This window comes from Pteropus medius, unplaced genomic scaffold (assembly GCF_902729225.1).
Source record: "Pteropus medius unplaced genomic scaffold, Ma_sr-lr_union100, whole genome shotgun sequence".
Classification (NCBI taxonomy): domain Eukaryota; kingdom Metazoa; phylum Chordata; class Mammalia; order Chiroptera; family Pteropodidae; genus Pteropus; species Pteropus medius.
This window is the reverse complement of record NW_024342647.1, coordinates 3,260,800-3,404,978: the sequence shown is the minus strand read 5'-3', so window position 1 is coordinate 3,404,978 and position 144,179 is coordinate 3,260,800.

Sequence of the window (144,179 nt, the reverse complement as noted above, 5' to 3'; positions counted from 1 at the left end):
GATAGGGGCATAACCATCATTTGTTTTCAACAACAAAAAAACAATTCCATAACCCCTGCCACCACTCCCCAGTTACAATGCAGCTGTGATGATGATGATATTGATGAATGGTTTTATTTGTAGTTCTTCCCATTTGTGCATTTTTAATGAACTATAACATGCTTCACATATTGTTTTCCATTTGATTGTCACAGAAAAACCCTCTTAGATAAGCAGAGCAGGTAATATGAGTGGTAGAAAGATCGATGCTTACAATCTTCACCAATTAAATGTCAAAATCAAATCAAATAAAAGCAATAGCAAAGGTTAACATTTGCAATGCGGGAACATGGAGAGGGAGATCATAAGACAAATACTGGTAGATGGCAGAATTGTACAGTGATTTATTCATTGTTAGAACCCCAAACACAAACACCCACTCACTTCAGCAATTTTTGGCTTTTGAATTCTTAGATTAATAATCTTTATGGTTACCAGAGTTGATTAGATTAGGTCTAGCCGATTGCCCATGCTGACTTTTAGAGAATGCGGCACTACTTGTGCACAGGATAAGGTATGGAATTTTCTTCGAAATATTTTTTTCTCAGCCCCAATTTTATAATATCTTCAGGACATGTTTTTGTGTTTGGTGAGATTCTTCAGTTCTGCTATAGTCCTGAATGCTCGCCATATCCCAAAAAATGAAATTTGTTCGGCTTTTGCTGATGAGAATGTAGTCTTGGTTACTTTCAGTAATTCCATTTATTCCCAAAATATCTACTCAGATATTCTGGCATTACTTATGCCAACTCCCAGGTCCCATTTTATTGAAAACCTTTCCATTTTCTACTTTGAACTTATAGCTAATATTCCTTTAATAAACTTACGTCAAGAGTGCTTGCCATTTTGGCCTACATCACAAATATTTTAATAACTTCTTATATAAAGCTATTTATTTTATACCATAGTTAATGCTACTTTTACTAACTCGTGGTCATCTAATTCATTTTAATTATTTCATCTACCCATTTATCCATACTACCAGCTATGCATTCATTTATTCATCTATCTATTCATTCATGCTATCACTCAAAAATATTTATTGAATGATAGCAATAAGCCAGAACCTAGAGAACAAGACACAGTCCTTGCCTTTGGGAACTTATTGTATAGTGTAAAGATCTCCACCAAAGTGGTATATATTAATGCACATGACAGTTTTCAAAAACATGGACAGGGGGGTCTCATCCTAGAAATTCTGATTCGGTTTGTTTAATGTAGGGCTCAGACCTTTGAACTTCAAAACAAACAAAAAAATTAGATAATTTTGGTATACAATCCAAAATAAGAAATGCTTAGTTATTAATCTCACACTAGTAATTTACATTATTCCTTTTTTTTTCACTGTGATAGCTAAAATGTGGGATAGCTTAATGAAGTTTCCAGGATCACAACTAGAAAAAAAATGAGAAACAGATGGCTACCATACAGACAATATTCTTCTACCTACAGTTCTGCTTTCACATTACTTGCTTATCAAAATACTGCTTTCTTTTCTTGACAAAAAAATTAAATTTGAAGTTGATCAGTCTATATAAAATGATGAATTTATGTAGTATACAAAATCATGAAAAATGTGAACAGCATCCCAAATATGATAAGCAAATATTTAGATTATGAAAAATGCTATAGAACAGGGGTCCCCAATCCCCGGCCTGTGGACCAGTACTAGTCGGTAGCCTGTTGGGAACTAGACCACAGAGCAGGAGGTGAGCAGTGGACCAATGAGCAAAGCTCCATCTGTATTTGCAGCCACTCCCCAGCACTAGCATCACCACCTAAGCTCCACCTCAGATCATCAGGCATTCGATTCTCATAGGAGCACCGGTCCCTCGTGCCACAAAGGTTGGGGACTGCTACTATAGAACACATAACCTTATTTTTTTAATAAACACATTGCATGAAAAAATATAGAGGTAGAGCCTTTAGACTAAAAGAAATTTAAGAGACGTGTCGACAAATTACAATGTATGGACCTTATTTGGATCCTAATTTAAACAAGCTATAAAAAATATGAGGCAATCAGGGAACTTTGGACATTGAGTTATCTGATATTATTAAAGAAGTTTTGTGAATTTCTTTTAGGTCTAAAGTATTTTGTTTTTTAAAGCATCATTTTATTAGAGATGTCTATTAAAATATTTATAAAAGATAACATGTCAAGGATTTACTCTAAATAATCTGAGAGGAGAAAGGTTGTGGGTACATATAAAACAAAATTGGCCCTGAGTTTAACTGTGGAAGCTGAAAGATTGATGTGTGTGGCTCTTGTTCTACTTTTATATGCATCTGACATTTCTCATAATAACACCTTCTTTAAAAAAATACTACTTATGCTTCCTGGGAGAGTGAAGTCCACTTGAATCTGAGGCCCTAGGTAGTGCCCAGCTCTGGCGATTCACACAGAATGTGAAATTTCATTGTTTGAAATGGTGCAGATGGCAAGTGAAGCAAAGTTCGAATCTTTACTTCTTTTGTCCTCTCCACTTCCATGTCCAAGTTGCTCAAGCCAGAAGCTTGTGTCATTCATGTTATGCCACGCCATGTCCCTCAACCCCTATCTCTGTCACTTCTGGACAATTTCTAAGACTTATCACCTGTAACTCAAAATATTTTTTGATGTTTTGAGAATCGTGAGACTTTCCCCCTCATTCCTACTGCGACTGTTTAGCCCATGATCTCTTTCCTGACGGCTGTGCCTTCGAACTGATTTATCTTCCTCTCATCTTGAACTTCTGAACATGTAAGCTTGATGACACCACATTTCTACCTCAAACTTTTGAGATAGAACTATATTTAGGAACAACTTATTTTATTTGGATCCTATTAAAATAAGTGGAGAACTACCAAATGAGTTCCCTTGCCCATCTCTCTTATTTTGATTCTTCCTCAAAGTGCTTCAAACTTACCGTATAGGATAATAGTATATGTGCATTTCCACCTTTTTCTCTTCACGGTCTACAATCATCTATCCAATGTGGTAGATTATTTATTTATTTTTATTGCTCTCTGTATTCATATTATTTTCCAGGTAAATCTGCAGTGCCTTTCCACTGTGGGTGAGATGTACTTTCCTGTTTTCTGACTACAGATTTGGCTACATAACTTCCTTCGGCCAATAAAATGTAGTGAAAATGATAGTGGCCATTCTGCGATTCAAGCTTATATATTGTTCTTTGTGCTCTTGCACTTTAGCACACATTGTAAGGACATGCCCAGGCTGACCTACTGGCCCCAGGAGAATTATAAAGGCACAGGGGACAGAACCCCATTTCCCCTAATCTAGCTCAGGAGACTCCTGAGCAGCACTCAGGCTCAAGAGCTAAGTCAAAGGCCTATTGATGTATGCTGTTGTTATTATTTAGCTGTTTTCTACTCAGCATTGTCATGTTCATAATTGATTCACCCACCTTGGGCAACAGGATTTGCTAATTCCTACCATGCCTCTCAGGGTTATGGTTAAAAAGCTTTATGTATCTTGCCCAGCTCTGCATTTATGGCTTAGAAGTAGTTTGATCTAGGATAGCCACTTCATCTTATAGAAACTAATTTTCCTTAATTAAACAAAGTTTAAAAACTCCCTTTTTTTTTGTCTCCCTCAAGTGAGAATATACTAAAGTATGGGATGTGAAAAATAGCTTTTACAAAGTATGGAGGACCTGAGCTTTATGAGCCAAAAGACACTTTCTTCAAGCTTCACCTTCCAGTACCTCGGTCACCAGTCAACCGTCTGGACAATTTGCTCCATGTCCAAACAGCGACAAACCTATCTAGGCCCAGAATATTTCTTTATAGGTGGGATTTATGGCCTTATAAACTCTGAACCACTGTGTCTGATGAAGAGTCTTACAGATTTGAGTAGTACCCAATTTCATAATTGCTGGAGTAACTCAATCATTTTCAAATATGCAGTTTCAGCAGCCGGAGAACACGTGCAATGTGTGGGTCTTGCCAGGTGTGCCACCGCCACCATCAGGTTGGCCTCCTCTCAAGTTTCTAAGTGCTGCAGAAATCTAGAACAAATAAGCTGATGAAGTCTTTATTACTATGTTTTGCTTTGCTAAGTTGGTTTTCCTAGGTACATAGAAGGGAGGAAAGACTGATCTCAGCTCTGCAGAGATATGAATTTAAAGAGAGTTAGTGCCACTTTTTAGTTTTCCATGTTAAACTTCCAGTGGAATAGATATTTATATTTGTGTATGAGCATGGAGGAGAGGTAGGAGTTTGGGGGGAATAAGGAAAATTAAAGGTAGAAGAAGCCTTTTTTTTCTTCTTAATGTCAGAGATTTTAGGTTTTAGTCTAGAAAATAACTTAAAACTACTTTAGATTTATGAAATGCTCCCCGGTTATTCACACTTCTCAGAGATTGAACATTGTATTCCCTTTGTTTTTCAAATCTTTGTTTTCTTCTTTTTTTCTCCTGTTCCCCTCCCTTTCTCTGCTACACTCTCTCTCTCTCTCTCTCTCTCTCTCTCTCTTTTGTTGACAACTCATTCTTCAACTTTTAATTTGGATGAGAATGGAAGCAGTTAAGAGTTCAAGCTTTAGAGACAGACAGACCACCTGATACTAAGTGGCTGAGTCATCTAGGGCTTAAGAGGTGGGTCACACATCATCGAATCTGCTTTACAAATTGAAAATTGAAGCGCTTGGTATATCAGTGTGGTCTGTGCTTGGCACATAGAGCTGCCTAAGCATTTGCAGTTCTTATTAAATATCCTTTTCTTGGAAATTTTTCCAGTCCCTGCTGTGGTCCCCTACAGCATTCATTTTCTCCATGTTTCCCATTAAACTGTAATGAAGGGGAGGAACCATAGCAGTCAGCGTTTCATACCAAGAACTTAACATAGCGCTGGTCACATCATAGGCACTAACCACTTTATGAATGGTGAAACACATAAGTGGAATCATAAAATCGGGGGAGACGTCAAAGGTCATCTCCTCTAACCTAGTTCCCTTCTTTACGTTGTTCTTTCATACCTTATGCTGAAACACCTACTGTGTACCTACCAAATATATTCCAAACAGCTCTAATTCCTAGAGGAGTTCTCTTTATATTGAAGTCACTTTTTCCTGTATGTGTGTGACTTCTCACTATTTGGATTAGGTCTAAAGCTTCAGCCACGTAGCTTGTCTTCACCATAACATGTCTTGAAAGTTCTGAAAGCAGCAGATACTGTTTTAGCAAAGCCTTTGGCAGATTAGCCGTCCAAAATTTCTTCCATCACAGCTCTTTTTCCATAGCTTAAGAATATCACATACTTCCTCCATAGGCAGCTCATTACCAATTTCAATAATGTATGTACAAGTATATCAACACTACCCAAAGTACATTCTAGGGAATGCTGTCGTCACAAATGTTAGAAGATATGAACAAAAAATTAAAAAGTTACAAATAAGTTTGGGAAATACTGTGGCAAACAACATTAAATTGTGTTTTCTGTAAGATTTCATAGAATTTTTAATATTCTAATGTGCTTTCTGAATCTCCGAAGGCTCTTGCTGTATCCAGCCTGTCTCAAAATTATTTGACTAAAGAAATGATTTATTTTCCTAGGGCATCTTACGTGACTACACAATCACTGCCTCATAGAGTTTTCTTTTGTGGCTGTGCAACCCTTCTATCATTCTCCATTTCTTCACTCTAATTTTTATATCTTTATCTGTTATGGACTGAATTGTACATCCCCCAAACTCGTATGCTGAAACTCTAACCTCCAACATGACTGTATCTGGAGATAGGGCCTTTAAGGAGGCAGTTAAGGTTGAATGAAGTCATAAGGATGGGGGCTTATTCAACAAGACTGCTGTTCTTATAATTTATAAGGATAAGAGGCACCATAGATCTATGTCTCCTCGTGCCCAGAGAAAACACCATGTGAGGACACAGGTAGAAGGTGTCATCTACAAGCCAAGGAAAGAGTTCTCACCAGAAATGAACCCTGCTTGGATTTCCAGACTCCAGAACTGTGAAAATTTTTGTTACTTAAGCCATCAATCCCTAACCTTTTTGGTACCAGGGGTCGGTGTTCATTTGATAATCTAATGCCTGATGATCTAAGGTGGAGCTGAGATGGTGTTTAAGCACTGGGGAGTGGCTGCAAATAGAGATGAAGCTTCTCTTGCTTGCCCGTCGCTGACCTCCTGCTGTGCGGCCTGGCTGCTAACATGCCACAGACTAGTACTGGTCCATGGCCCAGGGTTTGGTGTTCCCTGATTTAAGCAACCTAGTCTGTGGTATTTCGCTATGGCAGCCCTAGCCAACTCATGCACTATCTAATATTATACTCTACATTTGTTTGTTTTTCTGTATCTTCTAGAATATAAGCAATTTGAGAACAAGGACAACATATCTCTCAAACCACTAATGTATCCCCAACTTGTAAAATAGTACCCAGCACATAGTAGGTTGTCAATAAACTTTCATTGAAAATATACATAAACAAATGTTAATTATTTATATTGGTCAATCAAGGGTACTAATGATTGTGGTTAATTTAAAAAAAAAATCATAGACATATAGTTTCGAAGTTTCTGAGATGTCATCTGATCTAAATTGCTTCCCCCAGAGAACATTGTTCTTTGTTTGAACATCTCTGATAAAGGGGAGTCACATCTTTGAAATAGGACATTTTTATGCCTGAATGTATTATCATTCTTAGGAAAGAAATTCCTTTAGTGATTACAAATACCATGTCATGATAGCAGCGCTGCTCGTTCCCCCTTTGGTCCAATTCAAATGTTATGATTAATACTGAATTTGGGAGCCATAGTAACTTGTTCCCAGTAACTTCAGATCCTATAAAACTGGACTTCTTTTCAGTCATAACTGTCCTGTATTATATTACTTCATCAGACTAGTTCCATTTCTGTATTTTTAACCTCCTATGTCCTGTAGACATGCAACATTCTCTTTTATAAAAGTAAATAAATAAACAGATAATCATCCTTTACCTTATATTCCTCTCCAGCCACCATTTGAATTATTTCCTTTGAAGACTATTACCAACCCCCAAACAGCTTTTTTTTACTCTCTCCACTTCTTCGGGTTTTCACCCCCTTCTCCTTCCTCCAAACCCAGACTCAACTAAAAATTATCTTGCCAAGTTAGCCAGTATTTTCTAATTTCAAATCCACTGAACAATTTTCTTGAACCTTTAGCAACACTTGATACTGTCACAACAATGACTTACCATTGTCTTCTTAATGTCATATTCATGTGGTGCTTTATTGGCCTGACCACTATACTTATCGAATGTATTTATTGACTCCTCAATTTATTCTTTCCCTAAATAATGATGTCATCCCTGGAGTTTTTGTTCTCTCTCTCATTAGCATGATCTACAGATCCTTGGGTGATATTGTCTACTCTTGGGGTCACACTGGCTGCAAATCTGACCCTCGAATCTGTGTTTCTTGACAAGATCACCACAGATATGTTCTTCGTAGATATTATCATAGGGGGTAATGGCGTTTCGTGGTAAGAACACAGCCACTATTTCCAAAATATTCCTCAGTATCTCTCCTTTTCCACCTCCTTTTATTGTTTTCACCTTCATTCTCCAATATATAAATCTTATATGTCCATGTGTTTCTTACTCTGGCATTGATATTCCCAGACATTGACATCAGACTCTGGAACTTATCCAGGGCTCCTAAATCCTTCTGCACCACCTGCTTCAGAAGCAGCTGGTAAGTGTGCTTGCTCCACTGAGAGTACTCAAATTACCCTGCAGCCCATCCTCTCCCTCAGTGAATGTTAGAGCCTTATTTGGTTTCCAGTCCTCCTTGCACTTTTAGTCACAGGTCTCCAAACACCCTTTTCCAAAACTCTGAGGCAATTCTAAGTTTTCAAACTTAGTGGCAGAGCAAGCTGTTGAATGTCAGACATTCAAAGAAAACCTGGCTAATCAATAAGTTCCCAAAGAGATTCCATTCACAACTTACCCATGAAGCCCCCAGAAGACATAGAAGAGCTAAGCTTTTTCTGGATGAATATTTGATAAAAATAATTTTAAAGGTGTTTAAAAATTTAGCATGAAAAAAAAAATTTGCTTTTTTCAACTACATGGAGTCACTTCATTGTTTTGACAGCACTGACTGAATGATTTGAGCTGAAGGGATGAAGTGGGAGGGGTAGTTTTGCTTAATTTAATCCTCTCCCCCTTCCTGCCACCTCTGAGACAGCACATTAATCAGCCTCAGTTGACTGTCTCATTTCTCTCTTAAATAATACTTGTACCAAATGTGAGATGATGCATGTGTTTAATTCCTAAAAGAGATTGCTCCAGATACAGAGTTCACGGGGGAAAAGATGCAATTATAGAAGTGTGGTTGCAGGAGGCTGAGGTGGGCGTAAGGATGCTGGAGTTTTATTTCTTTTGTTTTAATTGATTTCTTGGATATCTTGGAACATCAGTTCTCAACTAACAGAGCTGGAATAGGCCTTACAGAACACTTAGTCTGAAACCCTGATTTTACAAAGGAGAAACTGAGGCCCAGAGAGATAAGTGATAGTACCAGCATGAGGGACTCTGGTCTTCTGATTCTTATCCCACCAAATGATTTACTAAGCCATGTCATTTGGATAAAATGATAGCATTCTCCTTAGGATCTATTTTCCCAGAACATAATCTTTGCTCAATTCCTTGCCAGTTGACCACTACTTTATTAAAAATGCCTTCAGTTTAATGATAAATTCATAGTTACCAAAAGCCTTCATACTTTTTGGACATTGTGAACAATTTACACAGTGGACACTCACATTTTTCACAAGAGTTTCTTCTGTGACAGCCAACTACCTTAGATACTTTTTAAAATATCTTTGGAGCTGGCTCTACTTAAAGTTCCTGACTTTTATATTCAGTCTTGTGACAATAAATGTTTAACAACTGGTTCCCTAGAGTAGTCAGAGGAAAGGGACCTGCTTTGTAGTGTTTGCTGATGTTCATGGTTTTAATACTCCCAATATGGCCCAGATCAAGCTGCCAATGTGATAAGTCAGGGAATACAGAGTTAGGAAGAAATATTTCTCATTTTTTTCTTTCTTCACAGATTTATTCATTTAGACACTTATATATTTTATTTAATTGACTACCACTTATTTTATTCTTAGAATTTCTCTTTAGTTTCTACCCAGCATTTCCACCCTTTCTGTGCTATATGCCCTTTATATTTGCATGTGACTCATATTATTGTCTTCACACAACCCAGCCCCTTTTAATTTGCCATTTTGGGCATCACAAATTTTCTGACAAACTAAGTTCAAGATGCCACACTCTTCTCACTCTTGACTTTTTATTCATCTTCACTCCTACATCTAACCAGTACCTGAGCCTTGTATTAAATCTACATACACATTAACTGTTGTATTCAAACTCTTATTTCCTGGATTTATGAGCCCCAGATTATTTGCACCACTGAAGTGAAACCTAAAGTATTCTCCTGCTTCAAATATCTCCTTTGACAAATGTGCCATTCACACTTATTATGAGCCAGTTTTTCTAAAGATAAGAACATTTCATTTTCCACCACTAAAATACTTCCCACGGATAGCATCTTTTCAAATGTTGTGAAAAGGACTCACTTCTGTAGGTCAGAAGTCTGACACATTGTGGTAGAGTTCTCTGCTCAGGGTATCATAAGGCTAAAATCAAGGTGTCATGCAGACTGAGTGCTATTCTGGAATCTGGGGAAAAACAAAACAAAACAAACTTTCTTCCATGTTCATCCTTGTTGACAGAATTAAATTCCTTATGGTTATAGGACTGAGTTTACTATTTACTTCCTGGCTGTCAGTCATGTGCTGCTCTTAGCTTTTAAATGCTACCTGTATTCCTTGCAACATGGTCACCTCCATCTTTAAGCCAACAACAGTACATCAAATCATTCTCATGTTTCATATTCACTGACTCTGTCTTCTGCCACTAGTCATTGTTTTAAAGGGCTCATGTGATTAAGTTAAGCCCACCTAGATAATTTCCCTGCCTTGTCCATTGATTTGGAATCTTAATTACATGTGCAAAATCCCTTCACACCAGTACGTAGATCACTATTGATTGCATAACTGGAAGAAGGTGCATGTAGGAATTTGGGGGCTGAGGGGGTGGCTATCTCAGTTTCTGCCTACTATAGCATTTGTTGGTCCTTTGTTTGGATAGCTTTTATTTTTCCCACTCTTGAAATTATTTAGGTCAGAACTTCAGTATGAGCCATATGGAGGCTCTTTCTTCATAATCCTAAAATCCTACTCTTTTCGACAGTTTATCTCAGCTCCTTGCTGGTTTTCTTCATGGTGATTATCAAAATCCATTGTCATTTTGCTTGTTTGCTTGTTCCTTCTCTGTCATTTTCTCTCCTACCAGATGTGAGCTCTATGAAGTCAAAGAATTTTGTCTTGTCTAGCAATTTAATATTAGTACCTTATACTCTAAACCTTTAATAAATACTTAAGTTTTTACTAATATACTTAATTTTTTAAATTATAAATGCCTGTATAGAGTCATTTAAGGCTTAATGATGATCTGTAAATGTCTGAGAAGATGTTTGGAAGGATGCTCTTACTCCTCATAGAAAGTTCTTCCATATCGTTATCTCAAATTGTCCATAGTCAGAGTAGGAGTTAATCACCTTGTCCTTCTTTTTCTTTTTCTTTTTTTTTCCCTATTTTTATTGTGGACAATTTCAAATATACACAAAAATACAGATCGTAGTGTAATGGACCTTCATATACCCATAATTCACTTTGAATCATTTCAATAACATTTTTCCAATCTATGGCATCTAAATTCTCAACTTACTTTTCTAGAAAATTTTAAATCGAATCCCAGACATTCAGTCATTCCTTTTTAAATATTTTGCTATATTTTTATAATTAACAAAGATGAGAATTTTCTTAATATCATCAAGTATTATCTATTATCGAATACATACTCACATTTTCTAATTGGTATGTTTGACTCAGGATATAAATAAGATCTAATATTACATTTGTTATGTCTTTTAAATCTTTTATTCTATAATTGAGACTGCTATTTCAAAAACAGCATTGATTTCTTTGTCCTGTCTAATAGCACACCTTCCAAATTTAACTATCTACTTTATCTAGATTCTCTCTTCACTGTATTGTCATTTCTCCCAGGCTTTTAAGTAGACAGAACTAGGAGTTTTTAAATAAATATTATCATGAATTCATGTGATATTTCCAATTCAAATTTAAAATTAAAGGTTTTTACATAACTTCTTTGATTTTATACGTACATTATATATCTATTATGTTGACTATCTTGATTCTTAATCAACAAAATTTACATTATCACTTATTTGCATGTATATACATGTATGCATATATATATAATCACTTTTGAAAAAAATCACTGTTTCTGCTAAAAAGACTACTAAATGTAGCTTAAAGATAACTTTGTAGTGTTTTGTTGTTGTTGTTGTTGTTGTTTTTGTCCTTAGACTATATACTAGCAGGGATAAAATAACTCAAAATTATGTGTTATAAACCCGCTGAAGGCATTTCTCTGTTGAAATGCAACCAACTTGGTAAATGGCTTGTTTCATATGTTAAAGTATTTTTTTATTAAGTTTATTGGGGTAACATTGGTTAATATAATTATATAATTTTCAGGTATACATTATAATTTGACATCTGTATATTCTATTGTGTTTTCCACCCAAAGTCCAGTTTCCTTCAGCTACTGTATATATGATCACCCTACCCCGGCCCCCTATATTTGACCCCTTTATCCCATCTACCTCTCCCCTCTTTCCCTACCCCCTACCCTCTGGTAACCACTAGTCCATTGTCCATGTCTATGAGTCTCTGTTTGTTTGTCCTTTTCATTTGTTGCTTTTAGGTTTATATCCCACATATAAGTGATATCATGTGAGTTTCAACTTTCTCTGTCTGGCTTATTTCGCTAAGCATGATTATCTCAAGGTCCATCCATGTTATCACAAATGGTAGTATTTCGTCTCTTCTTATGGCTGAGTAATATTCCATTGTATATATGTACCACAGCTTCTTTAGCCAATCATCTATCATAGGACACTTCAGTTGCTTCCACATCCTGGCCACTGTGAATAATGCTGCTATGAACATCGGTGTGCAAATATCTTTTCAGATGTGGGTTTTCAAGTCTTTGGAGTAAATATCCAGTAGAGAGATTGCTGGATCATATGGTAGATCGATTCTTAGTTTTTTGAGGAAACTCCATACTGTTTTCCACAGTGGCTGTACCAATTTGCAGTCCCACTAGCAGTGTATGAGGGTTCCTTTTTCTCCGCATCCTCTCCAACATTTGTTATTACATGTCCTATTGATTATAGCTATTCTAACAGGTATGAGATGTGAGTTGTATGTCACTGTGGTTTTGATTTGCATTTCCCTAATAGCTAGTGATGTTGAGCATCTTTTCATATAGCTGTTGGCCATTTGTATATCCTCTAGGGAGAAGTGTCTGTTCAGGTCCTCTGCTCATTTTTTGCTTGGATCGTTTGTTTATTTGTTGTTATTGAGTCATGTGTTTTTTTTTTTAATTCAGTTTTGTTTTTAATTGGTAAAATATTTACATGGTTCCAAATTTAAAAACTATAAGACAAGATACATTTAGAAAATAATAATTTTCTACCCTGTCCCTCGCTCCATGTCTTTCTCCATGGCCCTATAAATAACCATTTGTATTAAATTTTGTTTATTTTTTTATCATTTGTATGTATGTACTCATGCACGTGTCTGTGTACACATGAATGTATATGTTTCTATCTTAGATATACAGAAGGTAGCATGCTTAAAATACTAATCTTTACCTGCCCCTCCCCCTTACTTAACAATATAGATCAGAGATATCCCATAATCTCTATCAGGAAATCTTATTTATTTTTTTATACATGCTTATAGTATTCCATTTTGACAACTTACCATTGAAAGACGTATGGATGTTTGTAATTACAAAAAATAAGATGCAGGTCTTACTGTAATTACCAAAAATAAGATGTAATAAACATGTACATGTGTCATTTCATACTTTGACAATTTCACTAACTTTTGATAAAGCTGCTGTGAATGGTAGGAAAACTCACTGAGTTTTCTCTCACCCTGCCTTTCCAAATATACCTTTCTCTCTAGGGAAGAAAATTTACTGACTATGCTGTGTGAACTCTATGTAAAGCCTCATTTCAGCATCTTTAATACCTACAGAAATTACTTTCTCTCACACCTCTATCTGCCATATTTTATTCATTATTCAGGTCACATATTGAACTCCAGCTTTTCCATATACTGTTCCATGACCAGTTCATCTACTATTGTATTCTTTCTGCTTTGAAATTTCATAACAAGATTACTCCTCTTGGAACATAATCAGTAACCATCTACAGTTTTATTGAGATGTGGCATATGTCAGTATCATATTATTACAATGAAATATTACATTTCTGTGAGGCAGAAACAATCAGATTCTTTTTTGTATTTTTCATACATTCTATCATTGGACTGATTACAAGATAAGCATGCAGTAAAAGTACTTACTGAATTGAATTAAATCAAATTGAATTGATTCTCCTGGATCATCAGTATTTTCTGGGGCATGATATAGAGTAATTTTACTCTGAGCAAACATACCTTTCTGAAGCACAAAGTAGAGTGGAGCCTTTTACAAAAAAAATGATTTCAAGATATATCTTATCCAACAAAGAAAACCAGTGGGTATATAAGCAGAAATATGGGTTACAATTTAACCAGAGAGGGGTATTACTATGGTTTGATTTAAAGATCCTGACCCTTTGTTTCATGGGTGATATAATAAAATAAATATCTACTTAAAAATTTTTAGGAAACATATAATATTCATAAACAAAATTCCCCACTGAGCAGAATCATTGTGTAATAACAAAACGGAAGCAGTATATTTGATTGATAGAACTAGGTCTAAATCACAGTTTTGTCACTTTCCAATCATATTATATTGAATAAATTATTGAACCTCTTTAAGACAAAGGAGATAGTAATAAGAGCCATGGATACCTAATAAGAGGATTGACTGTCACAAAATATTAATATGTGATTATTAATTAAGCAACCGCTAGTTATAATAGCATAAATAAAGAATTAAAATCAAGATGGTCAAATGATTTCAATAAAATCACAAAAATTATTGGTGACAATTTTTGAGCTTGAACTCAATGTCTTTATTTTGGATCCAGTTGTACTTCGACGAAGTCTTCAATACTTCACTATACTTCTTCCTAACATTAATGCCATACCCTTGTATTGCCTTCTTCCACTATTTTCAGTAAAACAAGTAAAGCAACACCCTGGGATTAACATAATATCTTTGTTTTTGAGGAACTCAATGTGGATTTTTTCACTGTTAGACCCTGAATTTTGGTCTGCCACTTAATTGAATATGGAACAAAGATGATCACTTCCAGAGTCATGATTTGCAATCACTTGAAGCTGTCAACCCAAAAGTGGAAATCTCTGAATCTCATAACTTAGAGTCAAGTGGTTTGTCCAAATCAAAATTTTAAATTATGTTTAAGAAAACCAGTATAGTATTCTCTAGCTCCTCAGGCTTCCAAGTCTCCAATGTCAGTTCCTGAAGTAACTAGAAAACCTGCCAAATCTGACCTTCTTTAAACAACATATTTCTCTTTTTTCTAGAGGAAAACTGTAAAGATCAAGTCACAGCTGCATGAAGTACCTAATTAAACAAGTGTAAGAAAGCAGAGAAAGGTCAGGTTGTCAAAAATCATTGCTGTGTCTTTACTGGATCGTATTTAAAGACATTGCAGCAAAGAAAATAACTCAATAAGGTGTATGCGACTGGAATAACAAATGAACTCAAGGGGCAGACTTCTGTCTGGCATATAACAAAAGATTTTGAGATAAAAACCTAGGAAACAAACCAAGGAAAATGAAAGGGAGAGAGTATGTGGTGAGTAAAACAAACAGCTGATATTAATATGGAAAAGAGGTTCCATAGGCTAAGTTCAAGGAGAAAATAGGACAAAATTATAGATGACAGTTTGTCTACTTGATTTTTTCTTTTTAAATCAAGGAGTAAAAATACTAGGTGTGTGAGAGATGGAGCAAAAAGAGGCAACCGTGATTACACGATCAAGATAAAATAGAAATAAGGGGAAATTAAATATTTTAAATTACTAAAACACATTAGTCAGATGTGGAGAATATTTTTAATTACCTGAAATGATTCAGAACTTCCTAGGTTGAATGTTGTTTATCTGAGGGTCCTCGTAGGCATCTCGTTTCTCTTCCATCCTTCCTTTCAATGCGAGCTGGAGTCAGAGAGACCTCTAAAGAGCTCACCCCAAGGAAACCAAAATACACAAGGATTGCTCCAAATTATCAGCTTCTGCCTTGAGAAAGGAGGAAGTGAAAACATTATTTTCTTCCTCAAGTCTACTTTATTTTTTGAAATACAGACATAGGCCCATGGGAAATTCTGTGGGGTGCTAGTTAGCATCTGAGTGTAATTTTCAGCTCAGTACACTTTGATCTATTTTTTAACTCTCTCCTGAATCTCTGAAGATGTGGCGTAAATCTGAAGAATAGGCTCTGTGGCCTCTGGGAATGAAGTACTTGTGTTTTGGTAACTGAGCTGGAGAATACATTTTGCATGTTGTTTGAGAAGAACTATCAATTCAAGGGAGAAATTAAACAATAACATTAACTACATTTTTAAAAAAAAATGTGTGTATGCAGTTGTGTGTGTGTGTCTGTGTGTGTTTAAAATATTTATTCTGTCGGAGGTCCTTGGGTCTTTTTTATCCCCAGTGACATTATTTAAATATTTATGAATTAAGCTATAATAGAATATATAACTTGCAAGAACAGAAAAAAGTATGCGTTTATTACCGGAACAGATGAGAATTCTACCTTTTCCCTGATCCTTCAGAATGACATGAGTGCTATCTTGCCGTGAATAACTGACAATGCATTCAGATAGTGCACCACTGCAAGTATAATTGCAATTTGTTGTAATTTCTGCTTAAATTCCTCCTTGACACAGTTGATTTATTTTGCAAATCAGTGCATCTAGAGGATGTTCTGTGTCGCATTATAGGCCTTTGATATAGAACCTTTGTTTTATAACAGGGAAAATAATTAGCTTTTGGATAAGCTTGAGTTGTGATGTCAGGCGCTATCCGTGGTGCTGAAAGAAGTTATTAGCGCTGAGCTAATGAAGGCACTCGGCCAGGCTCTGCCACCTTATTAATTTGTCTCTTTGGGATTTTAGTAAAATTAAAAATAAGATAAGCACAAAATTGGATAAATTTTATAGGAAAACAGCTAATAAACTTGTTGATAGAATCTATAGAGACCTCCGATAAAGTTAAATTTAAGAGAAATTTTTCATTTACCTAATAGTTTGTTTGCCATCCAAATATTATTTCCCATAGTGTTGGTGATAGAATCGTTTACGCATATTTTAATTAACTTTTATATAGGTTTCTGTAGTTGAGATTTCAAAAGTTTTCTGGAAATGATCAGCAAGTCTTAATGTCAGCATTCGTCCTATGTCATGTCAGGATCTAATTCAAGGTACTCCTTTCCAGAATACAAAGTAGATTTGTATCAAAGGTAAATGTTATAGAAGAGGTGGTGGTAAACAAGTGACAGTTAGTTTTGAAAAGTAATATTTCACCAAAGAATAACTCACACTTATGCGTTTCTCTCCTTTCAAATTGTTAAAATAAAATCTAGTTGAATTCCTCATGCTCCTTTTGACTTTCGATACGTTGGAACTTGTTTGGATTGCAACCAGTAGCATGTGTAACTTGATGCTGGTTAGAGGGATATTTAAGCTCAGTTCTAAACAAGATCATCATCAGCTGGTTATTTTATGCTCTTATTAGTTTATAAAATAGCACTCAGGTTCACAACAGTAATCACAAAACTGTGATGCTGGGAAAACAATAATCACATTAAATTGACCTTCATAATAACAAGTGAGGTTCCATTTTGCTTCATTTTTGTTCATTCTGAAACCAACATTAGCTTTTCTGGCACATAATTTTTCATTGTTTGTTGAACACAGCTCTGTTAGAATGATTCACTGTCTTTAATATTAGTGATTATGGTCCATTTCAATTACACAGTGTACTATATAGTTTTGCTGTATTACTCTCCATATCTACTATTTGATTCTGTTGAGAAAGAGCAAATGCAGCACAGGTGGTAAGAAGTTGAGGTTCTGTGTGTGGGAAGGACCCCTATAAACATTTGTATGGTAATGTGTTGAAACTTTCTTAAATAAGCTTCTGAAGATTTTGAGGTATCTAGATGTCATATCTTATGACATTTGACACTAATATTTTAATTATTTCTATCTTTAATATACATGTTTTTCAAATTTTACATAAAATTTATGGAGATATAATTTATACATGATAACCATCCATTGAAATGTACACATTGAAGAGTTTGATAAAAGTATACAACCATAAAATCATACTACCAATTGAATACAGTACTTCCATCTCCCCGATATACTTCCCATGTTGTTCTCTACCACTTATTCCAGGTAAACTGATATTATTTCTGTTACAATTAATTAATTAATTTTGATATTTCTGCAAGTTTGTAAAAATTAAATAATATGGAATGTACTCTTTTTGTCTCTGGCATAATTGTGAGACTCACTCATGTTGTAGTTTTAAGTAATTTGTTTTAGAGCTTAGTTGTATATCATTGTATAAATAGGCCAGAAATACCCTATCTTGGTTATGCATTCATGGATGATAGTCATGTGTTTGTTCCCACTTTGTGGCTATTTTGAGTAAATTGGCTATGAACATTTGTGTGCTTTTTGTGTGGACATATATTTTTATTAGTTGTGGGCAAACACCTAGGATTGTAATTATTGAGTCATGATAAAGGTACGCTTTGTGAGAAATGACTAAATGTTCTCCAAAGTACCATTTTTAATCTTATCAGATTTACATGACATTTTCAGTTTCAGTATATGCAGATTAACCCATAGTTTTGCCAGACTTTTTCATTTTAGTTATTCTGGAGTGCATGATTGAAAGTTAATTTTCCTAATAACCAATGTGGTTGAACATTTTTTCATGTGCTTATCAGCCATTACATTATCTTCTTTTAAAAAGTGTATGTTTACATCATTTTCCCATCTTGTCAGATTGTTTTACTCTTATTATTGAGTTGTACAAATGTCTGTAACATAGCTGGGTAAAAATCATTAGTCAAGTGTATGTATTTGCAGTATTTTCTCCAAGTAACCAGGTTTTTAAAAATTTTTATTTATGTCTTTAGATATTCAGTTTAACATTTTATCACTTACTGTTCCTTTAGTGTTCTAAAAAATATGCCTATTTCAAAGTTGCAAAGATTTTCTCTTATAGTTATCTTAAGTTTCAACAAATGTTTATACCCATAAAACCATCACAACAATCAAGATAGTAAACATACCCATTGCCCCCAAAGTTTCCTCATGCCTTTTTGTATCCTCTTGCTTTTGACCCTCCAGAAACCCACTTAAAAGTCCACAGACAACCAACATTATGCTTATTATCAGTATGGATTGCTTTGCATTTCCTAGAAATTTATATAAAAGGAATTGTGCAGTAGGCATTATTTTCTTTTTTTAAAAAAAATTATTTATTTAAATTAGTTTCAAGTATACAGTACATTGGTTAGACTTCTATATTGTTCATAAAATGATCCCCCCAATTGCTTTCTCCCTCCCCTGGCCCTCCGCTTAACCATCATATTGATGCTAACTGCATTCCCTGTGCCGTGCTCCACATCCTCCTGCCCAACTATCGAGTACTAATTTGTACTTGTTTAATCCTTCACCCCAGCCCCCCAACCCCCCTCCTCTCTGTCTGTCACGAAATTGTCCACTATATTCGTGAGTCTGTTTTTGATTAATTTGTTCTTTTTGTTCCTTAGATTCCACATAAAAGTGAAATCATATGGTATTTTCTGATTTCTTTTAGTCAGCATAATGATTTGTGATTCCTTTGTGTTGTTCTGTGTATCAGAAGTTCATTCTTGTAGTTTATTTTATTGCTGAGTATGTATTTCATTGTATAAATTAACCACATTATGTTTATTCATTCACCTGTTGATGAACAGTTTGGTTATTCCCACTTATACTTATTACAAAGAGAAGAGGCATGTCTGTACAAAGTTTTGATAGCCAAATGCCTTGTGTTCACTGGGTAAACATCTTGGAGTAGAATGGGTGGGTCATATGGTAAGTGTATATTTAACACTTTTCAAAAAACTGCCAATGTCTTCCAAAGTGGTTGCATCATTTTACTTCTGTCCAGCAGTGTGTGAGAATTCCAGTTTCTCCACATCTGTGCTACCATTTGGTATGACCAGTCTTTAATTTTAGCTATTTTAATAGGAATATTGGTTTTAACTTGCAAATCTCTAATAACTTATGACATAAATCCCCTTTTCTTGTGCTTACAGCTACCTGTGTATCTCTGAAGTATCTTTTCTAATTTTTTGCCCAAATATTGCTGTGATCTTCAGGTTTTCCAATCCAGCTGGTTGCAAAACAGGTTCTATGCATTTTCTTGTGTGAGCACTAATTCCCTCTAAACCTTTTGAATGATTCTTCTCCTGGCTTCATGTAGTCTCCTCACACACATTCCTCAATACTCTTCTGAATACTCAAGGATAACTTTCTGCAGTTTTCCAGAACTCTCAGTGTGGCTGTCTCCTATAGGCTATTGTGTCTCATTAACTTACAGCTATCTTGTTCTCTTGGACTCTCTCATCTCCATCTGCTAGACTGAGGATACAATGGACTCTGCTTGTGTTGCCACTAACTGTATCATACCCTGGAAACTCTCAAGTTAGTAAGTTAAGAAATGATGGGGCTCACTTTGTTTCTCATCTCTTAGAGGTCACTCTCCTTTGTTGCCTGGTATCTTAAAAAAAAATATTTCCAATATTTTGTTTGTTTGTTTGTTTCTGTTTTAGGTAGGAGGGTAAATCCTGTTCTTATTATACTATATTGACTCAAAACAGAAGTCTCCATATCCTTGTTATTCATTTTCTTGTTTTTCTATTCCCCGGTGGCTAGAAGCTCCAGTACAAAGTTAAATTGAAGCAACAATAGTAGAAACCCTTAGCATTATTCTGGTTTTTGAGAAAAATCTTTTTTCCCCAGTAAATGTTTTCTTTAGCTGTAGGATTTCTGTACATGCTCTTTAATAAATTTTAGTTTATTCTTGGTTTCTGAGAGTTTTTCTTATTTATAAATATTGACTTTTATCAAATCATTATCTGTGTCTTTAGAGATCATGTGGTTTTCCTCTGTTCTATTAATAATATAAATTATATTGTTTGATTTTCAAACGTTAGTCTTAATCTCAAATTCCTAGACAAACCACATTTTGTTATACTATATCATTCTTTTTATATATTGATGAGTTTGTTTTGCTAATACATTGTTGAATGTTTTTGCATCTCTTTTTATGAGAGATGTTGGCTTATAGTATTTTTAAAGTGCCCTTGTATGCTTTTGGTACCAGCATTATGCTGGTGTCGTACAAGAAATGGGAAAAATCCTGTTTTCCTTCATTTGTTGAGATTGTGTAAGATTAATATTATTTCTACCTTATATGTTTGAAAGAATTTACTGTGAAGTCACATAGTTTTCTTTTTGAATTAAATTTAAATTATAAATTCGACTTTTTATTATGTGGATAGATTTTCTATTTTTTATTATATTAATTTTGGTAATTTGTAGCTCTCAAGTAGTTTGTTCATTTCATGTAGCTGTCACTTTTTTTTGGCATGAAGTTATTCATTGTATCCCTTTATTTTACTTTTAAAGTTTGTAGAACATGTAGTGAAACTTTTCTTTCATATTGGATATTTGAAATTTAGTGTTTTCTGTTTTGTTCTTGGTCAGTCTAACTAGTGCTTTTTTCATATTTAACTTTAAAAATAATTTATATTTTATTTATTTTTCTATTTTTATCCATTTTCTGTTTTATTAATGTCCACTTTTATTTTTCTATTTTATCTTATATTTAAAATGATTTACTCTTTTTTCTATGTTCTTAAGATGGAAACTTATATGACATTTTAAATTTTCTTTTCTACTATAAGCATTTAAAGCTATAACTTTTCTAAGCACTGCTTCATCTGCACCCCATGAATTTTTACATGTTTTACTTTCTTTTTCATTGAGTTAAAAATATTTTCATTGTCCCTTGTGCTTTCTCCTTTGACCATAAGTTATGTAAACTTGTGCGTTTAATTGCCAGCTCTTTGGGAGGATTTCTTAGGTATCTTCTTATTACTGATTTCTAATTAATGCATTATTGTCAAAGAACCTAGTCTGTATAATATCAACCATTTAAAATATATTGAGACTTGTTTAATGAGTCAGATATGGTCTACTTACTTAAATATTCTATATATATATATATATATATGGAAAAATATGTATTCTGCAATTTTGTATAAAGCTCATACTATCAAGTAGATCAATTTGTTTTGTGGTATTATTTAAACATTCTATATTTCACTGATTTTAAAGTTATTAATCCATGAATCACTGAGAGAAGAATGCTAAAAACTAACAATATTGTAGATTTGTTTATTTTCCCTATTAATTTTGCTCATTTCTTGTTTGATATTTATGGGAGATCCTTTGTTAGGAGTGCATTATGTTGTCTTGATAAACTGACTCTTTTAATATTATGAAATGCCTTGCAACTCTGATAATATTCCTTTATCTTCGGTGTCTTTTGTCTAATATCGACATGTCTACTCCAGCTTCTATATTATTTTACTTTTAAATTGTATATTATTTTAAGTGTGTTCTTGTAGAAAGCATGAAGTTTAGTATTTCTTATGAATGATAGTCTCAGCTTTTTAATTAGTGTTTTAGGTCATTTACATTTGATGCAGTTAATGACATTATTGGGTTTAAGTCTATCATTGTGCTATTTTTTAGATGTTCTATTTGTTCTTTCTTTCCTCCTAATTTTCTTGCCTTCCCTCATATTGTTTTCTTTAATATGCTTTACTTAATCTATTAACTTATTTGATATAAATAAGCCAATAAAGAATTTAATGTAATTCTTTGTTTAATTATTTTTATTAGTTGCTCTAGGGTTTACAATGTGTATTTTTCCTTTATCACAATGTACTTCCAGATAATATACCAAGAATATTAGAATCTTACTGTTCTTCATGTTATTATTTTTATACATTTACCTTTGTTATGTGATAAATCATAATGTCTTATTATATTTGCTTCATGTGCCTAATTAGGTTTCAAAAATATCAAAAAGTGAGATTTTTAAAATATTTACCAAGGTATTTATTATATTTAGTGCTCTTCATTCCTTTGTTTAAATCTGTTTCTGTCTGGAATCCTTTTTCCTTAGCATGAAGAACTTTTTTTACACCTTTTTTTATACCATAGTTCTGTTGGGAAAAAATTCTCTCAGCTTTTGTTGGTCTGAAAATGTCTCTATAGCACCTTTAGTTTGGGAAAGTGATATTTTGAAGAATGCTTTCGAAGGCAATAATTTTAAATTATATTTTAAGGTACTTTTATCCCTTCAGTATTTTAAAGATGCTGTTTCATTATCTGTGGCCTTGCATTTTTTCTAAATACGATTCTCTTACCAATTTTACTTCCTCCTACTTCATGTACGGTCTTTTTCCTCTACATTTATTTTTTTATTATTAATTTTAAATAATTTAATTATGAGATGTTTTTGTGTGTGTGATTTGTGTCTGTGCATGTGTGCACGTGTGTGCGTGTGTGTGTGTGTGTGTATGTTTCTTTTTGTATACATTGTACTTTCTTGTTTTAGGTATTGATATTTTTTTCGTCAAACATGCAATATTTCATTCCTTGTTTTTTCAAATATTTTATGCTAATCTCTTCCTTGTAGTACTATAATTAAAATTATCTAAGACTACTTGATACTCACCCATAGGTCTGAAGGTCTTATTCTCTTATTTTCAGACATTTTTCTCTCTGGGCTTACATTTGCATAGTTTCTCTTACTCTGCAGTCAGTTTCACCACTCTCTTCTTCTTTGCTTTGAAATATTTTATTTAACCTATTCATTGTCATTTTCATGTCAGATCTTGTACTTTTCTGTTCTAGAATTCCCACTTGTTTCTCTTGAATATTTTCACTTTTCTACTGATATTCCTCATCTCTTTACTCATCATAGGCATCTTTTTCTTAAAATTCTTAAATATCTATATAAATAACTATTTTGTACAGTCTTTGTCTCTAATTTCAACATCTCCATCATCTCTATATTTGTTTTTACTGACTGCAACTTCCTTCTTTTTAGGTCATTGTTTCTTGCTTCTTTACATATTTGCTTATATTTTTTATTATATGAAGGACATCATAGATGCTACATTTTTGAGATTTAGAATTTTGCGGTCTTTTTTTAGAGTGTTGTTTTCTTCCGGCAGACAATTAGTTTTCTGGTGTCTGAGATTTATTTTTTGAGGCTTAATTATAGTTGTTTTGGTACGTCTAAGAAAAGTTCTTAGTCCAGGATTAAATTATATTTTTTTTTCAATTTTGGCCTTATGGTGTCTTAATTGAGAACTCAGAACACTCAGTGAGGTTTCTTCACTTGGCTGATCAGAATGCCTGTTTCCCAGCACTGTGTGGTTTCTGAAACTCTGATCATCTCACGCTTCCCAGTGTCTGTTGTCCGATGGACCTCATGGAGACTGACCCCTTGAATTCATAGCTTTGAATTCATGGTCACCTGTATAAATTTCTGAAGCATCTTCTCTATGCTACTCTCTTTTCCTTTTTATCCTTTCCTGCAAATTTCAGTCACCTCAGCAGCCTTACACCCTATTCTAGTCCTTCTAATATCAGCAAGTCTGTAACAATACACTTGTGTTCTACCCACTTGCACCACAATCTGAAAATGTCCTATAGTTACAAAAGCTGGGGCTATCATGGGGACCCTTCTTTCATGGATCACAGAATTGTACAGTATGTTCGCAACATCTGAAAACTATCACTTCATATATTTTTTACAGATATATATATTTTGTAATATATATATGCATATATATTTTATAGCAAGAGGACTAATTTAGTACCAGTTACTCCATCAAGGTATAAGTCACCACATGAATTTTTAAAATATGCCAGCATTTCCATAGTTGGAAGTCTACACTTTCAAACAGTATTGTTTCTTACAGTCTCCCATCTTTCATTGCCTCAAATTCGACTCTTTGGGATATGGCATTGATTGCAAATCAGCTTTACCTGGTAAAATGATTATTGATTTTATATAGACTAAATAAAAGGATCATTTAATCTCTGAGTAGAAATGCTGAAAATAGATAATGAGAAAGAACAAAAACAAAATATTTTTTATGCTCTTAAACCACTTAAATAATTAACTTTAATTATGTGTAGGTAGGTCTAGACTTACAGCTTTATAGATAATTAACTTTAGAAAGTTACTTATACATTTTTGAGACTACCTATCTTTTTACCTTTTTATCTTTCAGATGAGGAAACAGTGCTACACAAGATTTACTATGCCCAAGATTCATGAAACTGGTGAGTAATAGTACTTGGTCTCTTTTTAACATCTTATACATTATGCATCTTGCTCCAATGTTCTTTCTACTGTTACTTGGTTCAATAAGATACATTAATTTACGTAAACTTGAAACTACCTCTTCTGGTTTCTACAAACAGGCAATTTGAAATCATGAGGTTTGGGATCAATTTTGTTCTTTAAAGTAAGTGACCATTAAGTGATTTGATGATACACAAATTTAACAAATTTGAGCATGGGAGTTTCTAAGAAGTTCAAAATATTGCACTAACCTTATCCTGACCTTTTTGTGTCTGAACCTTGACATTAAATCTTTCTAGCACAAATTGTCTTGAATCTTCTACTCGATTCAATTCACATCTGTTTTAAAAATACGATAACATTTCTTGGAATAATTTGGTTGTTCTCATCTCATTAGGAATGTGGAATTAATAGCCCAATTTCGAATAAGTGAAATACTATGAAATGCAAAGACTTAATTGACAACTCACTCACTTTTTCTCTATCCCCACCCCCCACCCCCACACCATGAGCTTTATTTTCTAATCAAAATTAAGGACATTTTATCTTTAAAAAAATAATTTTGTCTTTATTAGTCTTCCTAGACCCCAATATTGGGTATGAGTTAATGTCAATAATGAGGAAAAGTGAAAAAATTATTTCTAATTTTTAATATAACCAGCCAATACTAGGACTGTCAATAAGGAATCTATTAATTGGATTTGTATACGTTTCCTATATTACACATAGGTTACAGAGAAGCTTCTTCTTTGGTACTTCATTAACCCTTCCAACAATCTTGAGTAATTATATCTATCCTCATCTTACAGGCTAGTTATATTAAAGACAGTTGGCTAAAGTTATTTCACTATCGAATGACTGAAACTGAGATGGGAACTAAGTATTCTGACATCAAGGCTATTGACTTTATAGATATATTATAATTTGCTCTTTCAGCTTAAAAAGCAATGAAACTATGTTAGAATTAATGAGTGGAGTAATAGTATTCAATAATTTCCTCATCTTGATAATGGATAATTTAATAATTTTCTCATCTTGATAAATTTTGCACCTTTAAATAAACTGACTAGGGATTGCAGTAGGTTTTGAGCCTATTAGATTTTGGTTTCGCATGTCATTCTACTTTCATTGATGGTGTTTAGAGTAGGCTTGAATTGATATTGAACATTGTATATGAAACTATTGTATCTTATTTTATTTGCGTACTATTTGTTCTAAAGATCCCCCCAAAATATATACATATAACAGATAATGAAAAGAGAAAATAAACTATTTTTAATTATTTGCCGAAATACTCCCTAAAATGCCACAGAAAATGATTATAGCAATCTGGCGAGTGGCATGTAATTTAAATGCCTAAGACTTGAAACATAGCTGACTTCGGGGACTCTCCCTTCCCTTAAGTTAAAATCCAAATATATGCTTGGTACAATGAAGCAAAGACAAAAGGGAGCATGAACATATAACTGAGAGGTTAAGAAAAATAATATAGGACTTATAAGGAAAAGAAGAATCCTATGGCATTTTACCTATTTTTCTGGGCACATAGAAGAATAAAGACTACCCTCTTGTGAATAACATTTAAATAAACAGTAAAAATTCTCTTCATTAAAAAGAATATGACTGAATTTTAGAATATGACAAAAGCATATTAACAATGTTTTCTTCCCATATTAAGAAAGGAAAATAAATTAGGAATTTGACTAATGATTGGAAAACTTGGATCTATTGCCTCTTCTACAAGCTTTGAGGGTTGAATTATAAAAGAACAATTAATGACAATAATGACATTCTCATGGAATTTATAGAATTCACAAATTATCAATAACTCTTATTAAATAATCAAAGAAAACACACACTATATATATATATATTCATACCATTATATTAGGAGAGATAGAGAGTACAAATAACTGATTAAGAGATACACTTGATTGCTTGGACTCTCTACAGACTTCTTTTTTTTATGTAAACAGCTTTCTATTTCTCATATTCCAAATTTCCACAAATAAGACTAAATCTTTATTCTGATTATCAAAATACATAATAAAAACGGAAAGCTTTTAACAGCTAAAAAAGATGCTACAAAAATTCTGACAATATAATGATGTCAAAATAATAGTGTAGAAGTTGATGATGTGAAATAAACAAAGAACAAGATGAAGTGGGCACTGTCTGCTCTGCCAAGACTGCCTTGATTTCTTTGTACAGGTTCTGTGTCCTCTGTCCTAGCTTCTGTGTAATTTGTTTCTAACAGTGCACCTGTGACACACTGATGCTCTTGGGTTATCACAGCACTTGGCTAGAAGGTACAGATACAGAAGTGCTTGGGGATTTTCATCTGCCAGTGATGGCACTTAGCCAATCATAGTCCCGTGTTTCATAGTCCCGTTCCTTGGCTACAAGTATACAAATTCAGATAATAAATTATACTAGATTTTCCTCCACTGATTCTTGCTTGAAATTGTTCCATCGCATAACATCGTTTTCTCCCCTATGCTAAACTCCCACTCCTTTACTAGGTTTTTCTGGGAGTATTCCTGAGAAAATGATTTGTGCAGAGATAGTTATGTCAGAGTTTGCTTCTGGGAAACCCAAACTAAGACAGATGTTGACCTCTGCTATCATATATCAGTTTGTGGTGTTCCTTATTATATTACTTTATCTTCAATTCATCTTGTGAGGTCTTCATTTCGACAATAAAAAGGGAACCTTTAAAGGTTAAATAATTAACCTGAAATCTTACATCAATTTAAATACAAAGTCAGAACTTAATCTTGAATATTTTTCAGAATGTTAGAAAATCTTTTTTAAAATGACTCCCATTAAGGTCATATGAGAATACTTTGATTTTTAAGATTGTTTTCTTTTGTTTGGGAAAAATTGCCATAATTTCAAACACCATGGAGATTGATAAAAGCCATTTGGAGAGATAAGTTTATTTTATTTGTTTATAATTTTTATGGACATTAGACTCTGGAAAACTGATTTGTTACTGTTGATTTGAATAGCCCCAAAATTAAAGGGAAAAAAATGAATGTATTGATGGTCAAAGTAAAACAAAGAAATTATGTGTCTCCTGTTAAGGAAGCTATAGAGATACACATCCATTTTAAATTTTTGTCATTCTATCAAATAAAATGGATACTCAAAATATCACCCTGTTGATTATGTTAACCTTATGTTAACCTTTTATAAGCTTTTAAATAATAAACTGAAATAATAAAACCATCTGTTAAATATGTAGACTACTTGGTTGCAAAAAGAAAGTTAAGATAGATGTTTTCTAATTTTTCGAATGCTGATGTAAACTAACTGTTTATCATTGAAAAATTCACCAGTTGTGCTTCACAGGTTGGTTTCCTGAAGTGTAAGTGGAAAGATAGATGATCTCGATATTTCAGTATTTTCTGTTTTACTAAAGATGCTGAGGCTCTATAGAATACCAACTAGGAAAGGTATCTAGGCCACCGTATCGATTATTTAAACTCTACATTAACCAGAGGAAAATATTCAAGATAAACATATAACCTTAAAAAAATACGTTGATGACTTTACTTTTAGTCATGACAGGGTAGCTAGTACTGGACTAAGTGTCCTATAGAAAACTGGACAAAATATACTAAAGAACCATTTTTTGACATTAGACAACCAGAAGTACAGAATTCTGATCTCTGAGAGAAGAGAAGTTGAAAGAGAGCTAAATGATTGCTCTAGTTTTGTATTTCGTTTTGTTTGTTTGTTTACCTAAAGTCACTTACCGTACCTCAGCATAGGAATGGCACACCCAATATAGTATTCTTTTTGAGCTGAAAAGACTCATTCTGAATTTGAGGAAGCTGAGGTGTCTGGAATTTGTGGGGCAAAATATCAAAGTGAAGAGTGCTCAAACATTTGCATTAGAGTTTCTTTACGTCGCGCTAAATACCAAACTGTATGTATAGGGTTAGAATCTAGGAGACTGGTCAAAGAACACTGATTGGTTGTAGAACAACTCTCTATGGGATGAACAACTCCTGAAGTTCACAAACATTTGGGAGACATTCAAGTTCTGGTCAACAAAAAGGAGGGACCTTTTTGAACATCTGAAGCATTCTATAAAGCGCCAAAAAAAGGCAAAAACTTTAAGAGTAGGGATAAACCACCCTGGAGTAAAGGCTACTTTACTAACAAGATATAAAGCCAAGCATAAGAGATCAAGGGCATCTGCAAGTAAATTATATGCCTATTTACAAACTCAGAATCTGTTAAAGAATACAAAAAAATCCAGCATAAATCTGTCTGCAGAGTCAAGGAGACATATTGGTGATAATGGGATTAGCCATGGGGCCTTCAAAACAGGTATTAAATATGCTCAAGGGCTTAAAAAAAATAAACCCAATAAAAATTTAGTTATTTTAAAAGATCAATGGAGGATCTTCTAGAGTCGATACATATATACCGAAAATAAAACATTCACTTGATTGACTTAATAGTAGGTTAGATGTTGCAGCAGAAATGATGAATAAATGTAAAGATATTACAATTAAAACCACATAAAATATAAGGAGGAAATGACTGAAATAAATTAATGGACCCTCAGTAACCTCTGGGACAACATCAAGAAATTTAGCAAAGTTGTAATTGGAATACCTAAAAAAGATGAGAACAAAGGAAATAAAAAATAAATAAATAAAAATAGCCCAAATAATTCCAAATGTGATAAATACACACACACACACACACACACACACACATATGGATATATATATCCATATTTATATCCATATATGTCCATATATATATATATATATATGTATATATATATATATATATATATATCTCCATATATATATCTCCACATATTCAAGTAGACCAATGGACCTGAAGGAGGAGAAATGCAAAGAAAATCACACCAAAGAACATGATAATTAAATTGCCAAGCACTAATAATAAAGAGCAAACCTTAAATAGTCAAAGCGGAAAACTAAAGTCTTATGGGTATAAAGTGTCAGAAAGCAGAGCCTGAGATGAGTAGGATTATCTAGAAGTTCTAGAAGCAAGGAAACCAGAGAGAGGGTGAGCTCCTCTTCTGAATGTATATATTTCCCCCAAACATGAGGCTAACCATCAAGCAATTTAGGTATAAGCGAGGAGGATTCTAGAGGTTGAGGGAAAATAAAAGCAGCAATTTGAAATGACATGAAATTAGACTCTCTGAATCTCAGCTTTCTCATTTGTAAACTGGGACAATTATACTCACACCCTACATACACAGCACACCATAATATATTCAGTAGAATAATGTCTGTGAAATGCTTGGTGAATTGTGGACAGTATACAGCAAATCTCTTCACTCCACTGATTCTCAGATTTCCCAGGAGCAATGGAGTACTGCTAGTGGATATCAAAGTTAACTTCCACCTCTAGTACCACAATGAAGATGTTGAGTAAATGAGGGATAAGGGAGAAGGAGGGAGATGAACAACTCAGGCATGAAAATTAAAAGATTATTGACAAACAATATAAACAGAATAATACCCAACTCACGATTTTCTTTGTGAATGTATCTGGAATACAGAGGTAGAGAATTGTAAGTAATTCTTCTTTCAAAACATATTTATTGAACACGTTCTATGATCCGTACACTATACTAGGCACCGGAAGCTACAGCAGTCAGCACATATGACAACGTTTCAAACAACGTAGCGATTCTGTGCCAGCAGCAGTAAACAGGGGCTACAAAGAAATATACCAAACACACATACCAGGTAATAAAAAGGTTCTGAGGTAATAATAAAAGAGATGCTGAATTAGAGCAAGATGAGAGATCTAAAGTACGTTGAGTATTAAATGAAGGCTTCTGTAAGGAGATGACATTTAAGCAGAGACCTTTACAAAAGAGTCAGCCATGTGAAGATTTTTATATTAGAATAATCCTCGTTGCTGTAACAAATATATGCTAAAACTCCAGTGGCTTAATAAAATAGAAACTCATCTCTGTCTCATGTAATAATCCAGTACAGTTATTCTTGGTTAGCGTTCCTCCGTGTGTTGATTTTAGCAGCCAGGCTCCTTCTATCTCTCGGCTCTACCGCCCCTTAGGGCCTCAGAATGCTCTCATTCCAGAAGGTTGAAAGGAAAAGAAACAATGAAAAAGTTTTTGATTTTTTTTTTTTTTAAATTTCCTGGCCAAAAATGGTATCTCACTTTCACTCACATTGTATTGAAATAACTGGTCATTTGGCTAGTGAAGATTAAATAAATTCATGTTTAAACTGTAGCTTGGACAGTTTCTGGAACATAGAGATTGTAGGTAAGAGTTTTCGTCTAAGCAATCCTTAGGAAAGAGAATCCTGTGCGGAAGACCTGATGTTGGGGGGACCTTGACAATCTCAAGGAGCATCAAGAAGGTCGGCGTGGAATGATATTGTGACCAAAGGACAGTGTGTTCCAAGACGAGCTTTCAGGAGAAGGCCAGAGATGAATCATGCAGGTTTTCCCAAACAGAGGACGGGCTTTGGCCCAAACTCCAGCAGCCTTGTGCGATTTCTTTGTGAAGAATTCTCTTTTGTGTGTGTGTGAAAGATTCAATTCCCATTGAAGAGGTACATTAGGATCAGGGAGAATTTTCAGAAGCATCTTATGGAATGATTTGTCTTTTCTAATCAACAGTAATGAGAGCTCAGTGAGGGGGTGGGGTGGGCACTGACAGGAACCTGACTGGGGTGCAGTTAGTTCTGTCTCTGGTGCAAGACAGATATATTGAAAATTGGTGTAATTCTCCAGAGTTGATGATTTCTTCCTTGGAGATGGTTCTTAATTATGAGTACTCAGGAGGTTAAGACAATAGCCTAAAGCATTGCTTTGCCCTAATCTTACTCATCAGTTTTCCGTAAGCAAATAAATATATTTCCAGAGGAACAGAGGATGTTTTGGCCTATTGAAAAAAAAAAAATGTGTGTTTAGTTCAGAACGATGGAAAATAGATCAAAAAACATATTGTGTCTGGGTTTATTCGTTTAATAATCTCTTGAATGTTAGTTATGCTATTAGAAGGTTATCGCAATCTATGTCTTCAGAATTATAGCAGTATACCAGATTAAAAATATTCTCCTAGAATTCTATTTCACACATGGTCTTTTATCCTAAAACCTCTAACATCTCCTATCCCATTCTTACTCTCAGCTGATGATGATCTTGCTTCCTACTTCACAAAGAAAAATAAATTAGAGGAAACTTTCAAACTCACACTTCATCTGTCCAAATATCAATGTCATTATCCATATATGTAGCTTTCCCTCCTGTTACCTTGTATGAAGGGCCTTTTTTTCTTTTCTAAGACTGCTCTAATGATAGTCTTCTCTGTGTGAGTATAAGATAAATCCATTCTTCCAGTGGCTCAGAGCGTACACCTCGGAACCATTTTGAACCCAATTTCATACCACACATCACTTTTGTTGGCAACCTACAAAATAGGTTGGCTCCACCTTCAAAATGTCCAAAATTCTACTATTATGACCCAAATTATCATTATTTCTAGCCAGGATTATCACAGTGACTTCCAAAACAGTCTCTTAGCATTTCCTCTGTTCCACCTACAACAGTGGTTCTCAACCGAGGGTAATTTTTCCTTTTCCAGGGGGATATTTGGCAATGTTTAGAGACATAGTTGGTTGTTAGAAGTGGCAAGTAGGGGGCTATAGGTATGTAGTGGGTAGAGGCAAGGGATGTTCTAAACAACCTGCAATGCATAAGACAGGCTCCAACAACAAATAATTTTCTGGCCTACAATGTCAGTGGCACTGATGTTAAATAATTCTGGCCTATTATTTATTCTCAAGACAGCAGACCGAGTAAGTGGCAGGATGAGTTTGATCAGATTATTCCTTTGGTCAAAACTTCCACTGGCTCTTTCATTCTCTCAGGGTAAAAGCTTAATTTCTTTCAGTCACCCACACTGCCCTCATAGATACTGTGTTCTTACCATGTCATCGGCCACATCTCTATTCTCTCTTATAGCCACCCCACTGGCCCTTGGATCATTTTTCCTCTGTGCCTTTGGATTAACAGTTTCCTCTGGTGAATTGTTCTCCTACCAGATATCCACAATGCACACTGCCCCTGCTCCTTCCCAGTCTGTGCATATGTCATCATCTCAGTCCAGCCTGTCCTCAAAATCCCCATCAATGTTGAAACATTCCCCAGCATTCTCTATTCCTTACAAACTTTTTTTTTATAATAACCGTTATAGACTGAATCGTACCCTCCCCACTCCCCAGTTTATATACTGAAGCCCTAAGCCCTAGTGCCTCAGAATGTAACTATATTTGGAGATAGGGTCTTTAAAAAGGTAAATAAGTAAAATGAGGTCATTAGGATGGGCCTCAATTTAATATGACTGGCGTCCTTATATGAAGAGGAGATTAGGACAAAGAAGTACAGAAGAAAGACAACATGAATTACAAGAAAATTAATTTCTATTATTTAAGCCAACCAATATGTGGTACTATGTCACAACCCTAGCAAACTCATACAGTAATTATTACCTTTCAGTATACAATGCAGTTTAATTTGGTGTTATATCTGTTGCTGAATTGTTGTCTTCCTACATTTGATTATAATCTCCACGAAGGCAAGGACTTTTTTGTTTGTTTGTTTCAGATATGTAATCCTTATCTATATTTCCTGAGATCTACACTTTGCAAATGAGAAAAGAATGACACGGGAAATGGAAATAGCTTGCTATTTCCATTATAAATTAGTGAATGGATGGCAGAGGCAATGCAAACTCCAAGATTCTTCATTCAGATTCTTATTGGCTTTCTTTTGAACCACATAGTTGCCTTGGTATAGAGGAAGAAGAAATACTAAAGCAGAACTGTTGCAACAGAAAATCTCACGTTCATCACCAACCCTAGATACACCAACATACCTTATTCACAAAGGAACAATGAGGATGGACTGCCTAAACTGTCCAACTGTTTAAGAAATGCACTTAACTTGTTTATGAAGCATAAAATATATAGGCCTGTTCAAATTACAGTACCTTTCAGTGAGTGATGAGCAATAGAAAAGAAGAGGAAAAATTAAACTTTTGAAAAAATCTACAGTGTAGAAAAGCAGAAGCAGCAAGTGAAAAGTATTATGAATTGGAAGCAATACATGGGTATCCTGGTTTCTGTGCTTGCTGTCATGGAAGACAAACCTTTAGTTATGAATAAAAATATTCACTGTTCCTTTCCAGGATAAAACTCTACTTTAACACATTAGCCCCTTTCTCTGTAGTCACGCCTGTGAGCTTGCCAGACCAACCAACTTATATACAATTAACAGAGAGGTTCCCAGTTCAAGCAGAGCTTTGTTCTCATGGAATAATATCGCTGTGTTCTCATCTCTTATAGTGGTTTTCTTTTAACCAGAATCATCTGCCAAAAAATAAATTAAATAAATAAGCAAAAGGAAAGAGGTGGGGATGAAAACACTCTTTGTGATTGAAATCTATTTTCGTCTCATGAAAAATATCTTAATTTTCACTTATATTCCATGCCCGTAACTGAGGGCCATTAAAACTAATAAAACTAAATCATTTGTGACAGATCTTAGAAAACAGTTTCTGCAATCCACTGCACTCTCGAATGCTCATTAGAAATAGTGGTTTCTTTTCAGAAGAATGCTCACTGAATGTTTAAAACGTGTTCCCTCCAAATTTTGACAAGTTGAACTGGCAATGGAGTGTTTGGAGCAAAGGCTTGACGTAAAAAAGATGTTGTACAGCTATATCAAATATGACCGGAACAACACATTAAAGTCAAGAGCGTTAGGATGCAAGGCAGATGCAGGAGAAAGAGAATCAACACATTTGTTTTTGCTTTCTACATTTTCTGGCATCAGAATAAACAAGGGATTTGCATTAAGTGTAGGCAGCCTATTTCACAAGAATTTAAGAAGTTTTGTCTCTTTCCTCAGGAGTCAAAGACCCTTGGCCAAAGATTATAGAAATCCTTGAAGATATTTTTATATTCACAAGTAAAATAGCAACAATAACAAAGACAATAATAATACTAGTGATAATGCTTACCTATGCTGCATACTCTTCATGAGTGTTAGAAAAGCAAATGTATGATAACAGACTTTTAAAGATTGCAGTTACTAAACAGACACTAATGTTTATTATTTGTAAAAATAATAGCTATCATTATTGAACACTTACTAGGTACAGTACATTTTATATGCATGATTTCTAATTTTACACTTGGTTCTTACATAGGTCAAATTATCTCCGTATTATAGAATTAAATAGTAAGTGTCAGTAATTATTATGTGAATATTAACTAATATTTAGTATGATATGCTATCATTATTATTACCAAAGAAGTACTAACACAATAAACACAGAAACAAAGGATATGGTTTTAAGTCAACTAGATGGCCTGTACCAGTCAATGCTCAATCAGAGAAGCAGAACAAATATTAAGAAATTTGTTTACAGGGATTTGACCTCATGCAATTGAAGGAGCAGCTTAAAAAGTCTCTCAAGGCTCTTGTCTCCATGTCTGGTGCTAGAACTAGAAGTGTGTTAGGCAGGCAGTTAGGAAGGAAAGATGTACTCAAGGAGAATAAAGTCAAGCTGGAAGCTGTCAACACTGGCTAAAATCAACAAACTCAAACTGGAACCAGTAAGCATGAGCTAGAATTTATGAGGACATGCTGGAAACTACTTAACCCTGATAACGTGAGTGCTCTGCAGAAGACACTACACCCTTCATCACGGTCCTAAACACTACTGGCCTGGGAGTCAGAGAAGCTGGAAAAGTATCCAGGAAAAGGTGGAGCCCTTGCAGACCCACCTGCTGCCCATGCCAACAAGGTGAGACAGTAGATAAGTGACGAGGTATGTGAACTACAAAGGCACCTGCTTCAGCCTTCCATCCTAAAAGATGAAATGGCTTCAACTTCACTTCTGTCTTCGAAGTCTTGTAGAGAAATGTCTCTTAAACCCCACTTACTGGAGTTATACAAAGAAGGAAATTCTGGGAAAGAGTTCTGCTGAGCCAGGTTGACACATCACGGTGATACCACAGTCCCCTCTTTTCAAATTAGGAAATTTACAGTCATGCTGCTTTACATTATATTAATTACATTAGGCAACTATCCTCTTTGTTAACCTTTGCTAACCCTTTCTCCCCGCCGCGGCCCCCACACTGCCCCCAAAGGATACAAAGACCCTCTTTTAGTCTTTGGGTGCATTTCATTGTTCTAGCTAATCCACACTTTCCTTTTGATGTTCTGTAATTTAAATAATGAGATAATACATATCCTATGTTACAACGAAGGAGAATAAAGAAGGGGGTAAAAACAAAATAATACACACACATACACACACATGTATATATAGTCACATAAAACTAAGGATGTACTATTCATAGGTATGACAGTCCTCATCTTTGTAACTGGTCATGTGATCATATCTGGTATTTGTCACTACCTTCTTCCACTCCCCATTCCATAAATTTTTTGTCTTTAAGGAACACCTCAGTTTATTGTGGTTCCTTGGCTATTTGAATAATTTAGACCTTCTCTCTTCAGGTGTAAGGGCCACGATCAGTCCTGCCTAAATTGAGTTGTTATAGTTTTCTTTGACTTCAGTCACAGACACAGGGATAGGAAGAGGTAACCTAGGATTCACCTGTATTCCAAGCATGTTTTTTCTTATTCTCATTAAGTAATAGCAAATCAGTTTCTCCTTGCTCATCAGGATTAATTACCCCAGCCACTACAGTTACCCTATTCTTAGCTTGTTGATTCACTGGCATGAGAAGCCCAAAGTGACCAGGTGTTACTCTCAACTTCTCCATCAATTGGATCATTGTTGGAAAAATCAGTGATTTTGTATACGTCATACCTGTGCACAGGTTATACTTTGTTTTACACTGATGGAATTTGAGTATATTTATAAATCTGGAAGCAAAGAGAGGTGGCGGAGATAGTTTCTGAGCAGATCAGCTGTCCTTTACAGTCTATTATATTTTCTCCAGGCAAGGTGAAACTAATTTCTTCTGCTGTCGAAGGCTCCACAGAATTTAGGGGTCCAAAATCCCCAGCTTTACTGGAATATACCTATGTACTTCATTGCAAATTTCAGGGTCTTATTCCTTCACAATTGCCCAACTTTTAATAATAAAGATCTCAGGAGTTTGGGGACTCAGTTTGCATTGTAATTCAGCCCCTTGAAGGATTAGACTTTGGGGCTGGTTTTCAGAAATCTATACCTTGTGGTCAAGAGCTAGTGGTTTCTTTTAGGACAGATATAGACCTTTTGGGGTCTGATATGCAGACCTTAGCTGGTAAGTTAAAGTCGTATGTCATCATTTTCTTCCTCCATGTTTCTAGTAAATTTAGAACCAACCAATCAACCCCATTAGTGCCTTATTTTGACTAAAATATTCTATGGCAGCACATACTTAGTCACTCAGAGGCTTGTTTTCTATAGGCATTTGATTACAGATATCTGCAGGTGATAATTTGCATAATGCTTTTGCTGCTATGACATGGACTCCTAGTGTCTCCTTAAGCATTAGAAATAGGGGTAGTTAGGACCTTTTAAATCAAATCAGATCAGAACAAACCAAATTACCCAGAACCGTCCAGAAAACCCATCTTAAATACCATTCCTCTAAAATCTCTCTCGGTGACAAATTTTGATCAGGTAGGGTTCAGTCAAGGAAGTTGAACTACAAGGATGTATTTGATATAGGGATTTGACTTTGCCTAATGGTGTCACTGGTTTCACAGTCTCTATAAAGCTGTTGTCTCAGGAAGCTGAAAATAGATGTTACATGAGGGGAGCAAGGATAAGCTAGAATTTATGAGATTGGACCACTTGAGAATGATCTGAAAATGAGGTCAGTCCTCAGTGCCACCAACTGTGATAATTGGGTGTCCTGCAGGAGAAGCTAATGTCCTTCATTATGGAGCTAAACACACATCTAGCTCTGAAGCAGGACAGGCTAAAGGAGGATCTAGAAAGAGGTAGAATTGTTGCAGGCCTGACTAATGCCTCTCACCAACAAGGTAAACCAACAGATAAGTGACAATCTATGTGAGCTACAGAAGTATTTATTTAGACCTTTGTCAGGGCATAAAACCCAAAGTGGCTGCTGTTTCACTTCTACTTAAGCCATAATGTCTCTTGTGGCACATCCTAACCTGAGATACAGAGGAAAGAGAGTTCTAGGAAAAGTAGTTCAGTAGCCCCAAGGACACATAACACAGCCACAAGTCCCATAGTTGCCTCCCCATAGAGATATTTGGAGAAACTTCTAATTTTTTCGAATGTTTGCAACATTATTTATGTTAACAACCCATGGCCATGAATTATTGTCATATCTACATTTTGGTGGTCATTGATATTAGGAAGCAGAGGTATGATACATTAAAGCTAAGAGGTTCATGAATAGATTAAGTGGAGAAATGTTAATTTGGGGGCTGAATTATGAGACCTTAATGAGATAGCATATATTGGATATTTAACCAGTTATTTGGAATGAAATATGTACTTATAAAATATTAGCTTCCTTCTATACTGCTAAAATGTGTGCCTTGGCTTTTTTACTTTTAACTTTATGAGCCATGTTCAATCTACTTGTGTTATTTACTACTTGATTTTGTTACTTGCATTATGGGTCTCCGTTGACCTCACTGGATTCGTATGGAAAGCAAAGCAAAATAACCTATTTGAAAGGACACTGTAAAATGAATAACATTTTGTAAATGGAAAAGTGTGGTAATCATATTGTACTTGTTTGAAAATTAATTTAATAATTATTTAAAACCAACTTGCACCTCCTGAATAGAAAGAAATTTCCTATTTTAATCTGTTACTACATGAGATAGCAGATGAAAATTGATGGCTAATAGAGACTATGAGAACTAACAATTGTATTATGTTTCTATGGAACTCTGGGTTGTTAGTTTTGTTTATTTTTAACTTTTCAATACCTGTGAAGTTACCATCTGCTAGATGCACTGAAAGCATTGCTTCTTCTTCATGTATCAAGAGGATAGTGTTAAAGTTATATCAGCCTGGCCTGAAATACTACTCTCACTATTTAAGTACAAGTGTGGTCTGGGTGGGCTTTAGATACAGAATTTGATCATCTTCCCTGTCCATCCAATAAAAATCGGTTTTTAAAGATAGACAGGTTTCCATCCACACATCTGGTAGAATAAGTAACTAAAGCAGGTAATCATGATTATGATAGTGTATGAGAAGGAAAAACAATGCCCAACAGATATTTAAAAAAAAAAACTAAACTAAACTAAAACAGGTTGCTGAAGAACAAAGCCTTATTCAGTATCAAGTTAGCACTATATAAAAATAGAGATGTGTTCTTTCAAAATGTGTACAATACATATGAGAGATGAGCTGTATTCTCCAGGAAAAACAAAATCATAAGATTTCAAAAATTCATGTTCTGGCTCAAAATATAATGTGGTGGATACAGACAAATAAATAATCCTAAATATTCTGAGAACAAGGAATATTGATAAATTTGTCAAGCAACTGGTTTGGTTATTAGCTCTGCTGCTTTTTATAATTTTGAGTCTCCTAACTTTAGAATATCAGTAATATGCCCTATGTCACAAAGTTTTTGTGATTGTATAAAATAATATATTTAAAAGTTTGTATTTGTAGGTCACTTAGTTTATCAGACATTTTAAAAAACTTTAGTTCTGCGATTCCCAAGAGAAGTTGGTTCACAAAAACCTCTAGAGGAAGAGCAGTTACACACACACACATGCATAAATACACACAAATCCTGTTTTAGGTCATAATATTTAATGTATTTTAAATATTATTATTTAAAATTACATCGACAAAATATATGACATCCCTATGTTCATCCAATAGGAAAAATATGGCTTAACAAAGGGTAAGAAGCATTACATTGTTCCATTAGTAATAGCCCTGTGAATTAGGCTTTGAGAAATTAGTCTCCCCATTTCACTGATGAAACAATTGAGGTTCAGAAACGTTAAGTGGCTTGTCATGATTTATGCAGAGCCAGGGCTCTTGATTCCAAGCCAAATCTCTTACACCTCATGCACAGGCATCACCAGAAACGTAGACAAAATTTCGGTGTACAGATGGCAAGAAATACAGGCATTTGTAGATGTTAGATAAGGTGAGAAAGTGAGAATTCATCCAGCTTATTAATTCTTATGCAAAAGGAAGAGGCATTAATGCAATGCATTTAATGTGTGGTTTTGTTCTGTTTATTTTCATCTGTTTTTAGTTGGATGAAAATTTAGAGAGACCTCCGAAAATGTATGCAAAGCCAGATACCAGGAGACATAGGAGTTCCAAATAGAAAAGGAATCTGATCACTATCTTCTCAACCTTTCATAGAAATTCATGTTTCAGCAAAGTACCATAACAAATATAAAGAATCAGGAAATCTTGTAGTGCCTCAGTGATCACAGGTCCTTGAGACATAAACAGGCTGGCTCTGTAGAGGATAAATCGTTCAAGGGAAACTTGATTACTTTTTCGATAGAAGAATCATTATCAGAAGAAATAGTGTTGATGTGATGTATCTTGATTTTTAAGAAACCATATCCATTGGGGGAATTTTACATGAAAATTAATTTTAGTTAGTTTGAGTATAAACCTTGCTAAGTAGGCAAAACCACACTGATATGGAGAGAAAGAGAGGTGGGGGAAGGGAGAGGGAGGGAGGAAGGGAGGGAGGACAGGAGAGGGAAATCAGAAATGTATTAAGAAATGAAGGAATTTTCCAGACAAAGGCAGCGTATCCTGGTGTTAAAGTCTTTTACATCTTTCATAAAAAATGCAGTTCTTGAAAATTCTAGGATTTAAAAGCATACTTGAGCATCCATGTCAGAGAGACAGAGACCTTAATAGATCATTTTGACTATATCTATAACTTCAGTTGAATGTGTGATCATCCAGTTTAAATGGACAATTGTTCTTCAGGAAAAACAAAACAAAACAAAAAAAGAACCTGGTAAAAGTGTAGCCAGTGGAGCTAAGAATGGATGTTGATTCAGGAAAACTTAAATTCAAATAAAGGTTTTAGCATTTTAACTCTTTGAGTTGAATTTGCTTCCCTTTCAACATGGGCTGACCTTAATAACTTGCTTCTAACAAATAGAATATGGTGGAGGTGACAATGTAACTTCTGGGTCTAAGTCACAGAATGTGATACATCGCCTATCTAACTCTGTCAGGAAGTGTAACTCTGATACAGTGACCACCATGTGGGAAGTGTGGCTATCCTGAAGCTACCATGCCAGAGAGATCACATGGAATGATCACATAAAAAAAAAAAATGCCCTAGGAGTCCTGTTTCTTCTGGTCCTCAGTTTATTGAGTCTTCCCAGACCAGGTTCTGACATGTGAGTGAAGAAGTCTTAGAGATGGTTACAGCACCAACCAATATCTGACTTTGCATGCAAAACCCAAAGTCAGAACCATCTATCTGAGCCCAGTGGATCACCAACATCAGGAGAGAGAATAATAAGTGGTCTGGTTATATGCCTCTAAAGTTAGGATAATTGGGTATAAAGCAATAGATAAATAAGTCTGTGTGACAGGACAATTTTCACAAGCTTCAAAAATTTTAATAATCATACCTATACCATGAACTGTTGTAGGTATTATATTAGATAATCTTGGAATTAATATAGATCTGGAACTAACGCCGACAGCAGGTGGATGCCACCGTGACTGGGAGACCATTCCACCCCAAAGCATTACAGTGACAGCGTTTCCAGTCCAGCCCCACTAATGCAGATGCCCTCCCACCTCAGAACTTCAAAAGGGCAAGATCTTTCCCTTCACTCATTGCTGAAACAAAGAGCACAATCCCCACCAAAAGAAGAACCTGCTGTTAACTCAGTGAGTCGTGCATTCCTTCCAGGATCATTGTCTTTGTTTTCTTTCTTGTCCTGAATGAATCTAAAAGGAAATACTGTCATAAAAATGTTAACTGGAAAAAAAAAATCAAAAAAACAACCAATAGTTTTGAACATTTGTAGCTCATAAAAATATTAGTACTTACTGTTATTATTAAAGGTAATCTTAAAGGCAGTAGTTATAATAATAGCAGTCACATTTAGGGCTTAGATAAGCCTTTCAGAGTATATTAGGGTTTTTCAGAGAAACAGATCCAGTTTGGGGGTGGGGGTGGGGTGGCAGGAAGGGGTTGGGGGAAGAGAGAGAGGGAGAGAAAGACGGGGAGAGAGAAATTGATTGTGAGGAATTGGCTCACATAATAATTATGGAGGCTGAGAAGGTCCACAGTCTGCTCTCTGCAAGCTGGAAACCCAAGATAGCCAGTGGTATAATCCAGTCCAAATCTGAAGTCCAGAGAACTAAGGAACCTAATTATCTAAATCCCAGTGGGAAGGCTGGGGAAAATGAGAGAGTTGTCCCAGATTAACAGTGAAGTAGGAAAGAAAGGGCAGAATTCCTCCTTCCTTCGCCTTTTGTTCAGTCCAGGTCCTCAGTGGATTGGATGATGCTCACCCATATTGGGGAGGGCAATCCACTTTACTAAATCCATCTATTTAAATGCTAATCTCATTCAGAAACACTCTCATAGACACACTGAGAAATAATGTTTAATTTGAGCATCCCGTGGCCAGTCAAATGGACACAAAAAATTAACGATTACACAGTGGTTACTCCTCAAGATAAGACTTTTTAATAGACAAATGCAATGTGACATGCCTAAAATGATCTTATTGCAGATGCTTCTAATTCGAATTAATATATCATCTCATTTTCCTACAGAATGTTCTTTGTACTTTGTCATAAGACATCACAATCTGCCAACTTTGATCTCTGAGAAGAAATAGTTGGGTAAAATCCTGTAATGGTGATATGATCAGAGATTCATAAATATCGAGTCATACCCGATTAAGCAACACTTCCCAACGTGTTCTGGAAGAGAATATAGCAGAAGCGATAATACAAAGTAAATAAAAATTTCCACTCTTAATGGCTTTACATGTACCTAATAAGCACTAACTAGTTATCCCCAAAATTAAATAAGAGTCTCCTCTTCAGTCATACGAATATCATGCTCATTCATGCCTGTGGGGAAAGAAAACCTCTTAATCCACTTATACAGCCAGCTCCTTGCCATAAAAGAGAAAGATGTAAGATGATCACTATGCCCTGGGGCCTGACTTTACCAAAGGCCTGAACAGAAATGCAATAAAAGGAAACTGGGATTCTTCATTTAAGGGAGAATAAACCTGCCTGAAAAGAGAGCATACCCCCGTGCCTATTCCAGGCTCATGCTAAGAGGAGAAAGCAACAGCTCTTCTCTTAGGAGAGAGCTAAGCTGGGGGTGCAAGGATCAGGGCCTGGCAGAGGAAGAGAAGGCAAAGTATCTACTCTTAGATAATAGAATCGTTACCTCGAAGATCATTATCTGAGATTTGCTGAAGAGGCCTGTGCAGTTTGTGTTGGATGAAATCAACTCTGATGTTCAGCTCGCAACTGGATCATTCAAGGAGTCAATACTCCGATGAAATGCAGGCTGCACGTGAAAGAGGAGAAGTACACCTGGGGTGACTCATGATGAAACTATGCCCAATGGTGGCCCTCCCAGTTAGATGTGGCAAACTGATCTAATGAGCCCCTCTCTGCAGGTGGCATAGATACTAAGTATTAGGGGAGGAAAGGGGAATCCTTGAAGTCCAGACTCTATCCTCTGTTTAAACAGTAAGTTATTCTTCTGCTTCCCACAAAGTTGACCATAATTCCTAGACTCAGACCCAGGATGAATATAGTAGATGTAACTAGGGTATGTCATGTTTTTGTTTTGTTTCTATCTTTAAAATAACATCATAAGGTCATAAACACAGGTCTTTTAGGCCTACACCTACATTGGAGCCTAAAGATCTAACTACTATGTTTATGAGCTTTTCTCTCTCTTTGAAGAATGAGTGACTACATTTTTGGCATCTTGGTTTTACTTCATCTCTCTCTGTCTCTTTTTAACTCTTTCTGAACCATAGCACCAAACTTAGTGCTTTGCTTAATATATGTTTTATGAATTAGTTTAGAGTCCTCTTGTTCATTCCTCAGAGAGCTAAAGTTCACTTTCATCTCATTCAGATATGTAGTATTTTTTTTTCCTTTTTTATATTTTCATATCATAGAAGCTAGAGACAAATAATTCAAGTCTTTCTTACAGGTAGACATCTAAAATTTCTTTAGTTTTTTGTTTGTTTGTTTGTTTGTTTTTAGTATAAGACTTTGTTGTTGTCCTTCAAGTCACCCATACTCTTGTTTTAATCTTCTCCAGTAAGTCTCCATCCTTCTAAGAATGCAATACTAAAAACTAAATATAATCATTAAAAACGATCTGACAGAGTTCAAACAAATGACAAGGATCATTTCTTTATGCTTGAATGCAGTATTTCTTTTCATATATATTTTAGTATCATCTAAAATATATACTAATTTTTAATCAGAAGAGCATTACATTAAAGTTTTGTCGTAACTTAACTCTGTAGAAAATGATCTGAGAGCTCCTAATCAACGTAGTCCACTTTGAATAAGTAGTCAACCATACCTACTTCTATAGAAGATAAGTGAGTAGATTCTTATTCAAGAGCCGACACATAATGCTAGAGATAAATTCTCCCTTTTGCCAAAGAGCGTTTTAAAACAGGTCACTCTTCAAGAGATCTTTTCTGGTCATGCTGCTCTAACCTTTGGAACTTATGAATGAAGTTGGATACCTTTGAAAATATAAATGCCTTAAATCAACTCTATACCAATCCTACGTTAACACCTTGAAAATATATGTCTCCTACTTTTAAAAGAACATTGTAGAGATTTAAATTTATAGAATTGGAATTAACCTATGCAGTTGTCATCCTAAGGATTACTGTATATATTTAACAGGCTAGAGCTTTAATAGAAAATAGAGAAATGTAGATATGGAGTCTTAACGGGAGCTCACAGATGAGGATCGTATGAGACCTTAGAAAGTTGTTAATGCAATGGAATGACTTTGTTTCAGAGATGAGGAAACAGTCATGAAAAAGTTGTCACATTGGCAATTAGTGCCAAAGCAATGACTAGAACTAATATTTAATTGTTTTGAGTCTGGTGTTCCTTTTCCCATGTTTCATTGCTTCTGCAATCCCTAGGAGGTCTTCCTGTATTCTCATAGCCGTGAATTCAGGGAGACTTCAAAAGGAATCTGACTGGTTTCTGAGGTCCTCGTTATAATCTCCAGTTGGACATCTGGCTTCATGGCTTTTCTTTAATGGAGAAGTCATCCTATCAGGGCACAGGACGGCATCAGGACATCTCACCTCTTTCCCTCTGCAACCCATCTTTGCACTTCCAGGAAATGAGTCTACCTCTCTAGGCGCCTATATAAATTATGCTTTCTGGAGCTCTTCTATAACTCTGGTTCCATTTTCTGTATAAATTTGCTTCAACAAGTTCTGCTTAAGAAATGTCCCCTTCCCATTAGTCTTCTTCAGTTTCTCTACTCCCTTTGTCTTTTGGCTTCGAGGGCTTGTCTCTTGGTAGTTTAAAGACAATGGACACTGTTGTTTATTAAATCTGCATAAGGAGAGTGGGGACTGATATATCACTTATGCAAACATATGCCACTGATGCAGCCTGTAATATAGCAGGGTTCCCAGGATAACATATTTCCACTTCTGCCACTCTGCGTATTTCCCTTGGGACCAGCCGGAAAGCTATGCTGTCTTTAGATATATGATAGACCTGGATTCTATTTCGGGTACATAAAAATAAGAAATACTCCCCCTGGGATTCGTTTATGTCATTACTGTGCCAAACTCTAAAAGGGAAATGACACTTGATATCCATCCCTTACAGACATCAGGGGAATTTATTTTTTAGGGGCAAACACCCTAGCTATGGGAAGTGATTATATCTAGATACAAGCACTGTTAAAAGGACATTTATCTAGTAGATTACCTACCAAAACTCTTTCTCAGGCTTCTATTCCCTCTCCTAAAATGTTTTAACAGGGAGTATAGTCTGTGAGTAAGAATGTCTCTTGCAGCTGCCATCTAGATACCCTTTCTTCCTGTCTGGGCCCATACACTAGCCCCATGCCTGATCAGTTTTCATGGTCATTCCATTGAGTGAGGTGATTTGTTCAGATAAAATGGAAAATTGAAATGGCTACAACATCATCCACTTTTTCTCTTTTGTCAAAATGCCGTGGCTGCTCATTTTTTCATGGCCATGAGTTGAAATAAATTAAACTTCCCGTGGCAAAACTTCTCTGAGATCAGATTGGAATATATTGATTAGCTCTTTGAGGCCTGATGGATTGGAGGTTCTCGCTTTATAAACACATTTACAAACATGCCTTAAGAAACAGTTGCTTAGCACAGGGTAGACTGATTGTGTTTATTTAAAACTGCAGGGAAGGGTGTACCTGTAATCGCTGATTTTAACCTATCAATGTTTTCATTTTGGATCAGTGGTGACAAGTGAAGTTGTGCCTTTTTGTGACTTCTAAGACCAGCTCAAGGCTGGCTGGCCTAGTGACATGTCAAGTAATACATCAAAGTCTGTGAAATGCCTTAGCTTGACATGGAATAACAGAATGTTAGAGTTGGGAGGGGCTGAAGACATCAACTCTTTCAGCCTATGGAATCAATTCCTCTAATGGTTTAGTGTATTCAGTTTACAACATGAGTGTCTTTAGAGACAATTCCAGAATTAGAAAGGAATTTGGGCAATTTATTGCTCCAAGGCTTAAAAATGGAAATAACTATGACCTTGGAGTATATAACATAAGTAAATGAAGTGAGCCACGTTGTGAGTGAAGGACGCAGGCCTGATTTAATGGGGCAGCAGTTCCTTTTCTCCAGGTGATTATTTTCGTGGAAGAATGTGTGCCCAGTATTGCCAAATAGATCAATTTTTTTAAAGAACTCAGAAAGAAAGCTATTATATGACTAATTCAATTTTTAAAAACTTTAAAAATAACCTCTACAAGCAACAAAATTGTAGACTAAATTTAGTCCAAGAGCCACCAGAATATATTTTATTTACTTACGATCTCATGCTGATGAGCAAAATGAGATTCAGAAAAATGAATGCTATGTGGAATGGCATCAATGATGTAGGAACACAAATTTCCACATCCCCAGTGGGCTATTTCACAAGCTACCTGGGCATGGAGAACATGTGTGAATTATAATCTCGTAGTGTGCTCTCTGTGCTGACACAGAATCATCAAATCTCAGGACTAGCAAGTAATGTAACTTAACTTCAAACTTAACTTTTAGGAGCTGAGAGCCCAGTCTCTGAATTGGCTTTTCCAAGATCGTACTGAGACTGAAGAGAGCAGAGACTGGTCTGGTTTGATGCTATTTATACTATGTGCTTTTCCAGGAAATTAGGTTTTATGATTTGTTGAGATTTTTCAAACACTGTATAAAGCCATGGTATTTAAAATAGTAACTGCAAAACTCTAAAAGTCCTCAGATATTAAACAAGATATTTTCAAGTCTGTTCTCCTTAGAAAGACATGGTAGTTGTAACAGAAATACATTTTATTGAAATTGGTAAAACAAATTAAGTAAATGATATACCTGGTTCAAGCTAGACTTTTCATTAAGTTATTTTCTAGGAAGTGGGCAGTTGTTGACATTGATTCAGTATCTCAATAATATCTAGGCTGCTGTCTCTGTGATAACCCTCGTGGTCACTGATGGGTATTGTAGCTCCAGGTATCACAGAAACATTCTATTTGTAAAGGATCATGCTTTCTATCTGCCCTTTTATTTGTATCAAGAAGGCAAATGCTTTCCAAGGAAACCTAATAACAGATGTTGAGATGTCTTTGGTCTTGAATGTGCACATGGCCACCGCTAGTTGCAAACCAGGTTGCGGAAGACTGTTTGCCTTTATTAGTCTGAAAGTTGTCATGAGGCTGGAGAATCAGTGTGAGGTGAGTCAAACTGCAGAATCTTCCACAGGAAGAAACAGGTATGAAAAGGTTTGGGGGTTCACACCACATTATAACCTGAATGCTCCATTTCTGCAAGAGATGGGAGTTATAAAGGTTGATTGCACAGCCTCCTTATCCTTTGACAATGTGCCCTCATGCTATCGTGTAACAACTTGCTAGATCATCTTTGGCTCTGCCCTACTGAGTTGCTTCCTTACACACTTCATTGAAACATATTCCTTCTAACGGCTTGGAGATGGTTATTGGACTCACAGGAGAGAGAGTTATGAAGCACATCGGGAACACTGGAGAAAGGAGATGTGATTCTGCTCAGATTCTATTAGAGTAGAAAACATGCTAGATATCAAAGGGAAATTTATGTAATGTATTCCAGTATTGTTCAGAGTAGAGCATCATGTTTTATGCAGGCAGAGGCGGTCGGGCCATGCAGTGTGAGAACTCTGCTACACACGCTGAAACAAACAATAAAACAGTGAATGGGCAATGGGCAGAAAACAAACCCTGGTTTTTATGAGAAGCATTCACAATCTCCATTCTACACCAAGACTTCTAGTTTGTCTCAGAAAGAGAATCTTTTTAAAAGCCTATAAGAAATATTTTCTATTGTCTACTTACATGGATCCTGTGTGAATAAGTACTTAGCTCCTTTAAGAATCAAGACTGCATGATTTAAGCAAATAGGGCAGCCTCGAATAAATAAACGGGAAGAAATGCAAGAGAGAGAGATGGTAGTATTAGTCATCTCCTTTAGGAGAAAGTTCTGAATGACTCGGAAAACTAGGATTCCCAGGGAAAAGTACGTGGGATTGAGTTGAGGAAACTAAAGGCAGGTGGGGAAAGGAAATTCTCTGGAGGTTTAAGAAAGTTCTAAATCGGTGTCAATACCTGTAGCTGCCAGAGGAAACTAATCTGAGAGAAGCTAGCAAAGTGAAGAATTTCTTTAGAGAGCCTTGCTAGAAGGTGATGTGCACACTGCTGGACTGACACAAGCTTTCAGAATTTTGATCTTTCCTTGTTTATACGCTGATTTTCTTCATACACGTGTGGTTTGTGTGAACTCTTCAAGGTCGCATATTTGGACTTCCAGTCAGATTTTAAGAGAATGCTTTAGGGCATGTGCTAAGTTAGACATCATCAGATGTTAGAACAAATTAAAACATATAATAAATGTAATATTACTTCTTTGCAAGAGTGATGACAACTTGCCCTTATCTGAATGTGCGTCACTGACTTTTGGGCCAAACAGTCCACCCATAAATTCACCAATGAGACATCAGAGATACCCTAATTCACCTGGGTCTTATGAAGAGTACTATGTTTATATCAACTGATCAGAAGTGCCTGACATACTTAATAATAGTGTTTAATATGGCATATATGGAACAACATAGATCAATTTAAATAAAGTAAATGAATTAAAATTCTGTATGCGTAACTTTCATATATACAGTTTTACCTGTTCTAAACCCATCTCTTCCAACAGATGAATACAAGTAAGAACACATAGAGCCCACATGCCTTGAAGTAGTATTAGTAATAATAATAGCTATTGTTAATCAAGTATCTGGTATGTACTCTGCACTAAACTTCTGTATTATATTTTATTTAATCCTTAGTATATGTTGCCTATTATTTATCTGTATAATATACATATGAAAAAGAAACAGATAAAGCAAATAACTTGTCCAGAGTCATGTCGTTTACAATTGGTGGGTGAACTAGGAATTCATTTGACATTTACTTGATTCCAAAGTCACTAAGCTTTGACCACAATCTATATACTAGACATTCTGTTGAGTACTTTGCCTGCATTATTAGACTTAACACTCTGAATCCTATTATGAAATAGATATTATAATTCTTCATTTAACAAATAAACACCTTGAGATATTAGGTGAAAGAAAGAAAAAATAAATTTTAGAGAAGCTTACAAATCCATTAAACTAGTAGAAAAGTATACATTTTGTACTTAACTTTGTTAAGTATGTTTCTTCCTTTTTCTAATCAGGAGATATTTCTGAATTTATAAGTCATGTATTAAATAATAATTTAAAAACACTGGTGTGCTTTCATTTGACTTTGTTAAGAAATAAGTTTTTGGAACCTCATGCCATTGATGCAGGACGAAGCGAAACCCCAAGTAAGAACTCAAGTCCTGTACTGTGTGTAAGACAGAATTCAAGCACATGCCAGAGTTAGAGTTAAAAGGAAAGTTTATTTGAGAAGGAATAATGTTGCGTAGACAGAGCATGGTATCCTCTCAAAGACAGAATGAGAGAGACTAAGAGGGACAATGAGAGTTTGGGGAATTTAGTTTATATATCATTCTTGGTTTCTATGAATTATAGTTTAAAGGCTTTGTTTACTCATTTTCCTTTGATGGTATAGGCATGTAACTTGAAAGGCATGGGTATACAGCGTGAAAGGTATGCTAGCAATCTCAGCCTTTGATCTATAAGGTTTCCTATGATCTGGCCACAGAGAATAAATGCTTGTGTTTATTTTGTGTTTATTTTGTGTAAGGTACAACTTAAAGACTCGGTTTTCCCTTCAGGTATGGGTAAATGGTTTGTTAGTGATTGCAGTGGGAATCTTCTTTTGTTCTGTAGGCTTCCAGGGGTCTGACAGCACTGTTGCAGGCTCTGAACTTGATTTGGTATTTAATTAATTTGTTTAGTTCTCATGCCTCTTCCTTATATCACCACGATTCCTTCTTAGCTTCCGTCCAAGGGAGGAAGTTTTATTGATCTTATTAAAACATCCAAAAATTTGAATAGCCATCAGCTAATTAATAGTGGAGGTTTATACTGAACCTATTCAAGTCCACATTCTTTTTTGTTTTTTGTTTTTTCAGCCCCGAGCAGAGCCTTCCTCTTTTGACCTGTCTTGGGCAGGTTTACTCTTGCCATGCTTGCAGCTGATTAGAAAGTTAGATAAGCATTATCTCTGGCAGAACTAAGAGTTTTACATTCAGTGAGGAGGATGCAGAAAACCTCACTAAGGCCTTGAACCTGAGCTGCATTTTCAAAAGTATCTTTAGCCAGATAACTCTTCAGCAGGGGCGGAGAATACTTATTCAGCAATTAACACATGAAGTATTTCCATCATCAATTTACTTTGTTTCTTGTATAGAGCTCTCAGTTCAGAATCCCACTGAGAGGGAGTCTTTTCATCATAATGATATCAAAATTCTAAAAATAACTTCAACAGTGAGCATTAAGAAAGGGCTTTATTCCATTGTCCACATGGCCAATGAGTCTGTCAATAGTGTTTAATATTGCATCACAGGGTTTTGTTGAGGCAGTTTTAAGAGTGGAAGCGCTGGTATCTATGAAGTAATGAAAACTTTCTCTATGCTTACAATCTCCAACTTGTTAAAGTAGAGTACTGTGAAGGAACGGAAATCTTTTTAAAGCTTTTTATCTCCTTGGGGGTAGTGGTAGTGGTTATAAATTCCAATTAGTATAAGTGTACAACCTTTACAGAGGAGATGAACCATCTCATGAGGGGATGAATTAAGATTTTGCAATATAAAAATGTATCAAATCAACAAGTTTAGAATTTTGGTATGATTATGATGAAATGTACGCCTCAAATTTACACAATGTTATGCGTCAATCATATCTCAATAAAGTGGGGGGAAAACTCATCATCACCTCCTTCCCCTCAAAAAAAGATTCTAGAGGCCTTGCAATGAGTTTCAAGACCAAGAGAGGTAGCTAGAACCTGGATGTCAGAAGCCTTGTTATGTTAATGATCTGAAAATAATGCATATCTGTCTTAAAGGAGCATCTGAGCAGATGCAGCAATCTTTCCTGTGGTGAATGGTAACCAGAAATTCCCTTTGTTGATAGAAGTATCACTCACCAACATCTGACAGAAAAGTTAAGCTTATCTTGTCTCTCTCTTGCTAACCTCCAAATGCCAGTTCTTTCATTTCTTCTGATTTTTGTAAACCAGGTAGCTTGAGAGGTACTTAAATCCCTCTCGACCAAACATTCCTCTCCCTTCACCTGCCTGAAAATAGTCTTGGAAATCTCCATATTTTATACTTCATTGGAGGAGTGTTTGTGGCTCTCCTTAAAATGCAGACTCCCAAGTGGAACACTTATAAAACCATCATTATTCATTCACACCTTGGTGTGAATTAGCTCATCAGAGCCATTACCTAGCAACACTAGGATAGCCTGGTGATTTATGATCTGAGATGAAGGAGAACTTTGTATTGATTAATGGTAATGGCCTGGAGAATGAAAGAATGTTGAGAAGGGCACTGGACCCCACAGAGAGCAAGGACAAAGCAAAGCAAAGATTTTACAACAGTGGCTAAGAACAAGGGCTCTGAAGCCAGTCAATCTGGATTTGCATTTTGGTTTCATTGTTTATCTTATGTGCTCATTATATGTAATGAAGTTTTTGTTGAGATTGTGTTGGCCATTAACATCATTAATTTAATATTATGTGAGCAATGTGCAAATTAAAAAGATTCATTTCATGTAGTTCAAAAAAGGGAAATAAGCTTTTTGAATAGAAATTTCTCAACTGGCCTGGCCCCAGTACAACGATATCAAGAAAAGGTGGTCAGACTTACTTTCAGAGACTTTATTCAAGAAATCAAATTTCTGAATTTTGGTGTTTTTGTGTGTTATTTGGAACTGGTAATTCCTACCCCCAAGTGGGTGGTCATGAAGATTTAATGGTATAGGTTTTTTCTGTGTGTGAAAATTTTGTGTGAAACTAAAAAGACTGTGTTCTCTTAAATAATTTTCTAGAAAAAAACAAGTATATGAAAATATAATCTCTTGACATGCATTCATGTTTTTGAGACCTAGTTGCTAATAAGATTTGAGTAAAATTACACAAATAGAAGTACTTTACAATTCTTCCTCATTCTCGCCCTTATCCTTAATCATTTACAAGTTGGCAGGTAATATGAAACAGAACAGGTTCAATGTCTATATATCTGCTTTTCCTTTTGTTCCTCCCATTGGTTCAGCTAATTATTTTGGGATGAACCTACTAAATCTCTACATCTTTTGTGCTTGTGATGTTTATGTCAGACACTAGACTTCTCTCTGACTTATACACATTAAACGATTCAGTATTCTCAAGTTTCGACTCCAAGAAGTCTGAGATATTTGGAAAGAGACCCAAGTCATAGTTTCCTCTGAATGTTTTAAAACTTGTACTACTGCAGAAGCAAGAAAGGCTAACAAACAAACAAACAAACAAACAAACACTCTCCACCTGTTAACTCTGGAAAGAAAAAGGACTCTGATCTACATGGACCTAGATAAAAACTTGTAAACCTTAAGTTGTGCTTGAAATGTCAAATCATTATTTTCTATGGAGAACATTAACTTCAGAAGGATAATGCTATTTACTTAATACAATCTGCTTTGCTTTGACTTTTTAAATATTATCTTGAGGTTCTCCAGAGACTCTAGGACAGGGATTCTAAACAAAGAATCCATTAATCAGAATCAGGGAGGTGGGGGAGAAGTATTATATTTATTTTTACTATCCTATAATTTAAATTTAGTGATACTTTTTTTAATGTCGAAAACAGACTACATTAGTAATCGCAGTAATTGTGCACTAATGGTAACTTTATGTTAATAAAGTCACAGATATTTTCATGTCATATTACAGTTGTTGCAGATGTTTTGAAACATTTGTAATTATGACTATGACAATTATGATAGTTATTAGTTTTATGCTAGATCTTCTACTTAATACTTTAATAAAATAATATATCATTATTATCACAAACTGATTTTAAATATATAGATAACTGTATTTCAGTATAATGAAATCCCTTTGCAATTCTGTTTTTATGGATACAAAAACATTCTTATGAAAAGGAATCCCTGGGCTTTACCAAATGGCCAAAAGTATCTATGGAATTAAATATATATATATTGTGTATATGTATGTATGTATGTGTGTACGTATATATATATATACGTACACACATACATACATATATGTCTGTATTTTATATATATATAAAACTCCTACCAAAGAAGAGTCCTGGACTGCAAAATCTTTTCTATAAACCTTTCACAATACATATAAACATCAGGCACTTATTTTATACAAGTAAATTTATTAGAACAGCAAAATAAAGCCAAAATAACAAGGGAATCAAATTATCTATCCCCATATTATGTCCACATAGATTACCAAAATGTTACCAATATTCCAGGGATACCAGACTATGCTTCCTTTGGAGTTACCAAGAACTGTGAAGAGTCTGAGATTTCACTCTACTTGCACGCAAACAAGTTAGCCTGACAATGTTTCATGAATGATGGCAAAACATGAAACTCCTGGATCAGGGATAAAGGATTTTATTATTCCCTGCTGAGCAAGCATCATAAGCTTAATTTTTATTAACATCAATTTCTCTTGCACTTCAGTCCCGCAAGAGTGATGCGGAGCAGCCCAGTTAGATGCTTTATAAGCAGTATGCTTGAATCACCATAGCTAAGGAATCCTGAGTTTAGGTTACCCTAACAGTTATAAACGGTTGCAAGCAAATATGTCCAGCATTTATTCTGACAGGAGATTTTTTTTTATAACAGGGAATAAACAAAACTGCCCTCTGCCCAAGGAGACATTATTTCTGTTCAATTATTATAAAAAAGCCTTGAAGAGATATTCTGGACCAAAATCTCTCAATGTCTCTGCTCACAAGATATGCAGAAATATGAATTCCATGGACAATTGTCTCCCCAGAGGAACTCATACCATTAAAAGTGCCATTCCTCAGTGATGAATAATGATGCCATCATTCTACCTTGTGGCATAAGTTAAAAAAATAGGTAAACACACACACAGATACATGCATACACATACCTCTAGTGATTTTTATACATCATTAGAGATAAGAATCATTCTCACAGAAAAAGACTCACGAAAATAACTCTCTGAAGTATTAATGTCTGAATAAGACCGAACATTCAGTCCTCATAGAAAGTGAACGCTGTCCTTCAGAGTTCTCTTGACGTCAGAAAAGTAAGAGAAACCATAACTGGAAGACCCTAGTAAAGTCTACCATCAAGTTTACCTAGTAATGTCTACTTGACTGGAAGCAGTCAAGTATAAGCACTAAAATACAGAATATGTTGTCTGAACAGATAAAGATTTAAATTAGAAATTAATAACAAAAGTCATAAATAAATTATAGTTATCTGGAAATTAAGAAATGTGCATTTGAATAATTCAAATATCAATAAAGAAATCACAATGGAAACTAATAAAAGTTTTCAAATTGAATAATAATGAAATCACAATATATCGAAGTTTACAGCTAATATAGTGTAATACAGAAAAGATAATTAGCAACTTCATGCACCAAAGCGGGTAAATCTTAGCATATAACTTTAGAAAAAGAAGGCCAGACAGACACTGGTGAGGAAATACTGTATTTTATAGAGTATTTCAAAAACAGATCAAACTAATCTAAGGTGATAGAAATCAAGACAGTAGTTATGTTGGTGGGGTGTTGACTGGGAAGAGCCACAAAAGTATCTGGAGTGTTGGTAATAACTTATATCTTGATCTGACTGGCAGCTCTAAAAGTGCTTATGAAAACTTATTAAACTATCTAACCATGGTTTGTATACTTTCCTGTATGTATGCTTACATCAATATAAAATTTTATTTAAAATAACATGCAAAATGTCTATGAAAAACAAAAAGCATGATAGAGAGAAGCATCTAACTGGCACTATCTAGAAGAATATGTCAACCTTTCTCAGGTATCCTTGACTCTCATTTCTATACAATTGAATGCAACAAGAATAACCAGCTATGAGTTTTTATTTAAGATCCTGTAACTCATAAGGCTACAGGCCTCCTATTGAATCTTTTCTCACCTCAACCTTCAGTTTATATAAATATAAATATATTTTAAAAATGGCATAAAGGATGAACTCGATATTTATTGGAACTACAGTCAATATATAAACTTAGGTTCTGATGCATAGTTAGACAGTTATAGATATCAACATATTTTTCCAAGTTGGCTTAGGCTTGTCTAATTTTTAAAATCTCTCTGATGTTTATCTTTATCAACATTTCACTCTCCTTCTGTGAATAGTTAAAACAACTGAACTCAACAAATGCATACATGATTGAAACATTCTAGACACTCTTAATGGCCCTCTTCCTTGTGGCCTGAACTTTACCCCACAATTTACACGCCGGTTTGGGGACCTGAGTCTGTAGAAATATCTCCAAGATCCACAACTTCCACATTTTTATTCATCAATCAAAGTTCAGTTTAAAGTCATCTTCTGGGAAGTGTTCTAGATTAGGTCTTCTAATAGATATTCAAAAAAAACTATACTTCTACATAGCACTTACTACAACTATTTTTAAAAATTAATTGTACATTTGTTTATTATTATCTTTATTTCCTGTCAGAGTAGGAGATTAACGAGCCTTTTGTTTTGTTTATTGTTGAATCCTTGGCTCCCGAGCTAGTGCCTACAATTTAATTAAAAAAAAAAAAATCAATGAATGTGAATAAAAGGATGAGTGGACCTTCGTGGCTCATGGATTCCTGGATATCTTTCCTTACATGCCTATTTGGAGGTCTAATTCTTGACATTTCCAGACTTTGAAATGAGTCTTTGAGCCTCTTCACTATTATTGTACTGCCACACTTAGGTATACTTTTCCAATTCCAACACTGAAGGTCAATCTGTTTGTCAGCAATTGACCACTGTCTCTGTATTTGCAGCATCCCGGGACAACATTAAAGGCAGATTTTCTCAAACCAAATACTAGTGACATTTTAGGCCAGGTAAAGCTTTGTCGTGGGGAGCGGTCATGAACTTTGTAGAATGTTTAGAAATGTTTAGCATTATCCCTGCCCTCCATGCACTGCATGTCAGGTGAGCAGCATCCCTGACCTCTGTCATATCTCTAGTTGTGCCAACCCAAAATGTCTCCAGTTATTGCACAATGTCCCATGGGAATCAAAATTGCCTGGTCGAAAATCACTCCTGCAAGGGAGTTCCAGCTTTAAGCAGTGATAGGAAAACAAACTTTTATCACAGTTCTCAAACTCCTGTCCTGTAGCTGAGGATGAAGCTGAGAGTCCCTGATCAGGTAACATTGTTTTCTCTGAGGTAGATTTTTCTGGCTGGTTAGGTGCCCTATTCCTAGCCTTACAACAGTTTTTAATTGAGAGGAAACTGCTATTTGAGGGCATGATGTGAGCTCTAGAGAGTTTAGGTGGGTATTATGCAGTGTTCTATTTTCCTGAAATGCCTGTATTAAAAAAAAAACATCCTAAATACTAGGATAATCCTTTCTCCAACCCCCATATTGACATTCTATTTGATATATCCTGTAAAAAGCTCAACAACTTCTCCAGGCTAGTAAAGCTGTGGGAAATAGAAAAATAACCAAGAGACTTAAATCTTTTATTTTACTTTATTTTTATTTTATTTTTTTTGACCCAAACTACCTCCATGTGAGTGTGAATACATGCATATAACAAAAGGAAGTAACATTAGGAGACAAAAGGAAATTTCCATTTTCAGAAAGTATCACAATGTAAAAAAGCTTGAATTGCCATGGAAACAGCCTAGTCACATCCTACTGAATGGTTATTTTTCCAAAGGAGTCCTTGAGACATCTTTTGTTTCTCTAAAATTGGGTGGAGATGGGTCATGTGTGTGTCAGAGAAGTGAGGGAGTTAAGATTTTCAATCACTGCTATTCAGGCTGCTGGCATATGCTGAGAAAGATATATTCAGCTGCTTTTTCCTAAAGAACTTTGAACCCTAAAATAATTTGAATAGGTGTTTTCCAGGAAAGAATGGCAAATGGTAGAAAGGTAAAAACTGTTTTTAAAAATGATATTTCAGATCTTTTGTTTCATGTACCTCATTGTCGTCCTCATGTGTGAGTCACAGAGGAAGTCAGATAACCTGAAGGCCTGAAACCGTGTTTCCCCTGTTCTGTGCTTTTAACTCAGGCCTGCATACCGTGCCTTGTATGTCTGGCGCCCACTTCAAAGGCCATATCCAAGTCTAGGTCTGTATCACCTCTATCTTCCCAACTTAGATCCCCTGCATCCAGACTCATCACTCTCAGCTCTTTCTCTCATGAGTCCAAAATGGCCTTTTAAAACTGTAATTCAGATCACGTCACTGATCAGAGAAAGATCATTCAGAGACTGGCCTCTGTCCTCCGAATAAAGTCTGCATGTCCCGATGCAGCTCATAATCTGGCCTCAGCCAATCCGTTCAGCTTCAGCCTCATGTCTGTTCCCCTTAGTCCCTAAATTCCAGCACGACCGAACTTACTACATTTTCTTGAACTCATCATTCTCTCTCACCTTTTACTCTGTATTCTCTCCTCTGTATACTCTTTGACTGAAAATACCCTATTCATTTCTCAGCCCTCTCCCTTATACTCCTTCTCTGGTTAATTATGACTCTTCTTTGAAGTTTATCCTGGGCTGTCACCTACTCCAAGAGAGACCTGCCCTAAGCAACCCCACCCGTTTCAAACACTCAGCTGTCCATGCACCAGATGCAAAACTAAGTAAGGACCTCTCTGTGCTTTCAAAGTTTCCAGGTACTTGTCCTATATAATACTGTATTTATATGCTTACTTATTCACCTTTGACATAAGAGTTCCTTCAAGGTAGAACTGTGTTTCATCCATCTCTTTGTCTTCAGTTTCAAAAATGAAGATATCAAATTAATTCTCAGTAATTGTTGAAAGAATAAACGAGTAACTTAACAAATAAATATGTGAATATGTGAATGAATGTATGAATGATTGAATAAATAAATTCCAAACATCCCATTCTGTTCTTGGACAAAGTTCTGTATTATTTCACTTCACCACCACTGTGTTATTTATATACTCTATTCCTGCATCTAACTATCCTGTGATCCTTAGATATTCTTGTTTGCTCCCTGCTCCCTTCTTCTTTTCCTGCTTTCCTCCCTTTTTATTTTCTTTCTTTCCAGTTTACACAGGAGGAAAGAGGGGTTCAGTGGCATAGAGTGACTAATCGCACAGGTATTAATTAAGTGATGAATTTCCTTTCAGAGTAGGGGTGTTCTGGATCTGGTTTGTTGCATCATCCTGCAAGATGCCATTTGATTTCCTAGTCTAAGCTGTGTTATTCTGGAATACAATGCTTTTTTCTCCTCTCTATTCCAAGCCTTTCATCAAGTCATTTTCTGACTCTCTGGCTATATAGTATCCTGCCCTTCACTCCATTTCTTTGCTTTTTTCAGACTTCTATTTTTTATTGGGGACATTTTATTCTCTGGTTCTCTGAAAACAACCAAGCATGATGGGAAATGAGCTGATCCAGGAACTGGAGTCCTGCTTCTCATTAGATGCATCGCCTATGTCACCTCTCTGATCCACACTATCCTCACCCAAAGAAGAGAAGCAATGACAACACCTCTCTGAGTCCCACAGAAGATTGAGGTGGTTGGATGTATTTTGTACACTTTAGAGTTACTTTAAGTTAGAAGTTTTATTAATTAGCATTATCCTGTTTTCCCAAAGGCCTCCTATGTCTTCATGGATAAGCCACAGCTCCTGCCAAGCCAGCAGGTATCGTTTCTTAGGCTCTGGTATCCTTCTCATTTCCACTATTTCCATCTCCACTGAGTCTTCACAGGCACCAGGCAGATGAGGTCTGCAAACACAGCTCATTGTAGATTCAGCCAGAGTGTTGTCTCTTGCCAGATAAATCCCAGCATGTCCATACTGCACAGTTCCGTGCATCTTGGATGTAGCAATTATGGATACACTAGAGTCACTGTGTAATGACAAGGAAGTTGGCAATGTCGAGTAACTCTCTGGATAACACTCCAGTAACCTATACTCTGCTGAGCCCGAAGGTTGGTTTATTAAAATGGAGGCTACTGGTGGTTCCTGGGTAGGCCTACTTTTAAAACATAATTGGGCATCCCAGGGAAGAAGAGTTTCTTAGGTTTAATTTCATTTGGATATCCCCAAGGAAGAATAAGAGTTTGTGCACCCCTACACTTCTTTGCCTTTGCCCCAGTGAAAGCATAGTAATCCTTACTAATGTCTCAAATATGCGTAGGACTTGCAAATTAAAGTTTAAGTAATACAATACCTACTTTTCTTTCTCTCTTCAACTAAAAGAAAAAAAAATAGATTGTAGGGTGTTAAGGAGGATGAAATTATTGTTCCTACCCTATTCAGTTATGAGACCTGGCTGCATTCCTACAGCGACTTAGTGATTGCGCCTCAACTGTGGTAATGATGGCTGCACATGTTGCCTTTAGAGATAGTTAGGTCCACATTTGCAACTCAAGTCTGTGATTTTAGGCAAGCTACCTGACCTTTACTAGCAACATCTCCTTATCTTCAAAATAGGGATAAAATACATACCTCAGGAGTCTTGCTAAGATTAAACGGGACACCATATGAGATAGCATTGCCTTATCAAAAGCTGATATTTAGTAAGCATGTAATAAATGATAGTTTTTATTAGAACTTTATATTTCAAAGAAATTATCTTAGTTGAACGTGATCATAATTCATTGAAGTACAGAATATGATCCATTCCATTCGCAAAGGAAAAAAGTGCGTAGATACGGAAAAATTTATTTAATTTAACACGTTAGGTTTGGGCACTTAATTGTATATAAATTTATTTCAATAATTATGTCTAATACAAAATAAAATTAAAATTAAAAATTTATTATATCAGTTAATTATCTTTATAGTGCTTTAATTTTCTCATTGTGCAGATGATAAAGCAATCTAATGTTGTGAAATGACTTTCTCAACGTCACTTCACAAATAGCAGAGCCAAGTTTGGCACCTGAGTGACTTTATTCTGTCACCAGGGGTTAGGCCAACCATGATTATGGCTAAATTTGGTGAAGAAGGGATCTCAGTTGACTTGGTGAGATGTGTTTCAAATGCCCCTATTAACAAATATATATTTTCTTTTTGCTATAATTCTCGTTCCTTTGACTTAAGAAAAGCATTGAACTAGATAAAATACCTGGATTGATTACCCATTAGTCAACATCATCCTATCAGCCAAGTTTGAATCTTGGGAATCATGGTGATTTAGATGTAAGTACATTGGATTAGTTTTCAAAAACCATGCCTTCTGCTCCCAATTCTGCCTTTAGATACCTATAAAATCCTGGCAAAAAAAATATTTTGGGTGCCGTTCCTTTAGGTATAAAGTCATGGGAGAAAATGCCTTAAGTCTACCTAGCTTATGCATTATTCGATCTGTGAAAACATAATTATAACCACAAGTCATTTTATGGCCTAGAATGAATTCAGAAGGTTGTGCTTCACTAATAAACATAGTTTGATGCTGTTTGAATGACAATGTGAGGGCACTGGACTAATAATGTTGAAGACCATTTACTTAAAGTTCATGATGTAGCTTTTGCTTAGCATGTGTTTATCTGGTTAATTTTCTCAACACCCTATTCATAGATAATAATATCTTGTTATATAGAAAGACAATCTAAATATTAGATATTCTAAATAACCTAACCAAAGTCATACAAGTAGTAAGTGGTATATACAGGGTTAGAATCCAAATTTCACTGTCATCAAAGCGCTCTCTCTAAATAGGATTTCTAGGGTTATGGTCATTTACTTCATTCTGTCTTCACCCAAATGAAAAGACAGAAATGGTTAATTATAATCTTCCATTCTGAGACATGAGACCTTGTTGGGCAGTGTCTATAGAAGGAGCTATGAGTAACACTTTGGCAATCTCAATGGTTATGATGAAAACTTTAGGAAGAGAGGCATTGATTGAAGACAGTGAGCTAAATGTTCAATAGAAGTCACACAGTGTTTGAGAATCTATTGAAAAAACGAGGATATTAAACTGGAGAAGAAACAACTAAAGAGAAATATGTCACTTCCTACAAATATCTATAGTGTTGCCACAGGGAAGATGAAGAGTATATATTTAGTGTGATGTAAAAGCAGCACTAGGACCAAAGAGAGATGATGCATCAGAATGATTGGGACACAGAATGAGAAGGAACAGAGTTTAACTCCAGCTCTGGCACATACCAGACTATGACCATATGGAAATTCTCAAATTTTCCAAGCCTAAATTTCACCATATGCAAAATGGAAGTAAAAATATGTACCTTACAGTGCCATTGTAGAAATTAAAGGATCAAACATATGTGAGACATGTAGTATAGTGTCTGGTGTTTAGTAAGAATTAATTAAATGTAGTCCCTCTTTTTCCTGTCATGTTTTTGCTTCATAGTCTCAAGTCTCTCCCCTTCTCTTCCCACTCCTCCTTTCCTTCTCTCCTCTTTCTTTTGTCCCCACTTCTCCTTGTATGTTTTCCTGTCCTCTTTTCTCTTCTCTCTTCATCCTCTCCTCCTTTTCCTCGTCTTCTGGTAGAAATCACATTTAACCCCCAATGTGAAATAACAATTAATGGACAGGCACTCAACTGTTAGAAATTCTTGTAAATAGCAGGGGTCAAATTGGGAATAGATTGCAGCACACCCCATCGTTATCACTAAGATTATTCAAATTCAGTCATTGGAAACTCATGTAGAGAATAGTATAGATGAATCATCCCTAGGGTAGAATGTTGACCAAAAAAAAAAAAAAAAAAGACAAAGTAAACCAACATAGTTTAAAGAATAAAACAATTATTTAGTTTTACTACATGCTTAATGGACTTTTTTGTTACTCACATATAGTAACTTTAGTTACTCGCATATAGCGTTCCCAACTCGCTTAATGGACTTTTAGTTACTTGCATATAGTAACCTTTAGTTACTCGCATATAGCATTCCCAACTCTAAGGAAGTTCAAGAATGAATGTCAGAGACAAAACCTAAAATGAAGCTTCAAGGACCTTACGTCTTCTTCCCTAAAAGTTAATGACAATTTGGTAAGATCGCTGTATCCTTCCCTTATAGTTCCCCCTCCATCACATTTCCCCATTTAAGTAGGTGATTTTAGGGTGGCCATGAAAGTTTTACCTTAGAATATGTGAATAGTTTGAGTTTAATGGAATATTTTCACACTGTTTATAAACATTCAAGTTAGACTATGATGGATAGGAATTTGCCTGCTTGAAATATGAAAGCAGCAAATGACATTAGAAAATGATTAGTGTGTGTGTGTATGTATGTATGTATGTATGTGTGTGTGTGTGCATGTGTGTATATATATATATATATCTGGCAGAAAGGCAAAAATGATAGATAAGTTGGGAAGTTTGGTTAGGGCCAAACTGTGAAGGATCTTGATGTCAGTAAAAGGAAACATGTTGCCAGAGGAATTTTTAAGCTAGAGAATGGTACGACCATATTACAATATAGTGTAAAGGGCATGGGTCAGGAATACTTTGATTCATATGCTATCTCTGACTTCACTAAATCTGTAGGCTTGTAAAAGATCTTTAAGCTCATATCTCACTGGGGAAGAAATTAGCAAATGGTTGAAAGCATGGGCCCTTGAGTCTGCCTGCCTGGGTCTGAAGTTTGATTCCATCATTTACCAAGTATGTGACTAGGAGAAGTTTGCTTAACTTCTCTGAGTTTCCATTTCTTCATCTGTAAAATGAGCATAAATTTTTAGAAAAAAAATATATCATCCCACAATACTTAGAATTAAACGAGGCAAGGGATGTGAAATCTCTGAACAAATGGGATGCTTGGTAATGCTGGTTTACTTTATCCTCCTATTAAACTTAGTTTTTCTTTTGGACAGAGGATCGATTGGAAGGAGGCAAGACTGGAGATGGGAACCCTAGTTAAGAGAGATGAAAACCTAGATGAAGACAGGAACTGTGGGAATGTACACAGTTGAGAATGAATTTGAAAGGTAGAATAACTGGCACTTGCACCTGGTGTCATAGGCAATTTGGGGGAGGAAAGACTACTGAGAAGTGACAGAGGCTTTATCTTGAATTACTGAAGTCACTAGTGTCTTAAAGATACTGTGGTTGGAAAAAGGCAGAGCCTTATCAAACTCTCTTAAGTATATGTAAGAAAAACTTTGGCAGGATAATGGTGTCTCTCACATAATCCAAGGAAAATTTCAACAGCCAGATCAGAGAAATAAGGCAGTTCCAAGATAAAAACAGTTGTTTATAGTCCCTTCGGTTAGTGCTTTATTCCAAATATGAATCAATTCCCCAGTCTCCAAGGCTTTCATGTCTTATTTGAAATTGTTGAAAGAGAGGGACTGATAGGCCATTGACCAGACTGTTATATGTCTTCTTTGAGCCAAGTATCCAGTCCTATGAGATACGGGAGGGATATTCAAAGAGGAAGCCATGTTCTAAAGGTGGTAATAAGCAAATAGTAGCATAGAAGGAGAGAAATGGAAATGAAGCACCTTCTATTTCTAAAGTCCCGCAAAACCATGTAAGTCCAGGTTCGATACTTGATGGATGTCTTGGCTGTCACCTTCGACACTTACCTCATTACAAAAATCCTGTTTATTTGGTCCTGATTTACTCAAGGCATTCACCTCATGAGGTCATCTCAGCATTCACAGATGTGAAGCTGCAACAACACGATAGTATTGTATAAGTAAACCTTGACCAACGAAACAGTAAGAGTACCTTGCAAAGAAGGTTTTGTGAATATGCTCTGAGCTCCTCACATAAGGTACTTGGTACGCTAAAAAAAGCACTGAGTGTTTTATCAGAAAACAGAAGCTTCAGTTCCAACACTGACATTAGTATGCCTTCGTGATTATTTGTATGTTTCTACACTTCAAATGTACATCTGTTGAATGCTAACAGACATTAAAAAAAAAAAACTCTCTCAGAATATTGATCTGAAGAATATGTGAAATGGTACATGCTGAGGTCTTTTGGGAACCATAACATGATGCATAAACGTAAAGTATAGTTATTAAGTTTTATTCTAGAAGCTGTAGCTAAAATAAGTGTACCTGTTTGCCAGGTAAGCCCCTCACATTCTCACTCTTATGTCCAAATGTCCCATCACTGTCACCATCTTCACCCATTCAGAGCCCTCAATTTCATATCTGTTTTACTGGGATTGGCATTATATGAACACTTTACTAGCGTTTTCTCATTTAATCTTCATGAAATACTAAGTAGTAGGCATTATCTCCATTATAAAGACAAAGGAACTGAGGTTCAGAGAGATTAAGTAACTTTTCTAAGGTAGGTCATAGATCTGGGGATCAAACTCATGTCAGTTTAAGGGCAAAGGCTATAGTTCTCATTGGAATTTCATCCTTTTTCCTTGTTCGATTGATAGCTACCTTTCCCATAAATTCTTCTTTGATATTACAAACCAAAAGAAAATTGTTCTCCCTTTATGCCCTCTTAAAACTTTGCTTTGGGCAGTTATATTCATTCAGATAATTTCTTAAATACCTTTTGATGACAGACCACTGCCTAAGAACATTGGCTACAGAAATTGTAAGCAATGTACCTCTGTATTAGTCAGCATAGGCCATGTTACACTGTGGTAACAAACACTCCTAAAATTCTCAGTGGCATATGACAACAAAATGTTTTTTTTCTTGTTCATGCTTCTTCATATCCAACTCCATGTGGGTTGATGGGAAGTACACAATAAATCACAGTGGAAAGAAATAAAAAGGAAGTGCTGATGATAACTCTTGATGTGATCTTGATTGTCAAGACTTTCTGTTCAATTGTGACCAAGAAAGCCATTTGTGCCTCAATTTGATTCAATTTCTGCCTCTGCTCTGTTACCGTGAGAGTCCAGTTATAACTCTACTTTCGAAATAAGATCCATTTAACATCTACCAGGAACATATGACATTATTGTGTTCAGCTTCAAGTATCAGAACATCTTCCACACAAACAGCCTAAACAAATTAAGGGTTCACTTTTCTCTCACACAAAAGAAGTCCAGCGATTGATAGTCCTGGGCTGACAGTCATCAGGGATCTACGCTCTTTTCAGCTTTTGTTTCTACCATCTTTAGGTGTGTTTATAACCTAAAAATAACCACTATAACTCTAACTAAAAAATCTGTTATAGAAGGAAGAAGGGAAATAGCAAGAGGATAGGACTCCTTTGAAAACAGTTTTGGAAGCCCCTCCTAATACTATGCACTTAAATTTCATTGACCGTCCTTCGCCACATGGGAAGGTAGGAAATATCATCTTAATTTAAGCTCTTTGTTGCTCTACTTGCACCCCCAAATTAATTTGTTTACTATTAGTAAGGAAAAATAGATGAATTTTGGGTCGGTCACTAGTAGTCTTTGCCACATGTGACTATCATCCATTCCCTGAGCCTGTGACTATATGGACAATCTCCTATGTCACAGGCAGTGTGCAAGGCTGCAAAAATAACTGACAGATATCACCTGCCCTTATTGTGAGCCCCAAAAGAGAAAATAGATGCTCCCCTTTTGGTGTAGCCGGTTTAGGAGATATGTGATATGCAGCCAGGGTGTAAACCAGAAGTACAGTGCCAACAGAGTCAGAAGCCAGTACCCGAGCTACTGTGGGAAGACTGGTGATCACAAGAAAGAGTATAGAGCTGAATGGGCAATGAAGAGAGTTACACCAGATTTTATACACTTTCCCTAATCTTCAATTCCCTATTCTAAATCCTAAAGTGCTTTTCCAAAGGGTGAATTACAATGATAAATATTTTTTTATTGCCAACTCTGGTTTTGTGGTAGATTAGGTTATTGTTCTCAATTTTTTATTCAATTTCTTTAGTAGAATTATCCATGCACAGCCTTTACCAAGTGAATTTTCAGTGCCTCTCACCAGTGTAGGGAGAGTGTATTGCCAACTCCAGGGATAGGCTTGGCCATAAGACTTGATTTGCCTATGGGATCTCAGCAGATATAACATCAGTAGAGCCATTAAGTGTGTTAATATGGTTTGCCTTATCCTCTGATGCTTCTTCCACCTGCCACAAGAAGAACATACCCTGGGTAGTGGTTGGTCACAGAATGAGGAAACATGTTGAGCAGATGTGAACACATATACAGCCAAGAGCCAAGCCCAGTCAGTCAAAGCAGAATCACAACCAACCCACAGAGTTGAGGAATAAACCTGTTGTAAAGCCACTGGAATTTGAGGTTGTTTATTACACAGGGTTATTACAACAGTGTACAATTCTTTTTAAAAATATGTCTTATTTAGTGCCTGTTACAATCATGCATGCCATACTTATTTTAGAGATAAGAAACCAAGGTTATTGTGTAGTTATATAGCTTAAATTAAAGCACATAGCTAAACAGTTTAGAAAAGGCAGAAATACATTAATATCTGTTGGCCTCTAAGACTTGTGTCTTTCTAGTTTCCCAAGCTTCCTCTCCCAGAAATCCTGATCTCATTTTCTCATGGGGTTGTTAAGATAATCACATAAAATAATGTACTGAAAATAGCTTTATGCAACATAGAAAACCTGCTGCAATTTTCCACCTATCAGTTTCAGAAGTGTCTAAGTTTATTCATGGTTTAGAGGTGAGGTTATGATACTGGCCTGGCCAATTAGAATACTGAAAAACTCTGGTTAAAATGATTGGTTCAGAAATAGAAACATAGGTGAAGTCATATTAATCAAAAAACTGAAACCATCCACAAAGAGCAAATTCTTTTTGAGATAGTGACACTAAGGTCCAGGTAAGCCTAAGGCTGCCAACAGCCATCTTTGCCAGCATCTGAGGAAAATCCGCTTGAGAAGGAAGCTATACAGACGTAAGCACAGCTGAGAATCAACCCCCAAAAAAGATAGGAAAAAAAAAAAACAAAAACTAAGTCGTGATGACATCAGCTGAATCTTTTGATCTGATTATACCTGGAATTATATCTGTCCTGCTGTAGGAGATAGTGTAGATTTTTTATCTTTATAGGTTGCTGTTGAAAGAAAGCATGTGAAAAATATAAATGAAGGTATCATAAAAGCACAGATTTACAAATATATATTTTTCTTATTTTCAGCCAATGAAAGAAAACGGGGGAAACAGATATATGCTCCTACATGCATTAAAAGTATAGTGAGTCCGGGACCTTGCTTTTTGAGTTAAAGAAACTGTCCTTGGGAATCACATATTTTAGCAATCATTGACTGCCACTTGCCTCTTAAAATTCTTGGTCCCATGGTCAGGTTAATTATGGGGTTGATATTGCTGGAGTCTGATTAATCAGAGATTAATTTGTAATTGTTCCCCGATTTTGTTTACCTTCTGAAGGGCCATAAGAGTTCTTTTTGGAAAAATTAACCTCTAGTACATCATCCCCTATCTACTACACAAATAAATAAAAAAAATCCTAATTACTCTTGTTTTAGAACTTATAAAGATTTTTTTCCTATAATATTTTAAATCTTTCTGCACTGTGAAGCTTGGTGATCTTCTTTAACTCTTAAGTAAACCAAAAATGGTTCTCTGTGTGAGGAAAGCACAGTGTATTTCTGGTGACACATTTCCTATTTTTCAAATTTCACATATCGTGGAGTTGGTTACAAAAGGATGGCTTGATGATTCGATGCCCTCTCCTTTGTGATTTGGAACGACTGGCTTCCACTCAGCTCCTGCCTCTCAAAGCCTGTCATCCTATATGAAACCTCTTCATCCAATTGTCAAGTATTGCCAAAGAGTGTGGGCCATGGTGAAAGAAAGCAGGACGTGCTAATTACCAGAGAGAAGATACCAGCATCAAGCTAACATTATTTACTGGAGTTGTTTTGGACCATTGTGAATATTGGGCTGGAGTATGTCTCTCTAAGTAGAGAGAACAGGAGGACCTGGAAGAAAACACAGAATCCACACAATGGGAGAGAGAGTGGTCATTCCAAGTATATGAAAACTTATACTTTCAAGTCATCATGAGAAAATTTTGAAAAGAGTAAGATGTATAAGAAGTGGAGTTTGGCATAATACATTTGATTTACAACCCAAATCATATAGCTAGTAATTTGGGTAGCCAAGAATCAGACTTGGCTTTGTTTGACACTAAACATATGTACTTGATAGCTGAATCACATACATATACATATCCATTTGTACTAATTAGACTTTTTGAGTTAAAATAATTAATCACAATTCTCTCTTTTTTTAAAGTGGAAGCTGTCTAGATATTTATGCTTAATTTTCATGTTCCTGAAGCGTTCTCCAGGCTACACCTCTCCAATTACGTACTAAATATCTCTGAAACTGTAGCTTATATGGATACTATTATAAGGATGTAATGATAATGATGATGACGACAATGATGATAAGCCATACTTCCACCATGTATTTAATAAGTAAGTGCTATGTACAAGTTAAGCTGTCCCTGGGTGTTTTGTATACAGAGGTGAACACAATAGACACAAATATCTGCCTACATAGAGTTTACATGTAGGCATATATTTTTTATAGGGGGACACAAACAATAATAAAACAAATAAATAAGTTATGGTATGTTAGGATAGAATAATTTTATGGAAAAAAAAAAGAACCATAGCATATTATCATGCTGTTAGACATAGCATGTTTTCCTGCTCCTTGAGTAAATAGTAAGATTTTACTTGTGATTCAGGCTAATGAATTTTTTACAGACATGATGTGTGTTACTTTCAGTCCAGCACATTCGAGTGCCAGAGTGTGAGCCCCCAGAGCTCCCTTCATCTTGCACAAGAGCTTGCAAAGTTTAAAGTGATTGTTGCCCTGTCATCCTGAGTCCCTGATTAAACATATTCAACCTTGGCGGACAAATAGAATGAGGGAGAAATATAACTTGTTTTTTTTTATTTTAATCCACTAATACTTGAATTTTTTTAGAATAACTTTTATGACCAAGAATATCTTGATTGGTGCATGTTATATTACAGACAATAGAAACACATTAGGTACATTACAGAATTTAATCTCTATAATAATCCTGTGTGATATGCATCATTATTTCCATTTTATATAAACATTAATCATACCATACATAACTCAGGTTATCTATTGCTGTATAACAAACAACACTAAAACATAGTGACCTATAACAATGTATTCTCTCTCAAGGTTCTCATATCTCGTTATTGCATTGGTGACTTGAGTATCAGGTGGGTCTTCTCAATTGTGGTCTCTCCTGTTACTGCAGTTAGGTGTTAACTGGGGCTGCAGTCATCTGTAGGCTTGACTTAGCTAAATATCCAAGGCAGCTCATGCACATGGCTAGAAATTGATGCTGATTTGGGGCTTGAACATCAGCGGATGTTGTCAACTGAGCATCTTGCATGTAGTTTCTTCATGTGCCTTAGGCTTTTCAAGCATGGCCCCTGAGTTGTTTGAGGGAGCATTCCAAGAAGCATGGGCAGAAGCTTTAGGTTTCCTTAATACTTATCCTTGGACATCCAGGAATATCACTTCTACCACATTCTATTAGTAAAGCAAGTGACTAAGGCCAGCTCGAGTGACTAAGGTTCAAGGGAGGAGAATTTGACATATGTCTTGATATGGTGCAACACGCCTTTCTAAGGAGAAGTGGTAACGCATGGTGGCCATCTTTGGAGTCTTATATATCAATTTATGAGACATAATCTCATTCCTTGATGATCTAAAATATGTAAGAGAGGAAAATTCCTCATAAATACCTCATTTAGTTTATGAAACATCCACTGGTGGCAATGAAGATTAAAGCTGGACAGGGCATGGGTGTTTGATATACTGTGTGTAGATCAAAATAGGCTATATTATGTGTGAAAGTAACCAGCCCCAAACCACTGAGACTTAACAAACTTACTTCTTGTTCACACTGTGTGTACAAAATTGGTCGGTGGGGAGTATGCTTATGGTAGTTGCTCAGGCATTCACACTGATGGAGTTTCATCTCACTAGATTCTACCTCCAAAAGCATTTCCAGTTTCAGTGTAGCAGAGGAGGAAAACATAGTACATTGCATTCTGTATCTTAAAACTTCCACCTGGGAGTGATACACATCATTTTTCTTGCATCTCATTGTACAAAGGTAAGTCATATAGCCCTGCCTAGATTCCTGCCTTGTGCCCAGAAGGAGTATCAGAATATTTTGAAATAGTCGTAATACTTCTCTACCATATCATATCAATTCCCATACATTGGGACCAGACTGAATTTAGAAAAAACAGAGAAATTGGAAACCACCTTTTTATTCTGGGTTTCACAACTCGTTCAGTGCTCATTATTTTTCAAAGGCTTTTACCTTTGCTGAGTGTAGTAGGCCAAATAATTGCATTCATATTTATTATTTTCTATAACTTTGCAGTCTATACGAAGCTATATTTTCTGAAATTGTTTTCATTTCAATTTAGGTAGAAGAGTTATTATTTGCTCTGGTTTGTCAGTCAAGTAAAGGGTCAGAAAATAAAATAATTGGCTCAAGGTTGCTTTGCACAGTTGTTTGACCTTCAAACTAGAGACTTTTCTCTATATCAGAGATCTTGTACTAGAGGTACAAAGATCTTGTACCTCTAGTACAAAGGGCTCAGGGTATCCTGTGAAGCCCATAAAACTACAGTGTTATGTGTGTATGACTGTGTGTGTGTGTGTGTGTGTGTATGCATTCTTACATTGTTTATATTTACTATATCATTCCATGTTGTCAACAATTAATAGGTAGATGAACATTTGAGATGGAAATGCTATTGATTCACCTGGTTCCTACAGATGGATGGAATCTACCTTAATTTCAAAAGGCTGATATAGAGTTCATAAAAGGACTTTTTTGAGCTTCTTAGATCTGGTTGTTTATAGGTTTCATACTTGAACTCCTTGCTGACTCATTTTTCCTATCTCTTGCCTTGGTCTGTGAAAATTGAGGCTTCCTTCACAGGAAGCAATGAACAAGAAATTTCATGTTTTTAGTGCCAAGTCCATCATTTCTAGTGTGACTCACATATCAGTGGGTGGCAGAACTACCCAATGGCCTGGAGAAGCTTCTGAAAATACGCAGGCCCTCGCCCACTGATTTCAGATCATTAGGTTGTTTCCATTAAGAAGTCATTTTTTTATTTCAAGTCTTTATTTGCACTTATGAGGGCCCTTTCAACCCAATTTGCAAAATGATGAATTATATGTGTCGAAAACAGTACATTATGGGGTCCAGGTCACTTTCAATCTACAGTCATTCACTGAATACTTACTTTACACAATACAGCAATACAAGAAATTGCAAGCATAAGGCATATGCCGTATTAGTCTCTTGCATACAAACAAGTAATCTAAACGTTGGCATACATGAATAAATATGGGACAAAGGAGTCAAAAAGGAATGATTTGAATTCTTTTTCTGCTAATTCTATGACGTAAACGTCTTTGCGTTTCATTGACTTCTGCTATAAACATAGGGAAACTGAGTCATATTAGAAGGTTATTGTGGAGATTTCATAAAATAATGCATGCAGAATATTACCTCAAATTAAGGTTAACACAATTAAAAATCACAGATTAAGGGATGTATATGGCCTATTCTGGGAATAAGTTGTGAGTATAATAAAATAACCACAGGAAAATTGTATAAAAGAGAGAAATTGTGATCTTAAATCTCAGGCTCATCCATTTGGATTCTATCCTGAAGTCAAAAGAAAGTCAAAGTGAGAGAAGATTAAAAAGAATATACTCAATGTTTCAAAAATATTTTACTTTGAAGTTTTCAGTACGACTGGTTCTATCCCAGATTGTCTAGAGAATCTCTAGATTGTATGCCCTTTGCCCCCCAGTTTGTGATCTGTGGAAGTCTACAACTCTCTCTAAAGTTTCCACAAATTCCCAAGGGCATGTTTCCTCATGCTCACCTCTGGCAACATGGGTGACTTTGCAAATAGACTGGTTCTGTTTGACACTTTTGTTAGCCATGACAGTCAACCTTTTTCTTGATCTCACTAGCCATGCACACCAAATGAAATAGAATATAATGAACATAAAACACTGACAAAAGTAAATCTTTTATACAAAACACTGAACACTCATTTAACAAATAATAATTCATCTCTTTCTATAATGTCCAAGTAATTCCTTAGCTGTTTTGAACAGTAAATCCATCTTTAGGGTAATCAGATTAATAAGCAAAATTTTAAGTGTCCCTCAGCCCTTGAAGATATACAAATTTTCCCTTTAAGTTGATGTTTTTATCAATTATTGGAATTTTAAGGTACAGTATTATTTGGGGGAGCTGAGGATGAAATGATTTATATCAATTAGCAACTCATGACTAAATCTGTGACATTTGAGACAGCCATCAGATTTCTAGGAACTTCAGTTTTCTTATCTTTGAGGTGTTTGCAATATCTAAATCATTTTCACCAAAAGTTACTTAAGAGAATAAGAGAAGATTTTTTGATGGGAAAAAGTTGAAGAATCAGAAGTGCCCCAAAAATATTTATCATAAATAGTAATAATGTTTTCATTTCTTCATTAATTCATTCCAGAATCACTTACTGCATGTATCCTACATTCTGAAACACAAAAATGATCATGTAACTTTTCTGCTCAAAACATTTTTATGACTGCCTATTAACCTCAGGATAGGGTAAAAAATTTTCATCATGACTTCTAAGGCCATTCCTGTTCTGGCCCAGGTTGACCAAATCAGTCATGCTCTGCGACGAGCTCACCATACCATCTTTCTACTTTCCTTTCTTCCTGGAATATCCCTCCCTGCCCCTTTACCTTACCCACCTAGACACCGTTTCATTGTTCCCATATGCATGAAGCATTCTTTAAATGGGCCTTTCTTTGTACTCTCTGCTAACCTTTATTTTTCTCTAACGTAGCATCCATCACTCCTTATTCCACTTTCTTTTTTCGTTGTACTGTCCACCCTTTGGATAGGAAACTCATTGAGTACAGGGACAATGCACACCATTCCTATTCACCACTTATCTCTAGTACTGAGAACAATGCTTGTAGGATAAAAATCTATAACTCATCTTTAGGAGATATGAGAAGTATAAAAATAGAAGAGCCTTTCTTTAAGACATTTATAGTCTACTGAGTAACTTTTTAAAAGGGAAGTTTTTACTCATTTATTAGATTCTTAGTAGAGTTTCAGCTTGAACTTTTTGGCTTCTCTTAGAATAATTTGGGTATTGTCTTAATGGATGGATTTATGTGGCCACCAGGTCACTGGGAGACTTGCAACTTGACGCTGCAAACCCCACAGCCAAAATTAACTCTAAATACAAAGGAAGAGGGTTGAATGTCTGTGAAAGGAAGAGGGTTGAATGTCTGTGACATAGTCCAGCAGTATCAGAGCCCAGATTTATGGGGCGTTGTTTACAATGAGGAGACACGACCTATTTTTATTTGATCTGTACCATCCAAAAAGAAAATTGAAATTATAATTAAAGCAGGGGAAATGATAACTTAAGCATTGATTTTCTCATAAACGTGCCAACCTTCGGAATGGTGGCTGGTCTCTAACGTTCCACATGCTGCTGTGTAACTTTAGATGAATGAAACCTTCGCTTTCAATAAGTCGACTCACACTGGAGTGTATAAATTCCAGCTTGTATGCCCTGATGACTTATCTTTATAGCTGATACCTTTCAGGGTTTGGATTAAAGGGGGAGACCTTTAGAAAAATCAGGAAGAGGTATCCCATTGGGACTAGCAGTTTGCTATTAGAAACTCTTCATAGATCTGCCTCTGATAAACATTCAGCTCCGTAACTATTTTAGATTTCCCCGATCTCTTATGAAGATTAAACACAAAGGAATTACCATTTATCTGTAGAGGTAAGATTTACATCACCTATAATCCTTTTTAAATAGATATATCAACCACCACATTAATACAAGAGTGCAATCTGAAGGAAGAAGGCCATTATATTTGTTTACTGTCAGATATGAAGCTGCAGTTGCAAGTCATGCATGATTTTAATAAGGTTTGATAATATGCTATCAGCTGGTAGGAGCTATAGATTGAACTCTTATAGATTTTTGGCTTCAGCTTCCAGATAATCAATCATGTCAAGATATGAAAATCATTTCATTCCCTTCAATTGAAAAGAAGATGTGATTTAAAATGTCAGCCCTTGGATATATGAGCAGGATTCCTATAATCAATCATGTGAAATAAATCATCTTATTTAGTAGCTCTTTGGAAGAAAGGAAGGTTTGTGGGGAAAAAAATAAACTTTTTTTTTCTTTTTTTTTGCATAATGTAGATGAAGCTCATGTATCATATACATATGAATAACAAAGACAGACCTCAACCTGGGTTTCCACATTTGCTTCTTCTTTTAGCTCAGTCACCTTAGCAAAGAATCAAATGAATTTGGAAGAGCTCAAACCACAGGGCATTTGAGGACAATATTGTCTATTGTTTCTAGGTACAGGAATTAGGAAATGGATTCGGGCCATTTGACTTCTGTTAGAACCATTTACCTGGATTAGTTTAGCTCCATCACTGCCTGGCTAAGTCACGTAGGACAAATCTCTACACGTAAGCCCCGGTTTCCCTGTTATATGGTTAATTTCATCTATACATACTCACATAGGGAGTCGTGATAGAGAATAAATGTGCGCATGCTTTGCAGATGGAAACTCGGTGAAGCTCTCTGTAAATCTAAGTGGTTATTATCACGACTAGAACAAAGAATGTTAAAAGATAACCGATTTACTTCTTGGTAAACCACAAGGAAACAGAGCAATACCCTTGGAGTATACCCAGCAAACTGAATTCACACTAAGAGCTGAGGGGCTTGTTTGAGAAATGGCCCTTTCTCTCATTAAGTGAAACGGCTATAGATTTTGTTAATTTACTGTGTGACTTTAAACAAGTCACTTAACCTCTCTGAAAGTTTCCACCTAAGTAAAATAAAGAGTTTAGATTATCTGATCTCTGAGGTTTTTACTCCAGCTCTAATTTTATTTTATTTTTTTTAAGATTTTATGGTAAACCCAGTAGAAATGCAGATCATAGCTGAAACACATTTCTTCTGCACATAACACAAATTCACAACTTGAGCCAAATCTCTTTAACTTGCATAGAATTTGGAAAAGTCCAATCATATTTTGGTAATAAGTCTACTATGGGACTAGTGACAAGAAACATTATATGGGAGTGCTTTTTAACAAATAAAATTATTTTAGTTAGGTTAGGTTTAACAAAAATTAGTTGTATCACCCACAGGCCCTTCCAAATATAACCTTTCGTGGTTCCTTTTTAAACAGGCCTAATGAAGTGTGGTGGGATAGGAGCTCTTGGGGGACCTATTTCAATGATTCATTGTCAGCACACATAATTATTTTGTCAACCGTTGTGTATTCCTGGATGTCGTTAATGTGCTTTGGAATATTTCAGAATAGTAAATTGTCTTGAGCAGTTTAGTACTTACACAACCGATTTCTTTATATATGAAAATAAAAGGACTTTCTTAAACTAAGGGAAAGTTTACTATAGTCCTTTCCTGAATGAATGTTCTTGGTGCCAAAATTCATGGATACCGGATACAAAAAATGTTCGATAAAATGTAATTTTATTTCTTAGAAGCCAAAAATAGCGTGCGAATGTAGAAGCTAAGATAGCCAGTGTAGAAAATGTGTTTGACATTTGCCGAAACATGCAGAATATTATATATGTTTATATATAATAGTTTGCCTTCCCGTCTTCAACAAATCAACCTTGAAGCTCTTGTTTCTCCTATCTCACCCTGTGTGTGCAGAAGAGTATGTGTGTTTTGCATATTTTCTCTTACATTTTGACTGGTTGCCAAAAGTTACTCATATTTTATGAAGCACAGAGAGTGGTATGATAAGATTTCTTGCCCCATCATTTCTCTCTACCAGAGACAGATGGGTTTCCTTTTTCCTTCTTATTCATTCATGATGCTCAAAGCTGAGATTTTTAACTCTCTCTAGGTTTTTCCTCCTCTCCTTTTTTTTTTTTTAGGAATTTCTCACATTACTTGACATGCGTAGTTACGTGATAAAGACCACTGGGGCTATTTTATCCTACTGGTATGCTTCCTATGCAATCTTAGTTCATCAGCTGGCTGGAAAAACAGTCTCTGTCATTTCTGCAGAATGACCCTTTTATCTTGAAAACAAAACAGAACAACAACAACAAAACAAAAACAAAACAAGGAAAAATTATTATACCTTGAACATCCACTAATCCTGACAATGTTATTATTCTCTCTCACTTCCAGAATATGGACTGCCACATTAATAGAAAATATTCTAGTGATTCGTTGAGTCTCGGATGGAATCAAGCTGGGGGTTTTGACCTGTATTTTCCCTGTATTCGGAGTAAGAAGCAGTAGATTTGAGATCTAAAATGAGCCTTAACTAAACTCATGGTGTGATGTCAACTCACTATTCACTCTCTCCTACCTGAAACACGTTCTTCACTTAACTTCCAGTTCACCATAACTCTTGTCATTTCTGCCCGATTGCGCCTTCTCAGGCTCCTTTGCTTGTTTCTCTTTATCTCTGACATCTTCTATCACTGGGATGTACCAGCTGTGAGCCTTTGAAACTCTTTTTTCCCTCATCTCACTCTCCTGGTGATCTCTTCCAGCCCATGGCTTTAAATACCATCGGTACTTGAAAGATTGCTAACATTTCTATATCCAGTTCAAGACCGTCCTAAATTTCAGACTCATAAACCCACCCGCTTATATATCTAAACAACATTTTAACAATAATAGATCAAAAAACAAACTCAAAAAAAAAATAAACCCCAAAAAACAAAAACCTCAGATCCTCCCAGAGTATTTCTCATCATTATAAAGCGCAAATCTATCTTTTCAGTTCTTCGGTGTATATCCGGGTGAATTAGTCTTGACTCTTTTCTTTCTCTTAGCCCCCATATTCAGTCCATCATTAATCCCTGGCCTTCAATTATCAAAAAAGATAGAAATCTCAAACGCTTCTCACCGCATTTGCCGAACCTTATTATCACTTGCCTGCCTTATTATGATAACTCGCCAACTGGTCTCTACTTACGCCCCCATCCCTCTATGTCTGGTTCGAACTTAACAGATGTAATAATGCGATATGTAACACATTGTGCTGCCCCTCTGTTCAAAGCCCCCCAAAATGTTTTCAGCTCGTTTGAAGTAAAAGCCTTTCAGTGACTTACACAATGGCTTCCCCCTACTTCTCTGAGCTTATCTCCCAGGACACTCCTCCTCTCTCCTTTCCGGCCACACTGGCTTCCTTATTCCTCAAAAGTGCCAGGCACATCTCTCCTCAGGGCTTTGTCTTTTCTGCTCCCTTTGCCTGAAATAGCACCCAACAGAAAACAGTTATTCTTTCAATGTTTGCTGAATTTAGGAGAATGAAACCTAGGGCAGCTATGGCCTCTCGCCTCTCTTATCCTTCCTTCTGCCTACAGTCATTCTAATGCCTCTGGACTTCTTTTAAGCCTGAAATATGCTAATGTATTTTTATCCTCAAGTGTTTTCATTGTACATTTTTGTACCCGTCAGTAGCTCCTTTTTTAAAATATTTTTTTGTTTTTTAATTATAGTTGGCATACAATATTTTATTAGATTCAGGTGTACAACATGGTGATTAGACATTTGTGTAACTTACCAAGTGATCACACCAATAAACCTAGTACTCATCTGACACCATATATAGTTATTACACAATTATTGATTATATCCCTTATGCTGTACTTCACATCTCCATGACTATTTTGTAACTACCAATTTGTACTTCTTAATCCCTTCTCCTTTTCACCCACCCCCAACTCCCTCCCAACCATCAAAATGTATCTATGAGTTTGTTTCTGTTTTGTTTGTTTGTTCATTTTGTTCTTTAGATTCCACATATAACTGAAATCACATGACATGTCTTTCTCTATCTGACTTATTCCACTCAGCACAATACCCTCCAGGCTCATCCGTGCCATTGCAGACGGCGAGATTTCATTTCACCTTCATGGCTGAGCAATACTTTATTGCACATACATACCACCTCCTCCTCATCAATTTTTCCACCTATGGACACACTGGCTGCCCCCATATCTCAGCCACTGTAAACAGTGCTGCAATGAACATATAGATCCACACATCCCTTTGAAGTAGTGTTTTCGGAGTTTTTTTGGATAAATACCCAGACATAGGATTACTGTGTCCATTTTTGTCTCTTGTTATAGCTTTTGTTTTAAAGTGTATTTCGTCTGGTATAAGTATTATAACACCAGCTTTTTTTGTTTCGGTTTTTATTTCTATTTTCATGAAATATCCTTTTTCATCCCTTTACTTTCAGCCTTGTGTGTCTTTCAATCTGAAGTGTGTGTTATAGACAGTTGTATGTAAGGGTTTTGTTTTCTTATCCATTTAGCCACCTTGTCTTTTGATTGGAGCATTTAATACATTTACATTTGAAATAATTATTGATATGTAGTTTTGCCATTTTATTCATTTTTTTTTAATCTTTTTTCTTCTTCTTAAAGAAGTCCTTCTAACATTTCTTATAATACTGATTTGGTGGTGATGAACCCTTTAGCTTGTTTTTGTCTGGGAAACTCTATCAATCTTTTGATTCTAAATGATAGCTTTCTCTCAGCTTCCCTTTTGATTGAAATGTTTTCAAACCATAAGTAACAAAAATCACAACCATGGCCTAAACCAATTGAGATTTATTTTTCTCATCTGAAGCTACTTTTGAAAATGAACGTAGCACTGATTCAGTAACCCGGGAGCTGTGAGAAGGTTTTCTCGATGATTCTGTTGGCTTTTGCCTCATGTCACAAGATAGCTACAGCAGCTCCAGTCTTGTACAACAGAATGCAGAGGCATGAGTGGCTTTCCACGCAAAGCAGGCAGGTTCTTTGTATGTGCCTTCCTCTAAACAGATGCAAGAGACCTTTTTCAGAATGCCATCATCCCCATGGTAGACTTATTCTGATATCTCCTAGATCTAATATCTCTGAACAAAAAAAAAAAAAAAAAAAGAGGATGACTTTTTGGTAAGCAAAGGATAATGTCAGCTTTATCCCTTTCCTCTATCCCTCTAACTTCTATTCTTCCTCAGGTCTTAACCCAGATATTATTTCATGCTAGAGGTCTTTTTCGATTGACCTTCTGCTACTACAAGTCTGGGCTAAATGCCCTTTTTCTTGGGGTCCATAGGCCTCTGAGGTTTTCTTACAATAGCGCTTTTATGTTGCACTATAAATCAGCGTTCCTTATATGCCCCTCTCGAAAGCCAGCCCCCACACACACGCATACACACACTCACAAATATGTTACAAACTCCTGGTTAGAGAAGCCAGCATGAGAAAGGATTGAGACCTCAGGACAGAAAACACATTTTTGTCATTCACATTGGAATTTTCAGCATCTAACACCTATCTATGTAATGTCTAAGTCTTACATGAATTACTATTTTTTAATGGAGGGGCTTTCTCCTAATGATCTTTAAAATCAATTTTGCATTAAGTCAATGTCTTCAGGATTATTGCAATCCTTTTCTCATGGATCTAGGGCCCAAACCAACATTGAAACTTTTATTATCCCCAAAACTCCTCTCCTCTTTTTTTAAAAACTTGAAATCTCATCAGTTAAATAATTTAATTCACATTGCTAAATACTTAGAGGTCATTCAATTATTGTTCGTCACTATTAGGGAAACAAAGTATGACATAGGCACAGCTCTCAAGATGCAGGAGAGAAGATAAAAGTATCATTAGTTCCCAAGATATTCCAATAGGCATATTCTGCCTCCACTATGTATCAGGACTTCCCTTTGGACAAGAGATAGGCAGTAGTGAAGGTTACTATTTCTACCTGTGCTCAAGGACATAGAGATACTAGTGTTTGAGAAAGACATGACGTGACCAGCCATAACACAGTCTGATTGCTGCTAGAGCAGATAGTAAGCACTTTGGAGAGCCTAAGAGGGCATGCCCTGGCAACATCAGCCTGAGACCAACTTCCGGCTCTGTTTTACAAACCATGTGATAATGTGCACATTAGCTCATCACCCCAAGCCTCAGTTTCTTCATCTGTGAAATGGAGATCACACTCAATACCTCCACAGGAGCTGTTGTGAGCTTCAAATTAGATACTATGTGCAAAGTGATTAGTCCATACTGTTTATTCTCAGTAGGTCTTCATATTTATTACTGTCGTTATTATAAATAAGGTGCTATTACGTCATATAGAGTAATCGACTATACAAAATTATGTGTTAATTATAACAAATGACTTAAAGTTGGTATTTGCTTCTTTTAATAGTTGAGAACAAATGTTTTATATCTCCTACTTCCAAATCCAGTTGTAGAAATAGCTGGCCCACTACAACAGGTAAAATTCCCACTTCCTTTATTTCCTTATGATGTCATTACTTCACTTGCCCTGCCTCATCTCAGACACACACTGATTTTATTTCAGCCTCTTGTGTCCAGTAGCTATAACATCGATGTGGAGTTTCAGGAACTTTACATCGGAGTACCTTTAAGTATAGAAAGTGTGTTCGAGTTCATAGCATAGATGAGAGAATGAACCTGCTGTGATCCATCTGAGATTACAGAGCTGTTTAGTACATACGGCTAAAGTTGAAACACAGGTCATAGGAATCCATACTTAATGCATATCTTATGTTGCCTTAGGCTGACTTATTCCCGGGAGCAGGGAGTAGAAAAGGGGAAGTAGTGCTTTTTCTAAGAGAATTGCAGGACCAGATCAGTTTTAGTTATTTTTGACACATGGGTGGTAAAGATAATATGGGGTGGGAAGTGGAAGATCTTAGGTATTCTCCTCGTCAACTATTCCGCTTTCCCCTTAAGACGGGATCCATGTTGAAACTGCCCATCTACAGAGGATGAGCTTATCTTCCAAGGGGAGATAAATAATAAACAATACATGTAATAAATTAGTCAATTTTTATAATAAGCTAGAAGGTCATAAATATTAAAACAAAGAGAGAAAAATAGAGCAGGGTAAGGGTGATTAAGAAGGCGAGGAAAGGGAGGTCACAAGTCAGCGTTAAATAAAGTGGTTATTGTAGACCAGGGGAGCAGAGATGGGTGTGGTCCCTGGTCCCACAGAACTCCCATTTAAACATCTTATTTAGCATCTCTTTCTGGACAGTGTGTTTCTCAAAAATGTCTTTGAACATATGTGATTATACATAAATGCATATGAATGTATATGAATGTATAACTCTTGGTTAGAAGAAATATCTATCTTTAAAGATAATCTATTTAATCCCTTAGCCAGCATTTGAATGTCTTCTATGGTAGCACACAATGAGCTCAGATCAAATAATAGGTGAGAACAATTAGAAAGTTCATGAGTCAATGATTTGTTTATAGATCTCTTACAAAGGCTAATTACTTGTTAGCTAAAATGTGGGCCTCTGTTTTAGTCTTACACCTTCCAAGCGTTAGAAAGGATTGACTGAGAACCTGGAACTTTTCTAGCATAAGAAAACTGTCAATAAATAAAACATAATATTTAAAATTTTAACCTTTTATATGTGGCCATATAAGGCTTTAATAAAGGTGAACTTTTATTGAAAATCCTCATCTCTCTCTCTCTCTCTCACACACACACACACACACACACACACACACACACACAAACCACACACACACATACACACGCACACACCCTAAAGAGTTAATCACATCTTTATACAGTACTGGGTTTTTTGTTTGTTTGTTTGTTTAACTGCTATTCCCTGGTGTATTTATTAGTTCTTCATTTAAAAAACACTAGGCTAGACTAGTGTTTAGAATTGCCACACAAACGGCAGGAGGCACAGTTGAATTTGAATGTCTGATAAATAATGACTGTTTTTCAGGATAAGCATGTCGTCAAAATTGCATGGGGCAGGCTTATACTAAAATCCATTCTTGTTTATCTGAAATTCAAATTTAACTGGTCATCCTATACTTTTATTTACAAAACTGCCAACCCTATGTGTCTTAAGTTCCCTCCTGAGAAATTTGTGGTCAGATACATTTTGTTTTCCTTCTTTGTGCTCTAAACTGTATGGTCATGTAAACCTGAGCGGTAGTGCCATATAATTGCTCATGCTTCAATAATTAATTAATTTATGCAACATTATTTTTGCATGCCTATTCTGTCAGGCGAATTGTTACATAAAAAGCTAAATATATCCAATACGATGGTAAGCTAAATATATCTTAACTTTTCTTTCATTTAGTTTACAGTGTCGTCAGTAAATAACTACCTATTAGGGAAGTATCCTGAAGTGTGAGAGTGATATGTGGATGGAGATGGTATCACTAATGTGTAAATTTGTCAATTCACGGTATAAGCCGATAATCACTGTGCGAATATTCCCAACGTAAATGAGGGAGGGGAAGACTTTTTAAATCGTGGTTTCCTAGTGCTGGTTTTACACCACTGCTGAACACATTGTTCAACATTTTTGAGCATTTTATGTTTGTCAAATATCTTGCTGAGCTCAGCATTTTATTTAAAACTCAAAGCAGCACTAACTGATAAGTCCACTTATTATCTCTATGTTACTATTAAGGAAGGTGGGGCTGAGAAAGTTAAGTAAATTGCCCAAATCTACACAAAAAGAATGTGATAAAACTGGGATTGCAACGGAGGTCCGACTATTCAGAATAGGTAGTTTTAGGCCCCGTGCTCTGCTAATTAGAATGACTTAGTAAACTTGCTAAATATTATAGATACTTGGAGTTTCTGAACTCCTAAGTCTGAGATAAGGTTTAGAGAACGGATTTTGAACCAGCTCCCTAGGTGAATCAGATAGCAGCAAGATTCGGGTCCTGTTAATTTAGACTCTCATAACCTAATTTAGTCAAAACAACTTAGATTACTAGTGTGTCAAGGTCACTTTTACAACTGTCAGTTTAAGACCTCAGCTGTAGGGGTTTCCTGTAATGAGATGGTGGGAGCCAGAAGAGAAACTAAGTAATCAGTGTTCCCAACACATGGACACCTTAGTTCATTTTCCCAGACCACATTTTTTTTCAGTTTGCGAAACCATTTCTCTGAAGATCCGACTCCAGTGCCCCTTCCTCGTGATTAAACCTGTAAGATTTTGCCACTTTAGTCAGGTTGATGACAATTTAGCATTCAACATCTATTCTTTTCCAGGCATGGTTTTAGAAGATTAGAAGGGGACTAGTTTAAAACATCTGGGTTTGGCCCAAGGCATCCATCACCTTGCCAGATACAGAGGCTACTGGCAGAGGAAGGCCTAGGAGAGGGAACCAGTTTGATGAGAAATAACAAAAGCGAAACAATATTGTTTTCTTTCTTTCTCTTTTTTCTTCTTTCATCGAAATATATGTATTTTTATTTTTACTGAAGCATACTTATATACAAAAAAAGTGCACAAATCTTAACTGTATATCTTGATGAATTTTAACAAAGACCATGCACCCATGTAACCACTACCTAGATTAGAAAAGAAAATAATATCAACATACCAAAATTCCACACTAATCCTCAGGCCTGTTACTATCTTTGCCCACAAAGTTAACCATTATCCTGAGTCATGTGACCAGAAATTAGTTTTATCGACTTTTGGACTTTAAATCAAAGGAATGATACTTTATGTATTGTTTAACATATGGCTTATTTTACCTAATATTATGTGAGTGGAATTTATTTCAAGTTGTTTGGTGTAGCAGTAAATCATTCTTTTCTATTCCTGAGTACTATTCTATTCTGTGTATATATCAACATTTATTAATTTACTGTTTATGGGCATTTAGCTTATTGCCAATTTGGGGCTATTACTCATACTACTAATGATAGCAGTAATAGTACTGGTAATAATGCTAACAAGTATTGCCAGTAGTACTGCTATGAGCATTTTTGTCCTTCTTCTTGGGTAAACATTCCTGAATTTTGCTTTGGGGTATATAAGCATAAAAGAAGTTGTGAGATAATAGGATAAGCATGTTCACTTGTAAGAGGTATCACCAAGGAGTTTACCAAAGTGGCTGGATTTACCTAGAGCCCACCAGCAGTAATGGAGAGTTGTAGATACTCCACATTTTTTTTTTTTTAATGTAGATATCCATTCAACCCACCCAACTCAATTTACTGAAAGACTTTCTTTCCCCTACTGGACTTCTGTTGCACATTTTCCTTAAATAAAGTGACAACATATATTTAACTAATATTCATTGATCTGATTCTGTGTCGAGTTCTGTGTAACAGAGATAAAATGTTTATTAAGTTTGTTCTTTGATCTCAGTCCTTTACGGCATATGTGACAGAAAACGTCTTTTCTAATCCAGACTATATTCTAACTGGGGTAACCGATAATAAATAAGTAAACCATCAAATACATGAAGTAATTTTTCATATGATGAGTAGGAAATGATAAGAAAAGAGAAGGAGAAAGGCTTCTGTGGCAGAGGTTTGAAAGAAGGGCCGTCCAACAGATGAGGTGGAGGAAGGAATCTATGCGACGTTAACAGTTAAGCAGAGACCCGAAGGAACATGCCAGTACTTCAAGGACATACTTTTTCTGATATAAGAAAAATCAGCCACACCGTAGCTGAGGCAGCACCTGACCCCACTCACTGGGGAACCGTCAGAAGGTTGGGATGACAGGCAGGTGTGAATGACACAGCAGATGGTATAACAGAGGAGCGAGAAGCAAGCACAGGATCACCTGGGGTCCACACTCATGGTACAAGGTTTCCGGTTTCCTTCTAAGGGTGCGATGGAAAGCCTTTGGAGAGTTTTAATAGGAAAAATGTCACAATCTGTTTTCCATGGGTGTATAGAAAATATGTGAGGTGTGGCTCGGGAGAGGCATCCAATCAAAAGAGGGGGTGGGGTTCTGCTGCCGTGGTCCCCAAGACTTAGTGCAGGGAGCCCAAGGAGGACACCCTCATCACCAGTGTGCTCAACTGAGAGTTTTCTTTTCTTTTTGTTGGAGAACCTTACATTTTCCTTGTCCCTAAAGGATCTAAGCATTTTCAGTCTTTCCCACCCAATCCCATAGGTCGTTCAATATGATCCTCTCTTGTCTTATTACCTAATTGTGTCCTGTGCTTGAATCTTGGCTGCTCACTCAACTTACACATTTTGAAAAGAGCAACTTTCATCTCTGTGTTCTTCAGAATGGAAAGAGCAGGTGAGATCTCAAGGCATGGGGCAGAATATCGATTTTGATTCTGGCATTTGAAAGACATGAAATCTCTAGAACATTCAGGTACGCCTCTGAGAGGAAATGGACTTCCAGGTTTCACATACCCTGAGCTTGACAGAGTGCTTTTAGTGTGGCGAGAGAATTAAGCACTTGGTGTTAGAGAACAGAGCTGTTTGAGGTTGGTGTTTTAACCCTACCATTTGCTCTACAAGACTTGAGGTTGCCTCTCTCTGGAACTCAGTTTTCTCATGTGCAAAATGGGAAATGATTCGTCCCTTGGTGCCTGCTTCTCAAAGTTAATTTGATGATGAAATGAGCTATTCAACATGTAGATTTTGGAGTGCTTTTCAATTGAAAGGAATTGTTAATACATTCAGGATTCTTTGATCCAATAGCAGCGTCCTGCCCACTAATCTCTGCCATTACCATCAGGGCTGTCACTTCGTGCTCATGCATGGTGGGGAGCTCAGGGTTTATTTAATTCCCTGGGGAATGGCAATTAAACCATATCAAAGGCTTTCTTTTAAATAAGCTGCTTCAGTGTCAGCCATCCTTGAATGTGAACTGTTAGGATAAGAGCCTTGTCTAGTCGGCCACTAGATGGCGCCAGAATTCCTTTTTGCCTCCCTCCTCCCCATCACCGTGCCGCTAGCTCCCACTCCTTCCTCTTTTGCATCTGCGCAGGCTCCACTGGGGTTGTGATGAATTTGTTTGCTGGGAAAATCGTTTCTCCCTTAGGAATCTGTGTGACAGAAAATACCTTGTGGCCTCGGCTATTATGGAACTTTTTTCTTTCTTTGGTCTTACACTGATTTACTTCCCCATAGCTCTCTATTTCACCTAACACTCCACTCTCCTTAAATTCAGAAAGAAAAAAAACAAAAACAAAAACGAGGACAGTGGATTTTGGAAGTTTTCATATCTCTGAGAACCCTATTCGAGGTGCCCAATCACACACCACTTCTGTTTGTGTTCACAATGCGTGACGCACGCCAAGCTGCTCCTAATAAAGACATCCGCCTGCCCGTTGCCCTCCATAAGCACCAGGAGAGAATTCTCCCATATTGCCACTGCTCTCTTTCCAGGTGGCCAAAGAAACCTTTCCCAGGATTTTCTCCCTGTGGGATCTGTAGTCATTAGTTAGGCCAGGTGACTCTCCTCGGAAGACCAAATTTATTCTCCAACTGGTTTATGGACGCCAGCCCCCAACTTAATTAATTCAGGGTCTCTTGCTCCCTTTCAATCAATAACTACAAGATCACAGCACTTCACTGGGTGGCAGGGCCAAGGAAGACTTTTATGTCCTCTAGTCCAGTGGCTCCAAAACTATAGCATCAGAATCACCTGGAAGACTCCTTAAAACACAGCTTGCTGTACCTCAACCCAGCCTTTCTGGTGCAGTGAGTCTGGAGTAGGGCCTGAGAATTTGCATTTCTTTCTGATTGCCTACTGATACTGTGGCTGTGGTTGTCCCAGAGCCCACACTCAGAGCCACTGGTCTAGTCCAATTCTATTGTTTCACAGGTTCTGGAACTGAGATTCAATGAAGTAAAATGATTGTTCAAGGTCACAAAGCAAATTGAAATTAGTCAGGACTAGGAATTCAGGAGACTTTTAAGCAAAGGTTTTTTTTTTTTTTAAGTTCTCATTCAAATTGGAACTGTTTAAAAATTTCCTTTTCTACTCTTTATGGAGAAAGGATTTGCTGGGCAAATTTACAGAGGAAATCAGATTGTAGGGGAAATGTTTAATCTGTATTTAATCAGTTAAAATAGAGTTATATTATTTTTGAGTTTAAATTAAAGCATGAACTGAGAGGAACCTGTTTCTAAGTAAAGGGACTGACTTTTAGTGCTGCCATGAAAGTGATTTTCTTCCTAATGGCTGTTGCATTTCGGCAGAATCCCAAGAGAAGTTGTCCCACTAACTGATGTGCGTCCAACTACTCATCCCCAACCTTCACCAACCTCCATCCAAAGCCATGATTACTTGTAATAACTTGTAAATGTTACATTTGTTTAGATAGCCAAAAGGAAATGGACTAATTGAAGCTTTATTTAAAGAGGTTTATTCTAAAACTTTTTTTCCAAAAGCACAATTCACCTATCACTTATTAGAAGTAGCATAATTTTTAGGTATGTGTGTATAGGTAGTTATATTAATAATAATAGTTATAGCTATGAATTGATTTATACTGATATCTTGTATCTGGGACAACAGATACTGGTATACAAGTAGTTGTGGTAATATAAAGTTCCATTTTATATGCACTGTATAAAAAATGGGAATCAATTTAAAGGTTAAATATCAAATGAATAATAGGAGATATGGTATGTAAATGCAGCCAAATTCATTCAGATGATATTTGAGCAAGGGAAGTTTGGTAAATACCATGCCAGTAACTAAAATAATTTAATCTTACAACTGCAATAAGTACACTTTCACATTTGCAAATGTTCACGAGGAGGCTGAGTAAGCTTGTGTGGAGATAATGCAAGCATCCTCATGGATTAGATTGATTTCTACTCCCCCATCAGTCTCATAAGTCTTGATTTTCTTCACCATTCCATTAATCTGTCAAATCATGTCACCTTCCATGATTCTGGATATGTTATAACATTTTGAGAGTGGGAGGGGCTGTGTTCTGCAGGTATACATCTACCCTTTACTCAACGTTTAGTCCATATCTCATAAAACTTTCCCTAAAATTCTCATTTCTTCTTGTGTTCCCTCTGTTCTGTATTCTTTTGGTTTCTGTGATCTGTAATATTTATAGTCCAATTCAGCCAACATTTATTAAATACCTACGATATATGAGGTACTGGCCGATATGTGACCTGGCTGTTAGCTGAGTTAACATACAAGGCAGGAGGGCAGACTAGCAAGCTAATGGGCTGAATTGTGGACCTTCAGAAATCATATGTTGAAATTCTAATTCCCAGTACCTAGAATATGACTATATTTGGAGGTAGAGCCTTTAAAAAGGTTCAGCGAAGTGTTATGCGTGGACTCTAATCCAATAAGACTAGTGTCCTTACTAGGACAGGAGATTAGGATGCAGATAATGTAGAGATAAAAGGGGCAAATGTATGAGGACAAAGAGAGAAGATGGCCATCTGCAAACCAAGAAGAGAGGCCTGAAAAGAAACCAAATTGAAGATGCCTTGATCTTGGACATTCAGTCTCCAAAACTCTGGTAAATTAAGTTTCTATTGTTTAAGCCACCCCCAGTCTGTGGTATTTTGTTATAGCAGCTCTAGCTAACTGATACAGGCTTTAAGTTATGAATCCTTACTTAGCAAAGCAAGTGAGTGGGAAATATCTTCAGAGAGAGTATCTGAGGGATTCTCTCAAGAGTGAAGATGAGTTTATTGGTTACACATTAGAAAGGGCATTTCTAAAAGAGAAACATGTGCAAAAAAAAAAAACAGTTGTTTATCAGCTGTTATTCTATACAAGTACATGATTAGGTATAGAAGGATGTTCATGGAAGTATTGTTTATAAAGTAAAAATTGGATAATAAAATCTATCAATGGGGAAAGATTAAGGGGAATTAATAAATCTATAGGAAATTAGATGGAAAATCTCAGGATGTATTTACTGTCTACTCTAAAGTAAATGTTGTCATATGCTTTACAAGAAAAAGTGTTAGCAGTCTGCCAGGTGAATTTTGGCATTTAAAATCAAATAAAAAATACATGAATGACATTTACTAGACATTTAGAATGTAAAATTCACTCTGGTGATTGAAATCATGCTTTGAAATTGAAATAAGGGGATAATTGCAATTAGAAGGTAGTGAAATGAAGAAGAAAAATTGTATTGTATCTACCTAGCTGAAGTTCAGTGAGGGGGTGGTCTGTTTTTCTCCTCTTTACTATTGAATTCCCTTGGCCCAGCATAGTCCTTAGGATGTGGGGGATCCTAAATTAGTAGTTTTCAAATGAATGAATGAATGAATGAATGAATGAATGAATGAATGTTGGAAACCTGAATTATAAAATAAGAAGACCAATGCTTCTGTTCTGGTTTTGGTATAATTTTTTGTAAGGTGATAAGTAGGTTAATATTAGATTAGATTAGACATTAGATTATCATCTGCAAGATAAAGGTATTTAAACAGAAACATAACAGTTAAGACATAATAATGTTAAAGCAATAAATATGTAATGATTACAAGCATAAATAGAACCAGATTCTAAAATCTGGCTCCTCCAGGACCTACTCAATCTTTGCAAAATGAGGTCAATCTGGTGGGGTTTTTTTAAGTATTTTTTTTCTGATTATAAAAATAAATATCCTTACTGTTAATAATTTTTAAAATACAAGGATATATAAAGAAGATAATAAAATAATCCCTTTTCTCACCCAAGTAATAATACTCATAACAATGTTGACATATAGCCTTTCAACTTTTTCTCATCTGCATTTGTGTATGTTACAAATCTGGCATCATTGTGTATTTACAAATTTGTACACTGTTTTTGTCACTTATTATATGAGACTATTTTGTTATGTTACTAAATATTCTTTGTAGGTACCATTTAAATAGCTCTATGTCATGATTTATTTAATTATTCTCATAATTTTGGATGTTTGGCTTATTTCCGATTTTTAGCATCAAAAGTTATGTTGCAATGGACCTCTTGGCACATAGAGTCATGGAAAAGAATTTGTAAGTCAGTACTATCAACTAATTTTAAGGTTCTTGATATATATTGCTAAAATATTTTTAATAAATGTTGTGCTGCTTATATTTCCACTATATTTATTAGCTTTTGCTAGGTTATGCTGCAGTAAAAGCAACATCAACATTTCACTGAGTATGACAATTTAAATATTTGGAATTTGATAGGGGAAGGTGGTAACATATCTTATTTAATTTCATGTATTTATTTACTTGTGAGACTCAATATTTTCATTGTTCGTGCCTCTTGGGTTTGGTTTATTCAGGATCCTTGCACCTTTTTTTTTTTTTTTTAAGTCATATTTTGTCTTTTGGAATGAAGCTTTTTTTTTTCTTTTAATTATGAACATCGAGACCTTACTTATCAATGTTAGTGTGGTTTTTTTCTTTTTTTTTCTGTTTTCACCTCAAATTTATCATTTTCTTTGTAATTTATTTCCTGGCTTTCTGCTGAAAAAGTGTTTCCCTTTCCTAAATTCAGACTCATTTGCACCTATTACAATATTTTCCTTTAACTCTTTAATCCATCTAAGGTTATTATTCAATTAGAGTACTGAGGTAAGGGTAAAACTTGACCTTGCAATAGTGAATCAGCTTATGAATTATACCTTTCTGTATCTATCATTTTCTTGTTTACTTTCTTAATTAAAAACAGAAGTATAAAGTAGGAAACATACTGAATGAGGGGACAATCAGTGAATTTGAATTCTAGAAATAACTTTGAGATTAAATTGTTACATGACTTTAAGCAAATCAAATCACTTTTCTGGTTCTCTACCACTTCATCTATAAAATGAAAACACTAGATCTCAAAGAGCCCATTTATCCTAAAACTTTTTCACTGCTGTCCAGGTCTGGCATGTTTCTATTATATATCCTATCACTGCCCAATCTTATGGCCACAGCAGATGTGGCTAAGGCAATAGTCCGCCTTTCCTTTCTGAGTTAAAATGACCAAAGAATTATTTCCACAGTAAGAGGAAGAGGTTGCTGAATCATCATGCCAACTAAACCAAACTTGCCAGTAATGCTCTAAGAAGTCAGAATTGTGGAGTCTTAGTGTAAATATCTCTTCTTAGGTGATTCTGCCTATTCTATTCAGAAATTCTATCTTATCATGTTCTCTAAGATCTACTTTGATCCTACTAATATCCCATGTCCCAATCTAAGTACCATTGATCACATACTAATTTATATATTCATTATGAAGATTCACTCATTGTGAGGTCATAAGATGCATATTATTATACATATTTTCAATGTTTCCTGCCTAGTTGCCAATGGATTTTGCCTTAACAGATAACATTTTTTTTAGTGTTCTCACTTATAATATTACTTAGTTTGGGCTCAAATTAAAAAGAGTACAAACCTAAAAGACATAGGCTGCCAGAGTTGGAAAGTACCTCATATCATTTGTCCCAAAACTTTCTCTTCACAAAATAGTCTTCTATAGCTCAGAAATATCAACCAGAAATTATGGCTTTAATAATGTAAAACAAAAATTGAAAGACAACCAGTTTTGTTTTGTTTTTTAATTAAAAAAATTTTTTAATTACAGTCAACATAGAATATTATATTAGTTTCAGGTGTACAAAGTAGTGATTAGACATTTATATAACTTATGAATTGATCATCTTGATAAATCTATACCCAACTGACACCATACATAGTCATTATAACATTATTGACTATATTCCCTATGCTGTATTTTACTTTGCAACTGGCAATTTGTACTTCTTAATCCCTTCCCCTTTTCACCCATCCTTCCAATCCCCTTCCATCTGACAATCATCAATGTGTTCTCTATATCTACAAGTTTGTTTCTTTTGTTTATTTATTTTGTTTTTTAGATTCCATATATAAATGAAATCATATGGTATTTGTCTTTCCCTGTCTGACTTACTCAATTTAGCATAACACCCTCTAGGTCTATCATGATTTAAGTACCAAATGCTAATGTGTGGGACTTTTAAAATCTCCATTGGTGAAAGGCTTCACTGGCATTGAGAGCGTACCAATAAGCCCACCTCTTTAGTATCTGAAGTCTGAATTTGTAGCTGCTGGGATTTTAAACAATATTTCAGCTTTGTGCCATTCTGTACTCAGCAATACTACAATTCTTTAGTCTGTTTCTCCTAAAATTTACAGCCTATATTTTAGTGGTGAGGCACTCCACAATAGATTTATTTTATCCTAGTAGCAGATGTGTACAATCTATTTGATTTTGGAAAAAGAAAAAAGAAAAACAGTAACTACCAACCCATTGGTGTTAGACGTAATTATCCAATTATGTCCACATATCCCTGAGTGGTTATGGGCAGACTTGATATGCCCAGAGATCACAGAAAAAGCGAGGGGAAAGAACCTCATAGGAAAAAATATTTTAAGGTTAAAAGCTTATTTTTCATATACTGATAATATTTTCTCTATTTTACTCCTCCCACCCTCTGATGTAAAAACTGCACAATCTGGGTGTGGGGTTAAGAGAAAATATAGAAAGTTATTGTAATGTCAGTACTTATACGCTTTTGTTGTCTCTCTTTCCTCTTGAGTCAAATTTAGATGTAGTCCTTACGTTATTCTGATGACAGTGAGTATGGACGTTGAGCTATGTTTTAATAAAGATCCTTTTACCACTGAACTCTGTCATATTGTAAATTACCTTAGAACTCAATATATGTCTAATTACTGTGTACATTGAGGCCTAGAACAAACTATTCTAACACTATCAGTTGATAGCTTAAAAAAAGTTGCCAAAGATCTTGCAGGTTGGTAGTGATAGAGTAGAAACAACATCCAAATCTCTAGATTTTCAAACACAGTGCTTCCTGATATATTAAATCCTTCCTTCTACAATATTAATCATAAATCCTTCCATTTATATCAAGGCCTGGAGCCATGAGCATTCCTCTTTAGTTGGCAAAGAGGAGTAATGAAACATTTACTTTTTGTTTTCAGTTGCTAGTATCAAAAGAATATTAATATGGTCGAGATGAAGCATTAAAATTAAAATTATGTAGAGACTAAAAAGGCAGCATAAATTAGAAGCATTTGCTTTTACTAGGGTTTAAAAGAGTTCGCATTATGCCAAGCTCATATAACATTCAGGGGGTAGGTTTATGGATGAATTGGGCAATATATCAAAAACAGCATTAAAGACCAGTGAGTTAGATATGGCAAAAGCCCACTGCAGAGTAAATAAATGGTCATCCACAGAGGCTATTCTCAGGGAATACTGAATCGTTTCTCCTGATATATGGTAAGGCAGGTCATGAACGACTGTGGTGTTCAACTTATAAGGATCCTTTTGCATGTTCTGTTTCAATCCTTTCATTAATTTAGAAGTTTAAAGTTGTGTCAATCTACTCAATGTCACAGAATGATCCAAAGAAATAGTTATCTTTTGTTGTATAACAAATTACCCTAAAACTTAATAGCTTAAAAAAACAGTAAACCTTTAATATTTATCACAGTTTCTATATAAGAAATCTTAGAGAGATTTAACTGGGTTTTCTGTTTCAGAATTCTTAGGAGTGTGTAGTAAATATGGTTACTGGAACTAGTCATCTGAAATCTTGACTGAGGCTGAAGGATCTGCTTCCAAAGTGGCTCATTGATATGGCCAACAGTGTTGGTAATGGTCATTGGCAGGAGGCTTCAGTTTCATCCCACATAATACTCTCCATAGACTGCTTGAATATCCCCTTAATATGGCAGCTGGCTTCCCCCAGAATGAATGATCCAAAGGAGATCAAGGCAAAATACCTTTTAAGACCTCACCTCTGATGTCACATACCATGATTTCTGCAATGCCCTCTTCATTACAAGCTCAGCTCTATCAAATGTGGGAGTAGACTACACAAATGCATAAATATCAGGAAGTAAGGATCCTCGGAGGTTGAGAGCTTAAAAGAGTACCCAGCATATAGTAATATTAACAAACTAGTAGTGTGTTACTATTAACAGTAATAGTAACTAACATTATTACATCAATATTTTATAGCATATCATATTTTTGAAGATTTGTAATTTTTGTTCCTTAGATTCTGCATATAAGTGAAATCATATGGTATTTATCTTTCTCTGTCTGACTTATAGTCCAACTTTTATAGTTTAAAGAAAAGAGATAAGCATATTGAAAATAAAATGAGAATCTGTATTCCTTGATTGTGGTCTTTATAATCAGCCCAAGTCGTAAATCTGTCCTTAAAAAATTTATATAAAATTAATAAATGAGACAAGTGTTTTATTTATATTTGGACATAAATAGGGGGTTGATGATTAAAATATACAGATAACTATAATACATGCTATAGAATAACAAGAAGGATCACAAGAAAAGTTCCAAAAAATTTTATGAGAGTTTGAGGGTTTTGAAAACTTTGTGGTATAAAGAGAGACTTTATAATGGAAGGTCATGGTAACAAATTACTTAAAGATAGCTACATTATTTAGAAGAGTAGAAAAGAGGAAGCAGAATGAATTAAAATGTGGTGATGAGAAATCAGAGTATTCCTAGGACAGAGAGCAAAGCATTGTTTCATTTAGCTTGAACATTGGTTCTTCAGGTAATGTGGGAGAACTACAAGTGAAGAATGGCTTGACTGAGGAAAAATTCACCAGGTAGTTTTTACAAGTTGAACTAGAAGAGTAAGAAAATGGGCACAGGAAGGTCAATTAGGAGGCAATTGTACGGGGTACTTGAGATTAAATGAGAATTTAAAAAAGATCTTTCAAAAAATAAAAAGAGCTTATTTTAAATATAAAATTTACAGCGTGGGGTTACCTGAATGAGTGTGGGTGCTGAGGAAAAGCATTAACCAAACACTTTTTCTTCTGGAGCTAAATGGGTTGAATTTATTTAACATTGTCTCTGTTTTCTTTATTCATTCATTCAAAATCACTTATTCATTCATTCAAAGTCACTTATTATTGACTGCATTGTTCTAGTTGCTATGAAAATTCTGTGAGGTAAAGATAAAGACTCAGTTTATGCTCTATTTCCTTGTTCCCTTAAGGATAAAATATGCTCAAAATTGTTGTTGATAATTATTATCTTTGATTCTTCTTCTATTTACTTTTCAAAAATTTATTTATTTTAATTAGTTTCAAGTATACAGTATATTGGTTAGACATCTATATAGTTCATAAAATGATCCCCCCAATTGCTCCCTCCCTCCCCTGGCCCTACACCTAGCTAACATATTAATGTTAACTGTATTCCCTATGCAGTGCTCTGCATCCCCGTGACCATCTATCAACTAGTAATTTGTACTTCTTTAACCCTTCACCCCATTATCCCTGTGCCCCAACCTCCCTCCACCCCCCAGCCATCACCAAATTGTCCACTATATTTGTGAGTCTGTTTTTGATTAGTTTGTTCTTTATGTTTCTTAGATTCCACATATAAGTGAAATCATAGGGTATTTATCTTACTCTGTCTGACTTATTTCACTCAGCATAATAACCTCTAGGTTCATCCATGTCACTGCAAATGATAGGATTTCATTCTTTTTAATGGCTGAGTACTATTTCATTGTATATATGAACCATAATGTCTTTATCCAATCATCTGTTGATGGGCATTTAGGTTGCTTTCATATCTTGGCTATTGTAAACTGTGCTGCCATGAACATAGGGGTGCATAGATTTTTACTAATTATAGTTTGGTTTTCTTTGGATAAATACCAGAAGTGCAATTACTGGGTCAAAGGTATATCAACTTTTAATTTTTTGAGAAACCTCCGTATTGTTTTTCATAGAGGTACCAATTTGCAATCCCACCAACAATATATGAGGGTTCCCTTTCCTCCACATCTTCGCCAACACTTGTTGTTTTTTGGTTTATTGATGACAGCCATTTTGACAGGAGTGAGGTGATAGTTCTTTGTGGTTTTAATTTGCATCTCTCTGATGATTAGTGACCTGGAACATCTTTTCATATGTCTATTAGCCATCTGTGTTTCCTCTTTGGAGAAGTATCTGTTCAGGTCTTCTGCCCATTTTTTAATTGGATTGTTTGTTTTTTTGTTCTTCAGTTGTATGAGTTCTTTATATATTTTGAATATTAGGCCCTTAATGGATGTATCATTTGTGAATATCTTCTCCTAATCAGTCAGTTGTCTTTTTTGTTTTGTTGACGGTTTCCTTTGCTGTACAAAAACTTTTAGTTTGAACTTAACTCCATTATTTTATTAAAGCTGTTTGTATCAAGGTAACCAAAGACCTCTTCCATGTTAGTACAGCCAGTGGTCAGTTTTCAGCCTACTTGTTTTTTCATAGGTATTCACTCAGTTTTCTTCTTTTGCTTCTTCTTATCACTTGTCACTTGACTTCCTGTATCCCTCTACTGATTTTCTTTCTGTTATTAGTACATAATTTTTCACTGACTACTGCTACATAATTTTTTTGCTGGTTCCTCTTCTTCTTTCCTACTTCTTAAAGGAGGGGTCCCCAACCCTGGGCCATGAACAGGTACCAGTCAGTGGCTTGTTAGGAACTGGGTTGCCCAGTAAGAGGTGAGCTGCAGGCAAGAGAGCAAAGCTTCATCTGTATCTGCAGCTGCTCCCCAGCACTAGCATCACCGCCTCAGCTCCACCTCAGATCATCAGGCATTAGATTCTTGTAGGAGCTCCGGTCTCCAGTGCCAAAAAGGTTGGAGACTGTCGTCTTAATGGTTAGAGTGACTGAGGGCTTGGTCCTTGACCTTCTCTTCTTTATCAACACTATATTTTGGTGATCTCATGTAGTCACCTGGATTATATATTATCTTGATGCTGAAGATGTCCAAGCTTGTATTTTTATTTTGCACTTTTCTCTTGAGTTCTCAACCACGTATCTATCCATCTGCCTACTCAGTATCTCGATTTAGTTGCAAACCAATAAATCCAAAACAAAGCTAATTTTTTCTCCTCAGATCTGCTACTCCCACAGACTTTTCCATCTAAATTGGTGACATCTCCTTCCTTGGATTGGTGCTTGGCTCCCCTCCTTTTTTTTTTTTACACCACCACATTCAATAAATATATCACAAACCCCAATGGCTTTATCATTACATTATGTCCAAAACTGATTGTGCCATCCTGGACTTCATCACATCCATCACTTACCTGGATTACTGTCCTAGCCTGCTATACTTGCCTTACCTTACCACTCCCAATCTAATTTTATGACAGTGCAGGAATAATAACTATTTTTTAAATTAAAATTATTGGGGTGACATTGATTAAAAAACTCAGGTAGGTTTTAAGTGTACGATCCAATAATATGTCATATGTATATTGCACTGTGTTCACTACCTAAAGTTAAATTTCCTTCTGCCACCAAATATTTGACCCCTTTTACCTCTGGTAACCACTAACTCACTGTCCATGTCCATGAGTCTCTGTTTATTTGTCATGTTTGTTTGCTACTTTTAGTTTTATATCCCACATGTGAGTGAAATCATATGGTTCTCAACTTTTTCTGTCTGATTTATTTTGCTTAGCATGATAATCTCAAGATCCATCCATGTTGTCACAAATGGCAGTGTTTCATCTTCGCTTATGGCTGAGTAATATTCTTTTGTATATATGTACCACATCTTTTTTCTTCGATCATCTATTGATAGACACTTCAGTTGTTTCCATGTGTTGGCCACTGAGAACAGCGCTGTTATGAACATCAGGGTGCATATATCTTTGCCAATAAGTGATGTCTTTTTAAAAGTTTTTTTTTGGGTAAATACCCAAAAGAGGGATTGCTGGGCCATATGTTAATTCTATTCTTAGTTTTTTGAGGAAGCTCCATACTGTTTTCTATAGTGGCTGTATCAGTTTACATTCCTATCAGCAGTGTATGAGGATTCCTTCTCCCCCACAACCTCTCCACCACTTGTTATTACTTGTCCTGTTGATGACAGCCATTCTAATGGGTGTGAGGTTGTATTTCATTGTGGTTTTGATTTGCATTTCTCTAATAGCTAGAGAAGTTGAGCATCTTTTCATATGTCTGTCGGCCATTTATAAGTCTTCTTAGAAGAAGTGTCTGTTTAGGTCCTATCCCTATATTTTAATTGGATTTTTTTTTTATTGTTGAGTTGTATGAGTTCTTTTGGAAATTAGGCCCTTATCGAAAGCACTGTTTAAAATATACTCTTCCATTTAGATAGTTGCTTCTTTGCCTCAATGCTTTCTTTTGCAGTGCAGAAGGTTTTTAGTTTGATATAGTCCCATTTATTTATTTATTTTTGCTTTTACTTTCCTTGCCTTTCAGGTCAAATTCATAAAATCCTCTCTAAATCCAAGCTCCATGAGTTTAGTTCCTATGTTTTTTTTTTCTATGCAATTTATTGTTCTAGGTCTTATATTCAGGTCTTTGATTCATTTTGAGTTAATTTTGGTGTATAGTGATAGATAACAGTCTAGTTTTATTCTTTGGCATGTGGCTTTCCAATTTTCCCAGCGCCATTTGAGAGCCTTTACTTTTTCCATTTTATGTTTTTGGCTCTTTGTCAAAGATGACTTGCCCATATATATGGGGGTTTCATTCAGGAATAATTATTTTCAAATGTATGTTGTAATGTGTCACTTCATTGTTTAAAATGGTGCGTTTGTCTCACACTTCACTCACCAGAGAAGACTAAGATATTTATTTAATCACCTACAGGTCCTATTCAGTTTTTCCACTATCATCACCATATCATTGCTCAAAGATAATGTTTTGTCACTTCCTACTACTTTTATCCTTGCTCATTGTTTCTCTGTGCTGTTGGGCCTTTTAGCTGTCTGGCAACACACCAAATACAGTCATAACTTAGGGTCTTTCTACACGCTATTCTCTTAGAATTCTCTTTCCACTGATATTAAAAAAGGTGATTCTCTCACTTCCTCAAGTCTAATTAAATGCTTTCTCCTCAAGGATACCTATTCTGCTGCCCTTATTCATAACTACAGACTGTCTTCTGCACTGAAGCACTACCTTCTTTTTTTGTTCACTAGATTATATTACCTTGTGGCATAATACATTTTTTTTATTCATTGTCTTTATTGTCTATCTCTCTACATTAGAATATGTCCTTTATGAGGGCAGGGATTTCTGTCTTTTTGTTTGTATAGGACTATCTGGCACAGAGTAGACACTCAATAAGTAATAAATAAATTCATAACCCAATGGAGGACAGATACATAAATGTGGCATGTATAGCTATGACCAAGTACTGCTGTCATAAGGAGGGAGAAGATCTACTTTGATCTTCTGTTAAAAATCTCCTTCAGAAAAAGGCTTATCTGAGTTGTGAAAATGTCAGTTTTTAAGACTTCGATTGTTATATTTTAATGAGGATGGAAAATCTCTGCCCTTTATATTTACCCTATAATGGAGTTTCTGGTGAAGAATAGAGGAAATATTGAGATTTTTGCTATCACATGAGAGTATACAACTTGAGGTCCAAATAATCCCACTTGAATTAAATCTTAATTAAACATCCTGTGCACACAGATATTTCACATACACATCTGCCAAAATCCTACTAATTCATCAAGGCTCAGATCAAGTGCAATACCCTCCAAAAAGCCTTACTTGCCTCTTGCTAATCAAAAATATGCACTCCCTCTTACAATCATTGGCTGACATCCAATTTTCCCTTCTAAATTATAAACTCATTGTGATTATAGACCTATAGACAGACCTACTTTTGTGTTCCCTACAGTTCATAGAAAAGGTTCCTGCAGACAATTGTAGGTAAAGGGTTACACTAAATTTTTTCTTAGAATCCTTCCAAACCTAATAACATATTGGTGTATTTTAATCCAGTTTCATTGACGCATACAGTTTTGGCGTACTGCCATAGGGCATACAGAAATTGAATTTTTTTTGAATTTGGTTTCATGGGCACCTTCAATCAAGAAGAAGAAAGAGGAAAATCATTCAACACCTCTTACGTTCCAGAAAATGTATGCTGGGGCTTTTTACCTTTATTATCTCATGTAATTTTCAAAATAGCACCATCGAGCAGATATAATTATCTTTTTTTTTGCTTTGCAAATGAGAAAACTGAGTCTCTTAAATGTTAAAGGACATCTTGAAGGTCACACATTCTGTAAGTGACAGAGCTAGAATTCTAACCCAGTCGCGTATTATTCCACTAAATCACAGTCTACATGGTAAAGGAAATGAACAAATGAAAAGTGATAGCAAATTCAAAATGGTGAGAAAACAGTGGGCTGCAATAAAATGGATATGATGAATGTCACATTGGGGCATAGTTTGTGGAACTAATTCCACAGTGCCATAAACAATTGGTTCCTGGACAAGTTTGCACTAAAGCTTACAAGACAAGGAGCTATTCTTGACTCCGTCTTGAGTAAAATACTGGTGTCATCAGCGGCATTAAAAGAGGTTGCAGTGCTAAGGCACGATAATGGTTATATAATTAAGTTTGACATCTTCACTGGAGATCATATCAGGTACTGCTGGCTCAATGAATTTTAAGAAAAGAAAAAATAAAAAAGAGTGAGTTAGAAACTGCCTAAAGGGAAAGTTATAAAATTAAAATCCACAGAATCCCAAAGAAATCTGTTTAAGAATAAGTTAAGAGAATCCCCAAAGGTTTGTCAGGTACAGAACAACGAAAAAGTAGAACTTTGGCATGTGAGGCTAAGAGGTTGAAGCTATGGGAGGAATTGGGGCACAGAGGTAGAAAATGGTAGAGTAGTCGAAATGAGCTAAATAGATATTTATTCAAAGAAAATATCCTAACCTTTAGTACAAAATATAATTTTAAGGCATTGAAGGTTGTGGTTTCAGCCTGATTTTCAAAGTTAGAATTCAGCAGAAGTCACAAATTAATGAAAAATTTGCCTCTATGTAATAAAACCTTCAAAAGAATAACAATGGTGCCTCCACAAAAATCACTCAATGTTTTAGAAGGTCTCTAACCAAAATGCTGATAATCATTGCTTATTTAAACATTAAGCTTATTGAACAAATATGTTCTTTGGAAATTCAGTAAGAGATGGTCATAAAGACAAAATTAACAATTTATTTTTTTCCTGACAGAGAAAGTGGAAATAAATCAATCAAATAAGTGCCAGAATAGTATAAAATAAACATAAGGCTAGTATTTAAATAACATAGAATTAACTCTAACTCCTTGATTAATTTGCTTAATGTGGAAAAACTAATTTTTTTTTCTTTATTTAATTTTTTTAAAACATATTAATTTCAGGTGTACAGTATAGTGGTTAGACATTTATATAATTTACAAGTGATCTGCACAATTATTCTAGTACCTACCTGACACTATACATAACCATTACAATATTATTAACTATATTCCTATATTGTACTTCCCTTCCTTGTGGCTATTTAGTGACTATAATTTGTACTTCTCAATCCCTTTACCTTTTTCATCCAGGCTCCAAACCCCCCTCCCATTCAGCAGTCACCAATTTGTTCTCTGTATCTATGAATCTGTTTTCAAAAAACTCATTCAAATTCGTTTCAGTTCTTTTATTTGTGAAATGAAACTTATGAGTGTCGGTTTCTAGTGTGTGTTGCAGATAAAGTCAATGGGCAATAAATGGGCTATATCAAATACCAGGAATCCTACTTAAGCTCTTTAATGAGTGAATATATATTTATCATAGGGATGTAATCTGCTCTTGTCTTCAAAACACCCAACTGGGGCAAGAACTTGCTGGGGAAGAACTTCATTTCTTTGAATGACTTTGATATGGAAAGTTCCAGTTATACACACACACACACACACACACACACACACATACACACACACACACGTGCACACATATGCATACACAAAGAGACCAGTCAAAGATTCTGCCTCCACATTTCCTAATAAATGCAATGTAATAAACACTCTGATATTTTCTAGACAGCATTACCCTTCTGACCATAAGCAGAAGTCTTTTTCTATGAATCTATCTGATCTTTCAGTAGACACTTTTTCTTTGATATTTGGGTGCGGACAACAGAAAGGAGCCACTTTCCTTGGGGCTAAGTCTCTACAGACTTTTATAAAGGGAGAGACATGCTCTGATCTCTTTTATTGCCCTCTCCCAATAAGAATTTTGGCTAAAAGTGAAACGAAACCATGCCTATATTAGCTCATATACCAAGGGACAAATTTGAAAAGCAAATGTTACCATCTCCAGAGTCAAGACTCTGCAGGTTTTATATTTGTTTTTCTTTCCTCAGTGTGGTCTTTTTTTTTCTAGGAGAAAGTTTACACACAATGAAGCCCAAGAAAGTACCTAGATAATAGTTGCTATCTGCCTATGCCACCTGCTTCCAATGGAAAGGTAGCAAAGGGATATGGTGATGTCCTAGTATGTCAGGTCCATTTAGATGATTCACCAAAGTCTCATAAAGAGAAGCACAGCACTGGGACCAGCTATTATCTCTAACTTCTATCTATTCATTAATAAGTAGGAGTCAAGAGACTAGAGAACATATTGGTGTCATCTATCCTGGGAGGTAGATATCAGAAGATGATCTAATCCAGTTAGTGTAAAAGCAATTAGTTCTGACAAAACCTGAGAAATATTTAAGAGGTCCAAGAGAGTCAGCAATGCAATAACAGATGGGATTCTGAATAGATGAGAAGATGTGCTGGCTGGTTGAAATTATGGATTCAGTGATTCTTTACCTGAGGATGGCTGCTAAATTAGCTGAAAGCTCTTTATGAAAAATGGACAAATCATGACAAGAAGCACAATAAAGACTTCAGAGGTTGGTGTGCCCTAACAGTTGGCAAAGTGAGTTTTATAAAAAAAGAGAATAGTACTTAGTTGCTACATAAGTCATCTGTTAGATTATGTGTTCATGTTAATAACACTAAAGAGGAGAAACAAAAATAGTTTTAGAATAATGATGTGACCCCTACAGGAGACCAACGACATTTAAGTTTAACAAATTTTGTTTCAAATAACAAAGAAATGAAAGAAATGATGGCCAACTCGACAAGTTAAAATATGTCTACAGAGCTATCATTATAGAGAAAGGTCTAGTAGCTATATCTAAGAAGTGGAGGAAGAATGTGGCTGTATTTTTCCATAAGAAGAGAAAATATAAGGGCAGCAAGTAGCCATGTTCAAATATTATAGGACTTCATCTGCGGAAAAGAGGAGAACTTGGCTGGAATGTGTTTAAGCTTGGATTATCTATTGTGTAATGTACTATAGGCTTTCATTGAAATATCCCTTTTTAGTCCTCAGAATATCCATTTGAAAATGTTATTTTTCCTTGTTTTGTAGATAAAGATATAAGATTCTAGGACATAAGTAAATAATTACTGTGTGAAACCATGGGTAAATCTTTCCCTTTAAATGCCTGAAGATCCCTAGGGTCCTTTACAAAATTAGTGAATGCTCACCTTTCTTTAGAAAAATGTAAAATCCTCAAACTATAACTATTAAGGAAGTTACAAGATCACTGTGCACCATTCTTAGAAAGATATAGTTCTCATGTTTCAATAAATAGAATACATTATGTTTGAAATTTTCCCAGAGATATCTGTTTAAAAATTACAGCAGCTTGCTTTTTTAAAAACTTATCTTAAACAGTTTATTTACTACTTCTTAAAATTTCATAGTCTTAATTTTTTTCCATACAATGTCATACATACATATATGTTTTTTGATTTTCTGATTTTCATCCAGATATTCATATCCTGGATCAGGTCAAAGATATCTGTACATATTCAGAAGTCACCAGGCAATAAACACATAAAAATTTGCATTCTCTCTCCCTCTCTCTCTCCCTTTCTCCCTGCCCTCACCTGTATCTCTGTCTCTCTGTCTCTCTGTCTCTCTCTCTCTCTCTTTCTCTCTCTCCCCTCCTCCTGCTTATGTTTTGGAATTCACTTAGCAAATGGTCAATAAACTCCAATAAAATATTGCTTTACTAGAGAGTATACAGCCTTGAGCATCTTGTAAAGAAATACACATATGACCTTTGTTATAAACAAATGTCATCAATTTCACAAATGTATTAGCCATCTTAAAAATGCTGAAACATTTTGACTACAGAGCTCTATCCCTGGAAATCTATCCTAAGGAAATAATACTAAACACAGAGAAAGCATTACGAAGCCAATCCAATAAAGTATAAAATATTGATTGATTTGTGGTACATTTTTTGAAATATCAGGTACCCATTAAAATATTTATAATAATTTTGAAATAAAATGAAAAAAAATGCATGTACACAAAATGGATGTTAAGCCAAGAAATTAGGGTAAAATTAGTGTCTATAGCATGACTTCAGCTACTTAAAACACATTCAAAAGAATGAGATGGAAATTATCAAAACATAACCAACAACCAAGATTTTGAAGCATATGATAATGCAGTAGGTTTTCTCTCTTCTTCAGGATTTTGTGTATTTTCTCAGACATGCACCTATTTATCTTTGTAATGCATAAATCCCCAATTTGTTTTTAAATTAACCAATTTTTAACAGATTTAAGGCATGCAAAAGCATTAAATTTAATAGAACTAAGGGTCTACTGTGAAACTCAAGACTTTCCATCTACTCTCAATGACTTTCTTCCCTTCTCTGAAGAGAGACAATCAAATTGCTATTAACTGTTTTGAGTGTATAATTAATTCCTGAGATATTCTATGGTGTATAGCCAGACTACTTTTAGTCCACTGGTGTTACAACCTGACTGTGAATAATATCTTGAATTCTGTAATTTAGTAGCATATATCTGGGTATTGATTATTTTGTATTACTATTTCCTGACGTGATTCTTCACCAGTGATTTAAGTTCTCTTATTTTTGTAAATTACCTTTATCTTTACTAATTGCTTCAGAAGTAGAATAAGAGTCTCACTGTCTATAGACCACTCTCATTTCCCAACTCTTAACTACCTCAAGAGTAGAAAAACTTTGTATTGCTCTGAAAGATACAACTAGAGCCAAATTGCTGAAATAGGGAAGCACATTACAAGTCACTATAAGAAGTGTTTTCTAATAAAAGCAATAATGACAGGGAAGTAAGCTCTATTCCCATACTCACTTACCGTTTCTAATGACTCCTGAGTTACCTTATGAGGCAGTGAGCTCTTTGGCGTTGAAAGATTTCAAGAGGACCTGAAATGACCCATCAAATGTGTTGAGGGAGAAATTATAAATGTTTGAATAAGATGACCTAAAATATTTTTTAAGATTCCCTCCAAGTCCAACAACTTCTTTTGTCTGTGTTAGAACTTTCGGATGAAGAATTTAGGTAACATCCTAATAACTTACTGAGATGGATTGAAAAATTCACTCAGCTGTTAGTTTTCTACACTCTAGAAAAAGTGACTGGAATAATCATGTTGGAAGGATACTACACTGATTAATAAGCTGACATTTGCAGTATGATAAAGATTATACAATACCAGGTCTACCTAATAATAATGGCAGTTGGATTTTTCCCATTTAACCAGCACTTTGTAATGGTAAAATGGAGGGCAAAGGGTGAAATGGCCAAAAAGAATAAAAGAATGAAAAGACTGCATAGCACACAAATGCAAATGCTTAAAAAAGCACACACAACAACTTAATTAACCTGTGGGGACCTCTGCTACCTAATGGTCTCAAAGCAGATAAATTAGACAGAATATTTAAAAGGGATTACAGTTTGTAATGAGAAAAGGATCTTCAGTTAACCAGCATATCCTGGTTTGGGCTTTTCAAATGACCTTCTAATTTTACACTTTTAAAAATAAAGCTTACTTTTAGAACAGTTTTAGATTTATAGAAAAACTGCAAAGTTAATTCATAAAATTTCCATATATTCCACTGTTTTCCCTATTATTAACATTTTACATTAGTATGGTATATTTGTTATAATTAATGAATGGATATTTATATATTATTATTAACTACTGTACACACTTTACTCATATTTCCTTAGTTTCCTTCCTAATTTCCTTTTTCTGTCCCAGGATCCCATTCTGGGTACTAGATTACATTTAGTTATCACATCTCCTTAGGCTCCTCTTGGCTATGACAGTTTATCTAATTTTTCTTCTTTTCAATGACTGTTATGAAGTGAATTAAGTATATCCCTCCCCCAAATTCATATGTTGAAGCCCTAACACCCAATGCTCTGATATTTAGAGATGGGGCCTTTGAGAGTAATTAGGTTTAGATGAAGTCATGAGAGTAGTACCCTCATGATGAGATTAGACAAGACACCAGAGAGTTTGCCCACAAGCCTCTCCCCAAACCCCAACCCCACCCTCTACCGTGTGAAAACTCAGTGAGAAGGTGGCCATCTGCAGGCCAGGAAGAGTCTCACCACAACCCAACCATGCTGAGATCCTGATCTTGGACTTCTAGCCTTCAGAACAGTAGGAAAATAATCTTCTGTCATTTAAGCCATCCATTTTATGGCACTTCGTTATGGCAGCCAAAGCTGACTTAGACAATGACCCTGGCAGTTTTGAGGAGTACTGATCGGGCGTTTTATAGAGTATCTCTCTATTTTCATTTATCTGATGTTTTTCTCATGATTAGACTGGGATTCTATGTTTAGGGGAACAAGGCCACAGAAGTAAAGTACCATTTTCATAACTTATCAAGGGTATAGACTATCAACAGGACTTATCACATGACCTTGGTCAACTAGCTGAGGTCATGTTTGTCAGGTTTCTCCACTATAAAGTTACAATTTTTTTCCCTTTCTATACTGTACTCATAAAGGAAATCACTGTGCACATCCCACATTTACAGAGTAGGTGTTATGACGGCTAAGTGTCCCCATAAATTCTTTGGAAATCTGCATGGATCTCTTGCCCCCATCCATCTATTTATTCAATCATTTATCTGTATCAATATTGACTCATAAATATTAGTTTTACACTTTGGGTCATAATTCAATTTGACTTATTTTGTTGCTAAAAGTTTTCCAACTTTAACCAGTGAGAGTCCTTTTAATTGGCTTCTGTGTCTGTTTGACACAGTCTCATCATTTTTTTTTCTTTTCTTGAGCATTCTTTTTATTTTCTGCCACTACAAGGTGCTCTAGGCTCATCTTGTATATGTCCTGCCTCAGTCAAAGAATTAGCCATTTTTCCAAGGAGTCTTTTTTTTTTTTTTTAATTTGGTCAATGAGAGTAGAGAGAGAGCAAGATGTGGGCTCCACGTGTGCTAATGGCTTACACTTTTGCAGCAACTTTATTTTTTCTCATTCCTGAAGTTATTCATGGGAATTTTCTGTTGCCAATGAGAATAAAACCACTTAGTTCTCATGTTAGGCAAGACAGTATATGTGATGGATTTGGGTAAGCTATAAAGTGCCACAGATATGCAAAGGACATCTACTATGCATCTACATTAGAGGTCATAGGCTGAGTAACCACATTGGTAGTATCTACACATGGACAGATGGACAATGACCAAAGAAAGAAGGAAAAATATTCCATACACCTGTGCACACACGCACAGTTGTATATCTTCTCAATCATTTCTACTCACTAGTATTGTTTGTTTCCAACTTCTAAAAAAAGGCAGTATTTGGAATAGTCTTTTCAAAGGAATCTTAATTCTGTTTTTATTTATACTCAACTCTTCAGTGTTTATTTATCAAAATATGGATGTCTCTATAAGTACCTTCTGCTGGGTTTCAAGGTTTTTGTTTGTTTGTTTTTACATTATATTCTTCACTGAAGGAGTCTTAACATTATTAGTTTTAATCATCTAATTTTGAACAGTGTGATTATTTAATTGGTTCAGAAAATACTCTCATAGTAGGCTAAATTAGATGAGCATATTGGCCAAATTTCTCATGCAAAAGGAAGATAAAAATCAGCCTATATCTGTAGAACAGTGGATATGATGGGCACTGAGGATTTGTTGTTCAAATTTTTCAGTCACACAAAGGCAGCTGACGAAAATCTCTAAGTATAAGAAAAACTGAAATGCACCGCTGTTCAAGTGGGATTGGCAGGCAGCATTCTTCTGGATAAGCCAGTACAAAAGCAGGTCATGTGGTCTGAAGAAGCTTACTCAATATTCTAATAGTATATCCACATAAGTAAATATAATTTTTGTAAACTCAAAATGTTAAGCCCAATAAAATTGTTTTGCTTGGTTGGGCCTGAGTTTAAAAGACAGTTTTACTTTTAAATGGTAGGGGATGGAAGAAAGTTTATTTTTAAAAATCTCTATGATATTATATAACTCCCATGATTTTGCCTATACATATGTAAATAAAACCTCCCCACTACACTGAGAATCAAATTCATCTTCTTATTCTGGTTCACAAAACCTTGCACTTTCTGGCCCCTGTCTTTCCCTCCATCTTGATCTTCTACTTTTTCTTTGATTCTCTACACATAAATTTTCCTGGACTTCTTTCTGCCCCTCAAATATACCGAGCTTACTTCCTTCCCAGTTAAGTTCTCAACAAACTCTCTTCCTCCTGTGTGGAATGTTCTGCTCCCATTTCTTCCCAAGGCTGGCTCCTTATCATCATTTCAGGCCTCATCTCAAATACTACAAATGACCTTTCCTTAGTGCCATGTCTGAATAATGCCCAATCAGTTTTTTATATCACTGCTATTTTATTTTCTTCAGAGCACATATCATCATCTGGACTTATCTCACTGGTTTATTTATATGTATCATTTTATTCAGTAGATATCAAGAAACACCTACTATGTGCCAGACACCATTGGAGGCTCTGTGCATATAACAGTAAATAAAATAGACAACTCCCCCAATTTTGTGATGCCTACCCTAGTGTGGTGTATGATCGTCAGTAAGCAAATAGCAAAGGTCATATATCATATGTCAGATGAATGTAACTACTATAGAGACTAATAAAAGAAAGGAAAGGGAAAAGGAGGACTAGGAAGAGCAGATGGTGGTGATGGTCAGGACACCTTTTCTTAATAAGATAACATATAAGCAGACTTGAAGGACTACTAGAGTTAGTCATGGGGATCTGAGCAGGAAAGATCCTGAAGCAGGAATGTATTTGTATTTGAGGAAAAATGTCAGAGTCCAAGTGACTTGAATAAACTAGATGAGGCAGGGACTGGTCCAAAAGGTGATGACTATATGGGGGCTTGAGGTCATCGATTTCTTCATAAATATAAAGGCACCTGCTCTGTAGGCACCTGAAGTAGTAGATGTCTCCAACCTTCCCTACCTCCCACTCTTCAGAAGTTTGGGACCAGGAAATCTTTAGTGCTACCCCGAAGAACTGAGATCACACTAGGTCCAAGAGTGATGACAGTAGTAAACTATCAGAGTTGAATTACTAGGCAATTGAATGTTACATCTAATCCATCAGGTCTAATTTAATCATCATTTAAATACGTTACAAGTACTCTTTAGGATTTAACAAAATGCACTGGAATATTCCTCCACAGAGCTATTTTTTCTTTAATATTAGCCATCATCATTTAAATTTAGTATACTAGAGCTTTAAAATACTTTTAACATCTAGCATTTTAATAAGTAGCATTTAATATTGTTAATGAAGGCTTCAATCATATAAACTAATCTCATAATAAAAAACTACACACACATGCACGCACACATAGTTGGCCCTTCGTATCTGCAGGTTCACATCTGCAGATTCAGCCAATTGAAATATTTTTAAAAATATTTTAAATTTCGAAAAGCAAAACTTGATTTTGCTATGTTATGAGCACTATATTGAATCCAAGTGAAAGAGTGATGTGTAGGCGTACTCTGCAGTGGCCTATATGTGAATATAGGTCATAGGTCAATACTATGACATTTTATATATGGGACTTGAGCATCCAAGGATTTTGACATCCACGGGGGTCCTGGAATCAATCCCCTGTGGATACCAAGGGACAACTGTATATACTTATAAAAATTAGCAAAGTTATATTTCCCTAGAAATTCTGTCCTTGGCCATGTCTTACTCCAACACTCATTTTTTATTTTCTATTTATTTATTTATTTATTTATTTATTTATTTATTTATTTATTTATTTATTATTTATTATGGTGACATTGGTTAATGAAATCCAATCTTGATTTTTCTCTTTAAAGTTAGCATCTGCATTGGATAGATGTGTAGCCCTACCCATGGATCACTGTATTTTATATGGAAACTGTAAAAAAATGAATGGTATTTGCAAACAATAATTTTTTGAAATGTTGATGTAACACATCATTTTGAGTCAAAAAAAATGTTTCTGAAATGGCGTTCAATTCCCTTTCACCACAAATATAGGGCTTAATCAAATAACTGTACAGATCTCATTAATTTATAAAGAGTGATTATATATATGATTTCATTTGACCATTAGACTCACTGTTCAGGAAAATCAAACCCCATTTTACTATCTCAGTTCTACAGAAAAGAAAAAAAAATCATCCATGATTATCTAGCAAGTCAAATCAATAGATTTCAATAGAAACTTTTGAAGACCTAGGGCCTGTGTATTCGAAGTGATATTTCTACTTAATATTAATGTTTGATTGAGCCTTCAATTTCTGTTTATTTTTTTCCTTTTTGGAATGCCTATTATTATAGACTGAAGAAGTTATAAATGGATTGCTCAGCAAATTTTTGGCTGTGATGCAGAAGTGAACAGACATCTATTCTTCCTGTATTACCGATGTTTCTATACTAAGTTACGCTGTTTCTTTATGGGGCAAGCATCCTAGATTGGTGTCTTAGACCAATTTTAAAAGTGAGATACAATGATTCACAAAGGGTAACCCATCATCCTTCCATCTGATTTCTGCATTTTTGAAAATAAAAGCAGAATTGTGAGGAGGTATAAAATAATGCTTCCATGACAAATTTGGACCTCGGTTTTATTCTCAACTTGGACATTTTTTCTTTACACTAAACCACTATCTTTCCTTGCGCAATAAAGTTGAGATCTGTGCTCAGTTCACAAGGGCATTGTGCAGCTTTTTAAATACAGGTAATGCGTTTTGAAACTGTCCTTGGAATGAATGAGATAGAGGCAAAACAAGATTAACCTCTGTTGCATGGCTTTTCTGAGTCTGATCAAATGCACGACACATCTTTTTCAAAATGTACATGGGAACATCTGCAATATATGCAAATGTTAATAAACTTCCCCTAGTTTTTATGATACCTGTTAGGACATGACATAATTTAGTTGTATTGTCAAATGTGTTTGAGAGCCACATTTGGTTGCACAAAATGTACATGGAGAGAAAGGTATTTTCCCTATTGAAGAAAATTCATTTTATCACACTGAATGATTGATACCATGATGGAGGAAGGGCAGGTTAGCCAGCATGAAATTGATTCAGTTTACTTAAAGAAGGTATTACAACAGCCTACTAACTCTACTACTACTAATTATTATTATAATATTGATTAAAATATTATAAAAGTTATGTAATTTTTTTTATAGCTTAAAAAACAATAGGGATTCGGGAATAATCCTAGACAAGTTTCGGTCTTCCTGTTAAGCACCACATTCATTCATTCATCCATTCATATCTGCATTTGATAAATATTTATCAAAAACCTACTATGTGCCAGACCCTACACTGGTATTTGGAGATATAGCAACAAATGGAAACAGATAAAGACTCCTCTCCTCATTGAGCATGCATGTATAGTTACTAGCTTACCATATTATTGTTTCATATTTTTACATGAAGCATGTCAGGTGGTGGTAACTGACTTGGGGAAAAATAATGAAAGAGACAAGTGGCAGTTGTGGGAAGAAGGTTGCATTTGTTAATAGTGTAGTTGGGAAAGGACATGCTGAAAATGTGAAATTAGAGCAGAGGCGTGAGGGAGGACAGGGATGGTGCCATGCAGATTCCTAGGGTAAGAGCATTTTTGGCAGAGGACAAGCAAGCGCATTGAACCCCAGGCCAGGGGGCAGGCTTAGCAGTATTTCATCATGTGACCCGAGTCGACTCAGTGAAGAGGAGAGTGAAAAGAGATAAGGTGAATGTTAATAGGGGCCAGATCTTATAGAACTTTTTAGGCCACTGTAAATGTCCTTTGTGTTTGCAAATAATGAAGAGGCCGTTAAGTTAGGGAGAGAACCAGGAGATCATGGCATTCTAGAAGCCAAGACAAGAGGGTTTCAAGAAAAATTTTAATAGTATTCTATACTATTATTTATAATAAAAACAACCACTGTTCATTGCCTGTGATAGTCACAAAACTGTGACATTTATGTGAGTAGCCGCCATATTTGTTTTATTCTTCATTGTCTCTGCTGCAACTAGCCCAGTGCCTAAAATATAGGAACACTCAATAAATATCTATTTTTCAAAAAGGTAAATGTATTTTATAGTTTAATGATCATAGCATCATTTTTTTACAGATCAGGGGTAAAAGAGCAAGAGAGGGTAAGGGACTCTAAGAGGCACCCTCAAATTAAATGAGCCTACCATTAATGGTCTTTCTGGTCTTGATAACAGAACTCATATTTTCAGAGCAAATGCCCATGATCCGGGCTTTGCTTTTCCTTTTGAATATTAGAAAAAGCTGAACCTTACCTGCTGCTCATTGCTGGCTGTGCATACATCTCTTGGTGCCAATTTTGCCTCCCCACTCTCAGATGTCACCAGCCACCCTGTGGAATTTTCATCTTGCCAGCCACAGCCTAGGTTGGGCATCAAATGGCCAGGGTAAACAAACAAGAAATTATCACTTGGAGCAAACATCTGATTATCTCAGCGGCAATTGCAGTGAAAACAGAACACAGGAAAGGGCAGCTGCCTATTTTACTGCTTTCATTCCAGGCTCTGATTGTTATGGAATGAGGTGGCCTTTCCACCTGGCAATGGATCATAGGGCCAGGTGGTGCCAGGTGGCATGGACTGTGGGGAAGAAGTTGGAACATCTGTGACCCACCCATTTAGTCTCCAATGAGTCTCTTCAAATCTCTAGGGTGCCCTAATCTGGAAAAAATAAAAATAAAAGCAAGAAGGATCCTAGGGAAATGCTTTGGGGTCCTGGCTCTATGACTTATATACTGGTGATCTTACGCAAGCTGTTTCACCCATCCGAGATCCTGTTCCATTGATGGTAAAATGTTAATAATGCCTGACACGCAGTGTTGTTGTGCGACTTAATGAAAGAATGTGTAGAAAGCACTAATCGTGCTGGAGACCACAGAACGTTGGTTGATTCAAAATGACAATTATATTGTCCAGCTTACGAGAGTTCTTCGTGGGAGTTTGGAGCAAAAGTATACTCAATTAATAAACTATTATGTTGCCTTGTGTTGTTAAAAAGATAAACAGGCATATTAAAATAATTTTAAGTTTATCTGAGGAAAAATTGATTCGAATTGGGCAGTATCCAATCTAGAAGATAGAATGGAGCTCCATGGAATGGTAAAAATGAAAGACTTTCATAAGCAGAAGAGAGCAGAACAAGGAAGTGATACTAGGCAAATAAATAAGCCAGTTAGTTAGTGCAATTACTTTCCTTTAGGAGATGGCAGATGTCTATTAGGGAAATGACCTAACTAGTGTTGATCATGTGATTCCTGATCGACTAGATTAAGATTCTATTTCTGAGAGAGCCAAAACTATCATTGAATTTCAGTTTGGTGGTGCGACATAAGTAACTTTATTTTGAGCCTATTGTCTTATTTTTAACAGTATGGACCCCATACGGGGACGTATTTCTGTGCCAGAGGGCAGAATTTTGGTATTGCTGGGTCCCCAAGTCTTTTACCATTGTCCAATGTTTCACCATAAACTCTGAGAAAATTAACCTCTCTTTGTTAATTATGTATAATTTCTGTATGATTTCTGCTCTAGTTGATGTGATTATAGATTTTTTTTTGCTTCTTATTAGAGGTAAGTTTGAGGACATCTTTAACATCTTAGTTGTGGTGGGTCTTACTTAAGTGAGATTGATCCCAGTAGTCAACCACGATTGAGGAATTTTTTGAGAACTGACTGGGACAAAGTGAGGTGATTGGTAGAGGTGGAAATAGTTACATTTTCCTTGTTTTATGAACAAAACGGGATGGTCACTTGACAGATAAGAGACTTAGAAACAATTTTTCCTGTGTCTCTGAGGAGAGACAAGGAGCAGAGATACAGAGGAAGACTAGGCAAGATGCTTATTAAGCTGTACAGCCCCCTGGGGATTATGCCTAGAGGTTTGGTAAAGGCAGTACTGATGCTAGTCCAAAGGGATCTTTGTGCAAATCAGAAAAAAGGTACATCTTACTCTACACACTTTACTGCTACCTGCCAGACGACTGTGGTGAACATACAGTTTCATGGTAACTGTGATGTGAATGATGGCTGCCAGGCACGTACACGGCTCAACTTGCACAGTCATGGGTTGTAGCCCTTAGAACCAGACTTTCAATTGAGAAATTTGGTTATGTTTGGTTATTAAATACTTAGAAGGTAGAGAAACTTTTCTGTAAGTAATGCCTTTCTCTTCCCTTTAATATCTAGTAACTTTTAATGTGTGTGTGTGTGTGTGTGTGTTTGCAATTCTGTTCATTAGTTTAACCTGAATATAGTACGAAAAGTGAATACTATTTTATAAAAATATATACTATGTGCCAGACAGTATGCCAATCACTTTATATGTATTTTCTTATTTAATTCTTATAAAAAATTGCTTAGGTAGAAGGATTTTTAATTCCATTTCATGGATGAAGAAGACTGAGACATTAAAACTTGTCTCAGTAGACATTAAAACTTGTCTACTTGGTGTTTATAATTGGTGTTTATACTTGAACTTGTCTGACTGCAAAGGTAGTACAAGTGAGAAGAATACAACATACAAGAAGAAAACAAAGACGCACTGTTTCTTCTTTCAGTCTAGTCCAGCTCTGTCAACAATGCACATGGTGATCCTCTCATCCTTCTTCTCCTTAAAAAAAAAAAAAAAAAAGAGATATATACACACACACACACACACACACACACACACACACAGTTGTTTGTTTATAGTTGACATACAGTATTGTATAAATGTCTAATCACCGTATCATATACCTGAAACTGTCATCCTTCTTCTTGAAGCCTTCTTCACATCACATCCATAAAAAGGTGGAATAGCTTAAAATTTTTACTGTTCAAATAGGGTCTGTAGATAAGTAAAATCAACAGCTCCTAGGAGTTTGTTAGAAATGCATAGTCTCACCTGTACCTACTGGATCAGAACCTGCATTTTTAACAGGTAATTGGTTTGCACATTAAAGTTGAGAAATATTAATCTTGGTCTGTAAAGTTTCTTTAAGTCTAACATTCTTCAAGCCTTGGACAACACCTGCCTTCAGTTTTTCATTGAAATAAGGAAGTGTGTTATCATAGAAAGTGGAAAAGTCCTAGTTCATATCTAAGGTACCCAATGTCACCTAAGTCACCTTAGGTGGTCCTTTATCTTCTCTGGAAAAACTTAGAAGTGTCCTGAGTCAGCTGCCAAATCTTTATGTCTTACTGATGGGAAGATACAGCCAGCCTTCTTGACTCCAAGATCAGAAGATGGAGTTCACAGTCATACTCTAAGTTTAAAGTGCTCACATTTTAGGACTTGCAAGCCCTTTTGAGTCATATGCTTCATCATTAGTCATAGAACCCATCCTGCCCTCTCTTCTAATCTTGAACTCAATTGTAGTGTGGCACCAACAAATTTGCTTTAATGTCCCTGCTCTCTGTCTATAGCTCAGAGATGCTCTGATTAGCTGAATCCTGAGGGATGACAAGTAGATGCATGAGCTATTTTTATTTTTATGATGATGTTGCTCTATGATTAGATTCCCAAAGGAGGGTGAGCCTGAGGTGAAATCTGAGTAACCTCACTCCAAGCCTTTGGTAAATAAAATGAAATTTTAAAATCATCAGTGCTTTGAGGCCATCTATTCCGGGGTTGGGCTACCCCTGTTTTTCAAATCCAATTTTAAACTCTCCTCTGTAGCTAGCAAGCTGTGACCAATGTATCACTTCTTTGTCATTACTCATCCTCCTCTAAGTCCACCTCTCTTCCTAGGCCCATATATGGAGACCAGAGGTAAACTGAGACAACTGGTCCACTCATAGGGGTGCTTCTCTCAGGCTTTACCATAAGTGATACAGATGGAAATACTGGGACTAGTTAGATGGAAATAATAAACAGGAAGGAGGAGAGTGTAGGAGGGAGATAGAATGAAGATATATATAGAGAGATGGAGATGAAGGTAGAGAAAAAAAAGAGATTAAGGGGGAATGAAGAACAAGAAATGGGGACAGCTATTTGATAGGAGAAAGGTGTGAAGAGAATAATGAAGAGAAAGTAAAAGAAAATAAACTATAAGGAAAGGGAAGACTTCAAAAAAAACTGAAATACGGTGAGATTAAAATACATGATAGGAAAAAAGAGTGAGTGAGAGAGAGATTAAAAGAGGAAGAGAACTTAGAGAGAGAGATACAGAACTTCAAAGGGTAGATGGTTGTATAATTTATCATCCAAACTTTGAGAGTGGAAGCAGAAGAAATTAATAATGATACAAAGACAGTAGATGAAAACAAAATTGTTCTAGGCAAATTTTGGCATATGTGGTCAGTCTACCAAGTATCTCTTAAAATTCCGATCAACTTAATCTCTACTTCCCAGTTATCACTTGTTCTTAGTTGAGGTTCTGTGTGGATCTATTACAAAACGAAATGACCGTAGGGTAGGATATACTGTATAGTGTGGGGCCTATATAGGAGGAAAAGAAAAAAGGTGAGCTTGGGGCTGAGAGCTGTTTTCCAAGAAATAAAGCCCATAAGTCTAGTGAAGTTATTTGACAGAAAACCATTTTGTGGTCTCTGCTATAACCAGTTATTTCCACGTACTCTTTCATTATGTCTTAGAACAACATTGTGAGTTAGGCATTATTATCAAAATTTCACCCCTGTTGGGGAAAAAATATGAATGTCTGAAAAGGCACTCTTAGAATAAGCTAAAGCAGGTCTATTTCTGCAATGAATCTTTATTCTGCCACCAGAATTTCTCTCTAATACATATACATCTTTATTTCGAATACTACCTTCATCATTTTTCCTGTACAACTATATTTCTGTTCTCCCAGCCCCTTTCTCTACCCACTCCCTTCTTGCTCTATACTTCTCAAAGAAGGCGCAATCTCAGCCTGGCTATGCCTCTCTTTTCATTAAAACCCTTCACTGCCAGTGGAAGCAAGCTGGTAAAAATTGCAGACTTGTATAAATTCGATATAAAACATTGCTTAATAACAATACTTAATTCTTACTTATACGGGAAATAACACCTAAAGTCAAGTAATTGTTTAGGATATAACTTAGTTATTTGATAAGTATTTTATGGTTATTTTATAAAGAGCATGTTAGATTACTGTTTACATTATTTAAAGCTGATGTGAAGGAGTGGGTCATCTGATTCACATTCTTAGAAGGGAGTTACACAAGGATGAATGAAAGGAATGATAGCCTTAAAGTGAATGTAGTCCAGCAGAGTAAACCACATAAAGGGAGCATATGAAACAAGAAAGAGACAAGAGCTAGTCTCAGCTTTAGTACAAGCTGTGAAACCTGAAATCTCAAAATTTACTTGGCCTCTCTTGTCTCAGTTATTAGCCTGTAAAAGAAGCGACAGTTAGAGTGTATCTGAGAATCCCTGCTGTACTCATCCTTCCTACACCCATCATAGCCATTAGTAATTAATTGCTCAGGACACATTTCCCTTTCCATGTTGTATCTTCAGAATCTTTCTTAACATAGTGCTTCAGGCAGCCACGGCCATCTAAATGGTGATGGGATTTAATTGTCTTATAGGAGCTAGATGGTCTAGATTTTTTTAATTATAAAAGGCAATTATTCCTTAATGCCTGTTACACATGACTCATCAGTTCATTTTCATCATCATTGTAAATATCTAGTCCAAGTTTGTATTACTTTATTCCTTAACAATTATAAGAGTTTCTTTAATGGTTTGCCTTGCTTCCAGTCCTTTCTCTCATCCCATAGTTATAATGAGAAATTCTAAAAGTGTGTGGTATGATTTTAGTTGATACTATTAACCCATTGTAGTAGAGTCATAAAATCACTTGCACAACTGTGACATGGAATAGAAATGTACTTCTTTATTTCCCACATAAGCATTTACGTTGTTAACATAGTCTATAAACTATGCATAATCTAGCCCCTGCCTACCCAACCATCCTCATTTCACTTAACTACCCTCTCTGCCTTCCAACTACACATGCCTTCTCTTAGATTCCCAATTATGAGCTGCACACCTAGCCTCGAGCCTTCAGATGTCCTGTTCCCTCTGCTTACAACTCTTTTTCTACCATCTTGCCTAGATTACTCTCAGTCAAATTTCAGATGTCAGATTCAATGTCACTTCCTTAGAGGAGTGTTTTTTGACTTTCTAGCCTGAGATAAACACCCCTGCTACATGCCTTTCTACTTCCCTAGTGTAGATTTATCACAACAATAAAGAAATCATTAGATTTTAGATTTCAAATTCCATGGGAGCAATTGCTATGTCTCTCTTGTTCACTATTATGTCTTTACCTATCAGCCCATAGGAGGTTCTCAAGAAATTTTTGGGAAACGAATTAATTAAGAAATTGTGAAACTAACATCCAGAGTAATTAAATGACTTGTACCAGTTAAATGTGCTTTGCAATGGCAGAGACTGAACATGAATCAGTTCTTCTAACTCTACGTCCAGTGTATATTTTGAGGAGGTGTAGTTACCCCGAATACAACACTGTCTCTTGAGAAAGAAGGGAAGGGAGGAAAAAAGAAAGAAGGATAAGAGAGAAAGGAAAGAAAAAAGAAGAAAATGAAAGAAAAGAAGGAGGGAGTGAAGGAAGAAAGGAAGGAAAAAAGCTAGGTGGTGGCCAGTCATAGCGGGAACAATAGAGACAAGGCATTTCTCTTGTAATTCCCTCTAATGGCATCTTTACTGTTTGACCAAGATCAAGAAAACCTCCACTTGATAAGAAATAGACTTGGAAGCAGCTGAACTGAGAATTGTTCATAATCACCAATAATTTGCAAGAATTCTTAAATGAAAGGTGCTTTGGTTTCTGAGCTGAAGGGTATTCTTCTTGAAGACTTCAATTATAATAATAACAAATACAAACCAAATTAAGCTGTTTTTTATATGTCAGGTGCTATTCTAAGTATTTGACACATATTATTCTCACAACAACTTAAGCAGTAAATACTATTTCTATCTTAATTTCAGAGGTGGGAGACATTAAGGCACAGATAAGTTAAAATAATTGGTGAAATACTCCACAGCTCTTCCGTGCAAAAATTGGTACTATCCGTTGTTAGTGAGACTGTACAGAAAGGGCACTCTCATATACTGATGTGAGAGTATAATTTTATACAATCTCTTTATAGAGCAGTTTGGCTGTAGATATCAAAAATTTAAATGCATCTATCTTTGGCTTAACAAATGTATTTCTGGAATCTGTCACCGAAAAATCTGTAAGATTGTATAGAACAACAAATACAATAACACACTCTAAAAGTATATCAAGTTTTAAATGGCTAAAAATATATTCATTGTGTTAGGTTCCTAGGGCAGTGGTAACAAATTACCATAAACTAAGTGGCTCACAACAGAAATTTATTGCCTCATAGTTCTGGGGGCTGGAAGTTCAAAATCAAGGTATTGGCAGAGCCATGCTCCCTCTGAAGGCTCTAGGGGATAACCCTTCCTTGCCTCTTCCAGCTTGTAGTGGTTGCTGGCTATGTTTGGCTTGCATATACATGCATTCTTCTTGTCTCTACCTCCAACATCATGTTATTCTCCCTGTATCTTTCTCTTTTGTATGTATTTCTATGTCCAAATTTACTTATTCTTATATGGACTCCAGATATTGGATTAGAGCCCACTCTAAACTAGTATGACCTTATCTTAACTAATTATATCTGCAAAGTTAACTTAATTTCCAAATAAGGTCACATTCTAAGGTTTTGGGTGGACATTAATTTTGAGGGAATTCAAATTTTAACTGTTTAACCCAGTACATCAATGCTTCAGAATATTTCATTTTACAAATAATGATATTATTATAGTGAACACCTGTGCAGTTCTTGTGTGCCAGGTACTGTGTGCTAAATACTTCTGCAGATGATCTAAAGTATTCTTCACTACATTATTAGGAAGCTATATTTATTATTGCTGTTGACTAATGAAGAAACAAAAGCTCACAGAGTAAGTTAACTGTGTGAGATGACATAGGTACTACAGAGTCAAACCTGTATCTGCCTGAATGCAAAACTCATATTCTCAGCCAGGACATCGTTTACCTATCACCACAGACATAGGAGATTCTCAAGAAATATTTAAAACCAACACAATTGTTTTTTTTTTTTTTCCAAACTAAGAAAGCAAGCAATTTATAGTAAAAGATTTAGATAATAGAAATAAATTAAAAATTATAATATAAAAATAATGATCGATATACATAGAAAAACATGGATGTCTATTTGTCAAATGCCAGTGATGGATATGAGATCAGGATATAGTAAGAAGTGACTATCATGTAAAAATTTTACCTAAGACTGATTGTTTTAAATTTTATTTGTAAACAGCCCATGTTACTTTATATTTTCAAAACCATATACTATCGGGAAATAAATTCACATTTCACCAATTTTAACTGTGCTTTCTTGTCTTGATATTAAAAGCCTTTGAGTAGGAGGCAGAGATAGAATGTAGCTAGTTGATGCTCATACAAGAGATTTTGCAACCAAAACTTAATAGAAAATATTCTATCTTGTCATTGGATCCTTTGAATAACAGGCATCTCCTTCGTTCATTCAGTTGCTTGTTAATTAAAGAAAAATATTTGAGCATTTACTCTGTATTCCTTTTCATATTTCTTCCAGATCTAATATTCTGTGATTGTGTTTTTATGTATATTAAAAAGAAATCGGAGTAGATTATTATATACAGCGTTTAGACAAAAAGAGGGTAGGGAATTGTGAGAAGTTTATGGTGTTTATAATAAAATAGAATGTACTTAATTTAATATTTATAGAAATGTGGAACTGCAAAAGAACTAAATGAAAGGTGGAAAAACTAATACTTTTCTTTCCGTAGTTATGTTTTTTAGTACTTTCAATGTTTAATCCCCCAAATATAATTTTCTTGTGGGTTTTATTCACTTTTGTATTCCCAGAACCCCATAAACTTCTTTTTATACAGTAAATACTCTACATGAACCAGTTAATTGTCTTAGTAAAAATAATATAAATGTGAAACATTGTGAAAAGTATAACATGCTATACAGGAGGCTACACTCTATGGTGACAAGAGCCCTGAGCTTAGGGTCAGCCTCCCCGGGTTCAAAGCCATCAATTCTTCGTATTAGCTGTCTAACCCCCAGGAAGTCACTCAGTTTCTCTGAGTTCTGCTCTCCCCATCAGTAATCAGCAAGCCTTACTATTTTGGCTAAGTATTTTACATAGTTGCTTTCAGAATTAAGTGAGATAATAGATCTTGTGAGTTTTAAGCATCTCTGAGTTTTCTATCAATATTAGCAATTATCAAAGTTATGAATGCAAAGAAATCCAATCATCCATCACTCTCAGAGCTAGGTTCCTGTAACCAGTTTAGTGCTTGCTTATAATTTATTCATGAGTCATATCTTTTCAGTCTAAGATGTTGAGTTTTTTGAAAGGAAAGAATCTATTTTATACATTTTGAACTCACAGAACATAGAAAATTGCTACTTATATGGTTTTTAAAAGTTTAATACTTCTTAATGGAAATTAAATAAATTTTATTTGATTTATAATAACTTGAGTTACTAAAGTGATATATGTTAGTTATTTGATTTTAAAGTTTATTTTAATATTTCTTAATAGAAATTAAGTATATTTTATTTGACTTATAATAATGATTTGAGTTACTAAAGTGATATGTTTATTATTTTAATTTTCATTATAATAAAAATAATCCAAAAGAGGAAATAAACAAAACAAAAAGAACAAACACACACAATATTAGCTGTTTATAGACAGCAGGTCTTAATATTTAGGGTATGGCTTTCATTGCCCTTCTCTGTGGATATTTCGAGGGCTGCATAGCACAGTGAGTCAGTCGGGGCTCTCATCTGTGTGGTGACTGAAATGTTGAACTGTTTATATATATATCTAAGCTTGATTTTCTCATCTTCAAAATGGAAATAATAGTAACTACCTCAGGAAGTGATTGGGGATTAAGGAGATGGCGGATGTAAATTGCTTATAATCTAAACATCTTTACATTTCAATGACCGTACATCTCAAACCCTGTATTAAATAATTATAGAATATTTTAATGGATTTTATATAAATGGATGTACAGACAGTGTGAGATTCCTCTGAAATTTACTGCTTGCAGATTGCTCTGTCTGCTTTCTTTCTGCTGGGTGATTTCTCAGCTGGATTTTGCTTTGGAGCTTCGCTTGCACAGCTGCTGCTTCATGATTCCACTCTGGTTCAGATTCTATTTCCCTTAGTGCCTCCTTACAACATATCTATAAAGATAACAAACTCTGGGCCAAGAACTTACGCTCACCAAGCAAAATCTGTCTGCTGGCGTGGCTCCTGGGCTGGCATCACCCCTGCTCTGTGGAGCTGATAAAATAGACAACAGAGGGTCAAGATTTTTTTAGCTCTATCCTTTTCAAATTACCCAGTGTTCCAGTTGGGAAGGGCAGATAGGAGGTAAGAAATTCAATATGTTAATGGCAATTCTCAATCTTTAAGTCTTCTGGAATGGTTTATTCCTGATAAATGGAGGCAAAGTCCCTTGTTGTATGAACTGTGAGGAGACAATTCTGTAGACACTCACAAGTACTGGTTCAAATCCGAAGAAAGTGTTATTTAAGAGAGTGGTTGCCAATTAAGAAGATGACGCGTTCCAGTTCTAATCTTAGTGCACAAAATCTAGAGTTGGTATATCTGTGTGCTTCCCGACTATGTAATCCTACAAGCTAGCAATCTAGTGATCCTGCGTTAAGTTCTTTCCCATCGCTAAGCCATAGTGTCTTCGAATACAACATGATTCTAATAAGAATGCCCACCCAAATGTCCTCCTGGGGATATTGTGAGGAATAAGAATAGAATCGGATTTGTGATGTGATTATACATTAGTAAATGCTTAAAATGCCAGTTTCCTTAATCCTCTAGTAGCAACACGTAGATTTTTTGGAGAGCAGTTCAATTTCCACGAGTCGATGGAATTTAGGGGTTCACCAACTCCCTTCTCTGTGTGTTGAAGCATAGCATAGTGATGTTCAATCGGTGTATTCTGTCCTATGTGCTACTGTGACTGTGGTCCACTGGACTTATTTTGGATTGACCTATCTCAGGATGATTATGGAAACTATTGGAGAAAAGATACTTTTTTTAGAGTTTCTCTGACCAATAGGGTGTAAGCCTGTAGCTGCCACAAGCACCAGCTGTTGACTCTACCGAGAGTGAAGCCAACCCAGAGAAAAAATGGTGTTGAGAGATGACAGTGACTGAATGTCTGGTCCCAAACAAATTCTGTAAATCAAAAATGTCCCTTTTGTTCTTAACTGGTGTGTGTTACCTCTAGTAATCCAGAATAATAGAAGCATTATCATGGTTTTCTTTATTAGATAAAGAAAATGAGTCTAAAGAAAAATAGGCTAGTTGCTCAATGCTTACACCTAGAAAGTGGGGCTTCTAAGCAGCATGAAAGAGTATTTCTTAAGCTAGAGTGCTAGGTTCAAGGCTAGTTTCATTACTTATTAGCTGCAGGATCTTGGACAAGTTGCTTACATTTTCTGAGTTGCTGTTTCTTTGTTTATAAAAGGAGCGTTATGGTCTTTCTTTACCTCATAGCCATATATTTATAATAATATGTAATATATAGTATGATATAATTATCAGTCATAATAATACTAATAGCTAATAGTTATTTAATAGCACTAACAATTATTATTATTTGCAAAAACATGGATGGACAGTAGGGTATTATGCTAAGTGAAATAGACAGAGAAAGACAAATACCATATAATTTAACTTCCATATGAAATCTAAGAACAAAATAAATGAACAAACAAAACAAAAACAGACTGAAATACAAAGAACAAACTGGTTATTGCCAGAGGGGAGGGGGGTTGGGGGGATGAGTGAGAAGGGGAAAGAGATTAGGAAGTACAAATTGGTAGTTACAAAATAGTCACAGAGATGTGAAGTACAGCACAGGGAATATAGTCAATAATATTGTAATAACTATGTATAGTACCAGGTGGATACCAGACTAATCAGGGGATCACTTTGTAAATTATATAAATGTCTAACCACTATGCTGTACACCTGAAACTAATATAAAATAATATTGAATGTCAATTATAATTGAAAAATAAAAATTTAAAAAGAAAAACAGCACTAACAATTACGTAATGATAATTATTATTATTTGGGATCCAAACCCATGTCTCTGACTTCTAATCTTGTATTTCTTCCATGTGACTCTTTTATTTGGATGGGTGATACAAAGGGGGCTAATGGATATGAGTCATTGAATGGAATGAAGAATGAAAGCCTGAGTAGCTAAGGCTCTCATTGCTATAACGCATGCCCGAGGTCCTAAGGATCACAACTAGATGGTGGCACTATGAAGTAAAGCAAGGCAAGACACTTTCCAGGATTTTGAAGCTTAACTGGCTTCCTGGCAGCCATTTGAAACACTGCCATAAATTTCCCCGTGCTTCAGCACCACTGGCCTGACCACCTCCCATGAGAGCTCATCTACTCCCCACTTACGTGAATTCCTCTGAGAGCAGAGTGGCAGCATGAAATGGTACAGACACCACCTTATATCACTGGCTTCATGCCCAAGCCCAGCTGCTTGCCTGTTTCAGAGACAGCTTGGAACACTGCATCACTGTCTCTGAGCAGCTTGGGAGACGATGAATGATACAATCTCAGTTAGGCAGCTGCTGGGACCTGTGTTTGTTTCTTCTCCATGGGAGCTGGGTTCTCCTGGTGATATCTCATTTCTTAAGAAAAGAAGAGCCACTCTGATAGCAATTCTGTATAAAAAAGAGGTGGGATCTGAATGCTGAATCTCAAAGTGATCACCAACTCCTGTTCCAATTCCCCAATCTAAAGCTACAACCCAAGATTTATTGTAATTAGTACAATTAATTGTTAGGAGCATAGGGTCTGCGGTCAGGTAGAACCAAGTTTAAATGCCTTATTTGCTGCTTACTAAATCTGATGATCATGAATGAATTTCTTAGCCATCTGCACTTTAGTCCCTTGCTATTTAATTATCAAGACTTGTAGCAGTTAACTGTTGCCACAATAGTTTTGCATATAGGGCCAACTCATAAGTAGCTTAAAAAGCCCACTTATAATTACAGGGGTTTGTCTGATGGAGGCTGGGCTGACTTGGGGAGCTCTACTTAAGGCTGCAGCTGTTTCTCCCTGTTGGTTGTTGGCTTCGGTGACTCTATTACACTTGTCTCATTTTCATGGGATCAGTACATTAAGTGGGCCTCATTCTTCCCCCGGGATGGCAGAGGCAAAACAGATTGTGGAAAACATGCGAAGCTTCTTCAAATTGAGGTCTAGAACTGGCACATGGTTACAACCACTCCATATCATTGGCCAAAGAAAATCAGAGGGTTGAGGCTTGAAGTCAGGGATAGGGTGGAAAACAGCCCAGGATGAGGCTATGGCAAGAGTGGGGAGGAAGGAGAGAGGTGAAAAATTGGGCCATCCTAACTCAGGATTGTTGAGACAGTAGCATGAGATATGCATCTAAAGTGTTTGACACAGTATTTCGCAAATAATAAGACACATCCTAGATGGCACCGAAGTGATTTCTTGTCTATTTTGCTAATCTATAAACTCTGAAAATTCTGTGTTCAGCCAGGAAGAATGAATGGACAATTGGAGGCCAAAAAAAAAAGGGAAACTTCAGAGTGATTCTCTTTCTCCTTTGCCTTGAGCGGCTCTCACAGTATCTTCATATATCCTGTGGCTCCAGTTCCGGGTGGCCTGCTCCCACCATCATTCCAACTCTGTTCTCCAGCAACTTTGCTGTCTCCCATTGTACTGCAGTCCAAAAGGTGATAGTGGCTTCCTGTTCTTAAAATCCTTAAGTTGTCTCTGACTCCTTTAATTGGCATTTTAGTTAGTTAGTTTATTTTTAATCGTCTTGACCAAATAAATAAAATCTTTTCTATTTGTAAAGCTCAACAGTGTTTTCTGATCATATTCTGACTGTATCAGTTTTCTCTTGCTGCATAAAAAAATAACCACATACTGGATCTATCAGGGGGATCACTTTGTAGTTATAGAAATATCTAATCACTGTGTTGTACATCTGAAACTAATATAATAGTGTATACCAACTGTAATTGAAAAATAAAAATTTAAAAATATGAAATAAAGAAAAATAACCACAAACATAGACGCTTAAAAACAATACCATTTGATATTGCAGTTTCTGCTTGTCAGAAATCCAGGTGGTCTTGGCTGGATTCTCTGCTTTGAATATCAGAAGACTAAAATCAAGGTATTGGCTGGAATTGGTTTTATCTGGAGGCACTAGGGAAGACTCTACTTCCAAGTTCATTCAGATTGCCAAAATAATTTATTTCCTTGAGGTTGTAGGACTGAAGTCCCATTTCTTTGCTGGCTGTCAGCCAGGATCCGCTCTCTGCTCCTTAAAGCTGTCCATATTCCTTTTCACATTGTCTATTTTCCATATTCAAAACAGAAACCACACACTGAGTTCTTCTCACACTTCAAATCTCTGACTCTTCTTCGGCTACTAACACGACTAAACTCTGCTTTTAGGGATTCATATAATTACAGTAGACCTACCTAGATAATCCAAGGTAATCTTCCTATTTTTAAGGTTAACTGTACTATATCACATAACATAATCACAGGAGTGATATGTCATCATAATCACAGGTTACAGAGATTAGGGTAGGACAGAACATTTTTGGGTGGCCTTTGTAGAAGTTCAGCCTGTCCCACCGGTTAAATTTTCCTAATTCACAATAACATTGCCGGGTATACAATTGCTAAGCTTGGCATATGTTAGGTTTTAAGTAAGTATTGTGAATTGTTGAATAGATAGACAGATATTCCAAAGCATTGTCTGAGGCTTTCCAAGACTCATAAAATTCAGCATATTATGTACATTCTTTAATCTTGTCAGAGGCCCTGAAAGATACAACCTGATGATAATATTTGAAACTCACTTGAATCAGGCTAATTAAATTGTAAAATCAGATCTCGAAAGCTCTTAGTAATATGGGAAAAAATGCTTTAAACAAATTTGAAAAGGATGAATGTAAAATCCTGAATTTATATTCTTAAAACATCTTTATACATAAAGAAATCAAACTTACCAGTAGCACATATGAAAAATTAGTTGTCAAATTCAATATGTATAAGTAGTGTAAAATAGCCACTCTAAAAGCTAAAATAATTTAAGGCTAAATTAAAGAAATATAATGTCAAGTTCCAGGTAGCAGATAGCTCTGCTTTTACTTCATGGAAAAAACATGCTATGTTCAAAGAACACGATTTAAAGGGGATTTAGATGAATAGAAACAGATCAAGAAGATAAAAATTATGATATGTGTAGTCTTCAAATAATGCCATATGGGTAAGCTTAGTCTGATATGATTAAGCTCAGGGGATAAACAGGAATATGAACATTATGAAGAGATAAACAGACTTGGATGGGTAAGTGCAACAAAGAACTATCTCAGAACTGAGAAAACAGAAAATGGGGAGCAACTAATGGGTACAAGTTTCTTTTCTGGGTGGTGAAAATACTGAAACTATGTAGTGGTGATAGTTATACAACATTGTGATTGTGGTTAACGCTACCAAATTGTAAATTTTGAAAGAGTTACAAAGTTTATGTTATATATATATTTTACCTCAGTAGAAAAATTAAAATGATTAAATGATAAATTTTATGTTATGTATACTTTGCCACAATAAATTAATCGGAGCACATCAACAACACTGCTCAAACCTGATCCATATCAGAATCATCTGGAAAAACTTATGAAAATATTTTCTTGGCTCTTTACAATGAAAATCCCTAATCAGAAAGTCTAGAGTGATGCTTAATAATTAATTTATTTAACAGATAAGTATTAAACACCTATTTTGCCCCTGGCACTCTGCTACCACTAGCTGGGACGTGGACCAGCTTTTGAGGACTACTAACCTCGAAGCTTGAGTTTTCTATTAATGGAGGCATTCGAGCAGTGACATGGGCGATGGAATTTCAGATTAAAAAGTGAATAAGCCTAGAAGACCTATTATTTCTTGTCCAACTCTCAAAATTATTCGAATTGATAACACTGCAAGAAATCAATCACAAGTTTATTGCGTACCCTGACTCCAGTAAGAAAGTGATAAATCCTTCCATTTCTTCTTTGTGCAAATAATATGATGCCCAAATTGATCTCAGATTTCAGGGGAAACAGATATGTTCATTTTCCAAATTCTCCCTTTGTGATGCTTACGTGACTAACAAGGAGATGCTCAAGAGTCAGTATAGCATAGTGATTTAGAGAGTGGGTTCAAATACTGGGGTTAGCTTTTACTACCTCTGTGAACTGGGACATGTTTCTTTTTTCTTTTTCTTTTTTTCATCTTCTGGTACTAGATCAGGTTCCCTGAGAAATAGATTCAGACTCTGAGATTAACATGTAGGGGGTTTGCTGGGAATGCTCTTGAAAACAACATTGATTGAGGGGGATGAGAAGAAGTCGAACAGCAATGCCTTTACAACAAAGACCTCAGCAGGTCCTTGAGGACATCTGGGGCTGGAATAGCATATCATTATTGTCCTGTCTCAAGGCAAGGGCCCTAACAGCCCATTCCAGTCACTAAATGTAAACTGTCCCTAGGTCAGGAACATGGCCTTGAGTGGGGCAATTCTCTTTAGCCAATGACACTTCCTGGAGAAGGACTCAGCTATTCCTCTCCCAGCAGTTGAGAGAACAGGATTTCAATCTTGAAGCTAGAATGAAGGATAGTGCTATAGCATCAACTGTAGTTTCTAGGTCTCAATTTTTTTCCAGTTTTAAGAAAAGGATAGCAACATCTACCTCATACAATGATTATACTGTATAAGTTAATGTATATGCAGTGTTTATCACACTGCCTGTCTTACAGCAACTGTCCAAAAATGATACATGCAGTGGGTAGAATTCTAAAATAACCCTCATTTTCGTATAATTGCTTTCCCTTTATGTATGGGTAAAGCCTGTGAATATGATAGCACTCCAGTCATTATGTTATCCTGGGTGGGCTTGACCTAATCAGGTAATCCCTTTAAAAGCTAAGAGTTTCCTGTGATAGGTTGTAGAGGAGGAAGCCATAGAGATGTGTTTGGCTGGCCCAGAAGAAAACAGACATTAATCTTGTGAGCTACCTTTGGGAGTGGCGTAGGACGAAGACCTGAAATCAGCCTTTAGGAGTGGAGAGTAGTCCTCAGCTGACAGCTAGTAGAAAAACGGGGATGTCAGTCCTATAACCACAAAGAAAGGAATTCTGCCAACACCAAACCGGTATGCAAGAGGACTGAAACCCCCAAATGACAATCACGACCTTAGCTGACTCCTTGAGTTCTGGTGAGATCCCTGAGTGGAAAATCTAATCAATTCATATCTGGACTTCTGATTTACTGAAACTTTGAGATAATAAGTTTGTTTTTTTTTTCCGAAACCACTAAGTTTGTAGTACTTTGTAATGCAGCAATCAAAAACTAATAAAATATATTATTATTAATTATTATTACTAATTTACATCATCTTAGACTCTGGCAACTTCTTGTATTTAAGATGGAAAGCCTTCCAAACCTTTTACACAATAGATGATCAAGACAGTAGAGGAAGCATCAATGATTGGGCTCTGAAGAGTTATCTTCAAAGATGCTTTTCTCTTGTCTCCTGTGAAATTTTGCCTTAAACCAGGCTAAGTGCAGACAGTACTTGAGACCAGCTGTAACATAAAACCTTAGTTTGCCAGGTAAGTCCCATTTATTCACACTGTTACAGTAGAGTTAATAATTGTACCCCTTTCAGCCTAAAGAGTATCACAGGTGGGGTGATAAATTATATGATCCCCTCATAGCTGATCCACAGAGTCCTGGCTCAAGCCACATTGGGGAAACTCTCTTCTCTTTAACCAATCAATTTATCAGTCAATACTTAACTGAATATTCACCATGTGCTAATGACATGGATACAGCAATAAATAATACAAGACTAGTACCCTTCCCCTATTCCCTGCCACACCCTTCATGGAGTTTAGAGTCTAATAAGAAATAATAAACAAATGGCCATGATTATGCAATATAGCAAATTTTATAGTCGAGGAAACCTTGGGGTCTCTGGGAGCTCTGAAAAAGGTGAGGAAGTTTGCAGTTGGAGATAAGGGAGGCCTCTCAAGGGAGGAAGTGAAGATCGGTTGGTCAGATGAAGAAAAACAAAGAGTCTCATCTTCCAAGTCATACTAAGGCATTTGGACATTTTCCTAAAGGAAATATTGAGATGTTAGTGTTCAAAGCAGGATAATTAAATGTTCCATTGTTTCTCTACATTTATGGCTTTATTTATTTCATACTTGCCAACCGGAATGCCTTGTACCTCTCTCTGCACATCAACACCCTCTTCTGCTTCTTAAATTCCACCTTCTTGTGGTAATTTTAATTCCCGGTAAATATGAATAAAACTTTTCTGAGCCTTTATTTAGACTTAATACATCCTAAGTTTCTTTATCAGTTACCTGGATGCATGTCTCATTTTTCCTAGGTGAAATTTCACAATGAGGTCATACAGAAGAGTGATCATTCCTAGAAGAGGTTTTTTTCATGTAGTAAATTCCTAAACACCATTTAAAACCTCACATGCATGATTGTATCACATATGCATTAGGTGTTTTCTCTTTGTGCCAGGTTCATGGAGGCTACAAAGCAGAGCAGAATACTGTCCGTCTTCTTAGGGGCTCACACTGCAGTGGGTAAGAAAGACAAGACAGAAAAAACAGGAATAGGGGCATGGATATTTTAAATGTAGGTTGATTATCATTTAGATATTGTGCGACCAATAGATCATGAGGTGATTGCCATTGAAAAGACAGTTTGTTAGTTGCAGTTCCCAAAATATAGGGGTGTGCCACACTGTGCAGGGCCACACAGGAATGCACCTGGGCTAGGCAGGAGGCAGAAACAGTGGAAGGAAAACATGGGCAATAGACTTTATCGTGGTTGCCATGGGAAAAGAACAGGTGAGACAGGGTAAAGATTTATTAGTCTCAATAATTTCAGCAGGCTCTGGGGTGTAGGGGCTGTCCTGAGTTGTCTGGTGCCTGAATAGGGTGATTAAAGCAGAGGAATATTGACCTGAAGTGTTAGACTCAAAGGAGATGTGTGGGTGGAGGAAGGGGTGGGATATGGCTTTTGGATTGGTTAGTTTTCATGTGAAAGGCATGATCATATATGAGTCATTTACTCCAGGAGTTGGCTAGCCCTGAGGAGCACAGCTTCCCTAGAGTCAGTAAGGCCCCAGATGTCAAAACATCAGAATAAAAAGGCATGTTTCATACAATGGGCAAGAATCCACAGGAAAGCGGAGAAAGCCTTTAATTCTGGGTAGAATGATTTTATTATAAACAAAGTACAGTATCGGGACTTGATTTCAGGCATCATTATATCAGTAAAAAGCTGTGGGGCCTGGACAAGTCACTTCATCTCTCTGAGTTTATGTTTCCCAGCATGAAAAAATGAGGGTGATAGATCAATGGTTTTCTAACTCCATCCCCAACCCCCACACACAGAATTCAACAAGGGCCATTAGGGAGGACCTGGCAGGGCCAGCAAAGGGGTTTGGATTTTTAAGCGTTTACACCAAGTTTAATCTAAACAGCAACACCTTTATCTATTTTACACGCTGGAACCAATTGTTGCTAAGTGTTAGTGACGTGTGCATCACCACCCCTACATAGAACTAAGTCTGAGAACAATTTGAGAAGGAGATAGCTCTTCCTTTTTCTCCTTCCTAGTTCTTCTTACATTATTGCTTAAGAAAACATCCTGAGAATCTGGATGGTAAAGGAGAGGATTTCCTGAGCTGGAACAGATGGTCAGAGAAAAGCAAAATCCTCTGTGATGGCTGCAGTGAGCTCCAAGAGTATCCTATAAGTAAACCAATCGCATGCTGCAGTTTACCACACTGCAGAGAGCTCTCAATGGATTCTCTGTACATCTGTCTCTCATTATAGCTCCTCAGTCCTACCCTTGTGCATCATTCATATATTGCAGCCAGCAGTAAATCCCAGGTCACAAATTCATACACTGTAAAGTAATAACAGTTTGACCCGCCATGGACTACATTAGACCATGGGACTGGATTGCTCTGAGACCACAGCAATGGGCTTTTTTTTTTTTTTTTTGCAACATCTTTGAAATTTCTCCCCATTCTCCATTCCTGCTTTTGGAGCTCTAGTTCACACCTCATTACTTCTCATCCAGTCTATTTCAGTGGCCTCCTGAAAGTCTGCCCACCTTCATTCTCTTTCTCCTCCAAATCATCTTGCACTTACTAATCGTGTAATAGTCTTTTTAAATACTTATTCCTGTTTCCCCATTTATATCACCATAAATCCCATAGGGCCTAGATATTTCATGCGTTGACTTTAATAGACCTCTTTAAACCTTACCAACTTATGCATTAACTATACTTGATGACGGTCTCACTCTTCTTTCTTGTTTACTTATCCGTGTCAGTTATCCTTCTTTTTTCAAGCTTTATAATTATTGACTTTCCCCGTAAAACTGTTCCTGTTAGTCAAAAGCAACTTATCCTATTCTAGAGTTTAATTAATATTCCAGTTACATCAGTCAGTTCTCTTTGAATCTACAAACCTCATACTTTTCCAAAACTGTGTATCATTTAGATTAGAGCTGGGCCTATAATAAAATTATATTAAAATTTAACAAATATGAGGATCACTGCGATTTATTCATTTCAGTGATTTTCTCCCTATTTGGATGCCATTATTCTATCATTAAGTTCTATCTATTCAATAACCAAAATAGTATTCCAAATTTATTTACTTTTTTTCATCCCCACTATTATTGCCCTACCCCATCATAATTTCTCGGGATTATTTTAATACTCTGTATTGATCTCACTGATAATACTCTTGTCCCAGAAAGATGTATTCTCCACACATAAGGCAGTTTGATCTTTTAAAAATACACATCAGTTTATATAACTTACCTACCTAAAACCTTCTAATTCCTCTGTTATTAGAGTAAAATCTAAACTATTTAGATTTTAGATTTTAGATTTTAGATTAAAAGGACCCTTAAAGAATCAAGTCTCCGATTATATTTTTAGCATTTTTCACTCAATTTGCATTTCCCATTGCATTCGAGCCCCACCGTCTGTCCCGCAAATGTCCAGTGTTAACTGCAGTCTTATGGCCTATGTATTAACTCTTTTTTCTCTTACTAGGATTCTCTCCCCTCAGATATGACTGTTCTTTTCTATTATTTATATCTTAATGGCATCCACACCACCAAATCTAAAGTCTTTCTATCGTACCATCATATTTATTTTTTTCATAGCACTTATCAGTCTTAAGTTATTTACTTGATTATTACTTATTTCTCATTTCCCCTGGTTAGAATGTAAATATTATGAAATTAGAGACATTATGAGTCTCACACTTCTGCTCCAGAACTGTGCCTGACTTAATTTGGGTACTTATTTATTACATGTTAAGTAAATACTAAGGACATAATTCATAGAATCTTAGAAAGCTAGATTCACACATAGCTATTTTATAAGCTATCATTATGACCCTGGAAAAATTACTTTGTCTTTGTGAGACTTGGTTTTCTCATCTATAAAATGAGAATTGCATTCTTATTGTGCTGGTCAAATGAAAGATTGCTGTTGAAATCCTTAATATGGTACCCCAATCATAGAAAATGCTCAATAATAAAAGCTTCTTTTATTATCATTATAATTACTGTCACTGTTATGTTATCAGTATTACCTCAGCAGCTGACGTTCTCATCATTATTGTCATTACTTTGGGTTAAGGCGTATGTGCTTTAAGATGTGAATGTAACTTGCACAAAGTGATATGATAGCACTGTTGTTACTCATCACCTCTTTATAAGTGTCTTTTCAAAGACTCTTATCTTTGAGTGAAAGAAGCCTAAGCTCTGAGGGAGTAAGAAATTTGGCCCAGGCAAATCAAACTTCGGAAGGACTATACCCAATTATTCTTTGGTTTCCACTATGTCTTCAAGAAGTTTATGTTTGTCCTAGACCCCCACACATTACAAATAATCCCCAAATCAGATTTATTTTTGTTGCATTACTCAGTCAGTTAGCTGTTGGTGCATAATAAACCATTCTAAAACTTAGTGTCTTAGAACAGCAAGTATCTATTCAGCTCATGATTCTATGGAGTGGCGATTTGTGCTGGACTCCGTTGGTAGATCTTCTTTTGTTCTTGGCCAGATTAACCCCTGAGTTTGTGGTCAGTGCTTATTACATATACATCATTGTCTCTAGAATTTGACTGGTTGTCATTTAGGGGTGTCAGAGGCACTTGGGTTCCATGCCTCTCAATCAGGTTGGCCTGAGTTTATTTGCATGCTGATAGCAGCTTGTAAGAACAACAAGAACAGAAGCTGCAAAACCTTTTAAGTGCTGGGCTTCTAACTGGCACACAGTCTCTTCCTCTACATTCTGTTGGTTAAAGCCAGTCACAATGGCAGCCCAGATCCAAAGGATGGGGAAATCAACTTCACTTTTTAATGGAAGTTGATCCAAAGTATTGTGGCTATTTTTGCAACCTACTACAATCAGCTTGCCTGAGGAATATATGATAGATGTTAGCAAATATAGCAATCAGCTGTGAGCAATCTGGAGCAATCAGCTACCTCCATTTCCTAAGTAATGTCAGAGACCCTGTCTACTACATCTTAGTGGATGTCTTTCCGTACAGCTTTGGAATAAGTGCCCATTCCCATTTGCCTTTTGCTTCAGTGGCTTGTGTTCTACTCTTTTACTCAGTGGCTAATGTTTTTATTTTCCTTTGTACTTAACTGTTTTGTTCTATCAAAGAAGTAAAAACTGTCACGTTCCATTACCTCACCCTTTATGATACTATCACCTGTCTTCTGTTCTATTTTTCCAGGACTCAGCTAGAAAACCACTGATTAACAACTAATTCATTCAACTCCATTGCTAGCTAATAATAACTTACCATCTTGGGCAAAATTGGCAATTTTTGTTTTGGCCTTCAGCCTCCAAAGTATACAAAAGGATAATTCTTCACATAAAGTGACTAGGCCAGAGGAAGAAAAATGTGGGACAGAAGGTGATGTTTTTAGCTTGAGAATTAAAAAACATTATCTTTCTATGCATAAAATTAATTCTATTTCCCAGGTTCCAACAGTTGTGGTGGCGATGTTAAGACTTTAAAGCAATAATGGCACACGTTATAAAAAACTTTTGTTATCCTCCCAAAGAGCTCTAGGGAACATCCAGTTCTCCCTATATGAACTACATGCTTATGTAGCTCCAGAATGCCTGTGAATCCAGTACCCAAATTAGTCAAACTGATGATTTGGTATCCTATAGACCAAGTATCTAAACAATCAACAAAACAGATTGAAATTACTAGGGTTTAGGATGTAATATGAAGAGACCAACTGGGCTAGGAGATGGTAGGTTGACAGGTTGGAACTGTCTGGCTGGCTGCCTGAAGCAGATGGGGACCCCACTGGTGTATGGCCTTCTTCCCAAAGGCGATAGTGCATGTAGTGGCTGTGGACAGAGGCCTCTTTTTCAATGATACAATGTCAGCTGGCTGATTTTAACCAGCCAAAGCAACATTCCATGTAAGCACAAGCTGTACCCCCAGAGGGTTCAGCAGAAGGGTTGCTAGTAAGTGAATAGTCACTCTTCACATGAATATAACACACTTTACAAAGCACTTTCACGTTTACTGTCCATTACAATGGAACATTATTTTATCAACACATTATAAATGAGAAAATTGATACGAGTTTACTAATTTGCCTGAGGTCATTTAGAAAATAGCTGAGCTAGGTCTAATGTCTAGATATCCCAAGTCTGAGATACTCTCTCCAAGTCTGGGCAGAGATGAGGGAGGCTAGCCATAGGCATTACAGTAGTGAGTAAGTGGGCAATGCAATTCTTGATATCCAACATGGAAACCATAAGGAGAGGGCGATCAGAGAAGACACCACAACAATTAATTGTCCACAGCCATTTGAAATGGGAATGATATTAGGTATAACTGCCCTTCAGAATGAGAGATTTTCCCACTTTGATGGTTATAACTATCAAAAAGTAAGGAAGAACAAGTTACATCAGCAAACTAGTCAAAAATGATGGGAACAAAGTTATTCTTTCTCGGTTTCTGAAATGTTTTTGTCCCATGAAATAGAATAAAGTCTCTTTGTCTGGTGGGTTAAAGATGACCAGAAATACTTTGTCATGCTTCCCTTAAGAATTGGAGTTGATCCTCCTTTTCATTGTATCTGTGCTGGCCCTGTGACTATTCGCCCCAAGAATGATGAAGAAGTGATGTTATATCAAATATAGGCATACCCTTTAAGAGGGCAAGAAATGTTTATTTCTTCCCTCTTAGAACACTTGTCCTTGGCATGCTTTCTTTTGGAAACCAGTTGCTGTGTCATGAGAAGCCCAAGCCACAAAGATTGGCCACATGCTGCCACAACAGCCCAGCTGAGCCCCAAGTCAACTGTACAAGTTGACTCTTGAACAACAAGCCTTGAACTTTTGGAGTCCACTTATACATGGATATTTTTCAATAACTATACAGTTGGCCTTCAGTATCCCAAGGTTTCCTATCTGAAGATTCAACCAAGCATAGATCAAAATCAGTATTTTCGATCTATAGTTGGGAATCTGCAGATATAGAGGGCTAGCTGTATGCATTGTTCTTTACCATTTTATATAAAGGACTTGAGCATCCACAGGTTTTAGTATCCATGGGAGGTTGTGGAAACAAGTTCCCTCAGATACTGAAGGGGACAATCATAGTTAAGCTTTTGAGAAGTCAAAATTTATACGTATTTTTGACTGCATGGGGGTTGGTGCCACTAACAGTTGTTTAAGGGTCAACTCTATGTGGTCTTGGCTTTGAAAGTAAGTGGTAGGCAGAATGTCATCGCACTTCAAGGAAACTCTTAGGGAAGATAAGAAGAGCAGGAGAGAATTTAAATTTGAGTCTGAGAAAATGGTTACTCATGTCATATAGTGGTGAAAGTTTGGTACACTGTCACGTAAGGCAACATGTAAAGTAGAACATATACCTGATGAACTTGTGGATTTAGCAGAGAATATTTACAGGCAGAATGTTAAAAGGGCTTACTAATTTCTTTCAGCTATGTGTGATAATATTCAGATAGAGAGAAGTAAATTACAGAAAGGGATGATTCAGTTTTCAAGTAGAAGCTAGATAAATATTTTTAACTAGGACTTGCTGAGTTTAAAACAAAATGATATTTTTCTCTGTCACTCCCAGAAAAAGACTTCCAAAGTTAAACAAAACAAAACAAAACAAAACAAAACAAAACATGCTCTTAGGGCAAAGATCAAACCCAGGGCACTATGTGGTCTCAATTTCAAATATCAAGAATGCATCTATTAGAATCTTCATTAGGATTTTAGGAAGATTTAAAGCACTACCTCTCAATCAGGCAGTGAGGTTATTAATACTTTGAAAGCCATTTATCTTAGATTATTTTTTGCTAGAAATGACAGAGTCTAATCTTAATGGTATTGTTCCATAGCATTCTGACTCCCAGCCCAAGGTAAGAAGAGACCGATCTCAAATAATTTCTGGGTCCAGATTTTTGGATAATGGGTTAATATAGATTTTGGCTTATGGAGTAAATTATAAATTGATACACAGGAAACCCATACAATTTTTAAAGATGGTTTATAAGCTTAGCATTAAAGGGACAGAGACAGTTTAAAATAAGGTATATTTGGATCTTCAATTTCCTGTGTGCAGGAAGAAGGCTGAGGTTGCTAATTAGATGCAAACAAGGGCATTTCTTATAGAAAGGGAACAATGACATAGAAGGCAGAGTCAATAGCCTGGAAAGTAGAGGCAAGAACCAGGGAGAACTACTCTAATAAAATAATTGTCAACATGTACCCAGCTTGATTTTAGCAATGCTCTAAACCACTGATATGCCTCCTATTTTCAAACTCAAATTTCTTGGGTGGAGACACAGTATGTGCAAGAGACTATAGTTAAATTCTCAAGTACATTTCAAGCTAGTTCGCAGAATGGAATTGGCTGTGGTGGGAATATTTATACCATAGAAGTCACCAAACACCACACATCAGCATTCGTCCTATTTGTCCTGTCCCTGGAGAGTGTTTGGTAAACATTTACTGACACGGCACTAGATGAGAAAGTGAATTGTAGTGCTCCTGTCCTAGCCTTGCCATTTTGTGTTCAGTATATGGTGGTCAGAATAGTCTCTTTAGTTCATTGGGTTTCATATTAATAGGAACCATATTCAAAAAATCTGGACATCATTTAGATGACAAGATCCTGCTCTAGAAGTCATATCAATTTATAAAATGAGGCTTATGGAGGTCTGGGGGAGAGAGGGAAAGTATTTTACAAGTGAAAGGAATATTAGCCAGAGAGCAAAATATGGGTTGCTCAAAGATGTCCACAACTTCTTGACTTGCTCCCTAGTGAGAGCTGAAGTTAATTTCTCTTGTTGAAGCGGGATAACCTTATGACTGCTCAACTACTAGAATGTGGCAGAAGTCATTCAGTGCCATTGAATGCTTAACATTTAAGGTGACTAGCAGCTTTCACTTCCTCCCTGACGGAACACCTATTTTTAGCCATAACATGTCGGAAGGGTTCTTATGCAGTAGCAGACAACTGAAATAGCAAACCACTTGTATATTAAAATAGTTCAGCTTATACTGATAAGGGACAGGAGAAACCCATGCTCCAGGTAGATGTTATGAATTAAACCCTTAGTTTTAAATAAATACATTGAGATCCTAAAAGGAGTGAATTAGCTTACTAATTATTACAAACCTTAGTGATTGAACTCACCCTGTAACTCCTGTTTTTTAAATTCTTATCTAACATTCATTCTTTTATGTACCTTTATGGCAATTATATGACTTCTAGTAAAGTTTACAACATATTAGCAAACTTTACCCTAACTCTAGTCCCCTACCTCAGGCTTATCCTGCAAATCATAAAAACTCAACCTTACCTGGTCCTATAACTCAGAAAAGTGCTAGGACAAGTGCTAGGGCTTAAACATTTGTATCCATCACCTCTACCTGCAGCATTTGACTTGTTACTGGGAACTTAGGTAACTGACTTACATTAAATGTTTACTAAACCATTCTCTCTCTTGTCCTCAGTATCTCCAGCAACATACATCCAGGAAACCTACTTCATGACTTGGTTTTCAGCAAATATTTATTAACTTTCTTTGATATACAAGGTGTCTTGTTAATCATAAAGTTTAAGTAGAAATACAAAGTAAATATATTGAAATTCAGTTAAAACTCTTAGAAAAAAGAACATATAAATGCAAATTATACATGAAAACAGAAACATGTTGTTTATGCAAATAATAAATGCAACTCAGTTTGTAAACAGTGATACAATTAAAAATATCCCATGTGCTTTATAGGATATTTTTCAAAAAGTTGAAAAATACACATAACATACACATAACCACCATATAAGCATACACACACACACACACACACACACACACACACACAAGCATGCACATACACATTCTATACAACTTTTTCTGAATTACGAGAGTGACTAAAGAGTCCTTTTTCAAGCTGAAGAAGTTGAGGAAAATTTAGCCCATCAATAACTCAAAACTTAAATGGAAAAAATCATATTTCAGTGTTGACAGCTGACTTGAACTCCATGAGGGATTGTCTCCTACTAAGCCCCAAGATGAAAAAGAAGGAAAAAAGGAGTACAAATTGCATGAGCCCAAGAAAAATAGCTTCTGAATTGTGGTGGTTAACTTCATCATGTTGTGAGGTAGTTCATCGCTGTGTTCTAGCAGATTTTCTAGTTCCAAATAACCTTAACGTATTGAACAAAAGCCTACCCTCTGTGTAAATTTCCGGACAATTTAGTTCAAATTTCCTTTAAGGAGTTTTTCTTGACTTACCTCATCCTATTTGAAGTGTTCCTCATTTTAAACATCAGTGATGCATGCGTTTACTTGTTCTAATAGTAATAAATTATAATAATGCTTACTAAAGAAAGGATCATTATATGCCAGGCACCACTGACATATAATAGGTAATTTTATCAGAAGTCGTCACAGGATCAGCTGAGGTCTTTTTTGCAAACACGTTACAACTTGACGTCTTCTTCCAAATACTTCTTACTAAAAGTATTACTAAATTTTCTTATTAAAACTACAGTATTTAGGAGAAGATTAAATGAATTAATACATATAAAAATATTCTTCACTAAGTGGATTCTCAGTAAATGATTATTGTTGTAATGCTTATTGAAATTTCCTCAGATAGAATGCTTACCTTCCTAAATTCTTTACATGAATTATCTCATTTAATCCTGCCATAATCCTATGAGATAGAGATGAATATTTTTGTGGCATAAATAATCAGTGTCCAACCATGTATGTTCTCCTCTTGCACAGAGTATGTTTTAGTTTCCTATAGGTGCTATAACAAATTACCACAAATTTGGTGACTTAAAACAAGCTAAATTTATTTTCTCACATTTCTGGAGACCAGAAGTCAATCAGTTTCGCCTAATGGAACTCAAGGTATTATCAAGGCCATGTTTGCTTTGGCGGCTCTAAAGGAGAATCTGTTCATTGCCCCTTTCAGCTTCTGATGGCTTCTGGTGTTTCACCCGGTGATCAGGCTTCTGCAGGATAGAATAGAACATAAGCACAGCCAAGGTCAGAAGGCAGGTAAGTGCCACCCAGGGAAGAGACCAATGCATGATTCCAGGTTGCCGAGATCAGACAACACACACACCAGGCTCAGGAGGAGTGAGAGCACAGAAGATCCATCCCTTGCTGTATGTTGGTTGCTCATGGCTAGTGGATCCACTCTGTAGCCTGCACACCTTGCTTCCTGCTGCAATAGAAGGACTCTTGCCTTTGCCCTAAAATAGCAAATGCTGGGGGCATGCCTGAGAACCACTGACACATGCAGAACTAAGCAGTTCCAAGAAAAGTGTGCATGTGCCTCATAAAGAGGGAAAAGAATTGTACTGTATTGTCTTGCTCCAAGCATTTTGAATGCAATGTGATTTTTGAGCTTGCCAGAGCATCCTGTACTGAGTACAGAGTCTTCTTAGGGACACAGGGGAGGCATCAGGCTGTCCTTAGACCCTTCCCTCAGGGCTGGAGTTCTTTTGCTTGTAGTCACTCCAATCTCTTCTCTCTGATTACATTGCCTCCTCTTCTGTTTGTACCAAATCTCTCCCCTCTCTTTAGGTAGAGTCTAACGGATAATCCAGGATAATTTTAACATGTCCAGATTTTTATTTTAATAGCATCTGCAAAGATTCCCTTTCTTTATAAGGTAACATTGATAGGTTACAGAGATTAGGGCCTGATATCTTTGGGGAGCCATTATTTAGTCTACTACAGAATAGAACCAGCCCTGGGAAACTGTGGTTCGATCTGATTTTACATTCCTCTGATCCTCTTAAGTTAGGTGTAACCATGTGACTAGTTGTTTTCAGTGAAACATAAGCAAAAGGAAGGCTTTTTGGAAGGACATCCCCTCCAGATTATTTACTCTTTATAGCTAAGTGGTTGCAAATGATTATAAGGTCCCAGAGAGTGATGGAGCCATGGGCTATAGGGATCCTGGGTTACTGAATTATTATATGGAAGAGGCATACTTAATGCATTACATAAGTAAGAAAACAAACAAACAAAAAACTTAGAGTGTGTTTGAGCCATTGTCTATTTCTTATAGAAATTGATTCTATCCTAATTTATATGATCCCCCTTATAGCTGTAAAATAAACTTGACTCCAGAAAGTTTAAATAGCTTTTTCATATTTACAGATTTAATAGCTGGCAGCTTTAAAATTTGAACCAGAAAGCTATATTTCTGTGCCTGAAGTTTAACTACATTAATACCCTTTGTTTTATCCATTATATCAGAAATTTCACCTTCAATACTCATTGTGAAAAAATGGGTACGTAAGAGTCTTAGGTCAAAAATTCTGATCACGTACCATGTCCACTGAATGTCATTAAGCAGATAACACCTAAGTTGCAAATCATGATAGATCACACACACACACACACACACACACACACACACACAAAAACACACTGTCAGATCATGGTTTCCTTCCCATATGGCTAAAGAAATAATGAACATTACATTATTACATTTGCAGCCCAGGCTGGCCTTGCTTTGTCACTTGAGTTTTAATCCCACTCTCTTATGGAGTTCCCCACCAGCATCCTTTCTTGAGCATGTATATCCCTACTGCTGCTTCTCACTGATTCTGGACCTTGTCTGCCTGTCTTTCTTTCTCTTTTTGGATGACCTTCTTGGACCTGACTTCTAGCCCTGCTGACTTACGGAATCTGCCAGTTCATTCTCTCTTACTCAAGTTTCAAGTCTGGTTCATCATGCTTAGCTCAGTCTATTAGTTACGGAAGGCCCGGAACATATGTGTGCACAAGACCCTGTCTTTGAAATACTGAATTAAAGTGATTTGAGGAAAATGAAGGAGAAATCAGAAATTTAGTGTCCAGTGTTGATTAAAAATTGTCCTGAGAAATAAAAGCCATTTGTCACTGCCTGTAACTAGGCATCAGTGAGTTTACCTAATCAATGCATGCAAGATATTTTTCCCTCACATTTATGAATGTTCCCTCCCAAGTAGGTCAAGGTGGGTGCTCTTTATTATTGGCAATGTGCAGTCCATATCAGAAGTTGGCAGTGAAAACCTTAGTCCCCAGGTTGTCCATTAACTTTCAGAACCTTTGGGAAATGTGGAAATGTACATGGCACTAAGAAAAGAAACAGTCTTATATTAACTTTAAAACAAGACCAACTAAAGTGAAGAATAAAAGGAAAGAAAAAGCCCACGCTCATAAGATAATTTCAATAATTTGTTCCCCAGTTGGTTCTTCAGCTCTAGGAGTACTCCATCAGCATTGATTTTTTTAAAATTTTATTTTAAAAGTAATATACTGACATCGATAAAGGTCATTATTTTTATATTAAATGAAGATTATCTCACTATTCTAAGACAACAGCTGTGATCACATTTATCTAAATCGATTCTCAACTAAAGCTGTAAAAGTATCATTCCTAAGAAAACTTTAGAGTTAAAAAATAGGTCAACCCTTATCCATAATTCCCTAATGCATGATCACTTGCCTATCATCCCCTTTAATTCATAGTCACGCTCACCATGAGACTGGTTCTTTATTTAATAGGAAGTACACAAGAGAGTACTACTAGACATGAATCTAGTTAATCTGTCTTCCAAGCTTGGCTGTTTCTCAACTTGTTTTATGACCTTGGATAAATGCCTTTCACTCTCTTTCCTCAGTGATTGCTAAGAATCCTTGTAACTATAAAATAGTAAAACAAAGCAACAAACACATACACAAATATAAATAAATTGTATGCTATCTCTGTGACTGAAATACATTAATCAGTATATCATCACACATTGTGGGGATTCTGGAGTGATGGTGAAGAGAATTCAAATGAG